This window comes from Delphinus delphis, chromosome 2, assembly GCF_949987515.2.
Source record: "Delphinus delphis chromosome 2, mDelDel1.2, whole genome shotgun sequence".
Lineage (NCBI taxonomy): Eukaryota > Metazoa > Chordata > Mammalia > Artiodactyla > Delphinidae > Delphinus > Delphinus delphis.
In genome coordinates this window covers 117,238,416-117,382,594 of record NC_082684.1, presented here as the reverse complement: position 1 = coordinate 117,382,594, position 144,179 = coordinate 117,238,416, and positions in this window count along the sequence as shown.

Here is a 144,179-nt window from a genome sequence, read left to right as displayed (position 1 = left end):
AGAGCATAAGTTATTAATTTTGATGAAGTTAAAATTATCAAATTTTTATTTTATGAGGAGATAAACTAACATTCTTTTGGCAACACATCAAAGAAATCTTTGCTTAAACTAAATTTAACAAATATTTTCTCCCTTGTTTCTTCCTAGACATTTTATAGTTAAATTTAGTCCCATGCTTCAGACTATTCTACAAAGCTATAGTAATCAAGACAGTATGGTACGGGCACAAAAACAGAAATATAGATCAATGGAACAGGATAGAAAGTCCAGAGATAAACCCATGCACATATGGTCACCTTATTTTTGATAAAGGAGGCAAGGATATACAATGGAGAAAAGACAGCCTCTTCAATAAGTGGTGCTGGGAAAACTGGACAGCTACATGTAAAAGAATGAAATTAGAACACTCCCTAACACCATACACAATAATAAACTCAAAATGGATTAAAAACCTAAATGTAAGGCCAGACTCTATAAAACTCTTAGAGGAAAATATAGGCAGAACACTCTATGACATAAATCTCAGCAAGATACTTTTTGACCCACCTCCTACAGAAATGGAAATAAAAACAAAAATAAACAAATGGGACCTAATGAAACTTAAAAGCTTTTGCACAGCAAAGTAAACCATAAACAAGATGAAAAGACAACTCACAGAATGGGAGAAAATATTTGCAAATGAAGCAACTGACAAAGGATTAATCCCCAAATTTTACAAGCAGCTCATGAAGCTCAATATCACAAAAACAAACAACCCAATCCAAAAATGGGCAGAAGACCTAAATAGACATTTCTCCAAAGAAGATATACAGATTGCCAACAAACACATGAAAGGATGCTCAACATCACTAATCATTAAAGAAATGCAAATCAAAACTACCATGAGGTATCACCTCACACCTGTCAGAATGACCATCATGAAAAAATCTACAAACAATAAATATTAGAGAGGGTGTGGAGAAAAGGGAACCCTCTTACACTGTTGGTGAGAATGTAAATTGATACAGCCACTATGGAGAACAGTATGGAGATTCCTTAAAAAACTAAAAATAGAACTACCATATGACCCAGCAATACCACTACTGGGCATATACTCTGAGAAAACCATAATTCAAAAAAAGTCATGTACTACAATGTTCATTGCAGCTCTATTTACAATAGCCAGGACATGGAAGCGACCTTAGTGTCCATTGACAGATGAATGGATAAAGAAGATGTGGCACATATACACAATGGAATATTACTCAGCCATAAAAAGAAACAAAATTGAGTTGTATGTAGTGAGATGGATGGACATAGAGTCTGTCATACAGAGTGAAGTAAGTCAGAAAGAGAAAAACAAATACCATATGCTAACACATACATATGGAATGTAAAATTAAAAAAAATGGTTCTGAAGATCCTAGGGGCAGGACAGGAATAAAGACACAGACGTACAGAACGGACTTGAAGACACGGGGAGGGGGAAAGCTAAGCTGGGATGAAGTGAGAGAGTGGCATGGACATATATACACTACCAAGTGTAAAATAGATAGATAATGGGAAGCAGACACATAGCACAGGGAGATCAGCTCGGTACTTTCTGACCACCTAGAGGGGTGGGATAGGGAGGGTGGGAGGGAGTTGCAAGAAGGAGGAGATATGGGTATATATGTTTATGTATAGCTGATTCACTTTATTATAAAGCAGAAACTAACACACCACTGTAAAGCAGTTTTACTCCAGTAAAGATGTAAAAAAAAAAAAAAGAAACTTAGTTCTATGATCCATTCTAAGTTAATTGTTGTACATGGTGTAAGGTATAGATCAAAATTTATTTATACATGGACATCAAATTATTCCAGCCTTGCAACTTTTTTTTTATTGAAGTATAGTTGATTTACAATGTTGTATTAGTTTCAGTTGCACAACAAACTGATTCAACATACATATATATATATTCTTTTTCAGATTCTTTTCCATTATAGATTATTACTGTAGGTCCTTGCTGTTCATCTGTTTTATATATAGTAGTATGTATCTGTTAATCCCAAACTCCTAATTTATCCCTCCTCCCTTTTCCTTTTGGTAACCATAAGTTTGTTTTCTATGTCTGTGAATCTATTTCTGTTTTGTAAATAAATTCATTTGTATCATTTTTTTAGATTCCACATATAATTGGAATCGTAAGATATTTGTCTTTCTCTGACTTACTTCTCTTAGTATGATAATCTTTAGGTCCATCCATATTGCTGCAAATGGCATTATTTCATTCTTTTTTATGACTAATATTTCATTGTGCATATATACCATATCTTTATCCATTCATCTGTTGATGGACATTTAGGTTGCTTCCATGTCTTGCCTATTGTAAATAGTGCTGCAATGAACATTAGGGTGCATATATCTTTTTAAATTAGAGTTTTCATCTTTTCTGGAAATATGTCCAGGAATGAGATTCCTGGATCATATGATAACTCTATTTTTAGTTGTTTAAAGAACCTATATATTTTTTTCCATAGTGGCTGCACCAATTTACATTCCCACCAACAGTGCAGGAGTTTATTTTTCTCCACATCCTCTCCAGCAGTTATTATTTATAAGCTTTTTAATGATTGACATTCTGACTGGTGTGAGGTGATAACTCATTGCAGTTTTGATTTGCATTTCTCTAATAATTAGCAATGTTGAGCATCTTTTCATGTGGCTGTTGTCTAGTCCCATATCTTGAAAAGACTATTGTATCTCCAAATGAATTGCTTTTGTGTATTTGTCAAAAATAGTTGGCTACATGTATGTCTGTATATTTCTGGACTCTGTTTACATCATGACCTATTTGCTTGTCCTGACACCAGAATTGCACTATCTTCATTACTGTAGCCTCATAATAAAATTTAGAATCAGATAGTGTCAGTCCTCCAAATTTGTTCTTCTATAAAGCTGTTTTGTCTATTCTGTATCTGTTTTATTTCTGCATGGATTTTAGAATCAGTTTGCCAACTTGTAAAATAAATTATCTTGGACTTTTGATTGGACTCGTATTTATTCTACAGAACAGTTTGTGAAGAACTGACTGCTTGATAATATTCAGTCTAGTGAACCATGTATATGGTGCATCCCTCCATTTATTTAGGTCTTCTTTAATTTCTCCCAGCACTATTTTGTAAACTTTAGTGCACAGATCTTGCATATCTTTTGTCAGATTTATCTCATACTATTTCATATTTTAAAATATAAATGTTATTGATTTTAAACTTCAAATTTATTTTTCGTCATTGGAATATAGACTTGTAACTGATTTTGTTATTATGCTTACATCCTAGAAATTTACTAAACTCATGAAATAGTTCTATTAGCTTTTTGGTAGATTCCATGGGATTTCCAATGGAAAGGATTATGTTATCTACAAATAAAGATACTCTTAATTGTTTCTTTCCAATATTAGTATTTTAAATTTATTTTTCTTGCCTACTGCACTGCCTAGAACCTTCAGTGCAATGTTGGGTATAAGTGGTGTGAGTGGATATCCTTGTCTTCTTCCTGATCCTGGGGGAAAACCTTCAGTTTTTCACATTGAATATGATGTTAACTGTAGGTTTTGGTAGATGTTTTCTATCATGTAGAGAATGTTCCCTTGTATTCCTAATATATTAATATCTTTTGACAGGGCTACATGTTCAATTTTGTCAAATGTTTTTCTGCACCTATTGAGGTGATTACATGATTTTCTATTTTTACTTGATAATATAGTAAGTTACATAAATTGATTTTCTAATATAAATCAACCTTGCATTCCGAGGACAAATCTCAATTGTTCTTGATATATCATATTTTTAACATACTGTTAGTAATTTTGCTAAAAATTTGTTTAAAAATTTGCATCTACGTTAATGAGGGATATACTGTAGTTTTCTTGTAATGTTTCTGTTATATTTTGATAGCAGGCCATTCTGGCTTCATAGAATGACTTGGGATTAATTTCCTCTTCTTCAGTTTTTCCAGAAGAACTCTTCTAGAATTGGTATTCTTTCTTTCTTGAATGTTTGATAGAATTCACAAAGTAAAGATATCTATAGTATTTATAATTACAATAGTTAATTCTTTAATACATACTAAGTTATTCCAATTAATCAGTTTTTTCTTGAGTGAACTTTGATCATTTGTGTCTTTAAAGGAAATTTTCCACTTCATCTAACTTGTCAAATTTTTAGCCATAAAACTTTTTAAAAAACATTTATTATCCTTTTGATAACTGTATAATCTATAGAGATGTCACTTCTCTCAATCCTGATTTTAGTAAATTTTTTTTCCTGATTAGTATGGTTAGAGGTTTATCAATTCTATTGATTTTCTTAAATAACCAATTATTGACTTCATAGATTCTCCTTTGTTTGTATTTTCATTTTCATTGATTTCTAACCTGATCAGTATTATTTCATTTTTTTCTATTTGTTTTATGGCTTCTTTGCTCTTTTTTTGTCTGGTTCCTTAAGGTGGAGGCTGAGATCACTAACTGAGACCTTTCATCTTTTCTAAAACAGGCCTTTAGTGTGATAAGTTTAACTTCAAGTAATGCTTTAAGATGACTTACAGATTAATATATGTTGTGTTTTAATTTTCATTCAGTTCAAAAATATTCTCTAACTTCTCTTTGAATTTTTTGAACCACATGTTATTTAGAAGTATGTTATTTATTATTAAATATGTGGGGATATTCCAGAGATCTTTATCTTATTGATTTCCAAGTTTATTCCATTTTGGCCAGAGATTCCATTTTGGCCAAAGGATTATAAATCCTTTATAATTTATTGAAACTTGTTTCATGTTGCAGAGTATGGTATATCTTGGTAACTCTTCCACTGTGTGCTTGAAAAGAACGTATATTCTGTGCTCTGGGGTGGAGTGTTCTATAAATATCAATGACGTCTAGTTGGTTGATTGTGTTATTCAAACATATAATGTTACTGATATTTTATTTACTTGTTCTATAAATTATTGAGAGAACAGTACTGTAATCTCTGACAACAGCTGTAAATGTCTGTTTTTCTTTGGCATGCTATCAGTTTTTCTTCATGTATCTTGAAGATCTCTTATTAAGTATATGCTATGGTCTGAATGTTTGTGTCTCCCCAAAATTAATATGTTGAAGCCTAATCCCCAATGTGAAGGTATTTGGAGGTGGAGCCTTTGGGAGATGATTAGGTCATGCAGGCAGAGCCCTTATGACTGGAATTAGTGCCCTTATAAAGGAGACCCCAAAGAGGTCTCCTGACCTTTCCACCATATAAAGACACACAAAAATGTTAGATGTCTATGAACAAGGAAGCAGGTTCTCACCAGGCAATGAATCTGCTGATGCCTTGATCTTGGACTTCTAGCCCTCAGAACAGTAAGAAATAAATTTCTATTGTTTGTAAGCTACCTAGTCTATGGTACTTTGTTATAGCAGCCTAACAAATTAAGACAGTACATAAAGTACATAATCATTTAGGCATGTTAGGTCCTCTTGATGAACTGACAGATTTACACAATGAAATCACATTTTTATGCCTGGCAATATTCTCTTTATTGAAATAAACTTTGATATAATACAGCCTCTTTGGCTTAAAAAAACAAACAAACTCCATAGCACATTTTAAAAGTAACAACTGTATTGAGATGTTATTCAATTATCATAAAATTCACCTCTTCTAAATTGTACAATTCAGTTTTTTTAGTATATTCATATAGTTGTGGAACTATGACATCATTTAATTTTAGAATGTTTTCATTACTTCCCAAAGAAACTCTATATCTATTAGCAATTACTCATTATCACCCCTCTCTCTAGCCTCTGGCAACAATAGTAAACTTTTTGTTTCTATGATTTGCCTATTCTGGATATTTTATCTAGATGGAATCTGGAATCATGGAGTATGTATTCTTGTGACTGGCTACTTTCATTTAGCATAACTTTTTCCAATGCATCTGTGTATCTTTCCATTCATTTAGGTTTTTCTTTTATGTCTTTTAGCAATATTTAGTAGTTTTCAGTGTATAAGTCAAACTTATATGATTAAATTTATTCTTAACTATTCAAATGTTTTTATGATAATCTAAGGAATTGTTTTATTTATTTAATTTAAATGTTTACTGATAGCATTTAGAAATACAATTGATTTTTTTTTGAATATTGACCTTGTGTCTCATGGCTTTGCTGAAATTGTTTATTAGTTCTAATAGTGTGTGTGTGTGCATGTGCACACATGCATGCATATATGTATGTATTTGGATTCCTTAGAATTTCTTGTATACAAGAATATGTCATATGAGAATAGATATATTTTTACGTCTTCATTTATCATCTGGATGCCATTTATTTCCTTTTCTTTCCTAATTGCTCTGGCTAGATTCTGCAGTACAATGTTGAATAGAAGTGAGAAGAGCAGATATTCTTATCTTGCTGTTTCCCTCCTTGATCTTAAGGGAAAATAATTCAATCAAACCTATTACCTGAAGGCTTTTGTGTATGCTCTGTATAAGGTTTAGTAAATTTTCTTCTATCCCTAGTTTTTTGTTTCTTTTTATCACCAATGTATGTGGATTTTTTCAAATACTTTCACATTATCTATTGAGATGATCATGTTTGTTTTTTTTTTTCATTAATATGTTGTATTACACTGATTTGTTTTTTTGATGTTAAACCAGTTTTGCATTCCTTGGATAATCCTGCTTGGTCACGATGTATAATCCTTTATATGTTGCTGGATTTGGATGGTAGAGATTTTGTTGAGGTTTTTTGTGTCTATATTCATAAGGGACATTGATCTTGTGATGTCTTTCCCTAGTTTTAGTGTCAAGGCAAGACATGGTCCTAGGGTTTCTCTCTGGAGACTTTCAAAATTATACTAATTTAGAGGGGAGACCTTCAAGATGATGGAGGAGTAAGACATGGAGATCACCTTCCTCCCCACAAATACATCAGAAATACATCTACACGTGGAACAACTCCTACAGAACACCTACTGAATGCTGGCAGAAGACGTCAGACTTCCAAAAAGGCAAGAAACTCCCCATGTACCTGGGTAGGGCAAAAAGAAAAAAGAAAAAAAACAGAGACAAAAGAATAGGGACGGGACCTGCACCAGTGGGAGGGAGCTGTGAAGGAGGAAAGGTTTCCACGCACTAGGAAGCCTCTTCACTGGTAGAGATGGGACATAGCAGGGGTGGGGGGAAGCTTGGGAGCCATGGAGGAGAGCGCAGCAACAGGGGTGCGGAAGGGAAAATTGGAGAGATTCCCGCACAGAGGATCAGTGCCGACCAGCACTCACCAGCCTGAGAGGCTTGTCTGCTCACCCACTGGGACGGGTGGGGGCTGGGAGCTGAGGCTCTGGCTTTGGGGGTCAGATCCCAGGGAGAGGACTGGGGTTGGCTGCAGGAACACAGCCTGTAGGGGGCCTAGTGCACCACAGCTAGCCAGGAGGGAGTACGGGAAAAAGTCTGGACCTGCCTAAGAAGCAAGAGACCATTGCTTTGGGGTGCGCAAGGAGAGAGGATTCAGAACACTGGCTAAATGAGCTCCAGAGACGGGAGCGAGCCACGGCTATCAGCGTGGACACCAGAGACGGGCATGAAACACTAAGGCTGCTGCCGCAGCCACCAAGAAGCTGTGCAAGCACAGGTCACTATCCTCCCTGGAGCCTGTGCAGCCCACCACTGCCAGGGTACCCTGATCCACGGACAACTTCCCGGGGAGAACACACAACACGCCTCAGGCTGTTGCAATGTCACGCTGACCTCTGCTGCCTCAGGATCCCCCCGCATTCCATACCCTTCCCTCCCTGCCAGCCTGAGTGAGCCAGAGTCCCCTAATCAGCTACTTCTTTAACCCCGTCCTGTCTGGGCAGGAACAGACACCTTCAGGTGACCTATATGCAGAGGTGGGGCCAATCAAAAGCTGAACTCCAGGAGCTGTGCAAAAAAATAAGAGAAAGGGAAATCTCTCCCAGCAGCCTCAGGAGCATTGGATTAAATCTCCAAAATTAACTTGAAGTACCCTGAGACTGTGGAATACCTGAACAGACAACGAATAATCCCAAAATTGAGGCAACGAACTTTGGGAGTAACTATAGACTTGGGGTTTGCTGTATGCAACTAACTGGTTTCTGGTTTTATGTTTATCTTAGTTTAGTATTCAGAGTTTATTATCATTGTTAGATTTGTTTATTGATTTGGTTGCTCTCTTCCTTTTTTTTTTTTTTTTTTTTTTTTGCAGTACGCGGGCCTGTCTCTGCTGTGGCCTCTCCCGCTGCGGAGCACAGGCTCCGGACGCACAGGCTCAGCAGTCATGGCTCACGGGCCCAGCCGCTCCATGGCATGTGGGATCTTCCCGGACCGGGGCACGAACCCGTGTCCCGTGCATCGGCAGGCGGACTCTCAACCACTGCGCCACCAGGGTAGCCCAGCTCTCTTCCTTTTTTAATATATATATATATATATATATTTTTCCTTTTTCTCTTTTTGTGAGTGTGTATGTGTATGCTTCTTTGTGTGATTTTGTCTGTATAGCTTTGCTTTTACCATTTGTCCTAGGGTTCTGTCTGTCCATTTTTTTTTTTAAATATAGTTTTTAGTGCTTGTTATCATTGGTGGATTTGATATTTGGTTTGGTTGCTCTCTGAATTCTTTCTTTCTTTTTTTAAATTTTTTAATTGTTAATATTTTTTATTTTCATAACATTATTTCTTTTTATTTTATTTTTATCTTTCTTTCTTTTTTACTCCCTTTTCTTCTGAGCCATGTGGATGACAGGGTATTGGAACCCCACTGGGTGTCAGCCCTGTGCCTCTGAGGTTGGAAAGCCAAGTTCAGGATATTAGTCCACCAGAGACCTCCCAGTTCCATGTAATATCAAATGGTGAAAGCTCTCACAGAGATCTCCATCTCTACACTAAGACCCAGTGTCACTCAACAAACAGCAAGCTACAGTGCTTGACACCCTATGCCAAACAACTAGCAAGACAGGAACACAACCCCAACCATTAGCAGAGAGGGTGCCTAAAATCATAATAAATTCACAGCTACCCCAAAACACACCAGTGGACACAGTCCTGCCCACCAGAAAGACAATATCCAGACTCATCCATCAGAGCACAGACACTAGTCCCCTCCACCAAAAAGCCTACACAACACACTGAACAAACCTTAGCCACTGAGGGCAGACACCAAAAACAATGGGAATTACACACCTGCAGCCTGTGAAAATGAGACCCCAAACACAGTAACTTAAGCAAAACAAGAAGACAGAAAAACACAAAACAGATGAAAGAGCAAGGTAAAAACTCACCAGACCAAACAAATGAAGGGGAAATAGGCAGTCTACCTGAAAAGGAATTCAGAGTAATGATAGTAAAAATGATCTAAAATCTTGGAAATAGAATGGAGAAAATAGAAGAAATGTTTAACAAGGATCTAGAAGACCTAAAAAGCAAACAATGATGAACAACACAGTAAATGAAATTAAAAATTCTCTAGAAGGAATCAATAGCAGAATAACTGAGGCAGAAGAATGGATAAGTGACCTGGAAGATAAAATAATGGAAATAACTATTGCAGAGCAGAATAAACAAAAAGGAATGGAAAGAACTGAAGATAGTCTTAGACACTTCTGGGACAAAATTAAATGCACCAACATTCTAATTATAGGGTTCCCAGAAGAACAAGAGAAAAAGAAAGGGACTGAGAAAATATTTGAAGAGATTATAGTTGAAAACTTCCCTATTTTGGGAAAGGAAATAGTCTATGAAGTCCAGGAAGTGCAGAGAGCCCCATACAGGATAAATCCAAGGAGAAACATGCCAAGACATATTAATCAAATTATCAAAAATTAAATACAAAGAAAAAATATTAAACGCAACAAGGGAAAACCAACAAATAACATACAAGGGAATCCCCAGAAGGTTATCAGCTGATCTTTCAGCAGAAACTCTACAAACCAGATGGAAGTGGCAAGACATATTTAAAGTGATGAAAGGGAAAAATCTACAACCAAGATTACTCTACACAGCAAAGATCTCATTTAGATTAAATGGAGAAATTAAAACCTTTACAGACAAGCAAAAGCTAAGAGAATTCAGCACCACCACACCAGCTTTACAAGAAATGCTAAAGGAACTGCTCTAGGCAGGAAACACAAGAGAAGGAAAAGACCTACAATAACAAACCCAAAACTATTAAGAAAATGGTAATAGGAACATACATATGGATAATTACCTTAAAGGTAAATGGATTAAATGCTTCAACCAAAAGATATAGACTGGCTGAGTGGATACAAAAACAAGACCTGTATATGCTATCTACGAGAGACACATTTCAGACCTAGGTACACATATAGACTAACAGTGAGAGGATGGAAAAAGATATTCCATGCAAATGGGAATCAAAAAAAGCTGGCATAGCAATTCTCATATCAGACAAAATAGACTTTAAAATAAAGACTATTACAAGAGACAAACAAGGACACAACATAATGATCAAAGGATCAATCCAAGAAGAATATATAACAATTATAAATATTTATGCACCCAACATAGGAGCACCTCAATACATAAGGGAAATGCTAAGAGCCATAAAAGGGGAAATTGACAGTAACACAATCATAGTAGGGGACTTTAACACCCCACTTTCACCAATGGACAGATCATCCAAAATGAAAATAAACAAGGAAACACAAGCTTTAAATGATAAATTAAACAAAATGGACTTAATTGATATTTGTAGGGCATTCCATCCAAAAACAACAGAATACACATTCTTCTCAAGTGCTCATACAACATTCTCCAGGACAGATCATATTTTGGGTCACAAATCAAGCCTTGGTAAATTTAAGAAAATTTAAATTGTGTCAAGTAACTTTTCCGACCACAACACTATGAGACTAGATATTAATTACAGGAAAAAATCTGTAAAAAATACAAACACATGGAGTCTAAACAATGCACTACTTAATAACCACGAGATCACTGAAGAAATCAGAGAGGAAATAAAAAAATACCTAGAAAAAAATGACAATCAAAACATGACAATCCACAAACTATGGGATGCATCAAAGCAGTTCTAAGAGGGAAGTTTATAGCAATACAACCCTACCTTAAGAAACAATTAACATCTCAAATAAAAAAACCTAACTTTATACTTACAGCAATTAGAGAAAGAAGAACAAAAAAACCCCAAGTTAACAGAGGGAAAGAAGTCATAAAGATCAGATCAGAAATAAATAAAAAAAAATGAAGGAAATGATAGCAAAGATCAATAAAACTAAAAGCTGGTTCTTTGAGAAGATAAACAAAATTGATAAACCATTAGCCAGACACATTAAGAAAAAAAGAAAAATCAATAGAATTAGAAATGAAAAAGAAGAAGTAACAACTGACGCTGTAGAAATACAAAGGATCATGAACGCTTACTACAAGCAACTCTATGCCAATAAAATGGACAACCTGGAAGAAATGGACAAATTCTTAGAAATGCACAACCTGCCAAGACTGAATCAGGAAGAAATAGAAAATATGAACAGACCAATCACAAGCAATGAAATTGAAACTGTGATTAAAAATCTTCCAACAAACAAAAGCCCAAGACCAGATGGCTTCACAGGTGAATTCTATCAAACATTTAGAGAAGAGCTGACACCTATCGTTCTCAAACTCTTCCAAATTATAGCAGAGGGAGGAATACTCCCAAACTCATTCTATGAGGCCACCATCACCCTGATACCAAAACCAGAAAAAAATGGCACAAAGAATGAAAACTACAGTCCAATATCACCGATGAAAACAGATGCAAAAATCCTCAACAAAATACTAGCAAACAGAATCCAAAAGCACATTAAAAGGATCATACACCATGATCAAGTGGGATTTATCTCAGGAATGGAAGGATTCTTCAATATATGCAAGTTAAAAAATGTGATAAACCATATTAACAAACAGAAGGAGAAAAAAACATATGATCCTCTCAGTAGGTGCAGAAAAAGCTTTTGACAGAATTCAACACCAATTTATGATAAAAAAACCTCCAGAAAATAGGCATAAAGGGAACTAACCTCAACATATTAAAGGCCATATATGACAAACACAAAGCCAACATAGTTCTCAATGGTGAAATTCTGAAACCATTTCCTCTAAGATCAGGAACAAGACAAGGTTGTGCACTCTCACTACTATTATTCTACATAATTTTGGAAGTTTTAGCCACAACAGTCAGAGAAGACAAAGAAATAAAAGGAATCCAAATCAGAACAAAAGAAGTAAAGCTGTCACTGTTTGCAGATGACATGATACTATACATAGAGAATTCTAAAGATGCTATCAGAAAACTACTAGAGCTAATCAATGAATTTGGTAAAGTAGCAGGATACAAAATTAATGCATAGAAATCTCTTGCATTCCTATACACTAATGATGAAAAATCTGAAAGAGAAATTAAGGAAACACTCCCATTTACCATTGCAACAAAAGGAATAATATACCTAGGAATAAACCTACCTAAGGAGCCAAATGACCTTTATGGAGAAAATTATAAGACACTGATGAAAGAAATTAAAGATGATACAAACAGATGGAGAGATATACCATGTTCTTGGATTGGAAGAATCAACATTGTGAAAATGACTCTACTACCCAAAGCAATCTCCAGATTCAATGCAATCCTTATCAAACTATCAATGGCATTTTTCACAGAATTAGAACAAAAAATTTCACAATTTATATGGAAACACAAAAGACCCAGAATAGACAAAGCAATCTTGAGAAGGAAAAATGGAGCTGGAGGAAGCAGTTTCCTGGACTTCAGATTATACTACGAAGCTACAGTAATCAAGACAGTATGGTACTGGCACAAAAACAGAAAGATAGATCAATGGAACAGGATAGAAAGCCCAGAGGTAAACCCACACACATATAGTCACCTTATTTTTGATAAAGAAGGCAAGAATATACAATGGAGAAATGACAGCCTCTTCAATAAGTGGTGCTGGGAAAACTGGACAGCTACATGTAAAAGAATGAAATTAGAATACTTCCTAACACCATACACAAAAATAAACTCAAAATGGATTAGACACCTAAATGTTAGACCAGACACTATAAAACTCTTAGAGGAAAACATAGGCAGAATACTCTATGACATAAATCACAATGTGCTAACACAGATGTATGTAATCTAAAAAACAAAACAAAACAAAACAAAACAAAAACAAAAAAAAACGGTTCTGAAGAACCTAGGGACAGGACAAGAATAAAGACACAGATGTTGAGAATGGACTTGAAGATATGGGGAGGGGCAAGGGTAAGCTGGGACGAAGTGAAAGAGTGGCATGGACTTATATATACGCTACCAAATGCAAAATATTTAGCCAGTGGGAAGCAGCCACATAGTGCAGGGAGATCAGCTTGGTGCTTTTTGACCACCTAGTGGGGTGGGATAGGGAGGGTGGGAGAGAGACGCAAGAGGGAGGAGATATGGGGATATATGTATATGTATAGCTGATTCCCTTTGTTATAAAGCAGAAACTAACACACCATTGTAAAGCAATTAAACTCCAATAAAGATGTTAAAAAGTTATACTAATTTAATCTTTATGTCACTTTGCTCTATTCAGATATTTTTGCTGTTGTTGTTGAGTCATTTCTGGTCATTGTGTCTTTCTGGGAATTTGTCTACTTCATTAAGTTATCTAATGTGTTAGTATATAGTGTTCATAGTATTTCCTCATAATTCCTTTTATTTCTGTAAAGCTGGAATTTATGCCCCCTCTTTAATTCCTAATTTTAGTAGTTTAAGTCTTCTCCCTTTTTCCTGTTCAATCTAGCTAAGGCTTATCAGTGTTGTTGATCTTTACAAAGAACCATCTTTTGATATTATTAATTTTCCTTATGGCTTTTCTATTACCTACTTCATTTATGTCCATTCTATGACAATATTTCTTTTCTCATGTTTGCTTTGGTTTAGCTTGCTCTCTTTTTTTTAGTCTCTTAAGGTGGAAAATTAGGTTATTCATTTGAGATCTTTCTTGTTTTTTATTATATGTATTTACAATCATAAATTTTCCTGTAAACATTGCTTTAGCTATATCCTATAAGTTTTTACATGTTTTGTTTTCATTTTAATTCATCTCAAATTAATTTCTAATTTCCCTTGAGAGTTTCTCATTGATCCACTGGTTATTTAAGAATGTGCTGCTTAGAAAATTATAAGACACTAATGAAAGAAATTAAAGATGATACAAAGAGATGGAGAGATATAACATGTTCTTGGATTGGAAGAATCAACATTGTGAAAATGACTCTACTACCCAAAGCAATCTACAGATTCAATGCAATCCCTATCAAACTACCACTGGCATTTTTCACAGAACTAGGACAAAAAAATTCACAATTTGTATGGAAACACAAAAGACCCCGAATAGCCAAAGCAATTGTAAGAACAAAAAATGGAGCTGAAGGAATCAGGTTCCCTGACTTTGGACTATACTACAAAGCTACAGTAATCAAGACAATATGGTACTGGAACAAAAACAGAAAGATAGATCAATGGAACAGGATAGAAAGCCCAGAGATAAACCCATGCACATATGGTCACCTTAACTTTGATAAAGGAGGCAAGAATATACAAAGGAGAAAAGACAGCCTCCTCAATAAGTGGTGCTGGGAAAACTGGACAGCTACATGTAAAAGTATGAGATTAGAACACTCCCTAACACCATACACAAAAATAAGCTCAAAATGGATTAAAGACCTAAATGTAAGGCCAGAAACTATCAAACCCTTAGAGAAAAACATAGGCAGAACACTTTATGACATAAATCACAGCAAGATCCTTTTTGACCCACCTCCTAGAGAAATAGAAATAAAAACAAAAATAAACAAATGGGACCTAATGAACCTTCAAAGCTTTTGCACAGCAAAGGAAACCATAAACAAGACCAAAAGACAACCCTCAGAATGGGAGAAAATATTTGCAAATGAAACAACAGACAAAGGATTAATCTCCAAAATTTACAAGCAGCTCATGCAGCTCAATAACAAAAAGACAAACAACCCAATCCAAAAATGGTCAGAAGACCTAAATAGACATTTCTCCCAAGAAGATATACAGATTGCCAACAAACATATGAAAGGATGCTCAACATCATTAATCATTAGAGAAATGCAAATCAAAACTACAATGAGATATCATCTCACACCTGTCAGAATGGCCATCATCAAAAAATCTAGAAACAATAAATGCTGGAGAGGGTGTGGAGAAAAGGGAACACTCTTGCACTGCTGGCGGGAATGTAAATTGATACAGCCACTACAGAAAACAGTATGGAGGTTCCTTAAAAAACTACAAATAGAACTATCATATGACCCAGCAATCCCACTACTGGGCATATACCCTGAGAAAACCATAATTCAAAAAGAGTCATGTACCAAAATGTTCATTGCAGCTCTATTTACAATAGCCAGGAGATGGAAGCAACCTAAGTGTCCATCATTGGATGAACGGATAAAGATGTGGCACATATGTACAATGGAATATTACTCAGCCATAAAAAGAAATGAAATTGAGTTATTTGTAGTGAGGTGGATGGACCTAGAGTCTTTCATACAGAGTGAGGTAATCAGAAAGAGAAAAACAAATACCATATGCTAACACATATATATGGAATCTAAGGAAAAAAAAGAAAAAAAAAGGTCATGAAGAACCTAGGGTTAAGACAGTAATAAAGACACAGACCTGCTAGAAAATGGACTTGAGGATATGGGGAGGGGGAAGGAGGGTAAGCTGTGAGAAAGTGAGAGAGTGGCATGGATGTATATACACTACCAAACGTAAAATAGATAGCTAGTGGGAAGCAGCCACATGGCACAGGGAGATCAGCTCGGTGCTTTGTGACCACCTAGAGGGGTGGGATAGGGAGGGTGGGAGGGAGGGAGACGCAAGAGGGAAGGGTTATGGGAACATATGTATATGTATAACTGATTAACTTTGTTATAAAGCAGAAACTAACACACCATTGTAAAGCAATTATACTCCAATAAAAATGTTAAAAAAAAAAAAGAATGTGCTGCTTACTTCCCACTTATTTGGGAATTAAAAAAATTTCTTTCTGCTATTGATTTCTAATTTTATTCATTGTGGTTGGGGACATACTTTGTACAATTTCAATTCCTTTGAATTGATTGAGGCCTGCTTATGACCTAACATTTGGTTCATTCTGGAGAATGTTCCTTGTGTACTTCAGAAGAACGTTTATTTTATTATGGTTGGGTGAAAAGTTTAATTGATGTCTGTTAGATATAGTTGGTTTATTTTGTTGTTCAAAGCTTCTATTTCCTTGTTGTTCTCCTAGATGTTCTATTAATTAATTAATTAATCAATTATTGTTTTGCAGTACGCAAGCCTCTCACTGTTGTGGCCTCTCCCGTTGCGGAGCACAGGCTCTGGACGCGCAGGTTCAGTGGCCATGGCTCACGGACACAGCCGCTCATTGGCATGTGGGATCCCCCCGGACCGGGGCACAAACCTGTGTCCCCTGCATTGGCAGGCAGACCCTCAACCACTGTGCCACCAGGTAAGACCCTATATTAATTATTGATAGTGGTATATTGAAGATCCAACTATTTTTGTTTTATTGTGTATTTCTCCTTTCTGCCTATAATGTTCTTTTCCAGGCCCTTTGCATGATTGACTCCTTTCATATTTAAATATCTCCTCTCCAAATATCCTATGGAAACTAGCTCCTCCTCGTCTTTCTCTATTGCAGAAGTATATTTTTCATTATAATCACAAATGTCATTATTTCGTCTATTGACTTAGCTGCTCACTGTCTATCTCCCACTTTAGAAAGTGAGCTCCACGAATACAGGGACCTTCTCAGTTTTATTCTCTGTGTTTTCCTAGCACCTACTATATAGAAGATAATAAATATGTGCTAAATGAAAGGATTTGTTTTTCTCTTTACTGCTGTGATGTAACTGTTATTAATGCGTTTGCATGCTTGCTTTCCCTGCAATCCTTTCTTATTTTATCTGTCTCCCATGATTTCCTATCTCTGCCTTGATTTCTGCTCCATTTTATAAAGGCCATTTTGTTTTTAAATTGTATTTGGGATTGCCGACAAGTTGTTTGAGCTTTATTGTCCTGATGTTATAGAAAATTATTTTCAGAGATCTGCTTTATTCCTAGTCTGCTTTCTTTGTTCTGAATCATTTCCTGAAGGACTGATAAGGATTTTATGATTTGTTTTATTTCCTCAGTTAGAATGAAGAATGCTCTTTACGTTCTCAGTACTATGCTTAGAAAAGGATTGTGATTTTGTTTGATCCCTCTCAGCAACTTGGGTGCCAATCATTCTCCTTTTCAGATCGATGGCTTAAAAATTGGTTGACATGTACTGTGACAGATTAGTTTCTTTGGCTACAAAAAGACCTTACCACCAAAATAATGGTAAAACCTTACCACCAAATTAGTGATGGTAAGCGCTTGGACCTTGGCCACTACCATTCACCATTTGGTTAGCAGGGGAGTGGGATAAAGCTAGTTGGCCTTTGGCCACTGCTTTGTCTTCACTCTGCCTCTCCAAGATTCAGGGGCCAGAGCTCAGGACAGATTCTACACCCCACTCTGCCATGTGCTATGGCATCTTAGGGCTCCCCTTGTGGGGTGGGGTGGGGTGCAGCAAATTCATGGACTGGGTGATCTGGAGAGAAGGTTCATGCAGTAGTACTTCTGAGGGTTAGTCTCGCTAAGCCAGAGACTGATGGAAAGTTGTGCAGGTGAAACCTCTCCAGCTGGTCCATGGGAACTTGTGCTCAGGCCATAGGGGTTCATTCTTGTGGCCAAAGATGAGCTTAGCAGGACTGTTGGACAAAGCATTCAAAGAGTTGCACCTGGCCTTGAATCTTGGCTTCATGCTCTACTAGCTGGGTAAGCTTCTCTGAGACTCAGTTTTTGCCTCTGTAAATTGGGAATCATGGCTAGCTCAATGGGCTGCTGTGGGGATAGCTGATACATATAGCACACATAGTGTGGGGCCAGAGAGCATTTGGTTCTTTTCCCCTCAAATTCCTGGGTTCAGATTAGAGTGCAAACCCTTCCTGAAGTGAAATGCAATTTATTCTGCAAATAGTTACACTAACAGCAAAGAGCTCAGTGTTCACCAGTTTGAGTTTTAGGCAACCATTTTTTTCCCACTGTATATTACATGCATCATCCAAACCCAGGATATTTCAAAACATCACTGGTTACCTTACTTAGAGCTTGAAATTTAAAATAATAACAGAAAGTAACACACAAATAATAAGGCTTTTCTAATGATACATGTAAATCTTGATAAAAAATAAATGAAACCCTTACATTGACAAGCAGGACTCATGGGTGCAATTGTAAAGCAGCTATGTTTTTGTCTTTCATTTACCTTTAAATCCACTCTGAATAGTTGATCCATGGCTCATCCCTGACTTTTCTCATCACCGTTAGATTCTCCAGTCACTGGAGTCACAAAACACTGCTTCAATTGAACAATTTAAATGTCTAGTCTAGAAGAAAATATCCTTCCTTCAGAATTGCTTCCGTCTTTTAGCTCCATCTGGCTGCTGGGCAGATGAATGGGGGGCCTGCCTGACTTCTTCATCCCACCCAATGCTTCCACACTTCCTCCCCCATCTTCCTCAGAATGGTTTTAGAGCCGACAAGATTGAAGTCCAGGCAAGGAAAGATTGAAGGAAAACAGCAGAGCAGGAAACCTCTTCCTAGACTGGAGTTGTCCTCAAGGTTGAGCTCTGTAATTTCTACCTTGACATTTATTTAGTACTAACCTTTTCTATTCTGAGATTGCTCCCTTTCTCTTTCATTCTCTCTCCTCCGCCTTCTTTCTCTCTTTCTTGCCTATACGTGCATTTGGGTGTGCGTGCACACACGTGGATCCTGGGCATCTCTTACCTGCAGTTCTCTTGATGGGCAAATGCCTCCCAGTTCCAGCTGGTCACTTGTGACTCCTTCAAAGCCTCCAGCTCCCTTCTGCTGAAGTTCTGTCTTCTCAGACCATCCTCTAGGATGACTCTAAGGCAAGCCCAGCTCTTTCTCCTGTGAGGTTCACATCTGGACCACAGGAAACACTCAAACCCTCATTCTCCGGATGAACTCTGGGAGTGTGAGCCTGGGCCAGTGCAACATCAGCCTCCCCCACGTTTTGTCACCAGAGAAGCAGCTTATGTACCCTCAAATGACAAAAGGCATGCATCTGAGCTATCTGGACATATGTAAGAAATCTGAGTTGAGCTGTTGGAATCCCTTTCTGCATGAGGTGTTGACAAAGAGTTGCCAAATTTGGAGGGAAAAAGAAAAAAAAAAAAAGAAACCCATTCACATTGAATTTTATTAGAATGTTTATTAGATAAACAGGGAAAAATTAGTTTAAGTATATCCTATGCAATATTTGGGACATACTTATGCTAAAAATATTCTTTATTTATCTGAAATTCAAAGTTAATTGGGTATTCTGCATTTAATCCACCAGCCCTGGGCTGGTCAGATTCAGAAATGCTCCAGGTCCTTTTATATACTCCCTGTAGGTGAGGTGTTCAATACTCTTATAACCAGTTTTTAACCACCTTTTTGAAAATGTTTCACCCAAGTCTGAGTCATCACTTTGGAAGATGACTTTGGACATCACTTTGGTAGACTTATTATCTCAGTGCTTCAGCTGAAATTTCATTGAAATATCCTGTTACCTTTAGAAAAAAATGCTCTTTTTTTTTTTACCATTTTCAGCACACTATCATCACCAAGCCTCAGGAACTCTATACTTTTAAGACATGTTTGGCTAAGTTTGACTTAGCTATTTCATCAAAAACTTCTTTACTTTTATAATTTAGAGACAGAGATTTCACAGGGATGGCTTAGGCTAAAATAGTGACTCATTTGGAGGTGTTGGGACTCCTGATGTATTAGAAATTGCTGTGCTTTCTTCAACTTTCGGAGCACTGCTGGCTCCCACCCAGCATTGGAGGCCAGGGCCTGTAACTCACAACGAACTAAGGCCAACGTTTCTACGTGGGTTTGCCTTCTGGGCCAGATCTTTTTTTCTTTTTTTTTCTTTTAAGTGGATGATATATGGTACAAATATTGTTCTTAATCAAAAGTATATTAGCAATCCACCATAAATGTGTAGTTACAGGGAAATAATACAGCATATTTGAAGAGAATTATTTTCACAAGAAACACATTCATTTCTCTGTCTGCCTTTTATCAACATGTATTTATCAAAATGTGGAAACTTGTCCATAGGCCACTTTTTAATTACTCATAGGTTGCTTGAAGACAGCTGCAGTCTAGGAAGGAAGAGAGATAGAAAAGAACAGAGTGCTTTTAAAATTTGGCCATAATTTTAAGTAGAGAACTCTGCTGGCTTTATTCCAAAAATCTACAGAGATGCCTCCACCCAATTTTTCCCCATCACTCTGATATTTCCTTATGTAGCACTTAACGCTGGTTCCCAGCTGACATCTTATCCTTTATCATGTATATTTATCTTCAGTAATATTTTTCAGATTAAAAATTATATAAGTTTATCAGAGAAGATCTGGAACTTATACAAAACGAGAGGAAACGAGTCCTTAAAACCTACTACGAAGGATTACATTTTGGTGATTATAAAAATATTATACATATTATTCTTTGACAAAACAGAAACCATATGGGATATACTATTTTGTAATTTCCTTTCCTGTGTTAACAATATGCCATAGAATTCTCTTATTTAAAAAAAATATTGTATGTTATATTTTCGCTGTAGAGTATTTCATCATAAGGATTGTGCTACAAATACCCTCTGTATTGTGTTGGATAGGTATGTTGCCTTTCCTATTTTTTATATTATTGTAACTAATTCCATAGAAAACATCTTTGAATACAAATCCTTGTGTACATCTGATTATTCTTTTCCTATACATTTAGATTAATGGAATTATATGATTCAAGGGGAAGTACACTTTGGAACCCTTGAAACATACTGCCAAACTACTTTTAGGAGAAACTATGGAATTGCCCTTCTGCTAAGGTTCTATGAGAATGAATGGTTTTCTAGAAAAGTTCCTGAACCCTCATTAACATTGGATGTCACCGTTTTTGAAAATGAAAAATGATATCGAAGTTTATTTAGCATGTAAAATTTTTCAAACATTCAACACATAAGCCAAATGGAGGGATTTTTAGAGCTTTGGGCTTCGTTTCTTTGTTATTGAAAATTAGGAGATTGAACAAGATCATCTCCGTCTTTCTCATCTTACTGGCCTCCTCTGACTTAGCGTCTGAGTCACAATGAGCCAGCAGCAATCTGTCCTCTAGCTTCCTTCCCTGTAAAAACACAGACCCAAAGTAGTTTTGAAAATAAAGGACACCAGGCAACATCTGCTTTACAATATCTACCTATAATCCCAAACAGCTTGATCTTACATTTGCTCATTGCTACCTGAGGAAATAACACCTTTGCACATCTTGTGGTATTTAATTTTCCCCCTCTTGCCAGTTCCCTAGATTCAAGTATGTCAAGCTTCATATTGACACAACAAATAAGAGCATCAATCAGTGACAACATCCGGAAATGAGGTGTTGACTTAAAAAGACAATAATTGATAATATTGTTGGTGAACTTACCAAGTGCCAGGCTTTGTGTTAGGTGCTTCATGCACAACATTTCATTTAATCCTCACCATCTTATCAGAGGTGCCACAAGTAAGGCTTAGAGAGAGAGGGCACCCTGGGACACACAGACACTGTGCAAAAGGACAACTTGAACTCCGGCCTTGCTGCCTCCCACCTGTGCTCCGAGGCAGGTCACCAGCACGTTGCCACGTGCTCAGGGCTCCTACATTTGCTGTGTGTGCTTCCTTCCTCTTCTGCAAGGGACTGAAGGCACTTGCTGGATAGGCTGAGATCCATGTCAGGGAGATTGTATTTTGGAAACTTCTCAACCTTAGATAGTTATTCCTAAAGCCATGATTTATTTTAATGTATTGGGCCCCCTATAGGTTAATCTCTTACCGTAAACAAGAAGTATGATAAATGCATGCATGAACTAAAGAAATTGGCCTTTATGGAAAGAAATATAGGGAAGGCAAGTATACACGGGAGGCCAGTCATGTGCCAGTCACTGGGTCAGGCATGTTCATAAGGGAAACAAACCCGTTACAATTCAAGTGCTTTATTTTTTACAATACATCCCTCAAATTGCGGTTTCTCCCATTAAAGCCACAATTTCTGCTGAGTCATAATCTGTACATAGGTGTGTGTGTGTGTGTGTGTGTGTGTGTGTCGCACCGGAGTGCATGTGTGTGGTCTGCATGCTGCATGTCCTGGAGGGAAGAAGATTAGGGAGACATGCAGGGTAAACAGTGCTCTGGTCTCTTTTCTGAGTCCTTCATCTTTGGGATGTGCAGGAGTAAGTCCGCCACAAACAAGAGGGTGAGAGAGCAAGCCGGTGGCTCCCAATTCAGAGTTGACTGGAATCTCCTTTTGGTTTTGGTTTCAAAAGGAGTTGTTAAAAAATATTTTCTGTACGAGGAAGGTCCTGCTTGAGAAAGGAAGGTCTTTGGATCAGCCTTTATTGGTGCCTGTTTAGCTAATTTCCATTAATCCAAGTTAATGTTTTTGAAACTTTAAATATGGTGTCATAGTAATATATTTTTTCTTTTACAAATTAAGACATAGAAAATGAATTTTGAAGCCAGAAAAAATGAGTTATCTCAGTTATGATTGAAGTAATGCTACCAAAAAATGGCATGTGCTCAGTTTTTCTCCCCTAGAATAAGTATAGCCATCCTGGTGGCTGATGAAGTGGAGACGGTTAGTTTAATAAGCAAAAAATTCATAGTTCATTAGATGGTCTAATGAGGAAGTGCCAACAAGCCTGTAAAGTTTTCATTCTGCTACTTCTTTGGGGAAAAAAACGGAAAAGAGATACAATGAAATTCCAGTTGTTCCAAATGTATGCACAGATAGAGCCAGGAACACAATAGACAAAGCACTTGCTCTCACCAAGCTTCTGTTTTAATGACGACAGGAGATTAAAAAAACAGACAACAATACACAATTCAATAGATAATATATTAAGTAGATAAATCAAAAAATAGCAGTATAAGCAGTTTTTTAGAAGTTATAGAAGTAATCACAAAAAGAAAAAAGAAAGGAGTGAGAAGAGTTCTGGGGAACAGAGCTGGGGTGAGGCAGGGCACTCAGGTCTTTATTACTTTGTAAGCCCTTTATCCTAGTTGCTTTCTTAAAATGTATTTTAATTTGTAATTTGATAGCATTAAACATTTGTTTAAAAACAAAACTTTAATGAAATGTGGTAGAGAGTGGGGCGGAGACAGAAAAAAAGGAGAGAGAGACTGGAGACGGTGGATGAGGCTGTGGTTTTGAGAAGTTTTGAGAGGAGGAAAGGAGAAGTAGCAGTCGAGGAGAACACTGCATAACGATTATATTTAAGTGTGTGCACTTGTGGTAGGAGACCAGAGCAGGAAAGGGCACACAGTGGAACTGTGAAGATGCCTCTACTGCTCTTTTCATTCGTATTTCAGTGCCATCATCGCTGTTAGCAAGTTCCTGTGTCTCTGCAGGGTCCTGCTGTCTGATTGGTCCAAGTCCGAAGCTCCGTGTAGACTCCCAGTTTCAATGGTTTAAAAGCCTGGTAATCAGGAGAAGGGATGATTGTTCTAACAGAACTCCAAACCACAGGCAAGAAAGGTCTTTAGATCAACGTTTATTGGTGACTGTTTAGCTAATTTCTGTCCCCACCATACTTTGTAACTGCCATAAAATTTTGGCATTCCAGAACCTAACATTTTTTTGGCAAGCAGTTGAAAGATTTAGATGCTCCCTGTGTCACACTTATCAGGGTAAGAGGGTTGTTTTACTCACTGGGTCATTTTTCAGGTTTTCAGTTCTTAATGAATTTTTAAAATTGAATTGTTTCCAATATTTTTTTGTTTTGTTTTGGTTTTCTTGTTGTTTTGTTTTCAATATTTAAAAACTAGGTTTGTTTATTTATAGAATATACAAGATTGAAATTTTGGTGAATGGTTTGCCATTTTTTAGCATCCTCCCCAATAAACCCTTTAGACATGTTGTGTATTAAATGAATACTATCTATTTTGGCCCAATTTTCAGGATTTAAAAAGTGGGTTATTAGACCCCAATACATACAGGTGTCTGTTAAAATGGAATAATCCTGGCCTAAATAGATCCATTCTGGGTCATTCTAAAGAGTAGAAAGCAGGGGATGGTTAAGGGAACTGTGTCAGTCCATGACCTGACACAGGTCCTGGAATGACCTGAAACCACAAGGCTCAGGGACCTGAGTTTCACTCTCACACTCTGGTTACTGTTAGAGAAAGAGCAGGAACCATGGGGAGGCAGTGGTCCTGGCCCAGTGCAGCTGGCTCCAGCCACTGGCACAGAACCAAGGGAGAAGACCATCCCCTTGCTTTTTGCTTCACCTTCTCTTTGGTTCAGAATGCTTTTTTTTTTTTTTCCTCAGTAGGAAGAATATATGTTAGGAGAGAATGGAACGCCAGGCTGGGGTGCAGTAGGAAGGGGGCTCTGAGAGTGAATTCCCAATCGTCCCAAGGTGCTGAGGCTCCTGGCTAAGAAGAATTATCCTCTAGGAGCTGAGTCTCCTGCTGAAGACGATGGTCTGATCGTTTGCCTGGTTGTGAGGAACTGTGAAGGATAGAAAAGGAAAACGATGTGCTTCGAGTTAGGAATTGTAACTGATTGAATGGCTTTATCATTGTAATAGCTATTAACATAATGGCTATTTATGTCAAGGGTTACATTTATATCATATGTCTATACTAATTACTTTTATTCATGATCATGATAAGAATAGCTATCACCTGTTGTGGTTTTATGATGTGCTAGGCACTGTGCTAAGCACATGGATGACATCCTTGAAACTTTTCCATGTACCTGATCAAACTGGAAGATGTCTATAGAAATATAGAAAAGTGATTGAGGGGGAGCAGTTGATGTTATGCTAATTAAATAACAATATTGTTAAATAACAAATGCATGACCACCACAACATTGGAAAAGATAGTAGAATTAGTACACAAAAATGGTAGGCTGGAACCATGGGACATTTTTAGATGAATATATGTCATGACTGAATGTAAGGATGTTTTCTTAGTTAAAAAAACAATTGCAAAGTCTATTAGGAAGGCATGGCTTAGCAGCAAGCAGCACAGATAGAAAAGATCTGGGACATTTCTTGAGTGGTTATCCTTGAGTGGTGTTTGTGGCCGCCAAAATATCTTACCATGACCTTTGGTGGCATTTGCACAAGTAGAACATGCAGAGCAAGGGAGGTGACCAACCTATTCTGCTAAGTGTTTTCTTTCAGATGCAACATTTAAAGAGAAGAGTTAAAATGAAGAGAAGTATGTTTAGAGGACAGTTATATGGCATGCAAGGGGACTTGAAACCATTCAGATGTGGAGCTGGTAAAGGAAAAAAGCTTGGAGAAGAAGAGACTGTTTAGCATGGAGAAGAGATTGGGTGTGTGTGTTGGGATGGTCTTGGGGAGAAAGGACTTGAGTCCTGCCGTCAGAATTCTGAAGGGTTAAGAAAGGAATCAAATAGACAATTTCATTAGAGCTACAGAAGGTAAAGCCAAGCCCAGGAGGTGGTAGTTATAAGTAGATAGAATTCAGCTCAGATTAAGAAAGTATTTTCAAGCATTTGGAGCAACCTTCAAAATAATGAGTGGTTCCAGTAGAGCTTTCAAAGTGTTTTGGTTCTAAAATTCTTTTAATTCTATAAATTTAAACCTGTACCTTTAAATCGGTGCATTTAAACTATGGTCGGTAGATGGCGGTAGGATACCATGGATTTTTCCAGTAGCATCTGGAATTTCACCCTTAAATATTCTGGAAGTAGATAATTTTTTTTCTAATTATTGTTTGAAGGTGTGTCCTAATCCATTGTTCAGAGAAAAATCGCTGGTTTGAAAAACAGGAAATAATAGTTTCTAATTAAATGGACAAGAATAATTAGAAATACTTTCATTTTACACTAGTGATAGCCCAATATTTCTTAATTGGCCTCTAAAAATTCATGGTAGTGTGTGTGTGTGTGTGTGTGTGTGTGTGTGTGTGTGTGTGTGAATGCAAGGATGAAAGTTCTGGTTTGTTTTTAAATAATTCCAAAATTTGATGTAAGGTTTTGTAAAACTTAAAAAACACGTTACTGAATTGAATAGAAAATGTTTCTACAAAGCCATTTATTGAAAAATATTCTCTTCCTTCTACAAGCCTATTTGTGTACTCAGATATCTGTACATTTTAAAATAAAAGTATGTGTTCTTCATAAATACACCGAACAAAGAAGTTTTCCTAGTGTTTTTAAAAATACATTTTGTTATGGATTGCTCAGCTTGGGAGATTTTTATCTATAAGAGATTTGCTCCCCCTCTGGACACCTTTAGGAGCTTTGTAATAAAGAGAAGGGCCTGAATTTTTAGGCCTGCAAGCCTAGAGAAATATTCTTTAGAAATGGATATATGTCCAAAGCATGTGGAAAATAAAGTATATTGGTCTTTAATTTGGAAAGAGGAAGATAACATCATTTCACTACCTCCTTTTTTGTTTTTTTATTTTTGGTTGTTCAAAAAGCACAGGCTTCATGCCTGTCAGGTTCACATGTATGTAACATAGCAACACCTAATAACCATCTGCCTTTGAGCAGCATATTTACACTATGTGTCAGTTTTATATATTCTAGGCTGGTTCCATGTCAAAAAAAGTTGGTGAACGGTTAGTCCTAAAGCACACTTTGTTTCCCTTATTCCTCTCCAGATCAAAGCAGTGAAACATACCTGGACTCCCAGGGAGACAAATTGTTTTAATTTGCTAACATTTTGGGACTCTCCAGGACTGTGGGAGATAATTCCTAAGTATAGAGAGGCCCCTGATAGAGTCTTAGCCAGACGTTTTCTAAGATGACTCTTCTAGACAAAAACCAAGCAAAAAATGAATGTCTGCACAGTCTTCCCATCTGATCCACTTACACATGCACTTTCTCATTCATTCTGTTTCCACTCTCTCTCTCTCTTTCTCTTTCTTCTGTTTCTTATTTTTATTTTAATTGATGGGAATCACGGACAAAGTTGTAGTCCTCTGAGTGGGAGCTGGGAGATTGGGAGATCGGCGCCCATCACAGAAAGGCTGTGTGACCTTTGCCAGGACCCTCGACTTTCTGAGCCAGCCTACCTATCAACATAGATGCTCTCCTGCTGATTGAAATTTGACAAAGATTTATGAAATAAATGTCTGAAAAGTTTTGTTATGGCTCTCTCAACAAAAGGCTCTAAGGCTCTACGTAAAAAGAAAGTAATATGCAATTAATCTACAACTGCTGAAGTGTTTCTTTTTGGCCCATAAAACAAGCATAATTAATGCCATCTATGTATTTTCCCTATTAAGGCTTTGTGTCACCCTTTTAAAGGAGAAAAATCAGAGGGGACTAAACGTTCTTTATTTTAGCAAATAGTGCTAATGTTCTTTTTCTATGAAATATATACATTCCTCCTACATGTGTAGATACAATATATAAATAATATGCCCCACATTTTTTCTGCTTCAGTGTTTCTGCATGTTAAAAATTTTAGCTAAGTAAAATTTAAGCTCTTTCTTACAAGCATTCATTTTTTATTATATAATTCTTCAATAATTAGAGTGTTGCTTGAAGGTAATACTTTTATTTTTGCTTTCAGGTTTTTGAACTGAATATTACTTAATGAGAGGGTGGAGTAATACATACTTTAAAAAGTATGTAATTTAAAAATTTTAGAGATTTGCTTCAACTAAAGAATCTTGCTAAGACCTCTGGGCACTTGTACACTAATTTCTAGGTTGTGGAGTTGAAATTCAAAAAGGCAAGTCCCATCATTTTTTAACCATATCTTGATGTGAAAGAATTTGTCAGTAAGCAAATATTTTCATGCTCACAAAATAAAATTCTTAGGAGAGTATCATGATAGAAACATTTCACACCAAAACAATTTGTTCAGTTTGAACTCATGAGAGCTAATGTTATTTGTTTGTTTGTTTGTCTTTTCCTGTGAGAGGCAGTTAATTATTGAAGCATGGAGAACATTTTGTATCCTGGTTTGTGGTTGTGCTTTGCAAACCTGAGTCTAGTGAGACCAAGTTCTTGACCTAACTCTGCACTTGCTCGCTTCTTTGATTTAAAATCGGAGCATCTGAACATCGGTGAGTTATTTAACATAATACTTTCTTCTTGTTGTTGCTGCAGCCTCATGAAGAGTGATTTTTTAAAAACACAACAGAGACAAAGCTTTGGATCTGATATAGGAAAGAAAGCATGATGGGTGTGGTAGACATCTATGGCACATATATTTATTTAACGGCATGCTATAATGCATATTATTAATGATGACAATCATGAACTCGCATGCATTGTTTATTTTGTAAATACACATAATGGAGCTTTCAAAAGAGGGATCAGCTGCCCCTTGCAACTATGACTGTCTGCTGTGGAAGTAACGACTCAGGGACCTTTGAGTACGTGGGTTCCTGACCTGGTCCATTTCACTATTTATGCTCTTGGAACATTTTGTTAAGGCCATCTATAATTTCCCGGAGCTAGCATCTAAAATGAACTGCAGGTCTCCTTTAAATCTATATGGCAAATGAGATTTGAATATCTGTAAGTGGATTTGAACATCAAAAGCACCTGTAAAACTAAATATGTATTAAAAGCCATTAGTTTGTAGCCATAAAATGCAAAAAGCTTCCAAGGTTCCTCTGTTATGGGGAACACTCTTTAGACCAAGATAGGTAATTTGATTAGTGTACCTCTAATCCACTCTGTTTTGACTCTGAAAAGAAGAAATGGAATAGACAGAAACTCCTCTCTACCTGAGACCTGAAACATCTCGGCTCATTTCAGTACTTTGAATTTTTATTAGTATTTTTACGCCAACCCCCCCCAAAAACTTTCACTTGACATTTGTGTTTCTTTTTGACTTTTCTTTGCTCTATCTGAATTATTTGGTTTTGGTGAAAATAGGTGGGACAGAATGAAAGAAGGCTCAATTTAGAGGGGCAAGTCTAATCATGTGTTATCCCCGAATTCATTTGCCTGTTACCTGAAACCTGAGCTATCATGCCTGCCTCATGTTAATTTCTGCATCTGATTGAGGAATCAAAGAATCGCAGGGACACATTGGAATGAAGGTAGAAAATATTTGTTTTTGTAAATTTAACAAAACTTGGCTGTAACATATCTTAAAAGTGCATCTTCTATAGTGAAGCCGCTCTAAATATTACATCTGCTTTAAATGTTGTTGGGTGTCTGAGGTCTTTGTGGAGAGGGTTTGATGCCGGCTTTTGTTGCAGGATGACTAGTGTATTCTGTGATGCAGGAGGGTTGCCTGTTCAAAGGATACAGCCTTACTTAGGGTTTCTTTTCTTTCTTTCTTTTCTTCTCCCCTCCCCCACCCCCACTTTGTGGTTTTTCATGGGGTGGGCTTCAGTCTAAAACATTCACATGGAACTCCCAGTCTTTCTTCTTTCAAAAAAGACAAATCCTTCATGATAATAATTACAAAATCCTCAGTAAGATTTGTAAATTGAATATACATGAAAATATATTGGCCGATTCGCAACCTTTTGTCCTAAATTAAGTAAATAACTCTAAACTTGTTGTTGCTGGAATGGAAAGTATTTATAGATATTAGTTACTGTCAAACTAATTTATACTATTCCTTATTAATTTTCTTCCGGTTTTACAATTTTTAGGAGTAATTGCAGCCACCTACGTGCACAATCCTTCCATGTTATTCTTAATTATATTAAGTATCTACCCCACACGCAGTTGAAATAGCATTTTAATAAGTATCCTTTATTCGGATTTTTTTAAAAGGTTTTTATTCATTCAGACTGAATATTAGTTTAGAAAGTAGAGAAATCAGACACAGGCAAGGAAATCCAGGCCTGTGATGTTTCGTGGACAATGATTTGGGTGAGTTGACTGGTGTGTTTTGTTGAGAAAAGGATGGATGGGATATTGACAGTTTCCTATCAATAGCTGGGCCCTGGAGGCCTGGCTGTTTGGGCCCACACTGACTGACTACTCCTTAATAGACATATAATTGTTGACAAATACCTTCCAATAGACTGTGGCAGCGCCCAGCAGACAAAGGAGATTTCAGGATGATAGAGACCAGAGCCAGCCATTGGTAGAGGCAGAGCCTCACAGAGGAAAGGACTTTAGCTTTACAGAGTATCCTTCTAAGAGAAAGCAGGTCACTGCATACCCATCGCAGACCCTGAGCAATCCTGCCTCAATCGAGAAATTAAAAAGACTCACTGTCTCTGTGTATCACGGAGTTTGCCGGAGAGGGATAAACCCAGACTTTTTGTGCAGCTTGGTGACAAATCTGTTGATTTTCCTACATTAAAAAATTATGTGTGTGTGTGTACATATATATGTATATAAAATATATATATACACATACACATATATAAATTTTGATATCTAGAATATTTTTAGCTTGTTTAATGGCATTATAAAACCTATCAACCTGATGTTCTCAGGAAAAAATAGGCTATCGTTGATTTCAAAGAGACTTGGGCAGTGATAGGAATATGGAAAAAATTTTGCATTTGCACATCAGCCCCATTTACTACTAGAATACCAGAGGAGCCTGGAGCTGTTCCTATAATGCGAGGGCATCCAGGAGCATTTGGGAACCTCCATCTCAGCTTCAGTGCTCATCTGCCTTCCCAGATCAATGCCTGGCTGAGAAATAGCTCTTGAAATTTGGCCTCACAGGTTGCATTCCTTCAGTCCGTTCAGTTTCAGTAATTCCCCTCCTTGGGGGGCTTACTCTCTACTAGGAGAGGCCACAATTCCGTTCAGTGCATGACAGGAGCCCTCAGACAATGGGACTAAGAGAGGTTATTTAGATCTGCAAGCTGGTGGGAGCTAATAAAATAAAATAAAATAAGAAAACAAAGTTCAAACGCAACCTCGGCCTACTCAGCATAAAACACTAGATGAAACTGCATATCAAGTCAGGTTTAACGGGATCGGTGAAGCGGGGCCCCAAATAGGGTCCTGTGAACACATCAGGGTGACATGGCAGGCTGCCTCCTGACACCATGCATGAAACTGAACTGGCTTGTGCCCCAAAGCCCTTGAGTCCTGCCTTTGATTCTTATTGATCAAATGCGCAGATGAAATCCCACGTCACAGAGCAAGGCAAAACCTGAGTTTTCTATGTCAGCTTCTAGGAATCCCAGTGAAGCCCTTTCCAAATCATCTTTTTATGCATGAAGGGGAACTGGAGTGCACACATATTTCAGGAAGATGTGCAAAGTGGGAGAGGAGATATGTAGGTCTGATAGCTCCCAGGTTTCGTGGCAGAAGGACGAGCCAGATAAGCATGTTATACTTGTTACCTGTTGTCAAATTCAAACCTGTAGTTAGGATTCGTTCGGGTAGGGCAAGATTATTTTGAAAGTTGCTTGTTTGTAATCTGTAAGCATTCCTAAACAGGCAGGCTTCTTCAAACAGCTGCCTCAAAATGTTGTGTGTGTGTGTATGTGTGTGTGTGTGTGTCCATTAATTCAGAATTACTCCAATTACAAGCTTTTGATGCTCTGAAACCCTCTCTCTAACCCAAAAGAGATGGAGGGCCCTCGGACTGTCCAATCAGATCATTTTCCCTGCCGCCTGCAGCAGATGTAAGCAATTTACTTTTTTATTTCTGCATATTCAGTGTGAGCGGAGCTGTTGGGGACCTTTCACCCTAGAGCCTGCAGGATTCTAACCCTATCAAATTAAAGCATTTTGCTCACTTATTCCCAAACGCTTTGCTGGTGCTAAGCAGACATCCCGCTGCATAGCAATGGCGGGTGTTCGTGTCCACTCATAGCTCCAGCCTAATCAGAGATTATTAAGGAAAATATACAGTGCTTTAATTTGATGAGATTGGTTATAGGTAGTGCAGTTAAAGGTCACACTCCTGCGTGTATCTCCGTCCGTCTCTGTAATATTTTCTTCTCGCTTGACAATCCTGAGCTGCAAACAATAGGCCAAGGCGACACATTTATTTTTGACATGCTGTGATGGGCTCAATAGGGATAAAGATGAATTATTTAAAGATTGCATAAACAAACATCCTGGGCAAGGTTTTGGTGACATCTTTCCCTTTGTGCTCTGTGGATGCTGTGGGCTTAAAAGAAAGTGTTCAAGAAATGCCTCCTTTGGGCAGGAATGCATTTAGATGGAAGGCCCAGATAGACTGCTGCCAGATGGCTGGGTCGGCTGCCTAACTCCTGTTGCAGGCTGGTCGGGGAGGGCCCTGGCTCCCAGCTCCCAGGGAAAGATGCCTCTGAAGAACTGATTTTCTCCTCTGACCCTGGAAACTTCTCCACCTGCTGTTAGCTAATTGAGCCAGCCTGCCTGCACTGTTGGGAGTGTCAGGGCTGCTGGGGGCCATGGGAGCTGTTTAGTTGCATCCCGTGCATTTCTGGAGAAAAAGTCAGGGTACTGGAGGTGGCCTAGTAGTTCCTTGGCACGGTGATAGAATTACCTGACTCTCTCTGCTCATTTGAGGGTTGATTTTCATACAAGTTTCTTTCCTGGAGAAGCCCTTTCTGACTTCAGTGCCTCCAAGCCTTAGGATGTATGGGCACTGATGAGCTCCCTGTCCATTCGTCAAGCTAAGGGATTTTTCTCATTCCTGTTTTTCTAATTCAGACACTGTTGAAGGCACAGGGAAAGGCATCCGAAGAAACAAGGGCAACTTCTAATCTTCTGTCAAACTTAATGGTTTCTGTGTATGTGTCCATGTAATAGACCAACTGCAGGCTGATTTACCTAGAAATTTACATGAAAATTGCTTTATGCAGCTGTATGTAAAAATTCAAGCCGCACAGTGTCACTGTACCACGCAGGTCAGAGCGAAGCCCTATGGTATTGTAGCTGAAAACAATTTGTTTTCATTCATGGGAGGAGGGGGAGGGATGCAGCAGGGTGGGGGGCCCGAGGACACTGAGAGGGCTCTTCAGGACAGTGCTGTGGGTGTGCAGAGCCGCAGGGGGAGGGACAGAGGGCCTCCTCCTTTTCCAGTCGGATCCTGCCTCACATCTTTAAGGCCTTTTTTTCCTTGAAAACTTTAATATTCTAAGGGGAAATTATGCCTGGTTTGTTGTCCTGGTCCCATTCTATTACCTAACGCCCATACTAAATTATTTGAAAGACTTCACTACTTCAACTGGAAGATAGAAGGGGCAGGCTCCTTAAGAAATTGTTGCTGTGTTTTCCTTCAGAGGGGTTGAAGATTCCACAAAACCCTCTCTCCATATGTTGATTTATTTGCAATGTTCATACTTTTGAAATGTGATACTTTGGGGTAATAGAGAAATCATAATAATCATAGTAACAATAATAATAAAAAAGATGCAGAGGACTCCGGAACAATTTCTCATTGGGAGTTTAGGTGAGGGTGGGTAGGTGTGTCTCCTGGGTCTGGCTCAGGCCATTAAGATGCTCCCTTCCTGCCTTCCCAATGAAATAGTCACAACACACCAGGGAGTTCTGTGTTTATTCCACAAGAGCCTTGAATGCATTTAAAGTTGGGTGTACAGTTTGTTTCCCCTGCATGCACTTTGCCAGGCCAAGACTGCTCTGTGTCCACAGATCAGAGGCCCTGTCACAATCCTAGTGAGGTCACCTGGGCTCCTGCTGTGTGGGAAGAGGACCTGCCCTCTCTCTAATTGCTGGGCCTGTGGCCTGGAAGTGAACACCTCCCCAGGTGTCTAAGGAGGGATGCTTTGAGCCAAAAATGTCAACAGCAGCTTTCTTAGATTTAGTTAACGCTTTATTAATTTGTATATTGTGTGCGTATATCTGCATGCATCAAAACCTTTATCATCGTTTTATGCTATGAAATGCTTCTATAAAGACAGTTAATATGATGGGTCTCATTTGCTAGTGTTATATGGCTAAGTGAAGATCTTTATTTAGAACAATTTGTTATAGTTGGGATCTGGATAGTTGTGAGAATGTCTTAGAATTTGGTGGTGAGGGGTGGCTGGGTGAGGGCAGCCTCTTCCATGGGACCAACTCTGACCATTTATCTGCTTGATGTACCATCTCAGTACTTTTTTCTCTTATTTCTGTTGCTGTCTGTTGATTCCCATTTTAAAACTGATCCCTTGGGAATGTGTCTTATTTAATTTTTTCTTTGTTCAGCTCCAACCTAGATTTCCCCTACTACAGGAAAAAACCTAAACAAACAAAAAACAAACAACAACAAAAACACTAAAAGTTCCGCTATATTTTCTTACATAACATGCAAAACAATTTAAAAATTGTTTATGTTTCAATCTTTCCATTTTAAGACCATAACTTTGCCACGAGTGGAACCTCAAATTCTTGTCTTTATTTAGGTATTTAAGGTACAATTGGGGCAGACTATTGCACTTCTTTTGAGGAGAATCCTGAAGGCAGGCCACAGGCCAGATGAGAATATGCTCTTTTGAAGAATAAGTAAAGCATTAGCTTGGCAAAAACTTTTCTTACATTGGAGGGCCTTATAATACAAACCTGGTTATTTAGGAATCCATAAGAGAATTTATAACATTAGATAATTTTATTCTATAAGCTTTAAGGTATAGGAATGATGTTAATCAAAAAGTTAATTTATTGGTAGACAGATGTTAGGAGGCTGAGGGAAAGGATGAAATTGACTTTGCACGTTGTCAAGCTGATTATACAAACAAACTAGGAAGAAATGCTTGAGCTACTTCTATTTGACATCCATTGCAGTGGTGTCCAAAGCACTTTTTTTAAATCAAAATATCCCTTTCCAATTGTCTCTGACTGATGTCATCATATCATCAACATCAGTATTGTAAATGGGATTTATTATTTTGTTTTGATAGCTACTGTAATGTTATAAAAACTGCCATTTCCCTTCGTGATTTTTTACATGATATCCACGTATTGGAACCACTTCAGCTGTCATATGCCTCACCGGATGTGTCATGTTATCAAACATAACCTGGTGATCAGGAGAAACTGGATGGGAAAGTTTACTGAAATTTGATGGATCTAAAAAGAACAATAACACAAACAAACAAAAACAAAAGAGGTTATTCCTAAGGATTTCTAATACAAATTTTTGTTACTTCTGGGGTTTTATTGTCTATGTAGAATATATGGCACACCTAGTCTCAGGTAGATGATTTTACTTCTCTCAACCTTACAGGGAAAAAATATAATAAACTGTGGTCTGGAATTTAAATGTTAGAATGTACTTTAGTCTAACATAATGTGATAGGCTTAAGTAACTTCAATCCTTCTATTGTAGAGAATTATTTTTCTAATGTGTTATTGTGATTCTTTCCATTTATGAATCAGGTTGCCTTTGAAAACCTGAAACCTACAGAGGTTGATTTTCATGCTGACACTCTGTTTGTAATTTTGAGAATGGCCACTAGGTGGGAGTAGTGCTAACGAGGGTCGTTGAGGTATCAGATGAAACTAAGGGGAGTCTAGAGATTTTGTGACTTCCATGTGCGAATATGGCTTCCATGTACAAAATAGAGCTGTGTATGAAAGTAACAATACAAATATACCATTAACCACTAATTACTAGTGTTTGTACATGGAATTAAAGAGGAATACAATTTGAGAAGGACAAAATGAAATAAAGCCCTCTTGTTATGTAAAGTGCCCAGTCAAACCACTTAAGGTGTCTTAGTTTCTAATCATTTAGCCCTGCCAAGTTTACAGTACCATTAGGGGTAACACTATAAAGATACTCAAGCACAAATATTTTTACCCTGCTAATAAAAATACTCCCTTTTTAGGCATCTGTTAAGAAATTAAGGGGGATAAAAGAATCATATTCCCATAAAAAAGATCCACCATCCCCACCAAATTCCAAAAACCTTACATGGGTGGAAAAATTTTAAATCAATCTATTTAGAAAATTAAATCAGGAAACAATTATAAATATCATCATTTAAAAAGCCAAAATTCAATACTGTTTATAAAAGTATTGGATGCTTCCAAAACTGTAGTAAAAAGTAAATTCATAGCATTATTAAGACAAAATGAAAGGAAATTAGACAATAATTCAAATCAAGAAAGTAGATAAAACTATAATTATAAGGAAACAATATTAGTAAAGAGTATAATCCATAAATAAATATGTGACTAAATCTAAGAGACTATTTTCATGAGGAAAGCAATTCCTGACATACCTCTAGAATTCTCCACAGGATAATAAAATAGTATAAATAAACAAAATTAGAATTGCTAAATGGTCTAACAACAAATATGAAGATAAAAATTATAAGGTCTTTCTCTAAAAATCTATGTTAAACAAATTGAAGCACTCAGTACAATAAAAAATTTTCTTTTCCAGAAAATATAAAATACTGCTATTAATTTTAGATGGATAAATAACCTGGGTGTGCTAATATAAAAAAGCAGAAACAAATACTTACACATTAAGAAAAAAAGGCTAGAAGACAGACAAATGGAATCAAACAATATTTATAGAATACAATATAGGGCTTACTCCAGGAATGCAAAAGGGATACATACAATCAATTTCAACTACAATTATATTATAAAACTGGGACTACACATTTTAAATGTCTGATAAGCCTATTCTTATAGACACCACATCTCATGTAGTTGCATGAGAATCAAAAATAAGACAAGGATATTAATGATGCTTTATGTATTATACAAAATGTGTTAAAATAAAGCAACTCGGAAATGAGAAATGCAGTTTTAATTTTTGCAGATAATAACTTTTAACCTACAAAACCAGAAGTAATTATTTAGAAATAATATTAAGATTGTTCATTAAGGTATATGAATACCAAGGAAATAGATGTGAAACCCCTATATGTTTCCTACATATAAGAAATAAACATTTGGAAATATAATGGAAACGTCTAATTCAGAGGAGAGAATTAATTGCAGGGCACACAAAGCCCTTAGTAAATGAGGAGCCATTTCCAAAAGAGAGACGTGTTATTGCAGTTCCATGTTGATTTATTTATAGTTTTAACAAAGTCATCAAATTCCCAGTGATATTGTTTTCCCACTTCTTTGTGTAACTATAAAGTTCATTGAATGAATGAAGAGTTTAAGTAACCCAACACACTGAGAAAAGAATAATTAAGAAGTACTTGCCCTAGTAAATATTAATTTTTTAGAGTTGGCAGTGATTTGAAAAGGGGCATTGGCATGAGAATCGATAGAGTAGATCAATGGAAAAGATGAAAGTATCTCAACATAGGTCCTAATGCAGAGTATTCATTTAGCAAATGTTTAAGGTAGCATCACAAATTAGGGCAGGAATAATACTTTTCAAAGGATGGGATTGAAACAATTAATGTTGTAAAAGATCACATCAGCATATCATAGCAACAACTCCGGAGGAGGGAGAGGTCCCCATGAAGTGGCATCAACGTAAGAACACAGGACTGCCACACTTGAATTCATGGCTGAACACTTCACATCAGTAATTGCCTCAGATGTTGCCAGGAGTCCTGGCTCCTGGTCACTGATGCATTCTGCGTTCCCATCACCCCCACACTGTTTTGTGTATCACCTATACAGACCTAGTCCACCACTCCACTTTTCCTCCCTCCAAAATTTTTCTCATCTTGTCCTCTTGATTTCCAGATCTGTGATCAGCAAGAACTCCCCTACACCGTCACATTCTCTAGGGTGTGGATCTACTAGAAGCCTGGCTATTACCAGAAGACACCTCTACACCTCTAACACTGCAGGTCTTCAATGAAGGCCATTTTTTGCTCATAGTCTCATATTTCAGGGTCTGGAGATGGAGTATTTTCATTGCCCATTCCACAGCACTCCCCGTATTCTTGGTTAAAAACCACAGCCTTTAAAAGCTGTACCATTCTGCAGGGTATCAGCTCTCACTCCCATGTGCTAGGCATTCACCCACTGCAGAATCTAGCTCTTAGTTTTACTTTTCATCTTTGATTCTATTACTGTTTTTGATGATGTACCATCTTCATGGATGACTCATCCAACATATGGTCACTTGTTTTCTTGACCTCCTCTTAGCAGGTGAATTTTACTTTTGCTCCACTTCAACCTCACACTCCTGGGTTCTCACCCTGGACCTTTTCTGCTTCTGAAATCTTAGTCTTCTTCATACAGTACTCTGACCACACCTCATCTTCTCAGCTCACTTACTTGGACCCCAGTCACTGTAATTCCTGATCATACTGAGAAGTATTTTCTCTCTATCCTTCAGCCCCTTTCATGACTTCTCTTCTTTCATTTTGCCATCCTGTTACCTACAGCCAACAGTTGAAAGTCACCAGAGAAAGTAACACAGCTGAGCTGACAGATTTCACTTTAAATTAGTCACCTCCAAAGAGCAGCCAGAGCTTTCTGGAAGTCCTGTTGGTATGTTCCCTGGTAAGTTCATTTATCCTCTATTGGAGAAAATTTTATTCATACCGTTTCTTTCCTCCTCAAACCTCTGTCTTTGTCCCATCTTATCTACAATTCTAGCTACATTTTCTTCCCTCCTCTTCCCCCTTTATTTTATTGGAAAGAGATATATTTTATTGTGCTTTGGATTCCACCTCCTCTTGCCTTCTCAAGGTCTTTATTTCTTCATTTATATCCTTTCCTTTATCATCGATTTCCTCCTGGTTACTGAACCATATCTATTGGCATGTGAACATATTGTGATTTCTATCATTAAGAAAAGGTAAAACCTAAGCTTCTCTAGTGTCAGACACCCCTCTTTCCTCTGCACCCATTTACAGTGCAAATTCTCTACAGAAGGCTCTCCAGTCACCAGCTCTGCTCCTCTCCTTCATACACACTTCCACACACAAAAGAGGGCAGGATCTGTCCCCCTGCCTCATTGAAGTGGTTTTCAGAAACCCAAGTGAGCCCCACACTGCCAAATCCAGTGGATTTCTCCATCTTTACTTTAGAGCATCATTTAAAATGTTCTACTCTCCTTTATTCCTGATTTTTCTTCTGTCTCACTGGCCATTCCTAATTAACTACTTTGCCCCTGAAACTTCTCCTCTTCTAACTCAGGGCTCAGTCTTTGACTTTCTTTTCTCCTCCATCTTCACTTTCTCCTTGTTCCCTCACATCCAGTCCCATGACTTTAACTGCTGATGGGATTCAAGACATGACGTTCCAAAATATGGCATCTTGCATATTGAATGTTTTAAGCTGACAGAATTTGAGAAATGGCAGGTTCAGGAAGGACTTTTTGACTTTCCCCTGAAGCAGGTCTTTAGACCCTCATGTGAGAGGTGCCTTCCCTATACTCAGAGGAAAGTAGCATCCTTAACTCTGAAGAAAGGAGGTTTGGAGAGGAATCTGAAGGAACAGGCATTGCTAAGTTCCCCCCAGTTTACTACTCTTAGCTCTTACTCTGTCCTATCACAGTTCCCATGAGTTTCCACTCTTCATCAAACTGAGCATAAGGACACTTAGGCTTAACTGCTTTTTCTGGTCTTCTTTTCCTTATGAAGGCTCCTTGTCACATAAAACTTCTGTCAAATGTATTCATATGCTTTTCTCTTGTTAATCTGTCTTTTGTTATAGAGACCCAACCAAGAACCTAGAAGGGTAAAAGGAAAAGATGCTTTTTCCTCCCTTACAGTACTTTATGCTAATGACTCCCAAGTTCACACCTCCGGCTCTGACTACCCTTCTGAACACCCAACTAAGGTATTCAACTACTTATTGACAGGATTCTGATAGGACTCTCTGCCACAACATGACCAAATGGGAGTTACAATCCTCCCTATACTCAATGCAGTCCTTCTCCTGAGTTTTTTCTACCTAGTCCATCCTATCTCAGTAAGAAGCAAGCATGTACCCTTTTACTTGCACAGAAAACTTAACGGTTGTCCTACAGTTTTTCCTTTTTGTCAACTGTCCACTTCTGTCCATCACTGTCTCCTTGATGAATTAACCTAACCCATCTCCCCTCATCCTTCTACAAATCATGTACACCCCAGAGTGAGAAGTCCAAAATTGTATACCATACCAGTCCATTCTCCCAGTCAGAAACTTCTCAAGAGTTTGCCATAACACTTGCAGTAAAATCAAAGCCCTTTATTATGACTTTCAAGGCCCATGATGTAGCCCTCTTCTTCCTCTCCCAAACTCTGAAAACCTTGGAAACTTTTGTATGCATCAGGGCCTCTGCACATGCCATGCCTTCTGTTCTCTCAGCCTTCTGCATGCCCCACTCATTCTTATCAAGCACCAATTTTCCAGAGAAGGCTTCCTTCCAGGATCTTCCTATCCTAGTATACTGTCAAACCCCACTCTCACCCCACCCCTGTGCTCTATTACATTTCTCCCATATCAATTTGTTCTGATCACAATGTGAAATACTCTTCATTTCCTCTTCTGGGAATAAATACTATAGGAATAGTCAGAGTTGTGGGAAAAGATTTATGTGCAGGGTTGCTTATGTCAGTGTTATTTTATAGTGACAAAAAAATAAGAATCAATTTAAACATTTGGAGATAAGCGTAAGGCTCAGTAAATTATAGTACATCTTGAGGACAAAGCATTTGTACAAAGACATTAACATTGTGTTGTTCAAGAATGGTTGACTTACTGTTTTCAGTTTTTTGCAACCACAGAAAAAGGTACTCTGAACATCTATCTGTCATCTATCTATCTATCTATCTATCGATCGATCTGTCATTCATCTACCTACTTGCCTATCTACATGTCCACCTATTGATATAAGGATATAATGACTGATGGTTGGATTCACAAGAATGGAATTATTGTACCAAATAGTAGGGTTTTCAAAATTTGAATGGACCTTGGCAGAACACCTTCTTAAAGTATTTTAACCATTCATACTCTCTGTTTCACCCTAGTGTTTTCAGCTGATTGCTTTTGATCTCTTTATTTTTTGCCAGTCGTTTATTGTAGAAATGGAATTTTATTGTTTAATGTACAGTTCTGTTACTAACAGTGAATGTCAACAACTTCAAAAAAATATCTCCTAATGTCTCTTATTAACTTTTTTTCTGCATTCAGTGGTAGGGTCAGGAGGAGGGGGAGAGAGACTTCCAAACTGGCCCAATGACAACCTCACTAACTGAGGTTATTTACTCATCATTATTTTCATAATAGCTAAAACTGCATAACAACTTTCTGTTTATAAAATACTTTCATATACATCATCAAAATTAATACAAGTTACAAACCATGTGGAAAATGGTCTGTAAAGCACTGAAGTAGCTCATTATGCATAAATATAAAATGCCTTTTACTGCACTGAAGGTTGTCAAAAGAGTATGTGCTTTTACTCCCCACTGCTGTTTTTAATCCTGATTTGGGAGGAGCCTGGGAGTTGTATACATCAATACGTGTGTTTGTGGTCCTGTTCTATCTTCCAACTTTCAGCACAGACTACCTTAAATGTATCATTCTTGATACCAAGTGCTATTTGGAGATGCATTTTAATTCTCTATTTGTGCCTCAAAACTTGAAAAAAGTGGCAATTTGATGCCTACTTTAAGGCTTTGCCTTAAGATGTTGCCACTCTGGGGCTGTGTGGAGAGAGACAGGGCAGCAGCCCAAACACACGGGACAGGTGAGCTTTACGCAGCCAAGCTCTTGCTCACTATGGCACGGCCAAAAACATCTCATGAAAAAGAGACAGTGTGCCTGTCATTCCCACCAAATTACCGGGGCACAGTTTGGCATGCCAAGAGCCATCCACGAGGTCAAATTAAGAGAGGATCGCCTCTCTGGGTCTAGTGTGAAGAGAAAACAGCCTTCTGCAGACAAAACCTGCATCTGAAAAGGCTCAGCGGGACACAACATCTGAAGGTATTTGCCACTCTCTTGATATTGAAAGTCAAATAGCTCTCATTCAGGAGCAAAGCCCATCTTCTCTTTTTATGTCTTCAGTGCTTATTGACAAAAGCAAAGTTAGAATGGTAAAGAGGAATTGTTCTGCTGGGGCTTTTATGCAGAGAAGGCACGGGCTGTGCAGACAGGGCTCAGTGATCCTCGCCTCTGGGGAGGGACGGTTGACACAGCAATAAAACACAGACATTGAGAGAGGAAAGCACATCGTACTTCTCACTTCCTCATCCTCTTTCTTGTGGTCACTCATAGGATGAGTGGAAATGTGGAAATGTCGCCATGATTTGGGGCCAAGACAATGTATGGTGGCTTCTCTTCCCCTTCCTGCCCCACCATCTCAGATCTTAAAATAGGGGACACTATATAAAGGATAGGAAAGACAAGTGATCTCTAGGGCCACCATGTTTACCAAGTCCAGGAGGGGCTATTTACACAGGCTGCAATGCCAACGACATCCCCTGGAATTGTGCAAATTCCCGAGTGACTTTTTTTTTTTTTTTGCATCAGTTAATGTCAGTCAGAATTTTATTGATCATCCTCTTCTACTCCACAAGCATCCATCTTCTTTGGTAAGGATATGGAGAATTCTCCCAATCTCCCAGATAAGCCAACCTGCGGTGAAGGAGAGCCGCTTCATCTCAAACCATTACACATTCAATTCAGGATTCATCAGCCATGAGAACTTAATTTAGGGAAATCAGATCTCCACAATCCTATCTTGGAATATAGAAAAGTGTGAAGGTATGTGTAGCACTTTGGAGAATTTTAGAACACACAATGTTGGACTATGGTGTGACACATGGAAATAGCTTACGCTTTCATGCCTGCACATTTTATCCAGTGAAATTTATCTTCTTTGCTAAGTTTTTCACTGGCTTTAAATAACTACTGAATTAAAAAAATCTATAGGTCACCCTGGGTTGAGGCAGTCATTAGCATTGAGGCCACAGAGAGGGGCCACACTAAGATGAACTAGTTATGAACTAAACTCACAGGATCTCCATTGGTAAAAAGGCTACGTCAACACTATACTACCTCTTCCTTGCAAAGGGGAGGTGACTGGCTGGTTTGATTTTTTTTTTTTTTCACCATTAACTTTAGTGCTTATTGACAATCTTGTGTCCTTAATTTTTTTTTTTTATTTTTTATTTTTGGTCTGACCTTTCAAAGGATGCTTTTAAGTTCCAATCACCCAAATGGATTAAAAAATTACAAGCGTTTTAACCAAGTGGGTCTTTGCCATTGATTATTCCATGTTTCCAGGTTCATTTCTGATTCCTAAGGTTAATGCAATCTCAGTCAGATTATGTTGTGGGTTCTGCCCATCTGATAGGGACTGTAGACAACTTAAAATCTTTGAGCCACTTAATGGTACTTCACTCAAGGTGTTGCTTTTTGAGATTTTCTCATTCCACACAGGAACACCTACATAGTCCATGGTTCACTGTAGGTGCTTAGTGGAGAGCAGTTAAACCTAGATCTGCCTAACAACTAAGGAAGCAGGAGGAAGCCAATATCTGGTGAGTGCAAAGAGCCTGGGGTCATGTACAATTAATTACTTCATAATCTTCAGTTGTTCTCAGTGCCCTTCAAACAATGCACCCACCCTCACTCTTCTAGTTGAAGGGATATCAAACCATTTTAGCTATTCCTTTTTTTTTTTTTTCCCTCAAGGCTGCCTTTCCATAAGTACTTATTAAATACCTACTATGTTCTAGGTGTTTAAGGCAGTTGAAGGTGAAAAAGAAGTTGTAGAGCTGGGTTAGAAATGGACTATGACCTGAAGAATTCATATTAAATGGGTTAGCTCTGAATAAAAATGTCACACATGTTGATGGAGCCCATGCTGTTGATGGGATAGCAAAGAGTCTCATTTTCCTTGGGCCACTTCCTTCTAGGAGGAAGCCAATGTTATCTTATTTATCTCAACATTGCCAGCGCCTAGTATGGAGGTCTGCAAATCCAAGGGGAGTAACTGATGGACTGAATAAGCTCCCCACAGCCACTGCCAAGCTTTCCCACAGTGCTGCACTCACACATACTCAAAAATGTCTCATTTCAATCAGTGTGAAGAGCTGTTTGTTTCCATTCTGTTCTTTAAAGAGGTTCTTTTATAAATGAAAAGCACTACAAAGCAAAAATTACAATGCAACACATGCTAAAATGTGACTGAGATGGCAAAGATCTCAAACCCAACAACCGTAATTGAAAAGCAATGAGAGGTGGTTAAGAAAAATAATCAGGAGGCACAGAAGGGCCATCGGAGGGAGCTTTTAGAAAGCTTCCTGTGCCAGAGACCCTTCTAAGAAGCAATAGTCAGACCTACTTACCTACTCTGAAGGAAGCATTCTGAGCTACACCCAACTCAAAGCATGAGATGGATGTTTTCACAATGTAGTGAGAAATTCTTTTCTCTGGTCCAGTCTTTGATGACATAGAAGGAACTTGCTGGCTGTTTGCTCTTATCCAGAGATGCTGCCAAGAAACACAATTGAACTTGAATTCCTATCCTGTGAGCATCAGCACCCCTGTATCTTGTCTGTTGAGCAATGCTTGAGAGGGAAACCCTTGGAAATCATCAGGGCTGCCACTGTTGAGTGTTGAACTCATTACCCCTGAGGACCATTTGCCTTTCTCAGATAGGAGGAAGAAGAAATTTCTGTCCTGTAACTTTAACTTCACTCAATATACCTCAAACACTGTGTTCTCCATCTCCTAATCAGCAAGTATTGGTTAACTTACTATATGATCCCCATTGCATCAGACCCCAGAATCATATCATTATTTGAGCTGTCTTAATTTTGGAATGCCCCATATTTTTGTCATCTGAAACTTTATAAAAAACAATTATTGAATAATATTAGCCCAAGTACCAAGTACCCTTGGAAAGTGTTTTGCTGTTTATAGTGAGCTTTCATATACATGGTCCTACTTGAGTTTCAACACATTTTGAGGCAGGTGGGGAGGGAATATTATGCTTATTTTATTGCTAAAGAAACAGTGGCTCAGAGAAGTTATTTGATTCACTCAACCAGAATTCCATGTCTAATAGGAATGGAGTTGGGGCAAATCTGACAATAATTTCCATTCAAACAAACTTCATTACATGTCAAATCAGTCCTTGTCCTGTAGGGATTCTGAGCTGAAAGAATTAACCAACATAGGAAATATGAATCTTGAATAGAATGTTTTTCAATCATCAACACTCGTACCGTTAAATTTTGATTTGTTTCTTAACATCTCCCTATAAAAGTTACCCAGATATTTCCTGATCCTTATTTCCAAAAACACCCTACAGCAAACAGATGAGTCAACCAACGTGTTGCTCCATACTGTTAATGTTCTCCTGGAGAATATTAAGAACTAAGCTTGGATGAAGCATTGAAAAGTGGGGGCTGACTCCCTGTTCCTCCTTGGGGCTGGGGGCAGGTTAACACTCGCCTCTGGCAGGTGAAACAGGGCTCCCTGGTCCCCACAGAGCCTCCTAGCTACATTGGCCTTTGCTCTGTGAACCCTGCCCTCTTATTTACAATAGGACATTTCTAAAACAAAACCAACATTTGTGAAAGGTCAGCCGCCAAGAAGAGCAGAGAATATCAGTGAAACTGACAGGAAGAAGATAAACAAACTGGAAAACATCTGTCTCAAATGTTTACCCAGGCAGGCCATTTTGGAAGAATGGCCTATGGGGCTAATTGCTAAGACGCTAGAAGGCAGTGTTCCTGCCCTCTCCTCCCTACCTCAGATGTTATGGGGACTTGTAGAGGCTGGATTACTTAGTGGCTGTTCCTATTTATGCTTCTGCTTATTTGTATGTGCTGCTGTCTGGTGTTAACACATAGACTAGACTATGCTTGGAAAACATATTGAGCAGATGGTGAATTATAGTACTAATTCAAGGTGGTGAACTGGGGGTGGGGAAGGTGGGAGGAGAGGGTAGAAAAGGCATTGCTTTTTCTAACTCCTGGTGTGCTGCACAGCTATTTTTTTTAAAGGGCTGAGCATTACTTCACAATCACACAAGAACAGTGTGTCTGGAAAGAATAGCGCCCAGACGGATGAGCTATCAAAGCCCAAAGCATGCTAGTTCCACGATCCTACCTGGGTCTCTTCCAATCTCTTTCTAATTGGTCTGAAGTACTCATTTTGTCCTATTGCAAATGTCCTTGCCTTGGGGAGGGACACATCTGAAACCCCATCAATGTGGTACTGACAATACAAATCTCACAAACCTGAGCTAGGTTATCACTCAATTCATCAGTGACAGTTACAGAGAGCACAGGAACCAGCAATGCTTTAGGTGGCCGCTTATAGGAAGTATGTCAAGGGTGCCTGAGGGCCCAGAGACCCCTGAAGAGGATGTATGTGCTTACTGATCCCATCTTGAGCTCCAGGGGAGATTATGGTTTACTTGGATATTATTAGGTGAATCTTATAGCACCATCTATCATAAGAGACAAACTTCCTCTAGATTTACCATAAGGTTCTGGACTTTGTCTTTTAAATCAATATCATAAGATATTAATGTTTTTATATAGGTCAGTGCCAAAGATTTGTGGTGCGGCACTACTAAAATTTATTAATTTATAATAGCAGTAAGGAAAATTCCTGGAAATTTTTGCTCTTGCAAGAATAGCTGAAGGCCCTCCCCTCCTTAAAAATATGTGACTTATTACAATAGTGGTCTGCATATCCTGGGGGGCTAAATCATTTTCCTTGAAATGAAACAACTCTAACAATGAAATCTTGATAAAAAGTTGCCTGTAACACTGGTAAGAATCCTTTCTCCTGTACCAAATTTATAAAAAAATTCTACTTAATAACTTTGAATTGTGTAGGATTTTGTGAAAGATCTTAATAATATTTTGTTCTGTTTCTGTTGGTTTTATTTAAAATTATTTTTTTTACTTTTCATGTATTTACATATATGTACATCTATAAATGAAAGTATAGTTATAAACATGCATGTATCATTTATAGATGTGATTTATATATATGTATGTATATATACACCTCTCTCTTTCACACACACACCCACACCTACCCCTCCCACACACACCTATCCTCCCCACCCCCTCACACACACAGTCTTTCCTCTTATAAACTTTTTTTTTTCTGTCAATTTTTTCTCCTATACTAACTGAACCTTGAGGATTTCTTAGCATTGATTTCTTTTTGTGTTCCTATTGCCACTACACCACTATTTTGTCAAGCATGTGTGTTATCATGAAGGAAGTACAGCAAAGAGTTAAAGAACATTTCGTTGGGGGTCCAGCTAACCTGGTTCAAATCCTGGTGCTGCTTTTATAGGCTCCATGAATTTAGATAAATCATCTGACTTTCCTGAGCCTCTGTTGGCTCAGACTCTGAATTTGGTATGATAATACCTACTGTATAGATTTTTGCATCTGTGTTTATGTGCAAGATGCTGCAGAGAAGAGCACCTGAAGCTCAATAATAATAGCTATTGTAATTACCACTATAATTATAACTGTAATTGATAAATCACATTAACTTTTTCTATTTATATTATCAATAATAATTATTGCTATCAGGAAGAAAGGATAGCATAGTGGAGAGTACATGGATCTATGGTTTGGAAACCTGGATTTTTCTCACTTATGGAAATGTTCTTATTTCTTTTTTTTTTTTTTTTTTTGCAGTGTGCTGGCCTCTCACTGCCGTGGCCTCTCCCGCTGCAGAGCACAGGCTCCGGACGTGCAGGCTCAGCGGCCATGGCTCACGGGCCCAGCCGCTCCGCGACATGTGGGATCTTCCCGGACCGGGGCACGAACCCGTGTCCCCTGCATCGGCAGGCGGACTCTCAACCACTGCGTCACCAGGGAAGACCGTTCCTATTTCTAAAGGAGGAAATGGGTATAATAGCACTCGAAAATCTCAAGTTCTGTTCTTACCCTGCATCTTCACAGTGTTGGGGTGAAGATAACTTTAGTTAAGGAAATAATATAGGTAAAGGTTCTTTATGAATTGTAACATGATCTCCAAATATTGGTTATCATTCTTACTGCCTCTCATTATCCTTGACATATAGATAGGGTGGATTTACTTTGGATCCCACCCAATAAGTTTTCAAATTTTATACACACATTTAAATGTAGTACTCAAAGATCCTTCCAATATGGTCCAAGATAACTTTATGGTCATGGTCCCTCAGAGAAATGTTAGGATCAAATTTCAGTCTATAAAATAGTGTTAGAGTCCATAGCAATTAATACTTTCTGTTGACAGGATGAGTTTTTTTTTTAAAAAGCCACGTACATCAACATATGCCACAGGTAACATCTTTAACAGGTTTTTTTTTTTTTTTTTTGGCGGAGGGTGGGGGGAGGAGCTTCTTTTCTGTGCAGTCTTCAAGAGGCTCATGCGATTCAGGCTTTACCTCTCACCAACTGATGATCCAAAGCAAACTGCGTTAGCTTCAAAGCCTTCATTTCTTCCACTTAAGATAGTAAGGCTGGTGAGGCCTGTATTAAGTGATCATTTTTCTAAGATCTCTTATAGCTCTAAAACTGAATCATCTACTGGAGAAAGAGATGAGTACTTATGTATATGGGATTGTATGTATGTGACATCTTTACATATTAAGTAGCTAGAAGGAAGACTCTCATTTGAGAGAGGAATTGAAAAACTATGATATACATTTGAAAAATTAAAATTAAGGTTAGATAATGCCAATTTTCCAAGTTAAAAAAAAAAAACCCTTTGGCTAACACTACCATAACCAGATCCGATCCTTAAAATGCACAGACTTTGCTTTAAATCATGGTTCTTTTAATTAGGGTCATCGCTACAATGAAGGCTGATTTGGGTGCTCGTCTAATAAGAAAACGCCAGTTACGGTATATTATCAACCCCGATTTGCCAGGCATTGAATTTCCTGATATGGTCTGCTGGGAACCTTAAATGAACAAGAGCAATTATAAACCTAAAGTCTGCAGCCATTTGTTGGCATTATCTCAGGATAATTTCCCTGAAACAGTCATGATGAAATGCAAAGGTAGATAATTTAAAAATCCATTTAAAATAGCTGTGGTATAATTTAAGCTAAGGTCTTTCTCTATAGTGGACATTACAGCAAGACAGTGCATTTTGAAATGGATCCTTTACAAATGATCTTTTCTTAGCCATCATTGCCATTGGAAGCACTTTAAACATGTTTAAATAATTTTCTTCAGTGGGGCATGAGTAAAACAAAAAACATTGGTATTATTCGGTTTTTGTTTAAATGAAGAAAGGCATAAAAGCTCATCTTAACAGAAATCTGCCAATGTCTCATAATCACCCAAAGGAAAGAAAAAACTATGAAAAATTCAACAATTAAGAACACAACTACATTTTTCCCTCTTGGCTTTTGCACACTGTTAAACCCCACGTTATTTAGGTAACTTGAGTAGCAAATTAAAATGTGAAGACATGGTTATTTTGTGGACATATAGGTATGATAACTGTGCAGAGGGAAAACTGATTTTACTTTTCATTTAATTTTCTTTCTATCAAATAACTTCTCCTCTGTCATATATGCCCCATGATAAATGGAAACATAATGAAAAAAAGTGTGCCTTACAATTAACTACTAAGTTAAAACACATATCAGAATTATGACACCACATTCATGGGTGTTTCTTTCCATCTCTCTATCTCTATCCTTCTCTCTTTAATTTCTCCTCTTAATGTTCTCAAGCAGGAACTGAATATCCAGATTAAGTTTCAGTACTAGTCCAATTTTATCGTTGATCTCTCAAACCAGAAAATATGGGTTTACAGTGGAAGTCCTGACACAGGCTGGGCTCTAATAAACTACAAGATGGACCAATAAACTACAGAAAGAGCCTATTACCAAGATCCATTACTACTCAGAGAACAGAGCAAAATTTATTTTGTTCTGAATCTTGCTAGAGAGCTCTAACATAACACAGGCGATTTTAAACCTGGCTTCGTGTTGAAGGGAAGCTTATTGCAGAGGAAAGCCCTGGACTCCTAGAGAGGGGGAACTCTTCCTGTAATATCTCATGTGTGTCACATCAAAGTGGGAATGGACTCATCTCTGAAGGAAACTCACATTAGGATGATACAGAAAAGGCCATGGGTCATATCTATGATTGGTTTTAAAGAGAACCACTTGAGAGATGGTTAATATACACATTATATTTTATAGTGTCAGTGGTCTCCTGGCCTTCATCCTGGAAGTGACATGGATGTATTATCTTACAAGGGGTGCAATGGTCACCCCTCAGAGGCTTAATTTTAGCCTCTTCCTATTTCTTTAAGTTCCACGTTACCATCTCTCTCACAATATTTTGATCGCTTAGTAACGACAACTTGTTGATAATGATCACTTCATGTTACTCACAGTAAAATGGTGAATGGTGGTTGAACCTGCTGCCTCCCAGGCCCATGTTCTGACCCCTGAACTTATTCTTCTTCTGTATATCAGGTATTGGCCGCGTATAGAACCATTTTTATTCACAGCTCAGTGTTCATGGTTTCTGGTGCTGAGCTCAGAGTCTCACCTTTTTAAGATGGGCTTTCAGAAAGATGGATGCAAACAATTTCAATTTTGAGGGCATGATACCTGGGTGACTACTTCCATCACTGTGAATCTCCTGCCTTCTTCAGACTATAGTGACTTTGACCCTGATTCATCCTTGGGATTTTTGCCTCTTGTTTTTGCCCCAGTGAGGATTTCATTTCTCATTTGTTTTCTCAGAATTGAACATTGATTTTTTTCCCCCCAAATTGTTCCCTGCCTTACAATTCAGTCTTGGCATCTAAACTCCTACCTTCTCTGGGTTGTCACATTTAAATTTCCTAACTGCCCCCCACCCCCTATCACACACAAATCACACCAGCTCCATCTTGGCCAATCGTGACTTTGGGGCTAGAATGAATCTGCTTTTTACCAAAGGCTAAACAAACTGTGTATCTATATTAAAAGCAAACTCACAGACCAAGTGTCTAACGTCATCACAAAATCAAAACAACTCAGGCGAGTGTTTTATGCAAACGTACAAATTATATGCTAGGAAAGAATAAAAAAGAAAATCAAGGAGTAAGAGGAAACAGTGGTGAGTCAATACATCCTGTACAAGATCTTTCTTCACTACTCTGTCATCTTTCTCTCAGCTTGTTTGTTGTTACAGTAAATAATTAGAGGGAGAGCAATTCTGAGCCATTTTATGTGAACACTGTTAAAGGAAATAAAGGTAAAGCAGACAAACATAAAAACTACTAAGAAACCTTGAACAGAAATGGCTAATTATAGAGCTGCTATTAAAATGCATTTTTTCCCCTTCTTGAAAAAGAATTTTTGTTTGATAATTTACAGACCTACAGGGCCCATTACAGTCTCAGACTCTGAAGGTATTGATCCCTCTGTCTCTTGCTGCCACATTTGTTCTTTCTGGGTCTTCTTCCCCTGAGAGTTTTGCTGATTTCATAATTGAGGGGTGGAGTGAAGACCGGGGAAGTCACCAAAGATGACCTGCTGTGTGAAGGACAGGCATAGTATCTGCCCGGGCTGTGGGAGGGGGGCTCTCCATCACCCATGCAATTTTCCTGCTTGATTTTATTTATGTTTTTGGCGAAGATTTTCACAAGAGTAAGAATCCTCATCAGGGTGTGGTTTAAAAAACAAAAGCACTCATGCAAAGTCTGCATAGTTTATCTGAACACATTCTCTGTCACTGGAGATGTATATATCCTTTAACACAAATGGTTCCATTTAACCTAGATCTTTTTGTGTTTCATCATTTAAAAGCAATGGAGGGCAAACAATTTCTACAACCATGAACCCAGTGTATAGCCCAGATGCTCTTGGGTTGCGGTGAGTATGATAATAATGAGACACTCCCCCATTCCATAAGGAGGTTTTCCTTTGAGCTGAGGCTTCCCTAAAAAGAGCATCAGCTTGCCTCTTCTTTGGGACCAAGGGTAGAGCTGAGAGGACTCTGCGAATTTTTCTTCTAGACTGTGAATGGTGGGAGGCGGGCTTAGCTTGGAAGGCACCTTAGAAGTAAGATATGTGTCAGTCCATCTCAATGGAAAGTGAGGCCTTGTCTGAATGGCATTTTGACTGGCAGCAGACAGCTTATTTAGCTCCTGATGACATCCAGAATTGTTCACGAGCAAATAGCTCCCATGAATATTCTGACCAGTATGTGAACACTTACTGACCATCTTGCCTCAGGTAAGGTACACTCATGCAAACCAAAAGTCAAGGAAAAGATGCAGTGGGAAAAACATAGAACTTCTTATCATTTTATTCTCCTAAAAAATTGAGATTTTTTTTTAAAAAGATCATATTTTAATGGTAGGAGACATTTTAGCACTGAAGGGCGGTTTCAGGTTGAATATAGAATGAAATGATTTTGCTTTCAACTTCTGAATTGTAGATTTCTTTCCTATGGATCTTATACGTAGTAGTCTTCAATAAATTCTTGCTTGATGATAAAATATTTTTTTGACATAATATACTCTGGGAGTCAATAAAATATGAAAAAAAAAAGAGAAAGGATTTTGTATTAAATTTCTCTACTTCTTTCCACTGTCCCAAACCTGGTGGAAAGAGCTGACAGAATGTGCTGGGAAATCAATGATGAGGACAGACTCTCATTCCTTTATGCAGTGGGATGAACAAAACAGGTGGTTGAGGGAGGAGGAAACAAGTGTTGGTTGCAGGAGAACAAGGTCCGATCTGTTCTGACAACCTGGCAATGAAAAGCCTCTTAATCTAGACAGAGGCAAGAAACTCCACAGTCTAACTGAAGGTAGCCCTTGAATGACAAGAATTTACAAAAGACATAAGCTCCTTTGTGGGCTCAGCCTCTCAGGGTGTCCCTTGCCACGCTGGTCCATGGAGATCAGAGTAGACTGCCCATGTGACGATTTCATGTGTTGCCTGCCTCTGTCACAAATGTAACCTTACCACTGGGGCCAGAGATTTATTTCTGACATCTGGCGCAAGTCATCAGAACAAAACTTGAAAGGCAGCAAGTTGTGCTAAGCTGTCACTCAGACCCTATCTGTGTGCTGGGGTTCCTGCATCCTTGACTAACCAGCCTCTTAGAAGGTCATCTGAATGTCTTTTTCTCTTTGGCAATGCTCATGGCTTGTCTCTTTCTTTTTCTTTTTTTGAAGCCAAAAGCCTGAACAATAATTTGATTCTTTAGGTTAGGCAGTACTTTAAATGGTCATTTCTGAAGTTTAGCTGGTTCATAACCTCTGTAATCACAAGGCTCCGCATTTGCCTTCCTGAAGCATCTAAGTGAACAGGCAGGAATCTGTCCTCATCCTCGGCCCCAGTCGCCCTCCTTTCATCCTCCTCTCTCCCACACATGCCCTCACTCCTGCGTTACTCACCCACCAAGGCAGGTCTGGCCGTGGCAGCGAGGGGTCGACATCAAAGCGCGTTCTCAGCCAGCGGCTCGCCTCTAATGCTGGCATAACAGAGAGAAACAGAGAGAGTGTGTGAGCAAGGGGGGGTGGGGGGTGGGGGCGCAGGCAAGAGAGAGAGCGGGTGAGAGAGAAGTACCAATCGTTTGAATGGCCTCTCACACAGAAGGAGCTCAAAGAATAGAACAAAACCTTCCATTTTTCTCCCTCTTTGTAATAAGCCGAGGCAAAATGGGCCTGTGTGGGGCATAGCTGAGTTTGAACTGCATTAGCACTCTTTCAGTTTACAAACAAGAGGCCTAATTTAGAAGAAAAATCTCCTATCTGATTATTTCTTTGTGTTCATCCATGTGGAAAAAATATCTGTTCAGAGAAGGTGGGGTGGGTATTGAAGGTGGCTTATTAGCTCTCAGGCTGAATCATGATTGTGAAGGGCAATTGGGACATCATTATTCATCTTTAATTTTCAGACTGAAAAAAATAAATAAATGAAGGATTGATAGTTTTGAGCACTCACTGTATGAAAATATTCAGTAGATCTCCTTGTCACTCTCTCTAATCAGCTTCTTCCCAAGCAATGCAGCAAATCCCTGTAATATGTGATCAAATGTCTCCTTTTTCTTAATTATGTATTATGGCAATACGAGGGGATGCAATTAGGGTCACTGATGGATAGAACACTCCAGAGAGTTTCTTGAAATCTTCTGGGTTAGCAAAACCATCACAGGTGCCAAGTCCCTGGGTCCTGACTGGCTGCAGTGCAGGCCAGGGCTGCTGTCATCAGGTTTTCAAGTGATCAGCTCAAATGCATCAGAAGGACAGGGATGGGTATGAGGCAGGAGATGGATGGGTCCTAGGCTAAACAGTTTCTCCCCCATTGACAGAAACTCTGTAACAGCAGAAACTCCATAAAAGCAGGATGACGGAGGAGGCTGGGCCCTACCCAGATAGAAGATAAGAGACTACATATTCCTTATTCTCGAAGTCAAGGAGACTTCCCAGACTACACATGTGCAGAAAGCCTCCTTGGAGGTCAAAAATGGAGGGGGAGCCACCTCGTAGTAAGTGATGTGAACTACCCATAGGCCTCTTCACTGGAATCCATCTCAGCTAAGAGATGCACACACATACAGGAGAAGACCCTGAGATAAACCAAAAACAGACTCAGAACCAGGCAAAGCAAGATGATTGGTCAAAGGAAACCTGTAAGAAATGCCCCAAAAAAGTGACTCAAACTGCCACGAGGGTACGACTCTCTCTCTCTGAGCCCACCCATGTGTCTATCCACACATACTCTACTCTTTTTCCTCCTAATAAACACTTTACTTGCTTCACTACTTTCTGTTTCTATGTGGAAATTCATTTCTTCATAGCTGAAGGGCCAGGGCCTTGTCACTGGCCACTGGTGGTCCCTGGTGGTGGTCTGGTGGTTAGGATTTGGTGCTGTCACTGCTGTGGCCTGGGTTTGATTCCCGGTTAGGGGACCAAAATCTTGCTTCAAGCTGCTGCAGGCCGAGGCCACCAGAGATCAGGAGCTTCATGGAAAAGATAAAGGATGGCTATGTTTTATTGTTGAATAATTCCACAAATATCCATTTGGAAGGTTTATTGATTTCTCAAAAATGAAGGAGGGGAAGAAATATAAGACAGATAAGACTGCATGGTAGGGAGAGAGCTGTCTTTGTAAAATGTCTGAGTCTTTCTTAAATTAGGTGAGGTAGAACTCTGTTATGAAAGAACATCTCTTTTGCATTTTGGAGATAAAATATATTTTAGGGAGAGATAAGATTAACCCAGATGTTGGTCTTAGAGTATATCTAGTCTCATTTTAGACAGTCCTTTTGATTATTCTCCTACTGGCATTTTCTCCTAAATTCTTAGAAGCATTTCTTAAGTTGAGTACTCCGGGGTCTTAGGAATGTGTTTGAACACTACACAAAGCTACAGCTTTAGGAAAACAACAGGGAGATTTAAGCATGTAGACCTGTGGTAGTCTGTTGTGTACAGGTAAGAATGAGAACTGAATAAGGATGCCAAGCTTGGAGAACATCTTCCCTGGAGATCTAAATCTAGGGACAGTCCTACATCATTGATCCCCAGCAGTTCAGATGTCTTCTTTCTTGAAGGCAGGAGAAATGCAAAAATATTTCATCTGACATGTGACCACTGATTGATTGGTAGTGCTACTCAAAGTACAAGGTTGAATGGACTTCTGAGGTCATGTCTGGTCTCATGTTGTGATAGATTATTGATATCTGCTCTGTGTGTGCATTTTTGTGTGCCTCTAATTGGGTGTCATCTGGGATAGAAGTGTGCATGCTAGGTTTTGCTATTCCTGCACTGAATTATCTAAAGAATCCTTTCATTCCTTGAGATCCTGGATAATAGAGGGATATGTTTTACAACTATTTTGTGTTGTAATTGATAATGAGTCATCTTTCTTTTGGAGCATTAGTGTAGCAGACACTGTAGTCTTGTCTTCCTTGAATTTACCTGTTAAGGGGGAAATCAGTATTTGCCCCAGTTTTTGCAGGGAAGATAATTCCTCTTGCTTAATATATGTCAGTGATGGGGATCTATTCCCCTGACGATGTTTTGGGAATAGGCACATGAAACAATTCTGATCAGGAAAGTCTCTTTCCTAAGTAACAATTTGTTAAATTTTATTTGCTTAAACAATGATTCAAAAGAAGAAGGCAATCTCTGGTCCTTGTTTTGTGAGAAGATGATGATTAGAGCAGTTCTCTTACTCTTAAAGAAAGGTACACTGGGAGAAGCTACCCTTTTCTGCCTCTGGCCATTTTTGTATGAGAATATGATGCTTGGACCTTCTCTAGTTTCTCATAACCACAAAGGAAGAAGCCCCAGTACAAATGTCAACACTCTGAAGTGCTAGAATGCTGATTTTGTTGAATGATTAGATTTTCTCTAGAAATAAAGTGCCCTTATTTTTTGAAATTTTATGCTTCTTTAATTTTTATGGGGTAATAAAACACATAACGAGAATGGATTTAACACAGAAACAAATCATATATTTATAACATGTGAAGGCTAAATAATATGATGAAATAGTATAAAAAAGATGGTTTTATCATACAGTTTTTAACAGTTTAATGAGACCTATATGGCAGACAATAAGCTCAACATATGAAATGTTTAATTAGTTGATCAATTTTGACATACGTATGCACATGTAAATGCTGTTTTCAGTGTAAGGTCTTTCACATATAATTGTAATGATATTGTTTGGTAAATTTAAGTTTGTGCTTATTTGTTGCTAATGTATTTATAGATACGAATTTTCTGTGTTAATCTTGTACCCTGCAACCTTTACAAACTCACTCATTAGGTCTTGTATTTTTTTTTTCTAGTTTACATTGGATTTCTACACAGACAATTACATGAACCATGAATAAATCAAGTTTTGTTTTCTCCTTTCCAAACTGGATGCCTTTTATTTCTTTTTCTTGTCTTATTCAATTGGATAGATCCCTCATATAATGTAGAATAAAGATTGTGAGAGTAGACATGCTTGTCTTACTCCTGGTCTTTGGGAAAAACATTTAGTCTTTCACCAATAAATATGTTAGCTATAAGTTTTTGTAAATGTCCATTATCAGGTTGAGGAAGTTCCCTTCTATTTCTAGTTTGCTGAAAATTTTTGATCTGAAATAGACTTTTCTAAATGCATATTTTTACATGTATTTAAATAATCATAATATTAATACTTTATCACATTGTGATCACATAGTGGATCACATTGATCTTCGAATGTAAAACTAACCTTGCTTTCCTATAATTAATCCCAATTTATCATGATGTGTTATCATTTGTATAAATTGTATACAATTTGCAAAAACATTGTCTACAATTTTTGCTACTTTATTCAAGAAGTATATTTATTCTTTTCTTGTAATTTATTTGTCAGAATTTGATCAGTATGTAATGCTGGCCTCATAAAACACACTGGAAATAATTATCTCCTCTTTTATGGAAGAGCTTGTGAAGTATTAGTATTTTATCTTTCTTAAATTTGGTGATATTCATCCATGAAGCCATTTACTCCAGGAATTTTCTTTGCAGAAAAGTTTTCAACTATAAATTTAATTTCTTCAACTGATATAAGGCCATTCTGAGTACCTATTTCTTCTTAAATAAGCTTTGGTAGTTTGTGTCTTTCAAGGACTTGACCAATTACATCTAGATTGTTGAATTTATTGATGTAATGTTGTTCATAAATTTTCCATATTATCTCTATAATACCTGCAGAATCTGAAATGATGCCAATTCTCACATTCCTGATATTTACAATTTGTGTGTTCTCTCTTTTTCTCTGATGGTAAGGCTAGCTAGAATTTTATCAATTTTATAGATCTCTATAAGACCTAGGTTTGGTTTGTTGATTGTCTCTATTATTTTATGCTATCTGTTTTATTAATTTTCACTTTGATCTTTATTATTTATTTCTTCCTAATTTTGTATTAATTTGTTATTTTTCTACTTCTTTTTAAGGTGAAAGCTGAGATCATTATTTTGATACCTTTCTTCTTTTTCTAATATGAGCTGCTAATTGCTATAAATTTTCCTGTAATTATTGCTTTAGAAACATCCAACAAGTTTTGGTATGTTGTGTCTTTGTTTTAATCCAGTTCAAAACACCACCTCTTTGGCTTTTGATGGGTTATTTTTATATATGCTATTTCATTTACAAATCTTTGGGGATTACCCAAATGTCTTCTTGCAAGCAATTTCTATCTATTTATTTTATCTATCTATCTATCTATCTATCTATCTATCTATCTATCGTGGTCAGAGACTATATCTTGTTGATTTGATCCTTAAAATTTTATCTACACTTGTTTTATGGCCTAGAACATAAGTAAATATTGGTAATTATTCTGTGTGTACTTGAAATGAATGTGTATTCTACTGTTGCTGGGTAGAGTTTTTATAAGTGTCAATTAGGTCAAGTATTTTGACACTGTTGTATATCTTCTATATCCTTACTGATTTTCTGTCTAATTATTTTATCACTTATTAAAGAAGGTTAATTAAGTCTCCAACTATAATTGGAGTTTTGAATATTTCTCCTTGCAGTTCTATCAATTTTTGATTTTTGTATTTTGAAGTCGTGTCGTTGGATACATAAATACTTAGGATTATATACATTGACCTATATATATTGACCTATATACAAATATACATTGACCTATTTATCATCAGAAATTGTCTCTCTCTGTAATAGTATTTTTGCTGTGAAATCTACTTTATCTAATATGAAAATAGTCACTCCAGCTTTCTTTTGATTATTGATGTAGAGAATGTGTTTCCCCATTCTTTTTATTTTAGCCTATTTGTGTCAATATATTTTAAATTTATTTCTTGTTGGATCTTGCTATTTTATCCAAAATGATAATTTAAAGCTTTTCATTGGCTTTTTAAATTATTTACATTGAACATTTATTGATATGATTGGACTTATGTATATTTCTACTTTTAAATACGTCACATCTATTTTTTGTTCTCTTCCTTTCTTTTTCTGTATTCTTTGGGGTTGAAGTGTTTTTATGATTTCTTTTTATCTCCATCATCAGTTTTTGTTTGTGGTTGCTACAGCATTATAAACATGCCTTTTAGACTTATCTACCTTCAAATAATATCATACCAGTTAGTATGCATCACAGGAGCTTTGCTATATTATAGTCCCATTTCCCATTTGCCTTTCTAATATTGTTGTATATTTTACTTCTACATTTGTTACCCACCCCCAGAGCATTATTTTTTAAACAGTTATTATCTTCCTATATATAAAAGTGATAATACAATCAAGTTCTTATTTAAATAAAATAGAAAAAGTCTTTTATATTTTCCCAAGTAGTTGCTATTTCCAGTGCTTTTCATTAGTTTGTGTGGGTCCACATTTTTCTCTGGTATCATTTTTTCTTCTGCCTGAACAATTTCTTTTAATATTTATCTTAACACAAATCTGCTTTTGCTAAATTTTTCAGCTTCTATATGTCTGAGAAAATCCTTTATTTTGTCCTCATTTATGAAAGATTGTTTTGCTGGGTATATAATTCTAGGTTGACTTTTTTTTCCCCTTCAAAACTTTAAAGATATTTCTTCACTGTTCTTTGGCTTGAATTTTTTCAGACAAATCCATGTCATTTATATCTTTGTTTCTCTGTAAGTAATATATCTTTTATCCTCTGGCTGCTTTTAAGATTTTCTCTTTTTTATTTCTTAAAGAAATTTGTTCATGATGTATTTTGGTATGATTTTAGTCCTATTTCTTGAACCTGGACTTCTTTGAACTTGGATCCGTGAGGATATAGTTTCATCAAATTTGGAAATTTTTCATCTATTGTTTCCACAAATAATTTCCTGTCCCACTTTTCTTCCACTCATTCAGGGATTGCAATTACATGTACACTAAATCCAAGCTGTTTATAGTTGTCCTATATCTCACTGAAGTTCTGGTTACTATATTCAGTATTTTTGTTTTTATCTTAGTTCACTAGTCTTTTCTCTGTCAGTATCTAGTTTGTGGTTAAATTAACCCATTGGTTTTATCAACTTCACCCTGTATTTTTCCTTTCTAGAACTTCAAAATGTTTTTTATATCTCCATCTCTCAGTGTGATAAAGTTTCCCTTTACCTTCTTGAATATACAGAGTATAGTTATAATAACTTGTAATGTGTCCTTGACTACTGATTCTATAATCTGTCATTCCTGGATCTTTTTCTATTGATTTATTTATCTCCTCATATGGGTCATATTTTCCTGCTTCTATGAATACTTGGTAATTTTTTAATTCAATGCTAGATTCTGTGAAATTTTCTTCATTTGGTTCTAGATATTTTTTATTTCTATAAAAACCCTTGATCTTTATAGAGTAAATGACTCATTCAATATATCTGGGATTCTGCTGGTTTTAAAATTAAACATTCTTCATCCCAGGGATCTTTTCATTCAGGGCAAACTGTGATTGCTGCTCATCTTAGTCACTTGGAAAAACTTTAATGCTTTTGAGGCTTGCTTTTAAGATTTATTAGATGGGTCCAGAGCACCGCTTAATTTAGGGCTATACTGCTCCACTACTGATGCAATACTGTTTTGAGTTGTCTGCCTGATTCCATTTGGATTGTGAAGTTTTCAATACTGGCAATGAGAGTACGATTTGTGTAAGTTCCAGGGGTTCTTCCTTTGGCTGAATTCAGTTGGTTCTTTTCCTCATCTTTGTTTCTTTGTTCACACACATGTGCTCAGAATTACTTAGCTGAAGACTTAAGGGTAACCATTTGCTGTTCTCAGGAGTTCTCTCTCTGTGCAGTTCTTTCTTTTCTGGAACTCCGACATGTGACCTCCATCTATCTTGACCTCCCTGGAAATCTAGTGTTGTCTGCTCATCTCAAGGAGACCATTAGGCTCTAACTGGGTTCCATTTCTCTACATTGCTGCCTGGAAGGTGTCTCCAGGCTGTAAACTAGGGACATCATAGGACTCATTCCATTCTTTTTGTTCTCTTTTACAGAGCACCACCTAGCATGGTATTAAGGAAAGAAAGCTGATTAGTGCCAGAACACCCGGTTTGAATACTCACCTTCACTTCATATGACCGAGGTTCCTTAATTAAGTCGTTAACATCCTTGAGACTCGGATTCCTCATCTGTAGAATGAGGATAATAAGAAGGTAAAATGTTATCAAGTCAGAGGAAAATTCTGTATTTTTAAATTCTTTGTAAAATGTAAAGCTTTATGCAAATATAAATTGATTCAATGATCATTTAGAGTTTTTCAATAAAAATAAAAGAAATTACAGAAGACTTTAATTCCCATGTGAAAGGTTAGACAGTGCAATCAAACACATTGGTATACAGCTTCAGCTCCCCTGTTTAAAAAATATTTTATTGTCAAAGATTTCATTTGACCACCACATCCATGATGTAGTCCATGATATCAAAGTTTTATATCTAACAGTGTAAATGATTTTTTTAATGATTACACAGTTGGCATTTGGAAGGAAAAGGATTTTTCCCTGTGATATATAACCTTATTTAATACTTTATAGTGATGAAAGAACAAAATTTGAAAGAAGAAAATTTGAAAATTAAAGGACTGTTCTCTCTTCCACATATACCCATAGAGAAGATTCTGTAAATACATAATGAATAAAGGAATCCAAAGGGCCATGTTTATTTTACAGCAGCTTCTAAATCTGTAAATCATCACACTATGCAAGTAAGATTTATTATACGCACATTTACTGATTCTTTGAGTGATTGCTTTTTTCAAGTGACTATTTTAGGTAGACGTTGTGTATTGCTTATTCAGTAGCCATTCCCATCCTTCCTCTGTAGCAGAGATTTGACTTTGTTTGGATGTATACTCATCTTCCCTCCCACAAACTCAGTGCTAGATCCTGATTATAGTAAATCAATAATGACAACATATTTGTAAAATTAATCGCTGTCGAGGCTTATAGCTATAAATCAATTTTTTCCACCATTGCTATAAAAGGATTTCGTTATGTATGTATATTACAATGCATCAATATATTTTCTTATAAAAGGTTATAATGATTATTATTATTTGATTTTTATTATTATTTAATGGTTATATATTAATGATTATTATTATTTTTTGCTATTATGACATTAATGTCATGGACATTCTTATACATGTCCCTTGGAGCCATGAACTTTACTTTTTCTTTCTTCAAATAAACAAATTTTGGCTTGTTTATCCTCTCTGCTATGTTGTAGTTTCCTAATTTGTTATTTTTTTCTATCTCAATTTTTAAACAGGAGATTATCCTGTTTGTCTGAATTTTGGTTTGCTTTAAACATTTATATTTAAACATATGTTTTCTTCTTAATGTGAAAAGATTTTCCATGATCATTTGACAGTTTTATCCCTTAACTGGCACTTAAAAATGTTGTTTCCTTTATTCTTTCTTTTTCTATATTGAGGTATAATTGACAAATAACCCTGTTTCACTTGTACAATATAAAAATTCTATATTTGTATATATTGCAAAATGATCACAATAAGTCTAGTTAACATCTGTCACCATACATCGATACACAAATTTCTTCTTGTGATAAGAGTTTTTAACACCTACTCTTTTAGCAACTTTCAGATATGCAATACACTATTATTAACTGTAGTCACCATCTGTACATTACATCCCCATGATTTATTTATTTTATAATTGGAAGTTTGTACCTTTTGACTCCCTTCACCCATTTTGCCCCACCTCCCACCCTGCCTCTGGCAAACACCGATCTGTTCTCTGAACCTATGAAATCACTTGTTTTGCTTTGGTGTTTTAGATTCCACATGCAAGTGAGATCACACCGTATTTGTCTTTTTCAGTCCGACTCATTTCACTTAGCATAATGCCCTCAAGTTCCATTCATGTTGTTGCAAATGGCAAGACTCCATTCCTTTTTATGGCAGAAGAGTATTCCATTATTTATATCATATTTTCCTTATCTGTTCATCCACAGATGGATACATAGGTTGTTTCCATATCTTGGTTATTGTAAATAGTGTTACAATGAACAAGGGGGTGCATATATCTTTTTCAGTTAGTGTTTTTTTTTTTTTTTTGTCCATCTTCATTTGCATTCAACAATGCAAACAAGAGGTCTTCCAGTGCAGTAAAAAAAAAAGTATTAAAAAAAAAGAAAAAATAGGCATTATCATTTATCACGTAGGTTACACTGATCATTTTAATTTTATTTATTTATTTATTTTTAACATCTTTATTGGAGGATAATTGCTTTACAATGGTGTGTTAGTTTCTGATTTATAACAATGTGAATCAGCTATACATATACACACATCCCCATATCTCCTCCCTCTTGCATCCCCCTCCCACCCTCCCTATCCCACCTCTCTAGGTGGTCACAACACACTGAGCTGATCTCCCTATTCAGTGTGACTGCTTCCCACTAGCTATCTATTTTACATTTGGTTGTATATATAAGTCCATTCCACTCTCTCACTTCATCCCAGCTTACCTTTCCCCCTCCCTGTGTCCTCAAGTCCATTCTCTGCATCTTTATTATTGTCCTGTGCCTAGGTACTTCATAACCATTTTTTTTTCTTTTAGATTCCAAATATATGTGTTAGCATATGGTATTAGTTTTTGTCTTTCTGACTTAATTTTCTCTGTATGACAGACTCTAGGTCCATGCACCTCACTAAAAATAACTCATTTTGTTTCTTTTTATGGTTGAGTAATATTCCATTGTATATATGTGCCACATCTTCTTTATCCATTGACCTGTCAATGGACACTTAGGTTGCTTCCATGTCCTGGCTATTGTAAATAGAGCTGCAATGAACATTGTGATACATGATTCTTTTTGAATTATAGTTTTCTTAGAGTATATGCCTAGTAGTAGGTTTGCTGGGTCGTATGGTAGCTCTGTTTTTGGCTTCTTTAGGAACATCCATACTGTTCTCCATAGAGGCTGTATCAATTTACATTCTGACCAACAGTGCAAGAGGGTTCCCTTTTCTCCACACCCTCTCCAGCATTTATTATTTGTAGATTTTTTGATGATGGCCATTCTGACTGGTGTGAGGTGATACCTCACTGTAGTTTTGATTTGCATTTCTCTAATGATTAGTGATGTTGAACATTCTTTCATGTGTTTGTAGGCTATCTGTATATCTTTTTGGAGAAACATCTATTTAGGTCTTCTGCCCATTATTGAATTGGGTTTCTTGTTTTTTTCATATTGAGCTGCATGATATGCTTGTAAATTTTGGAGATTAATCCTTTCTCAGTTGCTTCATTTGCGAATATTTTCTCCCATTCTGAGGGTTGTTTTTCAACTTGTTTATGGTTTCCTTTGCTGTGCAAAAGCTTTTAGGATTCATTAGGTCCCATTTGTTTATTTTTGTTTTAATTTCCATTTCTCTAGGAAGTGGGCCCAAAAGGACCTTGCTGTGATTTATGTCATAGAGTATTCTGCCTATGTTTTCCTCTAAGAGTTTTATAGTGTTTTGCCTTACATTTAGGTCTTTAATCCATTTTGAGTTTATTTTTGTGTATGATGTTAGGTAGTGTTCTAATTTCATTCTTTTATGTGTAGCTGTCCAGTTTTCCTAGCACCACTTATTGAAGAGGCTGTCTTTTCTCCATTGTATATTCTTGCCTCCTTTATCAAAAATTAGGTGACCGTGTGTGTGGGTTTATCTCTGGGGTATTTACACTTTTCCATTGATCTATCTTTCTGTTTTTGTGCCAGTACCATACTCTCTTGATTACTGTGGCTTTGTATTATAGTCTGAAGGCCAGGAGCCTGATTCCTCTAGCTCCATTTTTCTTTCTCAAGATTGCTTTGTCTATTTGGGGTCTTTTGTGTTTCCATTCAAATTGTGAAATTTTTTGTTCTAGTTCTCTGAGAAATGCCATTGGTAGTTTGATAGGGAATGCATTGAATCTGTAGATTGCTTTGGGTACTATAGTCATTATGACAATGTTGAATCTTCCATCCAGGAACATAGTATATCTCTCCATCTGTTGGTATCATCTTTAATTTCTTTCATCAGTATCATATAGTTTTCTGCATACAAGTCTTTTGTCTCCTTAGGTAGGTTTATTCCTAGGTATTTATTCTTTTTTTTGCAATGATAAATGGGAGTGTTTCCTTAATTTCTCTTTCAGATACTTCATCATTAGTGTATAGGAATGCAAGAGATTTCTGTGCATTAATTCTGTGTCCTGCTACTTTACCAAATTCATTGATTAGCTCTAGTAGTTTTCTGGTAGCATCTTTAGGATTCTCTGTGTATAGTACCATGTCATCTGCCAACAGTGACAGCTTTACTTCTTCTCCAGTTTGGATTCATTTTATTTCTTTTTCCTCTCTGATTGTTGTGGCTAAAACTTCCAAAACTATGTTGAATAATAGTGGTGAGAGTGTATAATTCCTGATCTTAGACGAAAGGGTTTCAGATTTTCACCATTGAGAACGATGTTGGCTGTGTTTGCCATATATGGCCTTTATTATGTTGAGGTAAGTTCCCTCTATGCCTACTTTCTGGAGGTTTTTTATCATAAATGGGTGTTGACTTTTGTCAAAAGCTTTTTCTGCATCTACTGAGATGATTATATGGTTTTTCTCCTTCAATTTGTTAATATATTGTATCACATTGATTGATTTGCATATATTGAAGAATCCTTGCATTCTTGAGATAAACCCCACATGATCATGGAGTATGATCCTTTTAATGTGCTTTTGGATTTTGTTTGCTAGTATTTTGTTGAGGATTTTTGCATGTATGTTCATCAGTGATATTGGCCTGTAGTTTTCTTTCTTTGTGATATCTTTTCCTGGTTTTGGTATCAGGGTGATGGTGACCTTGTAGAATGAGTTTGGGAGTTTTCCTCCCTCTGCTATATTTTGGAAGAGTTTGAGAAGGATAGGTTTATTAGCTCTTCTCTAAATGTTTGGTAGAATTCGCCTGTGAAACCATCTGGTTCTGGGCTTTAGTTTGTTGGAAGATTTTTAATCACAATCTCAATTTCATTGCTTCTGATTGGTCTGTTTATATTTTCTATTTCTTCCTGGTTCATTCCCAGAATGTTGTGCTTTTCCAAGAATTTGTTCATTCCTTCCAGTTTCTCCATTTTATTGGTATATAGTTACTTGTAGTTATAACTTATAATCCTTTGTATTTCTACAGTGTCAGTTGTTACTTCTCCTTTTTCATTTCTACTTCTGTTGATTTGAGTCTTCTCCCTTTTTTTCTTGATGAGGCTGGCTAATGGTTTATCAATTTTGTTTACCTTCTTAAAGAACCAGCTTTTAGTTTTATTGATCTTTGCTATTGTTTCCTTCATTTCTTTTTCATTTACTTCTGATCTGATCTTTATGATTTCTTTCCTTCTGCTATCTTTGGTTATTTTTTGTTCTTCTTTCTCTAATTGCTTTAGGTGTAAGGTTAGTTTGTTTAGTTGAGATGTTTCTTGTTTCTTTAGGCAGGATTGTATTGCTAATACAATGTTTTTGCTGCATCCCATAAGTTTTGCGTCATTGTGTTTTCATTGTCATTTGTTTCTAGGCATTTTTTGATTTACTCTTTGGTTTCTTCAGTGATCTCTTTGTTATTAAGTAGTGTATTGTTTAGCCTTCATGTATTTGTAATTTTTACAGCTTTTTTTCCTGTAATTTATATCTAGTCTCATAGTGTTTTGGTCAGATAAGATATTTGATATGATTTCAATTTTCTTAAATTCACCAAGACTTGATTTGTGACCCAAGATATGTTATATCCTGGAGAATGTTCCATGAGCACTTTAGAAGAAAGTGTATTCTGTTGTTCTTGGATGGAATGTCCTATAAATATCAATTAAGTCCATCTTGTTTAATGTATCATTTAAAGCTTGTGTTTCTTTCTTTTTTTTCATTTTGTATGGTCTGTCCATTGTTGAAAGTGGGGTGTTAAAGTCCCCTACTATGATTGTGTTACTGTCGATTTCCCCTTTTATAGCTGTTAGCATTTTCTTTATGTATTGAGGTGCTCCTATGTTGGGTGCATAAATATTTACAATTTTTATATCTTCTTCTTGGATTGATCCCTTGATCAATATGGAATGTCCTTGTTTGTCTCTTGTAATAGTCTTTATTTTAAAGTCTATTTTGTCTGATATGAGAATTGCTACTCCAGCTTTCTTTTGATTTACATTTGCATGGAATATCTTTTCTATCCCCTTACTTTCAGTCTGTATTTTTCCCAGGTCTGAAGTGGGTCTCTTGTAGACATGATATATAAGGGTCTTGTTTTTCTATCTATTCAGGCAGTCTATGTCTTTTGGTTGGAGCTTTTAATACATTTATATTTAAGGTAATTATGTATATGCATGTTCCTATTCCCATTTTCTTAACTGTTTTGGGTTTGTTATTGTAGATCTTTTCCTTCTCTTGTGTTTCCTGCCTAGAGAAGGTCCTGTAGCATTTGTTGTAAAACTGGTTTGGTGGTGCTGAAGTCTCTTAGATTTTGCTTGTCTGTAAAGCTTGTAATTTCTCCATCGAATCTCAATGAGATCCCTGCTAGGTAGAGTAATCTTGGTTGTAGGTTTTTCCCTTTCATCACTTTAAATTTGTCCTGCCACTGCCTTCTGCCTTGCAGAGTTACTGCTGAAAGATCAGCTCTTAACCTTCTGGAGATTCCCTTGTATGTTACTTGTTGTTTTTCCCTTGCTGCTTTTAATATATTTTCTTTGTTATTAATTTTTGATAGTATGATTAACATGAATCTTGGCATGTTTCTCCTTTTATTTATCCTGTATGGGACTCTCTGTGCCTCCTGGACTTGATTGACTATTTCCTATCCCATATTAGGGAAGTTTTCAACTATAATCTCTTCAAATATTTTCTCAGTCCCTTTCTTTTTCTCTTCTTCTTCTGGGGCCCTTACAATTCGAATGTTGGTGTGTTTAATGTTGTCTCAGAGGTCTCTGAGACTGTCCTCAATTCTTTTCATTCTTTTTTCTTTATTCTGCTCTGTAGCCATTATTTCCACTATTTTATCTTCTGGGTAACTTATCCATTCTTCTGCCTCAGCTATTCTGCTATTGATTCATTCTAAAGAATTTTAAATTTCATTTATTGTGTTGTACATCATTGTTTGTTTGCTATTTAGTCCCTCTAGTTCCCTGTTAAATGTTATTTTGTATTTTCTTCATTCTATTTGCAAGATTTTAGATCATCTTTACGATCATCACTTTGAATTGTTTTTCAGGTAGTCTGCTTATTTCCTCTTCATGTTCTGGTGGGTTTTTACCTTGCTTTTTCAACTGCTGTTTGTTTCTCTATCTTCTCATTTTGCTTAACTTACTGTGTTTGGGGTCTCCTTTTCACAGGCTTCAGTTTCGTAGTTCCTGTTGTTTATGGTGTCTGCCCCCAGTTGCTAAGGTTGGTTTGGTGGGTTGTGTAGGGTTCCTGGTGGAGGGGACTTATGCCTGTGTTCTGGTGCATGAGGCTGAATCTTGTCTTTCTGGTGAGCAGGACCATGTCCAGTGGTGTGTTTTGGAGTGTCTGTGACCTTATTATGATTTTAGGCAGCCTCTCTGCTAATGGGTGGGGTTATGTTCCTGTCTTGCTAGTTGTTTGGCATAGGGTGTCCAGCACTGTAGCTTGCTGGTTGTTGAGTGAAGCCAGGTCTTAGCATTGAGATGGAGATCTCTGGGAGAGCTTTCACCGTTTGATATTGCATGGAGACAAGAGGTCTCTGGTGGACCAATGTCCTGAACCTGGCTGTCCCACCTGAGTGACAGAGGTCTGATACCCCACTGGAGCTCCAAGACCCTGTCAGTCACGCAGTCATCTCTGCAAGGTCCAGCAGATGCTCTGTCTGCTTAAAGGTCACCAGTGACGAGATGAGATTTTTGTCTTCTCTGAAATGAACCAGAGGGTTAGTTGAAAATGAAGACATGGTGATGCTTTATCCAGTGTCTAGCTGCAGGAAACAGTTAGCAAGAGAAGTCCCACTCTAAGTTCGGCACAGACTGGGCTCCTGCAGAGAGCCACTTGGAGGCGTGGAGACAAGCAGGAGACTGTGACATGTAGTGCCACACACGAGGGAAGAGCTGATTTTCTTACTCTTTGCAGAGGGACGCACGTTGCCCCAACTGCTCTCCCCCTTCTCCTAATTTTATTTTTATATAGGCTTACCTTGGAGATGTTACAGGTTCATATCCAGACCACAACAACGAAGTGAATATTGCAGTAAAGCAAGTCACACAGTATTTTTCTTTTGGTGTCCCAGTGCATCTAAACGTTATATTACAGTCTATTAACCCTAAAACAACAACAACAACAAAATGTACACACAATAATGAAAAAATATTGTTAAAAAATGTTAACCATCATCTGAGCCTTTGGTGATCTGTAATCTTTTTTGCTGGTGGAGTGTCTTGCCTCAGTGTTGATGGCTGCTGACTGATCAGGGTGGTGGTTGCTTAAGGATGGGGTGGCTGTGGAAATTTCTTAAAATAAGACAACAATGAAGTTTGCCTCATTGATTGACTCTTGCTTTCATGAATGATTTCACTGTAACACGAAATGCTGTTTGATAGTATTTTACCCACAGTTGAACTTCTTTCAAAATTGTAGTCAATCCTCTCATGCTCTGCCTCTGCTTTATCTATTAAGTATATTTAATATTCTAAATCATTGTCATGTCAACAATCTTCATAGCATCTTCTCCAGGATTAAATTCTATCTGAAGAAAACACTGTCTTTGCTCGTCTTAATAAGCAACCCCCTCTGTTATAGTGTTATTATGAGATTGCAGCAATTCAGTCACATTTTCAAGCTTCACTTCCAATACTAGTTCTTTGCTATTTCCACCATATCTGCAGTTTCTTCCTCCACTGAAGTCTTCAACCCTTCAAAGTCATCCATGATGTTTGGAATCAATTTCTTCCAAACTCCTGTTAATGTTGATATTTTAACCTTTTCCCATGAATCATGAGGTTCTTTTTTTTTTTTAACATCTTTATTGGAGTATAATTGCTTTACAATGGTGTGTTAGTTTCTGCTTTATAACAAAGTGAATCAGTCATACATATACATATGTTCCCATATCTCTTCCCTCTTGCGTCTCCCTCCCTCTCACCCTCCCTATCCCACCCCTCCAGGCTGTCACAAAGCATCAAGCCAATATCCCTGTGCCATGCGGCTGCTTCCAACTAGCTATCTACCTTACTACGTTTGTTAGTGTGTATATGTCCATGACTCTCTCTCGCCCTGTCCCAGCTCACCCTTCCCCCTCCCCATAACCTCAAGTCCGTTCTCTAGGAGGTCTGCGTCTTTATTCCTGCCTTACCCCTATGTTCTTCATGACATTTTTTTTCTTAAATTCCATATATATGTGTTAGCATACGGTATTTGTCTTTCTCTTTCTGACTTACTTCACTCTGTATGACAGACTCTAGGTCTATCCACCTCATTACAAATAGCTCAATTTCGTTTCTTTTTATGGCTGAGTAATATTCCATTGTATATATGTGCCACATCTTCTTTAACCATTTATCCGATGATGGGCACTTAGGTTGTTTCCATCTCTGGGCTATTGTAAATAGAGCTGCAATGAACATTTTGGTACATGACTCTTTTTGAATTTCGGTTTTCTCAGGGTATATGCCCAGTAGTGGGATTGCTGGGTCATATGGTAGTTCTATTTGTAGCTTTTTAAGGAACCTCCGTACTGTTCTCCATAGTGGCTGAACCAATTCACATTCCCGCCAGCAGTGCAAGAGTGTTCCCTTTTCTCCACACCCTCTCCAGCATTTATTGTTTCTAGATTTTTTGATGATGGCCATTCTGACTGGTGTGAGATGATATCTCATTGTAGTTTTGATTTGCATTTCTCTAATGATTAATGATGTTGAGCATTCTTTCATGTGTTTGTTGGCAGTCTGTATATCTTCTTTGGAGAAATGTCTATTTAGGTCTTCTGACCATTTTTGGATTGGGTTGTTTGTTTTTTTGTTATTGAGCTGCATGAGCTGCTTGTAAATTTTGGAGATTAATCCTTTGTCGGTTACTTCATTTGCAAATATATTCTCCCATTGTGAGGGTTGTCTTTTGGTCTTGTTTATGGTTTCCTTTGCTGTGCAAAAGCTTTGAAGGTTCATTAGGTCCCATTTGTTTATTTTTGTTTTTATTTCCATTACTCTAGGAGGTGGGTCAGAAAGGATCTTGCTGTGATTTACGTCATAGAGTGTTCTGCTTATGTTTTCCTCTAAGAGTTTGATAGTTTCTGGCCTTATATTTAGGTATTTAATCCATTTTGAGCTTATTTTTGTGTATGGTGTTAGGGAGTGATCTAATCTCATACTTTTACATGTACCTGTCCAGTTTTCCCAGCACCACTTATTGAAGAGGCCGTCCTTTCTCCACTGTACATTCCTGACACCTTTATCAAAGATAAGGTGTCCATATTTGCATGGGTTTATCTCTGGGCTTTCTATCCTGTTCCATTGATCTATCTTTCTGTTTTTGTGCCAGTACCATACCGTCTTGATAACTGTAGCTTTGTAGTATAGTCTGAAGTCAGGGAGCCTGATTCTTCCAGTTCCTTTCTTCGTTCTCAAGATTGCTTTGGCTATTTGGAGTCTTTTGTGTTTCCATACAAATTGTAAAATTTTTTGTTCTAGTTCTGTGAAAAATGCCAGTGGTAGTTTGATAGGGATTGCATTGAATCTATAGATTGCTTTGGGTAGTAGAGTCATTTTCACAATGTTGATTCTTCCAATCCAAGAACATGGTATATCTCTCCATCTATTTGTATCATCTTTAATTTCTTTCATCAGTGTCTTATAATTTTCTGCATACAGGTCTTTTGTCTCCTTAGGTAGGTTTATTCCTAGGTATTTTATTCTTTTTGTTGCAATGGTAAATGGGAGTATTTTCTTGATTTCACTTTCAGATTTTTCATCCTTAGTGTATAGGAATGCCAGAGATTTCTGTGCATTAATTTTGTATCCTGCTACTTTACCAAATTCATTGATTAGCTCTAGTAGTTTTCTGGTAGCATCTTTAGGATTCTCTATGTATAGTATCATGTCATCTGCAAACAGTCACAGTTTTACTTCTTTTTTTTTCCAATTTGGATTCCTTTTATTTCCTTTTCTTCTCTGATTGCTGTGGCTAAAACTTCCAAAACTATGTTGAATAACAGTGGTGAGAGTGGGCAACCTTGTCTTGTTCCTGATCTTAGTGGAAATGCTTTCAGTTTTTCACCATTGAGGACAATGTTGGCTGTGGGTTTGTCATATATGGCCTTTATTATGTTGAGGAAAGTTCCCTCTGTGCCTACTTTCTGCAGGGTTTTTATCATAAATGGGTGTTGAATTTTGTCAAAAGCCTTTCTGCATCTATTGAGATGATCATATGGTTTTTCTCCTTCAATTTGTTGATATGGTGTATCACATTGATTGATTTGCATATATTGAAGAATCCTTGCATTTCTGGAATAAACCCCACTTGATCATGGTGTATGATCCATTTAATGTGCTGTTGGATTCTGTTTGCTAGTATTTTGTTGAGGATTTTTGCATGTATGTTCATCAGTGATATTGGCCTGTCGTTCTCTGTCTTTGTGACATCCTTGTCTGGTTTTGGTATCAGGGTGATGGTGGCCTTGTAGAATGAGTTGGGGAGTGTTCCTCCCTCTGCTATATTTTGGAAGAGTTTGAGAAGGATAGGTGTTAGCTCTTCTCTAAATGTTTAATAGAATTCACCTGTGAAGCCATCTGGTCCTGGACTTTTGTTTGTTGGAAGATTTTAAATCACAGTTTCAATTTCAGTGCTTGTGATTGGTCTGTTCATATTTTCTATTTCTTCCTGATTCATTCTTGGCAGGTTGTGCCTTTCTAAGAATTTGTCCATTTCTTCCAGGTTGTCCATTTTTTTGGCATAGAGTTGCTTGTAGTAATCTCTCTTGATCTTTTGTATTTCTGCAGTGTCAGTTGTTACCTCTCCTTTTTCATTTCTAACTATTCATTTCACTCTTCTCCCTTTTTTTCTTGATGAGTCAGGCTAATGGTTTATCAATTTTGTTTATCTTCTCAAAGAATCAGGTTTTAGTTTTATTGATCTTTGCTATCATTTCCTTCATTTCTTTTTCATTTATTTCTGATCTGATTTTTATGATTTCTTTGCTTCTGGTAACTTTGGGGTTTTTTTTGTTCTTTCTCTAATTGCTTTAGGTGCAATGTTAGGTTGTTTATTTGAGATGTTTCCTGTTTCTTAAGGTAGGATTGTATTGCTATAAACTTCCCTCTTAGAACCGCTTTTGCTGCATCCCATAGATTTTGGGTTATCATGATGTTCTTAATGGCATCTAGAATGGTGAATCCTTTCCAGAAGGTTTTCAATTTATTTTGCCCTGATTAATCAGAGGAATCACTATCTATGAAAGCCAAAGCCTTACAAAATATATTTTTAAAATAAGATGTAAAAGTCCAAATTTCTTCTTAATACATGGGCTCAGAATGGATTTTGTGTTAGCAGACATGAAAGCAATATTAATTTTTTTGTACATCTCCATCAGATCTCTTGCGTGACCAGGTGCATTGTCAGTGAGCAGTAATATTTTGAAAGGAATCATTTTTGCTGAGCAGCAGGTCTCAACAGTGGACTTAAAATATTAGGTAAACTATGTTGTCAACAGCTGTGCTGTCATCCAGGCTTTGATGTTGCATTTATAGAGCATGGGCAGAGTAGATTCAGCATAATTCTAAAGAACTCTAGGATTTTCAGAATGGTAAATGAACACTGGCTTCAAATTAAATTTACCAGCTGCATTAGCCCCTATCAAGAGAGTCAGTCTGTCCTTTGAAGATTTGAAGCCAGGTATTGACTTCTCCTCTCTAGCTATCAAAGTCCTAGATGGCATTTTCTTCCAATATAAAGCTGATAATCTTCACAGAAAATCGACTGTTTAGTGGAGCCACATTCATTAATTATCTTAGCTAGATCTCCTGGATAACTTGCTGCAGCTTCTACATCAGCACTTCTTGCTTCATCTTGTTCTTTTAGGTTATAGATACAGCTTCTTTCTAAAACCCCATGAACCAACCTATAGAGCTTCAAACTTTTCTTCTGCAGCTTCTTCACCTCTCTAACCTTTCATAGAATTGAGGAGAGTTAGGGCCTTGCTCTGGATAAGGCTTTGACTTAAGGGAATGTTGTTTGATCTTCTGGCTTGATCTTCTATCCAGACTATTAAAACTTTCTCCATATTGGCAATAAAGTTGTTTCACTTTCTTATCCTTCCTGTATTTCAATTTCCTTCAAGAACTTTTCCTTGGCATTCACAACTTGACATGCCTAGCTTTCAGCCTATTTCAGCTTTCAACATGCTTTCCTCACTAAGTTTAATAATTTCTAACTTTTGCTTTAAAGTGAGAGACGTACAACTCTTCATTTCATTTGAACACTGACAGGCCATTGTAGGGCTATTAATTGGCCTAATTTCAATATTGTTTTGTCTCAGGGAATAGGGAGGATGGAGGAGAGGGAGAGAGAGAAGGGGGAATGGCCAGTTGGTGAAGGAGTCAGAACACACACAATGTTTATCGATGAAGTTCACTGTCTTTTATGGTATGATTCCTGGCTTCCCCGAACAATGACAAGAGTAGTATCAAAGTCACTGATCACAGATCACCATAATAAATATAATAACTGTGAAAAAGTTTGAAATATTACAAGCATTACCAAAATGTGGCAGAGCCACAAAGTGAGCAAATGCTGCTGGGAAAAAAGGTGCTCATAAATGTGCTTGATGCAGGGTTGCCACAAGCCTTCATTTGTAAAAAATACAATATCTGTGAAGTACAATAAAGTGAAGCATAATAAAACAGGGTATGCCTCTATATTTTAGTCATTTTACAAATTTAAGAAAAATGATAATGAAAAACAAGCGTTTTAGAAATTTTGGTAAGAAGTTAACATAGCAAACAAAATTGTATTCCAGATTTTCCTGGTTTTGAAAATATATAAATATATGAAAGTATATTTATAAACATAAATATTGTACCCTAACCATGCAATATTTTCAAATGCAACTAACTTTTCATCACTGTAAATAATTATCTAGCTTGTAAATACTAATTCCAAATTTCAAAACATCTCTAAAATTCTAGCTTATGATTATTTCAGCTCCTTCTTCTTGTTTTGTCAAAATCAATACTTTGAAAAATTTGAAGGCTCATCATTTTCTTGAAGAGAATTAACTATATTTTCTGCTCCATAATTGCAAAACATTTTTAGATTTATAAACACAAATTAGAATAATCAATTTAATAAGTTTAAAACAATCTGTATCATTTATTTACTTGTAGTCATTTATACAACCTACCTCCAGCATGTCTCCATGAGATAATTTTATTTTGGCAGCAAAAGATAGAGGCATTTGCTGCAAGTATCACTGACCAAAATAGGAGTGACAGGCAAAAAGCACATATTTGGAAAGGGAGACGAGAGAGGGTGATAAGATGTAATAATAAAAAGGATAGTTCACAAATTTTCTCTCTAATTTATATTTTTAAATGTTTTATGACAAGTCTACCATTCAAAGAGATAAACTTGTTCTAAATTTTAAACTTATTTTCCTACCAAAATAGGGTTAATTAATCTTATGGAAATCAATATTTATCATTTTTTCATTGTGTATATTTAGATACTTATTTGGTTTTCTTAGTTTTTACTCATGATTTGGTTTCTTGTAGGTCAATAAAATTTGTAAGGAAGAAATACTATCTCATCCTCTTTTAATTTAAGGTGATTTTCTTGGGAAGAAGTTTCACTAAAGCCTGCTCAGGTGGAGAGGTTTATGACAAGGGAGGATGAGTGGAATCTTGTGAAAATCTAAGAAGTAGAATTATAACAGTGTTACAGAACTGAGCCTCTACCTTTTTCAGTGATTCCTGCAATAGTGCTGTGTAACAAACAGTCCCAGTTGCTGTGGTTTAAAACAACATTTATTCCTTGCACCCAAGTCTGTAAGTAAGCTCTAACTCCACTGGGCCAGTCTGGACTCTAGGCTACCAGAGGACTAAGGTATGTTCCTCTCACAGATTTCACTCTGGGGCCCAGATCTCAAGGTGATCATTGCAGCATAAGAAGCCAACGGGTCAACATAAGTGTGTTTATGCCTTCTGCTACAATTACGCCTGCTAATAGTCCACTGGCCAAAGTAATTCACAAAGCCCATTATCAGTGGGGTAGAAAAGAAGATTCCACACAAAGGGGGAGGGTACTGAAAGTTACATGGCAAACTGTGAATATATGTTTACTGTTCATCAAAGTATTGGGACTCATAATCCAATCTACTACAGTTTTCATGGAGGGTGATGGGAGATTTAAGGCTATTCTGAGGCTCTTTGCAAGGATTTTGTAGTCTTAATTTGAGAGAATTACCTGTCATTTAACCTATGGTCCTTCCTTCTTTGTTATCCTCTTGATAGCACGATCATTGACTCTAGCCAGTAATATGACCCATTCCTCGCATGTTGTACTGAAACTCCAAGGAGTCCAAAATGGCCATGTGACAGTATCAGCTTTCAATTTAGAGGAACTATTATTTGATACCATGACAGAGGCATCTCATTTTTAGATTTAAAACTTTTAGATATGCAGAGTTAGTGTCTTTATCAGAAGAGCCAACATCTTGAGTGTAGTTGTGCATGGTGGCAACTTTGCTCTCATGTTTTTTATTTTGACTATGGGAGAAACATTACTACCTATTGGTTATTTATTTGGATCATATGCTAATCTTATAGGACAACCTTGCAAGTCAACAATTGTGTCTATTGGCATTCCAATATTTTATTAGGGCAATGGTTTATGGATGATAAATGCATGGTGTGACCAGGAAATACAATTTCAACTTTCCTAGGCAAGTGTAGTAAGAGAATATTTTCAACACACTTAAAAAACTGCTTAGTTTCCTTCAATAATGCCCTTAACATTTCATCAGAATTAGGTAATTCACTAGAAGCTATGTTTGAGGCCCTGACCATGTGTTGGTTGTGTGACTTTATGTCACTTAAGTTTTCAGAAGGATACTATTCCCTTATTCACAAAATGGAAACAAACCTATTTGGCCTTTGCAGATTAAACTCATGCATTTATGTGCCAAAACACAGCTAAAAGTCCAGTAAGAAACTTTCTAGAAAGTTGGAACAAGAAAATGGGAGAAGAGGTCAACTTGGAGAAGTCAAGATTTTTTTTTGTTTTTAATTTTAAAAACATTTTTATAAAATTATGTATATGTAAGGTATACTACATGATGTTTTGCTATACATAGTTTGTATACAGTTATTTGTATATAGTTAAATAATGACTTCAGTCAAGCAGATTAACATATCTATCTTCTCACATAGTTACCTGTTTTATTTTGTTTGTTTTGTTGTTTTATTTTGTTTGTTTTGTTTTTGTGGTGAGAGCACCTGCAATCTACTGTCTTAGAAAATTAAGAGGGAAAGTGAATGAGTAGAAACTGCTTCACAAGACTGATGAAACATGAAAGCCAAGTGGTTTCCCAACAAAAGCAAACCCTTTGAGCTGTAGAAGGCCGGAAAATCTCAGGAACTGGAAGTTTCTTAAAATGTGAGATAGAAGAATGGTTGAAAGTCTGTATGGGGGTAGTTGAATACCCCAGGTACCTTCCCTAATAGGAAATAGGAGTTTTTCTCTCTAAAGGAACTGAATTAGAGGCTTGTGACTCAACCCTTGGCATAGCTGAGAGTGCAGGCTAGGTGGTGTGCTCAATACAAAGGAATTAAGCAGATGTCTTCATTGTAATCATGAGACAATGTGATGGAGTTTTGATGTTTTAACTTGACAAACTGAATTCTTTTTCTAGTGTTTCTTGTTAGGTTGGGCTACAGGGACAGCTGGAGGACAGTTATGATGTAGCATGTACACACCTTCTCCCAGTTATAAAATCAAACTGTAATCTAAGTGCTGCAGTGAAGATATTTTGAAGATGTAAATAAAGTCCCTAATCCATTGACTTTAAGTTAATCAAAAAAGATTTTGGTAGCTCTACCTAATTAAGGTAAGCCGTTTCAAAGAGGCTTAGGACTTTATGGATGCAGAGACTCCAAACATCTGCTGTTTTTTTAATTGCTCTCTTTGCCCTTGTATCTTCCTTCTAGACTGAAACATATAGACAAAAAATTCAACCTGTGCTCATAGGGTTCCAGCCTGATTGTGATCTTCTCTTCCTGATTGCCTCACCTACGAACTTTGAACTTGCTTAGCCAATCCCAACAATTGTGTAAGCCAATCCCTTGTAATAAATCTCTTTATATGTACATATATAGATAGATATAGACCTATATCTATATCTGTATCCATATCTATATACCTATCTTAATCTATACATTTATATCTCCTACTGGCTCTGCTTCTTTGGTTAAACCATGACTTATACAAACCGTAAGTATCCTTCTAAATTAGCTTCCAGGATGCCCACAGGAATACTTGGTACTGCCACTTGGATGAAGAAGGGTGTCTCCAACATAATTTCTTATCCTCAGCTGTTCCACAACTGAGTCTTATCAGTCAACAACTCTCTTTCCCCATATATGTCTTTGATCAAAGTTTATTTCACATTAAATAGAAATGGACAGCCAAGAATCAGAAGACAACTGAGGAAATGGAGTGTGGGCGAGGATGTCGGGAAGAGAGTGATGGAAGTGTTTTGTATTTTCATTGTGGGTGGTCAAATGGTCATATGGGCACATATATTCATCAAAACTCAACAATTGTATAGCTAAAGTTTTGCATTTCACTCTATATATTTTACCTTAATTTTTTTAAGAATGTGAAAAAAGAAAAGTAGAAGAGAATTGATAAAAAGAAATAGACATTAAATCTAGGATATTCAATTGAACTAATAGAATTTCTAAAGAAAAGCAACTGAATAAAATTATAAATTAGGTTTTTTTTTTAAGAAACGAAGGATAAGAATTCCCAGATTGAAATGGCTCCACTAAGAACCAGAATAATGAATAAGAAAAGACCAGTATCCAAGCCCCATATTGTGATATTTCAGAACTTTAAGTATAAAACTTTTTAAAGCTCTCATAAAAAAGAACAGATTGCCTACAGAAAATAAATAATTTGGATGTCTTCATCTCTATCAACAGAAAGACTGAAGAGAAAAAAGTGGACAAAAGTCTTCATGATTCTGGGTGAAAGTTTTTCAATCTAAGGTAAGGATAAACCATTAATGAATTGTGAGAGGAAAAAAAAAATACATTTTAGCTTTAAAACGTCTCAAGGTGTAATTGTTCATACTTCTTTCTCAGGAAATTATCAGAGGATTTGCTCCACCCAAATCAGGACATAAATCAGGAGAAGAAAAACATTAAACAAGGATCCAGTATATGGAGATGGACAGCAATTACCCAGATGACGGCTGTACTGTGGCCCGGAAAACTGTCCAGTTTGGGACAAGAGGCCTGAGGGTTCAGAAGAAATATATGTTTTTAAAAATGATGATACATTTACCTGATAATATATATCATTATATTGAGAGAAGTTCAGAATAAAATTATTTGATAGGTACATAGGAAACTAAGAAAAATTATCACTTTTATTAACTTAAGGGGGAAAATAAATAAAAGCAAGGAGTTGAGGAAAACAGAGAAATAAAGGAAATTTAGTACTTTCTGCCATAGCTGTAAATAATATTTAAGTGGTCACGGTAATATAAGCACTAGATATTGATTTAACCAAAATTGTTTTATAACTCCTGTAAGTATTTCTGTGTGTTGGGGGAGGGGGTTCAGTACTTGATTCTTGTCTTCCATCCTAGGAGTCAATATGTAATGTCTACAGCTGAACAGTTGAGAAATAGCAATGCAAAAATACCATTTATAAATATGAGGATAAATACCAGAAGCAGTCAATGAGAGAGCTGAAAATGCTTTATTCTCAGGGTGTAGGTCTTGGGGGTGAAGGGTCAAGGAACAGCTATTTTTCATCTTATTGAACTTTACAAAACTTTTATGAAAATAAATATCAGGTGAAAACTAAAATAAGATAAAGAAATACTCAAGGGATTGCTCTAAAGATCAAATGTGATAAAGTGGCATAACCTTGTTAAACCGTAATTCACTACATAAGTATTAGTTGCTATTACTGTTGTCGTAATTAGAAGCACACAATGGATAGATCACCCTCATAGGAATCAAGATAACGTAGTTGTTGTCCTAGTCCTGCCATGAACCACCTGTGTGACACAGATCAAGTCACTCATGCACTTAAAACATCAACTTATTTAACTATGAGGCAAAATAACAATGTCTGCCTGTCCACTCCATAGAGTTCTGTAAAGCTCAAGTGTATATATATATATAAAAGTATTTCACTCACTGTAATTGGCTGTTCTTCTAAAGGACAATTATTATCATCTCCTAAGATCTGTCTCACTAGGTTGGATATGTGGGGAATTTTAAACTAACTTAGACTCATATTTTCCAGAGATTTACTTCTGCTTCCTGAGACTGGTTTTCTGGGAGGTTTTGTTCATTCATTCATTCATTTCCAGAGAACTAATGTAGGAGAGCAGAAGATGCTCAAGTTGCTGGACCAGCCACCATTTCTTGTCCTAACCCCGCCTGTCACCCTGGCTCCTTGATTAATGGGGGTTTACTCTTATTGTCTGTATCAAGCAGGAAAATAGGAACATAAATATTTAACCTTCAAAAAGAGACTCATTTACTGGAAGTCTGACTGTATGAACCAGGGTTATAAATCTTTCTGAGGTATTTCAATATGCATAAGAGAATGAAACCACATGAATGACGGAGCTACCTTTAACCTTTGATTGTTTAAAAGCATAGTCTGTTTTTCCTCTCTTAAAAAAAGGGGACCTCTGAACATATACACTATTGTCAGACATACATGATGAAATTTATCTTTTAAAGCGGCCCCTGCTTTTTTCTCCCCCTGTGCACTGAAATTTATATCAAGTCTGTCAAGAAGCTGAAAGGAAATTATATTTTACAGCTGCCTATAGGCTTTGTTATGCTGAAAGAGAATCGTTTCACTTTGCTCACAATAGATTGAAAGGCAAATTCTCATTCTTTGGCTGCCTGTCAATGAGAAGAGGGCAGAAGGGGGATATTCAGGACAAAGATAGGTGACAGAATCCTGGAGACCAAGGTCCATTGTGTTACTTATGTGTTCTTCCTGAGGGTTTACGTTTAATTAAAGGAATCTGTTAATCATCAAAGATGAATTGAATTCCTTCTCTATGCACAATGCTGTCTTAGATGATAAGACAAAATTTAATTGAAGTAGATGTAGAGATTACAAAAAATGCTTACAGACTCAAACTTGGGAGTAAACAATAGCTGAAGCTGTAGGAAGGGGTATAGGAGTCTGAGGGTCTCTAACGTGCAGCTGGTTCTACATAATATTTTATTTAACCATTGTGATCTTCTGTTGCAGTCCTCATTCCACATATGAGGATATTGAAATTCAGAGTTTAACTTCCCCAAAGTCACTCAATTGGAAAGTGGCAGAGCCTAAAAGGAAACTTATTATTCTTGACCTGAGTTTATTTTCTGCCTCTTGACTTTCATTTAGATTTATTTCAACAAACACAGATTTACTGAACATCTAGTATGAATCGGTCACAACGCCTGACCTCAGGATATTTATAGTATTTTTTATTAAAAGAGATATTTTTATTATCATCAAATACCTAATTCACTGTATTATATTTATTGATGGCTAGAATTAACTTCATATTCACCTTCATTCAAGCCCTGATTTGGGAGACAGTTTTCTATCAGGTGAAACATTTATTTGTTGTTCAAGTGTTAGTTTTCCTACTCCTTGTCTTTCCTTCGTATTCCTCATCTTAACGTATGGTGCCATTTTACACCCTGTTACTCAAAACACCATGCTAGGCACCATCCTAGAGTCCTCCCTTTCCCTCATTCTCCAAATGCAATGCACTACCAAATCTCATCTGCACTGAAAGTACCCATGAGCTTCTCGTCACCTCCTTACCTCTGCTCCCCCAGAACACTTTCCTCCTAGATTCCAGGGCAACATCCTTCCTGCTTCCATTTTGCCCTAACCAATCCATCTTCCAAACAGAAGCTATGGCAATCTTTTTCAAACATCAAGGATTCCCTGTTTTGAACTCTCCCATGTTTTGTTTTGTTTCTGTTTGTTTGTTTTAAAACAATCTCCACACTCTCTGCTATGGGCACAAGGTCCTGAACTGTCTGGCTCTTTCTGGTCTCTGCTTGTACACCACATCCCTTGCCCTTTGCCCATAAGGTTCTACCTGCCTGTTCTGTGAGTGTGTCAGAGCCTTTTCCACACTTGGGCCTTTATACCTGATGTTCCCTCTGCTGGGAAGACCCATCCCTCCCCAGCTCTGCTGAATGGCTGGATCCTTCTTAACCTTCAGGTCCTCACTCAAATGCCAACTTCTCAAAAAGACCCTAATGTCTTATTTATTATCCCCCCTATTACTCTGTGTCCCAACTTGTCTTCATAGCCCTAACAACAATCTGTAATTAACTTGATCATTTGATTATCATTGAAAGGCCCTGTCTGTTTTCTGTTGTAGTTCCAGCATGGAGAACAGTGCCTTGCACCAAGGAGTTACAGAATAAATTTCTATTAAGTGGATGCATGAGCCTGGTTGCTTTAAACATTGCAGCTGAGGAGAATCATGAACTTATGTACTCTCTTGGAACCTGACTCTATTCATACGATTTATTCCTTTTTGATTTGACTTTCAGGCTTTGGACCTGCAGAGGTTGAGATGGGCTTCTGCTCTAAAAGAAAATGGAACAATCTGTCCAGTGTTCTCTTTCTAAGCCCCTGAAGTTGATGTTCTATTGTTCTGCTGTCATGCCGCTTTCACACAGCAGACATGGCTTGATGCCTGTTTTGCATCAGGCACAGGAGACGGACGGGGACACAGACATGAAGGTCTATCTGCCTACAGGGTAGTGAACCAGGTAAGGGGGTGAACATGGATACCAGGCCACCTGGGAGAAAATAATAGTACCTACCTCATAAGGTTGTTTGAAAGATTTAATGAGCTTATATTTGTAACTTCTTAGTGCCTGGTGTAAAGTAACTGATATATAAATGCCAAAATAAAATCAAAAATAAATTAAAATATTCCCTTCCTTCCAGAAGCTGATAGGTTTTTGGTTGCTTATCACTGCTTGGTTTCAAACTCCATCAAAAATCTTTGCTAACTCTTCTCACTTTTCTTGCTCCTTTCCTGGCATACTGTGGCCCCTGGATCTCACTGCCTTAGTCTCTGGTCTGCTGATGGTTCTCTCCATTTTTCCTTTCATTTTCTCTTTTTTCTAATTTGTTTATCAAACTAATAAACTGTGTATCTCTTCAGAGCAGAGACTGAAGTTATTTGTCTCTGTTTCCTCAACACAAAACACAATGCCTCGCTCATGATAGATGTATGATGAACAAATGAATGAGAGAATAAAATGAATCATTGAATTATTCTAAGCTCAAACTGACACCTGGGCTCTGAGCCTGTGGCCTGTCCAGACCTCACTTCCTGCCCAATCCTTTAAGATTTTCCTTCATGCTCTGATCTGGGTTTTTTGCTCTGTCTCTTTACTGCTTTAACTGTACACAGTTTTGTTTTTCTTGTTTGTTTTTTGTTTTCTTAACACCATCACAGTCCTTCCTTATAGCTCATTTTGCTAAACTTTCATTTGAATTGATTTTTCTTTGTTACAAGAAACCCCTGCAGCTGAAATGGTACCATCTGACTCCAACTTTCTTCTGGAATTTTTTCGGTTCCTCCGTGAACTTAATTGTCTTTCGGTTTCTGAAAGCAGGAACAATATTTGAGAAGGCTTGCTTTTTAATCAGTGGAGTTAACATGAAAGTTTGACCTCTAAACCAAACCTTTAAACACCCAACTTGACAATTTATTACTTTGGGAGTTATTGCTATTGGACCAGCCGTAGGAACAAGTAACTCATCTAAAACACATTGTTTGCCTTCTGTTGCTATTAAGACAGGTGCAAGGATACATGACATCAAGCAAGCGGTTCTTTGGGCAGACAGCAAAACAGGCAACCTGGAGTTACCGTCAACACCCCTCAGGATGACCTTCTGGTCACGCCTTATCAAACTAGCCATAAAAACCGGTCTTTCGGTGAAATACAGAGCTTTTCTTGGAGATGGGAGTGGTTATGTACATTAATTCTACCTCTGTTCTCTCAGAGGTAACTATTCTCACCATTCAGTTTGAAGAATCAAATGTAGCCCAAACAGCAGAAGATCAAATGGAAGGAAAACTTAATTTAAAAAAGTTGTTATTGTTGCATTGGGGTTTGTATGTACTAATTTGATTTCTGGTTAAACAGACAAAATTGTTTCTGTTTTTTAAATGCACTTAAATAAGTCATGATGCCGATAGGGCTATTCCAGCTCTAAGTGAGACTTCAAAGTTGAACTTAAACATTGTAAAAGTTGCCATTCCCTAAAGTCCTGATTAGGTTGAAATGGGGTAAGTAGTTGACAGTTTCACATTTATTATTCTTCGGAGTGCATGAAGTGTTTGCAGCGTGAACGAGGGACCACATTTCTCTTATTGTAAACTAAACGTGTCCTTTCAATATAATGGCTTTAAAAGAGAAACTGTACTGGTGGTAATTTGGCAGGGGGGATTAGAAATCATAAAAGTTGGAGGACATATTGTATAGATTTGACTGATGGCAAAGATTTTTCCTGAGGTCCTCATTACTCTCTTAATACACAACAAGATCATCTCCCTGTTTTCTAATTCATATTGACAATAACAACAGAAGTTTTGAGGGGTTACTAGAGGCAGGCCAACTGATAGCCTGGCAGTAAGAGCAGATTCAAATAAGAACAACAACATTTTTAAAAGTAACACTTGTAAAAAGGGAATTCTGTAGGGCCATTTAGTGTGGGGGTAAACTGTCTTCCTGAGGATTCTCCTATGGCTGCTTAATGCTAAATTTAACATTTAGTATAATGATTCCTAGAAGCAACTGCAATTATATCGGTATGTGTTAATAAGGGATTTCACAGTTAGCAAGGGTTCAACCCCCAAACATTCAAAAATGGGTATGTGTGGCTGCTCAAAGTATTAAGTTTTAATCATCAGAAATTTTTCTCATTAGACATATGTTATCCTCTAGTAATTCTACATAAGCATAGCAAAGAAATAATAATTAATAAAGATAATTAATAACCAACCTCCTTGAGAATTTACTCCCTTCCAGGCTGTTTGGAAGACTTTACATAATTGTCTCATGCAATTCTTACAATAACCCCTGAGGCACTAGTGTTTTTTTTTTTTTTTTCTTTTTTCAGGAGGACACTGGAGAACAGAGAGGGTAAGCATCTTGCTCAATATCACACAGTAAAGGTAGAACTCAAATCTATATAAGTGCTCATGCTATAAACTCTATACCATATCATCTCTGAGGTCACAGAACAGCCAGATTCCAAAGTTCCACTCTCTGAGTTCCAAGGGGGAAAAACATAAGTGGCATAAAAATATTAGTAATATGTGGGCTTCCCTGGTGGAGCAGTGGTTGAGAGTCCGCCTGCCGATGCAGGGGATACGGGTTCGTGCCCCGGTCTGGAAAGGTCCCACATGCCACGGGGCGGCTGGGCCCATGAGCCATGGCCACTGAGCCTGCGCGTCTGGATCCTGTGCTCCGCAATGGGAGAGGCCCCAACAGTGAGAGGCCTGCATACCGCCAAAAAAAATTAGTAATATGTAATTTTACTGAAAATCCAGAAAACAAAAATAAATATATTTTATGGAATTTTAGTGTAAATATACATCTTATTATATGGTACAATATATGATCAGGCATAATTTTGGCATCACAGTCAGCTTTCATAAATTAATGATTTAATGAAATAGCACTTTGAAACCAAGTGAATCAAATATTTTCTATAAGAAAAGGAAACGGGAGGCCAAACACTAGGAATCTTGTGGATGCATGCTTTACCTCTTCAAAGGTTTAAGAGGGAGGGGATATATGTATACATATAGCTGATTCACTTTGTTCTACAGCAGAAACTAACACAACATTGTAAAGCAATTATACTCCAATAAACAAAAAATAAATTTTAAAGAAAAAAGAGTTAATATCAAGAGACCCTGGTTCAACACTTTTGGGGATCCACTACAGACAACAGGAAATTCACTTGTGAATACTAAGGACTAAAAAGTTTAAGCCATATAAGTTCACGGGAGACACAAAAATGCCCTTGACATAGAGCAAAGAGTGGAGATTTGTGTAATATGCAAGACTTCCTGCCCCAAAGCCTTTGTCAAATAAAGGAAAAGAAGCACAAACCTTATTACCATTCCTCTTCCTAATTCTTATCAAGTTCAAATTCTCCAGCATGGCTCCCAAGTGCCTGCCTGATCTGGCTTTGCTCACCCATCATCCTCTTCCCTCCCTTTCATTTCAGATTCTTCAAAGCTCCAGAAGTGCCCTGGACACTGTTAGGACATGCCTAACAGACTAACCTCAATTTCAAGTTCCAGTGGCTACCTCCCCTGGAAAGCCTGCTTTGGTGTAGATGCCATCGTGAGATCCTCTGGGATGCTTTCCTCCCATGGTGACACTTACCCACATGACTGTGGCTGCTCTTTGAAGCGTGCCTCTGGTCCTACTCTTCCCAGGTTGTAAACTCCATGTTCACAGGGACAGTGTCTGTTCTGTTTGTCATTGTAACCCCAGTGCATAGCACATGAGAGACACTGAACAGGCTGTGTTTGAATGAATAAACAAATGTAGGATTTAATTCTGATCTCCTGTTATTCTACAGAGGGTTCTGTTGATAAAGTTTGCTCCCCTATGTTACCTTGTTTACCATTACAAGAACACTGTGCTCCCTGAGATGGCAGCAGGGTGCCTGGGATTGTCAAGCCCACCTTTGCCACACGTGATCCAACAAGGTAGGCTCTCCCCCTCCTAGTTTGTAAGTTTGTTTATCTGAGAGTTTTTCTAAAGAAATTAAAAATAAAATTACATTCTGTTGAGTATTTGATGATGATCTTTAATAAAGGGAATCACATTATATGAGCTGTCTGGAAACCCTGGGAGCTATGGCCCAATATGGACAAAGCTCTCCATTGCCAGCAAAGGCAGTTTCTGCCCACCCTCAGGCACCACCACTAGAAAAGGTTCTACTGCCATTTGAATCCTTTTTACTGACAATCTCCCTTTACCACCGGGTTTTCAGGAAGCTTGACAGATATTTTTTTTGTTGTTAAATCTTATTCCTAAGCTTGGAGCATTGTGTTTCCCCTATTTATCATTCTGTCCTTGGTGTAAGTTTCTCCTCAAGGCCACTTTCACTCTTCCAACAGTCAGGCTCAAGTATATCTAAATCAAGACATGCAGGCATTATCAAGGCCCATTTACCTCCACTAATTAAAAGATGAGTGTCAGTGCTAACAGCTGGGCTCTGAGAACAGCATTGGAGCGACAATTACAGCAAAGGGCTTTTCACAGTTTGGCACACTTCTTTTGCATCTTTCCCAGAAAAGCTTACAAAATAAGGCCCCAGCTCCTTATCATGGCATTCAAAATTGTCCACTTCTGGCCCCAAACTAACTTTTGGAAGTTTCATCTTTTTTAGTCCTGTGCACACACTGGATGCATGTGGGCCAGGCAGCTCTCCCCATCTGCAACTTGGTTCACATTTTTCCAACCTATCTGTTGAAATTATATTGACTCTTTTTTTTAATCGAAGTATAGTTGATTTAAAATGTTGTGTTAGTTTCTGGTGTACAGCAAAGTGATTCAGTTTTATATATATATATATATATATACACATACATATATGTATATTATATATATATGCAGTTATATATACATATATATTCTTTATCATATTCTTTTCCATTATAGGTTGTTTACAAGGTATTAAATATAGTTCCCTGTGCTATACAGTAGCACCTTGTTGAGCTATTTTATATATAGTAGTGTGTATCTCTTAATCCCAAGCTCCTAAATTATTCCTTCCCCCCCCTTACCTGTTGGTAACCACAAGTTTTTTTTCTATGTTTGTGAGTCTGGATGGCCCTAGAGATTATCATACTAAGTAAGGAAGTCAGACAGAGAAAGACAAATATCATACAATATCACGTATATGTGGAATCTGAAAACAAATGATACAAATGAACTTGTTTACATTGACTCATTTTTTATGTTTAAAAATTTTTTTTTATTGGGGTATAGTTGTTTTACAATGTTGTGTTACTTTCTGCTGTACAGCAAAGTGAATCAGCTATATGTATACATATATTCCTTCTTTTCTGGATTTCCTTCCCATATAGGTCACCATAGAGCATTGAATAGAGTTACCTGTGCTATATAGCAGGTTCTCATTAGTTATCTATTTTATACATAGTAGTGTATATATATGTCAATCCCTATCTCCCAATTCATCCCATCCCCCCTTCTCCCCTTGGTATCCATACATTTGTTCTCTACGTCTGTGTCTCTGTTTCTGCTTTGCAAATGAGATCATCTATACCATTTTTCTAGATTCCACATATATGCATTAATATACGATATTTGTTTTTCTCTTTCTGACTTACTTCACTCTGTACGAAAATTTCTAGGTCCATCCATGTCTCTACAAATGACTCTTTTTTTTTATTTGTGGTACGCGGGCCTCTCACTGCTGTGGCCTCTCCTGTTGCGGAGCACAGGCTCCGGACGCGCAAGCTCAGTGGCCATGGCTCACGGGCCCAGCCGCTCCGTGGCAATGTGGGATCTTCCCGGACCAGGGCACGAACCTGTGTCACCTGCATCAGCAGGCGGACTCTCAACCACTACACCACCAGGGAAGCCCTACAAATGACTCTTAAAGTCCGCAAGCACAGCACCATGCCTTAGCTATTCAACTTAGATTTTAGAGTAATTCCTAGGTGGAGTGTTTGCTTTGAAGAGAATAGATGTTCCCATTGATAATCATTTGAGAATGAAATTACTCCTGGGATGAAGACAAGGGACAAGAAGAGTTTAAGAGGCATTTCTCTTGGAATTGTGTCAAATTGGCACAGACTTCAAGTTGTGAAGACACCCAGAGCCTTTCTGGAGGGATCTATCCTTGGAAAATTGGAGGGATGTAAAAAGCAACGCATGAGTCTTGCCCAGAAAATTCCTAACATCAGATCACACTTTGGCAAATAGTTCAGAGATCCTGGAACTATAATAATATAGAATAATTGCAGTCAGGTAAATGGCAGCTTTTGTTTGTCAATTTGGAGAATAGCAAAATAAACACTTTGCTCAGGAAGCGATGTTGGAGATCCAAATTGACGTTGGAGCTTTAGTTTGCATTTCAACTAGGAACCCGGCAGCTATTCTGGGCACTCCCAGATTATTGTAGTTATTATTGTAGTTTGAGAACAAACCCTACTTGGTCCCCCAAGGCTCTCTGTGTCTGGAATAAACCATGTCACTGCTCTTGTGATCTCATTTAGAACAATAGAATATGTCTTTGTCTTAACAATACTGTGAATCCCATATACTCTTGAAGACAGTTGGAAAGGAGAGGCAAGTGTGCAAAGGGGATAAGGAACCTTCTGGAAGAGAAGAGAAAATATTTAGGCATCTTGCCCTTTTGAAGATCAACGTTGACAGAGCATCTCGCAGGATGGTGATACTCGATGTGAAATGCCAACGGGCCCCCTCCTCCCAGTAGGAAGTTTAAAATGTGTGACCAAAGCTCAATATGAAAACTAAACTGTTGGCTTCCCTGGTGGCGCAGTGGTTGAGAGTCCGCCTGCCGATGCACAGGACACGGGTTCGTGCCCCGGTCCGGGAAGATCCCACATGCTGCGGAGAGGCTGGGCCCGTGAGCCATGGCCGCTGAGCCTGTGTGTCCGGAGCCTGTGCTCCGCAATGGCAGAGGCCCCAACAGTGAGAGGCCCGTGTACCGCAAACAAACAAACAAACAAACAAAAATAAACTGAACTGTTTGGGGAGATACTGCTTCTGGACACAGAATGTGGCTGAGGTTAGAATCCTCTCCTAACCAAGCCATGGGGACTGTGCTTTGAGAATCATGGCTCTGCAATAAAAATAAAATCTACAATATTGTCATTGTTTCTCCAGCCTTATGCTGGGCTGAATGGAGCTTAACACCAGGAGGGCTTCTATTCCCTACTCTACACCTGGAGAAGTTCGTGCAGGAGAGAGACTCATGGAACAACAATACACTAGAAGGAAAGACCTGCGGGAAGAGTGATCTGAGGCGGGGAAACAGCACACACTAAAACCCAAGGAAGGGGTGAGTTTGGATCACAGGAGAAAATAGAGAAGTGGCAGGTCCAGGTATTTTCAATATACTTATGAGGCACATGCTGGCACACACACAACCAGTACTCATATCTTGATGCATTTTTTAAATGTTTTATTTTGAAAAAAAAATTGCAGAGTCACAGGCAGTTATAAGGCACAATACAGAGAGATTCCAAGTACTCTCACCCAGTTTCCCCCAAGGGTTACAGCTGGCATAACTACAATACAAGATCACAACCAGGATATTGACATAGATACAATCTACTACCAACAGTTGCGCAGTTTTAAACGCACTCATTTGTGTGCGTGTGTGTGCATTTATGTGTGTTTACTTTAAAACAATTTTATTACCTGTGTAAATTACCTGTCAAGATTCAGAAGAGTTTCATCACATGAATCCCTCTCTCTACTGTTTTATGGTCACAGGCCCCTCTATCCCATCTACCCCTAATCTTGGCAACCACTAATCTGTTCTCGCTCTAATTTTGTCATTTCAACGATGTTCTATAAATGGAATTATCTGGTATGTAACATTTTGGGATTGACTGTTTTCATTCAGCATAATTCCATTGTGATTCATCCAAGTTGTTGCACATATCAATAGTTTATTCCTTTTTATTGCTGAGTAGTATTCCATTGTGTTGATTACTGCAGTTTATTTAACTTTTCACTCATTAATAGTTATTTAAGTTGTTTCTAGCTTTTGGTATTTATGAATAAAGCTCCTATAAATATTCAGGTACAGATATTTGTGTAACCTAAGTTTCTATTTCTCCAGTTCAATTGCTAAGTCATATGGTAAGTACATGTTTAGATTTATGAAAAATTGCCAAACTCTTTTCTAGAGCATTTCCTGTCAGCAATGTGATGTTATCATTTTAAAAAAATTTATCCATTCTGGTAGTGTGTGATGATATCTCACTGTGGTTTTAATTTGCATTCTCCTAATGGCAAATGATATTAAACATCTTATCATGCTTATTTGCCCTCTGTATATCCCTGTCAGTGAAATGTCTGTCTCTGACTTTGGCCTAGTTTCTAGTTGGATTATTTTGCTTCTTACTTTTTTTTTTTCCAATACATATACATGTATCTACTCTTTTTCAAATTCTTTTCCCATTTAGGTTATTACAGAGTATTGAACAGAGTTACCTGTGCTATACAGTAGCTCCTTGTTGGTTATCCATTTAAAATATACCAGTGTATACATGTCAATCCCAAATTCCCAATCTATTGGGACCTTATTGGATTGGTGTTATTAGAAGTTCTACTGCTGAGTAGCTGAGTAGTCTTAGGTATACAATTGCCTATTTGGTTGAGCTTTTTATTATTTCAACAGTAAAATCACTAAAGAGCAGGTTTACATGGTTTCAGGCTGGATGACTGTGTGTTCAGAATGCCTGAGATGGAGTTGATCTTGGAAAGAGGCTCCATTAATTTATTTGAACACCCAACTCATAGAACAAATGTGTGGATACTTAGCTCCCTAGATTAGATACCTGGCCTCTGGACAATGAGCTGGAGGCTGGAGATAGAATAACTGTATGGCTAATTCAAAAAGAAAAAAAAAAAACTCATCTGGACAATGGAATACCTTAGAAATAATGTACTATTTAGTTTTTGTTTTTTTCTAAAAGAAAAACACATGCACAATTGTTACCTCGGATCAGAAGAACATGGGAGTTAGCAGAACGAAGCAGGACACTGTGGAGCTCTTGGGCACAGAAGCCTTTCTGTGTCCCAAGTTTCTTGTTTGTAGGGAATTGGTTTCAGCCTCCATGACCTTCCCTGAGTTCCAAGGGGCAGGTTCAAACAGTTGCTAATAAGGGAAGGGAGGAGGTGCAGTGACAAGAGAAGAGCAGTCAAATGGTGATGCAGCCTTGGGGCCGGGTCCTTGTTCCACCTCACAGGATACACATAGCAATATCTTTGAACTCTTCTGCAGAACTAAAACCCCCAATGAATGGAAGATGTTAACTAGTTGATGAAGCAGTCTTCATTCCAGAGAGAAAGTCACAGCTTGATAACCTCGAGAACCACAGAAGCTCATCAGGAGACCACCTGAGGCCAATTTAAAAGAATGCAGGCCCTGCACACAACCTGTTCCTTATCAGAAACCCCACCCTTGAACCACTGCTATACAACTCCTCACAAAATCCCCCCAAGTGGGGACACACAGTTTTTGAGGACGTGAGCCCACTGTGTCCCGCTTTGCCTGGCAAAGCAATAAAGCTATTCTTTTCTACTTTACTCAAAACTCTGTCTCCGAGAGATTTGATTCAGCACTGGTGAACAGAGCCTGAGTTTTCGGCATCATTAGAAAGTCAATAGTGATTGCAAATGAGGGCAAATTAGCCACACTAGTACTATGGAATACCAAGGCATCCTACTGGAATACTGGTCTTGATAATGCTGTATTATTGAAAGTGTGGTGTGGTTATCCTCATATTCTACACTATCAGCTTAGAGGAAGCCAGCAACGGAGGCTGTGGTTCCTTGTGCTTCCTGCTAGAATACCCCCAGGAAGGATCATTGAGGAATAAGTTTGGAGGTCAAATAAAGTATCTTCAGGGAGAGCAGATTAGGCTGCAAAAGAATGGATCTGGTGCTGGAAAGGGCATGTGATTAGGTCCCACTAGAAGGACTAAGAACCATGCCAGGGACCCTCTCCCACCACTTTGTAGGCCTGTGGCCCCTGATCTCATCACCACACTCTGCTCCTGATTCCCTTAACACGTCTACTAACACTCCTCTGGAGTGTTCTCTGGGAAATAATTTTCATTAATGCACATTACAAAAGATGCTTAGGGCTTCCTTGGTGGCGCAGTGGTTGAGAGTCCGCCTGCCGATGCAGGTGACGCGGGTTCGTGCCCCGGTCCGGGAAGATCCCACAGGCCGCAGAGAGGCTGGGCTCGTGAGCCATGGCCGCTGAGCCTGTGTGTCCGGAGCCTGTGCTCCGCAACGGGAGAAGCCACAACAGTGAGAGGCCCGCATACCGCAAAAGCAAAACAAACAAACAAAAAAAGATGTGTAGTTTTATTAATAACCTGAAAAATGGAAATTTAAATGAAAAATATAATACTTTGGAATGAGGAATGATCTTGAACAAGAACAGATGTGACAGATTTGTTTCTAAAGTGTGCACCTTTGTTCTTTTTCAGATTGTAAGGTAGACTATAATTCTCGGGCACAACAGAGATATAAATTATAACTCAGTATTGTGATACTTAAAAATAGCACTGTACAATGGAATTGCAGCTGCTAGACTTCCTTTAGCAGGCTGCATGTGGATGAGGACCCGTGTGGGTGTGCCCCATACCCTAGATTTGGAGGCGCCCCCTCTGGCTTTGGAGCTGGAATGCCCTTCACTGCCTGGTGATAGAAGCACAGACACTCAGAGGTGGGAGACATTGACAATGCCCTCTAAGGTAACCTTCAAATGACTCATGAATTCTTTACATTATCCTTGGGAAAGAGAAAGCCAAGATTTGTTTGAAAAATCTTTTGAGAAATTTACTCAGTTCTCCCCAGTCCATTTATGCTTTCAATCTGTGCTTTTTTTTTTTTTTCCTTTTATTGAAGTAAAAATCACTGCCTGGTAACTTCTTGACAGAAGCTCTATGCTCCAGAGTACTCAGAAAAAGTTGAAACCTGCGTGCATATGACAGGCTTTTAAAAATGTGAAGGCAGTTCTCGCGTCTTCCTCCCCAAGTTTTCCCTTTTCTAGATGAAATAGCTGCTTCTATTTAGTGAATGTGAGCTGTGCAAGGCACATGCTTGATATGTTACCCGAATTGTCTCCTGAATCCTGTCAAGAGCACTGCCTGGGAGAGATCATTATTGACACTTCAAGATGAGGAAACTGAGGTTCAGAGAGTCTATGGTCTCAGGTCCCCCAGCTGTGTTAAGGCTGAGACCAGAACCACCAACTATTTACTGCAGAGCTGATGTTGCCCTCATGCAGCTTGACCCCATGGCTAAATACCCTCAGTTCCTTTAATCTTCTCCTCATCTCCAGACCCTATATTATCATTGTTCTCATCAACACCTCTGACAGTGGGCATTTCTTGTTTTCTTTGCCTTGCCTCTGGCTTCTGTGAGAATGACTGGTCCCCACACTCAGCCAGAGGGTTACTTAGGAGCTGGCATTTGCATGGGTGACTCCATGACCTTTACCACATTAGACTTAGACAGGGGTGGGAGCCTTACCCAGGCCAAATATAGTCATCATTTGGGATTTTTAAAATTAAAAAAAGTGTATTTTAGCTGGAAATTTGAGGTACAGGGCATCCATTTCTGATGATAGTAAATGTTAAGACATAAAAAGTCAGAACTGCTGGCAACCACCTTATAGAGAATAAGAACAGTGATGACAAGCCAAAGGAGCAGAGGTATGAAAGGAAGAGGGGTGTGTGTGTGTGTGTGTGTGTGTGTGTGTGTGTGTGTGGAGAGAAAGAGAGACAGAGACAGAGACAGAGAAATCAAGAACAGTGTTATTACCAGTGTTTCCTCCTAGTTGTTTCTAATGAAGCTCTGTCCCACTGATGGTATATTCAACATTTGATTTTCACGAGCCAACCTCCTTAATACAGCTGTCATTGGGTTTTTCTTACTGATAAACATCAGAGTCCTAAGACCAAAGTAAGGTATTATATGTGACAGACCCTAAAATGTGGAATTAGCAAAGTGCAGGTGGGGTGGGATGCAGTGAGAATCCTTCTGTTTCATGCTAAGAAGTTAGCTTTGTCTTCATTATGCCACAGCTCAGCAGTTGGTTCAACTATTGCCTGTAGTCCCTTGGGACTCAGACCATATGCCCATGAAGTCTGTAGCTTTAGGCAAGTTGGTATAAAAATGTTGAGATATTGAGTTTGCCAGCTACTCCTTGCCTTCAATAAGGTGCCTTCAATAAGGTGCTGCAAGATAGCTCCAGTGAAGCTGACTTATTTGAAAGCAAATAGGAAAGAACAAGACTGGTGTATGTACTCAAAAAGTATAATTTTCAAGATCTAAAAGAACATAACTTTCATTCAAGTACATTGTGATCATGTATCAAAGTTTTTAGCCTTCTAAGAAAGTTATGAGAAAGTTTCTTTTTCTTTTCTTTTCTTTTGCTAACTACATATATAGCTAGCAAAAGAAAAACAAACGCTGGACACAATATTGCTAAAGTCAATGAACAGTGGTTGATAGCATTCAGGGCAATTAAGCTATAACCTTTTTAAAAAGGGTCATCTTTTTACTGGACAGAAAGCATTTTCATCATTATAAGACAGAAACTCTTTGCATTGCTATCGAGCAATCATTTGCATTGCAGTTGGGCAAAAATCACTCATAGTTTATCAGTTTTCTACAATCAAACATCAGTCTTTAAAAGGTTGCAAAATATCTGAGGGCAAAGAAATAATAAATGTCCAGATGACCCTCAGATAAGCTTATTAGACAATTCCCTAAGTTGATAACGAAGATCACTCTGTCTCTCTTATTTGTTTGCTTTACTCACAAGTATTAGACTTTTTTTGTTATCAAAACATAATATTTGTACAAAATGAAGCACGTCCTGTGTGGGTCTTTGTAGAAGATCAGCAAATTTTTGCCTTACCCTAATGCTACAGCACTGATTTGAAATCCTGGCATCTTTAATTTTGAATAGAGATATTCTAGAAGAACCAGAAGCATCACAGAAAATCAGATTCACCTTGTCCATACAAGTGCCTATTCCCATTTACCCTCTTCCTTACAGAGACTCCCGGGGACTCTCATCAGCCTGGATCAGCTCTCTTTTGGGCAGCCTGGATTATTTTTTCTCTATTGTATCCCAAAGTAGAGTATCTAAGTCTGGGACTAAGAAACTGAAACTAAAGTGCAAAAACCAGATTCAAAAGGTATGATAAAGCTATATGCAAATGCTGTTGATTGTTGGCAAGCTTAGGAAGGTCATCATTTTCAAACTGATACACAGAGGACTAAGTTTTCATCAGAAGGACTTTGACTGATTAATCCTGATAGTGGTAGCACTCAAATTTTACTGCATATCAGAACTATTAGGGATCATGTTAACAGGTCAATTGCTAAGCCCCATACCTAGAAATTTAGTAGGTACAGGTTAATGCCCACTAATCTACATTTTTATAAGTTTTAATCTTCATGGATTCAGAGGCTTGTGGTCTGGGATACTACTTTAAACCATTCCTTAGGTCTATACTAGATACAAGTACTCACACCACTGTAAATGCAACGCTAGGAGAGCACACTCCTCACAGGAGGGTCTTCCCCATTCTCGCTTTGGTATCTGCCTATTAAAGACAGTGAATGAGGAAAATATCACACTGGACAAAGGATGGGGAAGCCAGGTTGGCTGATGTAAGAATTCATTTCACTATTAAGAAAGTAAATCAACTAATGGGCATCCAGCGGCTTTTTTGACCATACCTTTTCTCTTTACACTCCTTGTTGAAAGGAAATGACATATAGTATAACAGTGAACACAATTTGCTATTTCTACTTTTCTGTTTTGCTAAGTGAGAATTTTACTGAACTTGTTTCTTGTTTTTCCTTCACCATTGTACATCAAATATTCTGAGCTTAGTACATTTCAGATTTAGATCATCTATTTCAGATGTATAAAGGGCTATATGTAGATTGACTAAGATTAAACTGTACAAGGAATAGAAATACCTCTGAGAGAAAAGAGTGGGCCTAGGAAATTGCCTCTGGATGAACTAGTTATTTTGCATTTAGATCATTCCTATTTGGAAGGGCTGGAGATAAATGCATTTGCTGTAGTACATAATATTAAGAAAAATTATCCAATACTTGAAAAGAAGGGAAATACTCTTGCATGTTACATTGAAGCCATGCTAGAGCAGTACAGGGCATTGTAAACAACATCATGTATATGAGAAGAAGGATACATGTTTACTAGGAATCCAAGGGGTTGACTGTAGTAGAAATATTTTAATCACCTGATTAATTAGTTTATTTATGTTCTCATCTTCTTCAGGTACATTACCTCTTTCCTTCTGGGGATTGTACAACGCCCAATTCTAATGACGCGGTTCTCATTGTACATATACAGGACTGTGCTTTTCTGTTACAGTAAACTGATCCAGGGGAAAGCGTTCAATTAAAGCTGCACAAAGAATCGAACAAAAAACGTCTTCCCTAGGATTGTTTAAAAATAATATTTCAAAAGAAATCTTTTGAAATCAGGTAATCTCTCCTAGAGGTGAGAGTTGTCAGATGTTCAACACAGGATTTGTTAGTTTCCTGGTAATCATTTGTGTCAAAAAAATAATTGTTAGGAAGATCATATCTCATTGCTTACACTTTGATATTGAGACTATTTTTTAATTGAGAAAATGACTCTGTCAAGGTGCAGTTAACAATTTAATTCTAAAGGGAATTAAAAGATGGAATGGGGCAATGATAACAGTGTCAGCTTTGGGCGGGAGGGATGGGTGTGACTCACACATCTGTGGGGAGCTATTCGAGTGAACCTGGGCAAATCCCTTCATCTATATAGTAAGAAAGATTACTTAAGGGTTATCCTGAGGCTCAAGTTAATTGAGGAACTAGCTTCATGCTACAAATACAATGAATGAGAATATGAGGTGAACAGAGTGAGGGGAGCTATCCTCTGGCATGTTCTATCACAGAATAATTCTTTATAACAACAGCTACCAGCTACTCACAGCATGAAATGTGCCAAGAGCCATACCATACACTTCACATATAATTGTTTATTTCATTTAACCTTACTCTCACTCTGTAACCTGGATCTTGTTATCCAAAATCGAAAGACAAATAATCTGAGGCCTAGAAAATTTGTGTAGTCTGAGTAAAGTGCCACCTGAAAGTCCGTGCCTGGCAGTGACACCAAAGCATGAGACATAAAAGGAGACGTTGACAAATTGGACTCCTCATCAGAATTAAAAATCCCTGCTCCATAAAATACCCTGGGAAAAGGACGAAAAGACAAGCTACAGACTGGGAGAAAATATTTCCAAATCATGTATCCAACAAAGGACTTCCATTGAGAATACTTAAAGAACTCTCAAAACTCAACTATTGAAACAAATAATCCAATTAGAAAATGCACAAAAGACATGTACAGACAATTCACGGAAAAAACATGAATATGGCAAATAGGTTGGGCAAAAGATGTTTAGTATCATTAGACAGGAGGGAAATGCAAGTTCAAACTACAGTAAGATGATGCAACACAACTATCAGAAGAATTAAAATTAAGCAAATAAAAGATAACACCAAATGCTGGTGAAAGTATGGAGAAACTGCATCACTCATACATCGGGAATGTAAAATGGTAGTCATTCTGGGAGCGAGTTTGTCAGTTTCTTCAAAAAAGTCAACATGTACTCACCATATAACTCATCCACTGCACTTTGGGCATTTAACCCCGAAAGCGAAAACATATATCACAAGAAAACCTATGCATGAATGCTCGTAGCAACTTGATTAATAATAGCTCAAACCTGCAAACAGCTCAGATGTTCTTCAACAGTACATCTCACGTACCTGCGCCTGAGATAATATTTCATCAAGCGAGCACACACACACACACACACACACACACACTCAAGTAAGTGTATGTAAAACTAGTGAAATCGGAATATGGTCAGTTGTTTATTGATGTCACTTTGTTGTATCAATTTCTTGGTCATGTTAGTTTACTATAATACATAAAATCTTACCGGGGAGAAAAGTGGGTGAAGGGTACATGGAATCTCTTTACTATCACTGTATAACTGCATGCTGATATTCAAAACTCTTAAAAATAAGTCTACACTGTAGAGTAAACACCCTGTGTTCACATCTGGGACTCTGCTTATTTGGTGAGTGACACTGGGCATGTTACCTAAGCTTTCATGGCTACAGTTTCCTCATCTGGAAGATGGGAATAGCCCCAGTAGTACTTAAGTCATAGCAGTATTGATCAAGTGGTGGTAATATGTATACAGAACTCAGTACATTGCCTAGCACAGAGTCAGCAATCAATAAATTTATTATTATTAAAATAGTAAAAAAGAGTGCTAAGATTTGAATGTGAATCTAATACAAAATTTTATTTTATTAATAGTTAAAATGATGGACATGCTGATTATTCTTTCCTCTAATTTCCTTTAAACATTATCCATATTGGGTGCCATCCCCCCAGATATTCTAATTTAGTTGGCTTGGGGTGAGTTCCCCAACAATTGGCTTTTTGTTTGTTCTTTTTTTAATGCTTCCCAGATGATTCTAATGTGCAGCCTTGGCTAAGTCCCACTAAGTGTGCATAATGGTTACGTTTTTATTTTGTTGGTTTAAAAGTTTCAAGTTGAATTAGTCCCGAGTTTGGTGACATTGCCAGTTTTGTTTTCCCTGCTGTGGCTAAGGACACAGTTTCTCAGAGGAATACTCACCTAAATAATTGTAACCACCCCTGGATGCATGTGGCTTTGATGATGGGGTCATTCCTAATCCATAGGAATCAGATTGAGGGAGCATTTTCCCAGGAGGATGCTGGCACACCTCAAGGAAGAATCAGCCACCAGAGCATCGACTCTCAGTTCTGCTAAGACTGGGCAGATATGAATGAGAACACTGAGAGGAGAATTTCTCCCACAGTCACCTATGAAGGACAATTCAGGGACTCTCTTATAGAGCAAATTATGCTTTTCCATTCATACTAGTAAAAGGCAGACAAAAGACATGGGAAATATTCTAACCAATACCACTTGGCTGCTTTCGGAAGAGAGATTTAAAAAGAAGAAAACCTCTGTTTTTCAGTTTTTTGATATTTTATGTATTCTAACAAAACAGAGGATAGCACTATGAATTAAAAGCATTTTTTTTGTTTCACTTTCTTTTATTAAAAAAATGTCATGGAATTAATATAAGGACAATCTAACTTATTTACTTATTTCATATAGAACCTCTTGATTCCCCATCTGCCCAACCTCACGCTGAACACACACACACACTGGGGACCTTCAAAGTAGGTGCCACAATCCTCTCCCAGCCCCCTCACTGTACGTGCAGGCCATCCACCTATAAAGAGCTGAAGTGTCCTCTCCAACCTTGAACCTGGATTGGCCCTCAGACTTGCTGTGACCGCACGGCCTGTGACAGCTCCAAGTCTATCCCTTAAGAAGTTTACAAGATTCTGACTTTGTTTTTTGGAATTGTCAACAGGATGCTTGGGCCCCCCTGCTGGAAAGAGGCCATGTGGAGAGGCCTTCGAGAGGAAGTACCATCTAGAGGAAGAGGCTGTGAGCAGGGGAGTCTGGTCTCACCCCAAGTGAGAACCAAAGCCCACATGGGTGTGGGAGGCCTGCTTTGTGACCTTACAGCCCAACCCAGCACCAGCTGACTGCCACCTCTTGAGGGGTTCCTGTGAATGGTGTGGGGAGCAGGACTGGCCAGACCAACCTCAGAAGCATGAGAAATAGGAAGTCATTCTGGTTTTATGCCACTGAGTTTCAAAGTTGTTTGTTAAGCAGCCATATATAGCTGATAAACACATGCCATCTTCTTGATTTTAGGAAGAGCTGATGCAACTCATGGTCACAAATATTTTGATCAGTGCTCATTTGTACTCAGTGTCTAAGAATTCTGTTATGTTTTTCTTAAGAAACATAGCTCTTGATGTTATCAACTTAAACACACAGGAACATATAACACCAACCAACAGCACTGCCCACACCACCAGCACCACCACCAGCAATAATAACAAAAGTAGCGACTTGCTTTGAGTGTCCAGCTGGAGAATGAGAATCAGTGATTATGTTATAGAATCAGGGATGACTCAACTCAGAGATATAAATGTTGGTTTAAACTCTGGTTTACTGTGCCTGAGATGGGTAGTTCATAGGCTCCATGGCCTGGCTACTCAAGAATGGTTCCTCAACACAGATTACACATTTATTCCCTCAATACTCTTTTTTTTTTTTTTTTTGTTTTGCTAAGTTATATTAATATATATTCATCAATAGATCAATCTGAAAAATGCTGACTTCTGTTAATTACACTATAGGCCTGTGGTAAAAACATGTTTGAAGACAAGCAATGTGAAGAAAGGGAGAAAACATTTCATAGTACAGATGAGATGCCACATAATACAAAGCTGAGACAGAGCAAACTTATTTTGGGCTCCAAAATCGCTGGGATGTAGCCATGAAGTTAATACTCATGTTGCTGATGAAGGGTGTCAAACTGAACACTGCGGATTATTCTAGGCCATTAATAACCACAATCTGCTTGGGATAACCATGGCAACACCAGTAGCTAAGTACAGTACAATCACCGTGATTACCATAGAATTAGCACTAAACAAATGTTTATTCTTTTCCTAAACAGAAGTATTATTATGATGAGAACAGTTTCCTATTTATCCCAGGTTTTCTCCTCATCACTCCTGCTCCAAACAATGGGAGGACACATCTTTGCCTGATATTTCTTTCTGATTTCTTTTTCCAAGAACCAAGGAGGGTGCAGGGCTGGCCTTTCATTTCCCTTCCCCTCTTGCCTCAGTCTGACACACTAGAAACCATAAAACACACATTGATCCATTGATCACTATCTGGACGCCAGGATGGGATGCTATGTGCCTTGAAGCTTCAGATTCAAATAACCAACCTGAATTGCTTGTTAATTGAAATCTCGTAAATTTTGATTTCTTTAGTAGTCACAGAGCACAGCCCCACGTGCTCCCAGCATATATGCTTCATGGAGAGGGCGACACATCCAAGCCCAGGGTGTGTTACCTGCCTCTGTCCACCCTTTCATGGTGGGCACCTGACAAAGACACAGCCAGCCAAGGTGTCATGCCGAGGGCCAGCCAGTGGAAGCTGAAGTCTAGTCACAGCCTCTCTGCTTGCTGGCCTTGTGAGCCCTGACGACAGCTGGTACTCGGCTGTCCCCAAAACCCCCTTTCACAGTACCCAGCATTGCACTTCCACAGTGATTGAAGCAATTAGCTGCCGAGCGGCTGATGTACCCCGCAGAGGGCTGGTGGCTCGTCTGACACATCTGGGCACTGAAAGTAATTGAAACAGCTGCTTCTGCCCATATGGCAGCAAAAGCTGGTCATGCAGAGTCTGCTGCCTGGGCTGCACCAACCTCGGGCAAATTAGCCGTCATTAATCCCGGGATCTGACCAGCATATGCAGAACCACTAATCAAGACAGCTGGGGGCAGGGGATGCTGAGAAGAAGAGTCCCTTTAAGATTTCTAAATGACATCCCAGGTAATATATACATACATATATATATATATATATATATATATATATATAAAATAAAACACACAAATCCAAATTACAGCCTTCCTCTTCCTGAGCACTTTCACTCCCCCCTCTGCCCCCCACGCCCGACGAGGATGATCTGTGTCAGCTGGTGTCTTCTGTTAGAGATTGCTAAAATTTAGTATAACTTTCAGCTAATGTAACACTTCTCAGTGCAAGCCTGGCACCCCGTTGATTATAAATAGCTTGGCGCATGGAGAGTGAGAATGGGGTATTGCGCAGCCTTGGTGCTCTGCTTCTGAAGCCAAGGGAACCACAGTAATCACAGCCCTGATGGGAGAAAGCGAGTCGCACCTGACCCAGGCGGGATAGCCCAGGTGTTCTGCCTTCCCTCTGGCAGGCACGATGCTGACATTTGGAGGGATTGGGTTTCCATCTCTGGACCTCAAAGGGCTGGGCCATCCTTGATAGGGAATTTATAGACTAGGGTTTGATTGCTGCAAGTGGGCCTTGGTGACAGGTGAGAGGTCAGGTGCCACCTGGAAGGTAAAGGGGAGCTCTCTCATACGTGACACTGAGATTTATGATAGGACGGAGACTGTAGCTTCAAAAGACTGTTTTGCCTCAACTTCTGCGTTGTGGGATGGGGCAGGCGGCTGTCTCATTTACACCCTACCAACGGTGGGTGTCATTATTCAGATGGCTTGTCATTATGCCTGACAACACCCCCATGCATTAAAGAGGTGGTGCCAGAGCGTCTGGGTTGGGGTGGTGAGCGGATGTGTAATCCCAGAGGTGTGAGTGCACTGTGGGCTTTATGCACTGAGTGTGTCACTAACCCCTGAGGCCAGAGGGACAGTCCAGACATGAAGGTTCGTTTCTTTGAGAAATTTCTTAGATTGGAATAAGAAAATAGAGGTGCTGTTAGATTCATCCTCAGTTACCCTGGTTCCTGATTTCATCTCCAAATTCCACAGGGAAATACCTGCTCTGGGACAGGAGCTCTTGTCTCCACTGTCCAGGTCACCTGCCTTCCTGGTGTGGGGAATGTTGACTCTTTCTCCTGATCGTTATTCACTTGTGCTGAGCCGTCTGCTGTGATAACTAGCATAAAACGAATAATAAATAGCTCCTGCTGTATGAGACATTTACTTAATTCTTTGTTTAAATAACTTAAACAGTTGACAGAATTTTTTTTCACCAATCTTGAGGTCATTGTGATGACCATTGTTTTCTGGGACTTTAGGGACTGAAGGAGAGAGTAAAATCACCTCTCGTAAATACAGCAAAATAGCAGTTTGTCAGAATGGCTGCTTTGAAAAACATGGTTAAAGTGAAAGTAACAATTGAAAAATATTTTCTGATATATCATGAAGCCCATTGTAGTTATTATTGTGCAGGATTAATTTTTCTCTTAATGCAGACATCAATGGTCTTTTTTTACTTCCCCCCCCCCCCACCCTCAGATGTTCCTTTAAGTAGATTCTTGAGGGCAATGGGTATGCCTTCCTCATTAACATATATACTGTTATCTTGCCCTCACTTCAGATTTATTCCATTTTGACTAAATTGCTTTATTGGCCACTTAAGTACTTACTACCATTTAAAAATAATATTTGTTGCAAAGTAACAATTGCTAATACTTATTAATTTATTTATCTGACAAACATTTATTAAGGACCTACTGTGTGTCAGATCCTTGTCCTCATGGAACCTGCAATCTAGTGAGGGGTGATAAACGCAAAATACACAGTTTGCTAACTGGCACTTATGGAAGTTAGGTTCCTTAGCCTCCCATAGAGGCAGAGAGACAGGGGCCCTATCCTCAGGGGCTGGCTGGAACAGACAGTACGGTCTGGTAACCCTGAGTTTTCTCAGGCAGGCACTTTAAGGGGGCTAGGGTCATCTTAGGGACGTGTGGCCTTGAGCTGTTAGAAGCGATGTTAGTGTTTGTTCAAGTCTTTATAGGCCAAAGTCGAGGCCTGGTTGAGAAAGGGCTCAGAGGAGCTTGACTGGAGTTTGGTAAAGGATAGAATCGTTGTTGGGTGTGGGATGGGGAGTTGTAGGAGTTGAGGCAGGAAGAAGGGGGTGATGGATGGGGCATGCTGTAAAGTCTTTGTAGATGGAAAACAACTAGAGATTTTGGGCAGTGAAGTGGACTGCTATGTTCATATATTTTAACAGAATGTGCTGACTGCTCTGAGAATTGTCTGAAAGGGACAAGGAAAGAAGTAGGAGACCAGTTAGGAGGTGACCAGGAGATGCTGTGGCTTAAATGGTCATGGTCATTTTGTAAGGGACTTGGGAGGGTTGAATCTGTGCCCATGTTGAAGGTTGAACCAAAGGACAGGCTGAGGAAGCTGATGGAAGGGGTTAAAGAGAGTCGAGCATCCTTCCCAGAGTCAGCCAAGGTTACTGAATCCTTGCTCTGTGCCAGACTCTGTCTCAAGCACTTTGTATGCATTATCTCACTCATTTAATCATCAAACAGTACCATGAGCTAGATGTAAGGATCTCCCCCATGCTACAGCGTCAAAGTAACTTGCCGAGGTCATGTCACAGAATCAGTGGCAGAGCCGGGGTGGGAGGGAACCTGGGACTGTGATTTCAGTGCCCTAGAATTTCATCACTGCTCTCCTTTAAAAAGCCAAGGGGAATATAAAACGGAGAGCTCGTTCTTAATTTGGCTTGGATTTTTCAGCCGTTCCCTTCCGTGTTTTATCTTCGGCTTCCTGATTGGTGAGAAAGGGAAGGAATGATTCTGATATTATGCTTCAGTTTGTAGAACTTTTATTCCAAAGATGCCTCTATTTAAAAATAACAAAACATGCCTTGCCTCAGTGGTTCTTTATTCCTTCATCAAACTGGGATCCCAATCTCCCAGTAAGTTATCTATTTTTCTCTATTTCCCCGTTGACTATACCGTGCCCTCCCATTTCCTTAAAGTTTCTTTTTCATGGGATAAAAGTCCTGACCTAATACTGATAGAATGACTTCATCATGAGATCAACGTTTCCAAACATTATCTAAATAGGAACTGCTAGGACTCAGCTCGCTGAAATTTATTTTCTTCCTGTGACTGTATACCCACACTGAGCTTAGGTGATGCCGTTTAGAGTTACATTTCAAAATTTCTCAAATGTTTTTAAATGGGGGATTCACTTCTTCAGACTCTTACTTGACAGCAGCTAGTAAGTTAAGAGCCCGTGTTCTGGAGTTAAATTGTCTGCAGTTGAATCCTTGCTCTGCGATTCTTAGTTGTGTGATATTGGGTGAGTTCCTTTACCTCTCTGTGCTTATGTGTCCTCTTTTATAAAATGTGATGAATAATATTGATATTAGAGAGTAGTGGTGAAGATTAAATGAGTTAACGTGTAAAGTCCTTAGAGCTTGAGCCTAATAAATGCTAAAGAAATGGTAGCAGTTTTAAAACAATAATAATATTATATTATTATTCATCATTGTCATTACCATTACCATCATATAACACGACTGTGGCTAAAATGCACCTCACGGTGTTGGGGTTGATTAAAGACACTCAACTGGAGATCAGTTAAATTGGGGTTGCCCACCTTAACAGTTTAGATGTGTTTTTCATCCAGATACAGGTACACCCTTTGCATATACATCTTGGAAAATTACTAAAAACATATGCTTTTAAATTATGGTTTTACAGACAATTCAGAGACCATGAGTAATTGTGATTTAGAGTTAATTACTGTTAGTTCTGACTAACAGCGTCGGAAGGGCTTATGAAGGGCTTTCCTATACCCAGCCCTAACATTTACGTGCCCAGGGAAAGAGCACAACTGGAGACCACACACTGAAATATGAGGGAAGGGGTCAGGGTGCACAACCTTAAAAGAATGACATAGCCATTGAGGATATGACATAAACTGGTTAGAACCAACTAGGTCCAAGATAGCAGAAGATTCGACTTTCAGTAGAGCTTAAACCTCATTATACACTCATTGTAATACATTAACATGCTAAATGACACACCCACAGATGACATGACAGTTCTGAGGCTGACCATAAAAGGTCAAAAACTGGGTGGTGGCCAAGTTCCTTTAGATCCCCTCCCCTTCCCCTGAAATAGTCGGAATAATCCTCCCACTTATTAGCCTATGAAATTACCAAGCCCATTAGAAACTAACCACACCATATTATGGGGCCACTCTCACTTTCCAAGCTGACCCCATGCCCTGGGGCCACTCTCGCCTTTTGAGATGGGCTGCATTCTGTCTATGGAATGTGTATCTCTCTAAATAAATCCACTACTTACCTATCACTTTGTCTCTCACTGAATTATTTCTGCAACTAGACATAAAGAACCCGGGCTTCAGTTAAGTCCTGACACCAGGTGAGATTTCAATTAAAAGGCAGTCCCAACATGAGCTTTGTCTGGGTTCAAATCCCATCTGAGTTGTGCAGTTTCAATACCATACATTTAAATATTTAAAAGATAAGATACCCTGGACTGTGAACCCCATGTCAGGGGACAATTATGTCCTCCTGGACTCTAGGCGGGATATAGGATCATTGGAATTGCACCTCATGCTTCCTTTTTGCTCTGTAGGCTAACAGAGCACTTGCCTTCTGTCCCTGAAACCAGAATGACCTTGGATGGCAGGTCCATAGCAATAAGTACTTCAAGGAGCAAGGAAACAGTGTAATGGTTTCATGCTGCTATTGTGGTAGGATCCCTTGTATTAACAGGTTCACACAGCTCACCATCATACCCTGAGACACAAAACTAATAAAAGAGAGCATCTTCCTGCAGATTCCAGAGGAGTCTTATCTACTTGACTTCTCTAGAAATAAACTACAAATGGCCTTTGGGAAAAACAATGTACGGCTCTCCTCAACCCACACGCTGGGCTTTCTCCTTCCTTCATCCCTAACTTTAGGCTCCTAGAACGGCACTTTTCAAGAATGAGGGAGAGAAAGACAGAGAAGTGTAATAGTATGGGACAAAGGCAGACTTGAAAATTCTCCTCACCCTTCACAGGTCTAATACTTCTTTTGTCCTTCCATATCTCAATGATGGGCAACATTTTCACTGAAAAATATGCTTCCCTGTTCCATCTCCAGGTTAGACTTAGGTTTTCCTCCCTTGGCATTAGTTCATTCTGCAGAGAGATTTAATTAAGTTGTAATTACAAAAGAAGCAAGAACTAACTGCCCCTTTACATACAACACACTCTACAGATTCTAAGAGTGAAGAAACATCTAATACTGTAAATGAGAGAGATGGACTCAGTTGTTGACTGAAAAAAAAAAAAAAAAAGCACAATGTGAGTTGTGAGTTGAATTTTATTTGGAGCAAAATGAGAACTATAGCCCAGGAGACAGCATTTCAGGTAGCTTTGAGAAACTGCCCCAGAGAGGTAGGGGGGAAGGGCAGTATATATGTGATTTTGGTGAAAGGGGAGTAAATGCAGTCAAGCACATAGTTTTTGCAGAATGTTCCCACTAGTCTCATGAAGGTTACTGTTAGTAATGGGGAGCAGACATAACCATGAAAGATTTTAGTGCTTTTCTAGGTATGAGGAGATGCAAGAATTGGGCTTATAAAATCTTTTCCTGAAAATATCTAACTATCTGAAGACGTGTTCTGCCAGTTTTTCCCAGAAGACAGAGGGCCTCATTCCTGCTCTCCACCCTGAACTCCTTTCAGGGGGTGTTGAAGGTCAGCAGTCACAGTAGCTTGTGATTTAATCCTCATAGAGGTAGATGGCAAGTGCCAACCTTTAGTTGGCATAGTTAACACACCCCATCCCATTGGCCAAGAGTAGCTTCATTTCAACCATTTCTTTAATATCTTTGTGGATAAAACCTCTTTACCAGCCAGTCTGGAGGGCAGGAAATAACATTCAATGAAACATAATTTGCTTCCTGTGTGGTGTGTGGGCACGTGTATATGTTTGTGTGTGTGTGTGTATGTGTGTGTGTGTGTGTGTGAAAGAGAGAGAGAGAGGGAAAGAGAGAAAGAAAGAAAGATAATAAGTCCTCTCTGTTCATTACAAGAATTTTTATGGTGGGCTGGAAGATGGGGCTGGACGTGGTTTACAAGTAGTGATATTTTATTAAACTAAAAGTTTAATACTTTAGAAAAATGCATGAGAACCTCAACATTGCTAAAGAGGCTGGCAAATGAGGTTTTTTCCTCTCTATTTTTCAGCTAATATCTTTGGCTCCTATTCTTTCATAGCATTGTGATAAGTAGGAGTAGGAAATCAATTCATAGGATAGAAAGACACAATCCAGTTATTTCCTCTTTTCCTTATTTGCATCTCCCTTCTATTGTGGTCCCTGTGAAAGGTGATCTTTATGGGCACTTAAAAGAGGAGAGTCAGCATCCCAATCAAAAAGAATCTGATGTACAGCAATGTATTCAGTATAATTTTGCAAATTTCCTCTATGAAAGCTGATAAGTAAGCAGTAGAGTTGGAAAATGAAATTCTCTATTCACTTCAGATTCAAACTTTGTCTCAACCGCTGACAAAACATAATCAATCTTTTAATTACTCAGTGATGAAATCCCAATAAAGATCATATGCTTTGGCAATAAATTTCTTCACTTATTTCCAAGTGTATTTTCACAGCCTAATGACAAGAACTCTTGCAGACATTTTTACTTAATAGAAAGTACTCACAGTTTCATTGATAAAAAAATTGTAAGCCCACATATAGGAAACAGTGTTAAAAAAAATGCAGTGAGTATACTCAGTACTAGAATTCTCTGAAATATGATGTGTACTTATGCAATTTCCTCATGTTTCAGGTCAGATCTGTATTGTTTCTGTCCACAGGCTGGTGTGAAACATACAGAGTAAAAGGTAAGATACACTGTGATCTTTTTATGTTTATTTTATTTTTCTAGTGATATTACTGAACATAAGTAACATTCCTATGCCCAATGCACAATGAGGCCAAACAAATGGAAACGTCAGAGTTTGCAGCAGAGAAAGTTTTACTGCAGGGCCAAGCAAAAAAGAATGGGTGGCTTGGGCTCAGTAACCCTGAATTCTCGGATGGTTTTCAGGGAGAAGTTTTTAATAAGCAAAATTCGGGGTGAGGGCTGCAGGGTGTGTGACTTTCTTCTGATTGGTTGGTGTTTAGGTAACAGGGTGGTGCTCCAGGAATATTGTGCTCAGCCTAAAGTTACTAGCCTCCACCTTGGTGGGGGCCTTAGTTCCTGCTGAAAAACTTAAAGATATTATTATGTTTATCTTTTCAGGAGGAACCAGGACCTTGCCTCATTGCCCAAGGGCAGGGTTACTGATAAGGATTAGGGTGTGGGCAAGGCCAGCAGTACTGCAATCCAGAGATCATCTGGCATCAGGTGGTGATGGGCAAACTGTGACCTCTGGAATGAAGAATGTTTCATCAAGTAGTTAATATCTTCCATTTGTTGGGGGTTTTAGTTCTGCAGAAGAGCTGAAATATATTGTTACGTATATCTCTTGCTGGGGAGCCAGGACCCTGCCCCCAAGACTGCACTATTTTTTCTTGACTGCTCCTCCCTAGTTCCCACATCTCCTCCCTTCCCTGATTAGCAACTATTTGAACCTGTCCTTTGGAACTCAGGGAAGGGGACACAGCAAGGCTTTTGTGCCCAGAAGCCCCACAGGGTCCTGCTCAGTTTCAATATTATATAACTTATTTTTCCCAGTATGTTTCTTGAGTGAACTCTAACTAAAACCATTGTTTCCCTGGGTGTATGTTACTGGAGACTGAGAGGAAGGATGCTAATGCAATGCCAGTCATTTACCCATTGTTTCCAATGCCAGTCATTTACTTATTGTCTCCCAGCTTCAACCCCCCCTTCTGTGATATGGAGGGGGAAACCCTGAAACCACATTTCAGCTCTGCCAGCTGCCCCTGTTATTATCTGTTATAGGCTCTGCCAAAGGTGGGTGACAGGATGAGATGGCGAGACTGGAGAATGAAGGAGGGACTAGATCTTCCCCCTTTGCTTCCTGTTGCTTTCAGTGTTGCTATAACAATGCAGTTGCTTCCTGCCCCAGCTTCATTTGCCACTTACAGAATCTGCCTCATTATGCCTTCCTAGAGGTTTGAGCAGCAGCTCAGAGGTGGTCCTTCATTGAAGGTCTGAGCCTGGACACCGTGGAGATCCTCCTCTGAGCTCCCAGGTCCCACAACCACTTCCCTTTATTCCCATAGGTATTATCTGTGGGTTCATTAACTCAGTGTTTTTTTTTCTTTATTTTGTTTTGTTTTTTAAACATTCTAGCACCCATAGAGCCAATTCCTTATTTTAAATTCTGGACCCTGGCATACAACAAGGTTATTTATTCCTGATGATGCAGAGGTACTAGCGGGAAATACAAAAAAATTAAGATGCTGTCTGAAAAAAATTTTACTAGAGAGATTATATATATATACATATACACATATATGTATACATAGTTAAATATAAATTATTATTAATTGATATTATATACAGTTGATTATATATAATTAATATTGTATATATATATGTGTGTGTAGTTGAGTCTCATTTTTTGTGGTAATTATGTTCTATAAACTTACCCTAAACACTTGGCGAATGCTGAATCATTGTTCCTAGAGGAAATACAGGGTTAAGTTCCTGTAAGCCTCTGGTCTCAACATTTTAGTCAAGCAATCAATGCATAAACTTTTATGTGTGTTTCTGTTTAAAACACCTTATTTAATATATATTGTTTACTCATTAGCATTTACACTCATGACCAACAGTACTCATGCCTGAATGAAGCTTATCTAGCACACATATTTTCTCCATAAGGCACACTACAGCCTTCTTGCACTTAAGATCACTAGCATGCACTTTAGCTCTATGTTTGGGGGGCATTTTAGACAATGAAATCACCAACAAAAGACACAAAATGCAAAATCTAGTGAGATGTACAGTGAAAAGGACACTTGTTTACAGTAGAGCAGACACAAGAAGACAGAACATCACCTTGTTCAGCCTTGGCTGGGAATTGGGCAGGTGTCAGGTAACTCAAATTTTTTGCCACTCTGCACATAATATCACAAATGAATACAAAAGTGCCTTGAGTAAATGAGCAAGTAGGTGAATTGGCAAATGTAGAATCTGTGAATAATGAGAATCTACAATCTGTTCATCTATGTATTATCTATCTATCTATCTATCTATCCATCTATCTATTATCTCCCAGATGACCTCTTGGTTTTGAAGCAAATGTTTACTAATAAAAGCTTATATTTTCTGCTTTTGGCCCAATCTTCCACTGAGGACTTCTAGTTGTCCTGCAATGTCACCACCCCCAATTCAATATTTTGAATTGTCCTCTGTGGTACTAATTAAATAGCTATATTTAACCTATATTTTGTATTTTCTCTTTGAAGCATTGTTTGAGAAGGCCATGTCAATATTACTGAAGGCAGTAGTCACCTTGGTCAGGACAAAAAAGATTCCCTTTGATCTTTTCAAGATTGGTGTGGAATTCTGTGCAGAAGTAGGAAAAATGATCACTCTACAGCTCTGTGCTATTAAGTATTTAATTATGAGGTGAAATATAACCTAATGGAAATCAGGAAATTGCATTTCTATAGACCAGTGTCAGGCTGATAGCCTAAAATGTATCAGATCTTTAACAAATGCCGACTTTGGTGCATGTTTTTTGTTGCCCATCCATCCGATATTTCCCCACGGCATCCCTCAGTAGCAAGGCAGTCACATACGTCAGGTGAGACTTGACCTGTCCCAAGTCCAGGGTGGAGAATTTTAATCAGTTACAAATTGTGTTAATTCCATTTCTCTAACCAGGGGTTATTTGAGAATGGACCTGTGATGCAATTCTGGCCAAAGGGGAGTGAAGGTAAGTCAAATGGGGAGACAAAGGACCAAGAAAGGGACTCTTTTTTCTGGTAGTGGTCATGTTGTGTAAAGATGTGAGCTGTGACAATCATTGTCACATGAGGGGACAGCCTAAAGACAAAAGCCAGCACACTGAAGATGCAGTGAGGAAAGTTCCTGGGTCTTTGATGATGTTACTGAGGTGCTCTCCTTCTGAATTACTTGTATGAGATACTAAGTTATTTTATTTAAACCATTCTGAGATAGGTCTTCGTTTACTTTCATTCAGTAGTACCCTAATTGATTTACAGATTTATTTGAGGAGATCCAGATTAGTAAAGATAGGGTAGCATGGTCTCAGGAACTTGTGGCTTTGGAAAGCTCCTTGGGGGGTTCTGATTACAGCCTTCAGACCAGTCCCCGTGATAAGATTTATTAACTTGAGTCGAATATAGGAAGATTAACTTTGTAAACTGAGTTTGAAGAATCTCACTTGAATCATAGATTGTCCTGGTTTCCTTCTCCTCTCTACCTTAATCTGCCCCTAGCATTATAATTAGAACCTTGATTAAGTGTCAGATGTGGGCAGTTTTCAAGGAGCTCCAAATCTAATGGCCTTAATCCAACATAGAGTCCACATAGACGGTGTCCTTCATTCTACCCTCCTCACCTCATTCTGCTTTTCCTATGCCTTTTACCAGGTGCCTAATGCAGCATTTTGAGGGGTTGGACCACTTGATGACCATGCTTCTTACTCAGAAACTATGTATATCTCCTCTTTTTAAAACAATCATCTTTAATTTATATAATACAAATTTCTAATGATGTAGCTCTTTCTTACACAAGTGTAGATATACCCTTAGGTAAATGGTGCTCTAGAGAACTTAAACACAGATTGTCAAAGCCTGATAGAACAGAAATAATTATAATATAGATCTCATGTTCTGAGATTCAGCTGGGCCAGAATTTACAAATGGACCTTAAGTGCCCATGCAAGTCTTTGGTAGAATTACGTAAAAACTCAGCCATTCTTTAACTGGACCACCTCCCGTTTCATCCTCTATGATCTGCTTCTCTGCCCTGTTAGTTCTCTAATTCTCTAACCTCTGTTTGGCTCTATTTCTTTATTTTAATTATCTCATCAACTGCCTTTGGTTTGGACATCCTATTCCAGCCAACCTGGCATTTCCCTTGGACTTAATTCTGATATTCAGCAATTGGCTTCTGCAACATACTCCTATACATTGCCATTAAAAGGTGATATATAGTTATTTTTCTTAGAGGGTATATTTGGATGGAGGACACATGGCAAGAGTTAAGACATATACAATTCCTAGAACTTAGGACCCTCCCAAACACATACTGCTTTTAGAATTTTGAAAATTGTTACATAGGTGCTTATACTTCCTAGACCACTAATAAAAATATTAGTTGTATTTACAGAGATCTTGAGAATTTTCATAGCAACTTCACATTCAACTTTTGTGGAGAGATGGGAGATGGCCAATGGCTAGTGGTGTTTTTTCGCCATTCATCAAAGCATAAGCAAAATCTCAGAAGTGGTCAGGGAGTAATCCAAGGTCACACAACTTGATGAAGGCAGAGTGACTATGAGAGCTCAAGTCTTCTGATTCCTGTAGTCCCTCCTGTTTCTGTCTCACCTCTTGGGATGTGCCAACATCTAGGAGGCCATAATGGGGCTTCCCCAGACCACTCTTGTTGTACTGAGACAATCCTGGGCTAATCTGGCTAAACAATTTCAAGTTTCCAAATCTAGTTTCCTGACAGATACTGCTTAGTCCCAGATGTGAAGAGACAAAAATATATTGCCTGTGCATTGTATGTTTAATTTACAAAACAAGATGTTTAATTTAAAGAAGGTCCTCTAAAGCAATAAACTAGTGATGGTCAATATGCCCATCCTTTTATTATATTGCCAAGAATTTTGCTTGAAGTTAGAAATAGGGATTACATGTGCAAACATTCAAATTTAATTAAGAAATAGTTTGAATTCAACCAACACATGCTTGCGTTTTCCCAACCTAAACTCATCTTGAAGCTTATTCTCAATTATAAAATAAAAAATTCATTATAGATACTTCTTCTATTATCATCTGTTGACTCAAGAATCACCCATCTGAATAACAGATAAAATATATACTGCCTCAGCCCCTCTTCCTTACCTGGGCAGGAGACTAGCTGTGTAGGATGACAATGTCACCAAGTAATTTCCCTACTTCTATTACTTGTGCTTTAGCCCAGAGTCTTTTCTGGCCTCCCTGTTATCTGTAATTCCATAACTCACTCCCCTCCCTGCCCACTGTGTTCTCTGTTATCCGTACAGGCATCCATATTAAAGGACTGTAAATTTGACAGACCCCTTGGCTGCACTTGTGTTCCAGGTGCCAACTTTTTCCTTCCCCTTCCCCTGGCTCCCAGCTCTTTCTCTATTCGCATTTGCTAAGTGCCTGTGGCTGCCTCTTGGATCTGCGGTTGATTTGGGCTTCCTGGGTTTTGAATCATGTTATCCATTAGGCTAAGGCTTGCAGTCACCTTCTAGCTTTCCCCTTTCTTACTGTTCACCGACACAGTTACATTCCAGTTGGTTCCAACCAATAGGCTCCTGGTTTGTTCAAAATTGACGAGATCTCATTCTCCACGGCCATACATCCATTGTATCCTTCTTCTGTCCTACCTCTTCTCTTTTTTTTAGCTTGCAAATATCTCTCCTTCCATCTCTTAATGACACCTGTGAACAATTCAACATACCTTGGTCATGAACAAGGAATATTTGAGTTGGGTAGTTATCTGTTCTGCATCAGCAAATGAAATATGTGATTGTTAAAGGGAAATTGAACATAATAAAGAGTTAAGATGTTCAAGATTTATGGTTGCCAAGGTGGGAGAGGGAAGTATTGGGAGTTTTGGATTAGCAGATGCAAACCATTATGTATAAGATGGATAAACAACAAGGTCTTACTGTATAGCACAGGGAACTATATTCAACATCCTGTGATAAACCATAAAGAAAAAGAATATGCATATGTATAACTGAGTCACTTTGCTGTATAGCAGAAATTAACACAACATTGTAAATCAACTATACTTCAATAAAGTTTAAAAAATAAATAAATACATGAAGAAGAGTTAAGGTGTTCAATTTATAGAGGCTTTTAGTGCTTATAGTGAAAGAGTAAGACCTTAGGGGAATGGAACATTGTGCAGCCATGTGGTTATGGTTTACCAAGGACTTCTAATTTCATTTGTTGTTCTTCAAAATTTCTAAATGTTGTCAATATTTTAGTAAATAACACTAATTCAATTTGGTAAACACTGCAATAAAAATATACAGGTCATAAGAGAATAAAAGTCCAAAAGTTGGAGAATCCCTAAATACATTATATATTTTGTCTACTCACAAAGAAGTGTCTCTAAGTTTTTAATATGTATCCAAACAAAAGTCTCAGATTAATTTGTGGCAAAGATAGAAAATAATTCTAGGTTTTAGTTCATATATTCTATTTGCCTATGATTAAAAAATATTTTTCAGAAATGTGTTGAGTGTACAATATACTAGGCTTTCCTAATATTGTCTTACTTGATCAGTGTAACCTCCACAACCCTCAGAGAAGGTTAACACTATTTCCATGAATGTTCATAGGTTGAATAAGTGATGAAGCAGGAATTTGATGTAAGTTTGCCCAAAATCTAAACTCATTTTCTTGCTGGTATAACACATAATGATATAATTATACATACATACTTAATTATGACAATATAATTATTAATATGAGTATAATATTAACATGAAGGACAGATACAGCTATGTAATTCATTTTAAATCAGAAACGCATCTTTTGTCACTTCCAAACTCATTCATGTGGATGTTGGCAGGATTCAATTGTTTCCATGTTGGCTTGAAACCTTTCCTTGCCACGTGGGCCTTGTGGAAGGGCAACACACAACATGGTAGGTGGCATCCTGTGGAGTGAGGGGGCAAGAGAGCATGAGAGGGTCTTATTGCAAGCTAACCTGGAAGGCACATTCTATCATTTTTGTCCATAATAAATTCACCAGAAAGGAGTTCTAGAGGAGGTTTAGGAGTTCCAGCCACATTCATAGGGAGGTGACTGCAGAAAAGCACTCTTACCAGGAGGTGGTGTCACTGAAGTCCATCTTAGAGGCTGCCGACCATAAACGCTAATGTAAAGCATAAAACACCCTTCTTAATAATTCATGAGTTACCGGAGAAAACAAAATGGAAATTGAGAAAGTATTTAGAAATAAGCAACAAAAATGGTTGTATATAACAAAACTTGTAAATGCAGCTGTAAGAGTATTGTAGAGTGAAATTTGAATGTTAAGTGCTTATATTGGGAGGAAAAAAGGGTTAAAAATGAATGAACCAATACAAGTCAAAAATTTCTTACTTCAAGAATAAACTTAGGGCTTCCCTGGTGGCGCAGTGGTTGAGAGTCCGCCTGCCGATGCAGGGGACACGGGTTCGTGCCCCGGTCTGGGAAGATCCCACATGCCATGGAGCGGCTGGGCCCATGAGCCATGGCCGCTGAGCCGGCGCGTCTGGAGCCTGTGCTCCGCAATGGGAGAGGCCACAGCAGTGAGAGGCCAGCGTACCGGAAAAAAAAAAAAAAAAAAAAAAAACAGAAAAAAACTTAAAAAAAAAACAGAAGGAGCAAATGAAAAACAAAAATTAAAAAAAATAAAGGATGAAATAGTAAACAAGCAATACGATCCCTAAAATAATCAGGCTTGGATGATTTTACAGATAAGTTTACCAAAACTTCAGGAGAAAGATAATTCTTATATTTGCAATAATTCAGAAACTAAGAAGGGAAACTACTCCTGTTCGATTCATTTACAAAGCCAATATAATCTTGCTATTAAATATAGATAAGGATAGCACAAGTCCCTAATAGATGTAAAGGTAAATGTTCCATACAAAGTATTAAAAAAACTAAATACAACAATATATTAAAAATAATGTATTGCAAAAGAGTAAAATTTAACCCAGGGATGAAAATATTTGTAATATTAGCATATTTATTAATGTGATTACTGATTTGCCAGATTAAGGAAAAACATTAAAATCTCAGTACATATAAAAAATCATTAGATCAAATTCAACAATATGATAAAAACTTTTAGTCTACTATAAATGGAAAGGGCATTCCTTACTTGGTTAATTGGTTTCTACTAATACTACAAAACAAGGAAAATTCTTAAGATTCATCTATTTAAGATCAGGAACAAGACAAGGATATCTGCTTTTAATGCCACCATTCAACATTGTGTTGAGGGTTCTGGATAATACAATAATACTAGGAGAAGAAATAGATATTAATATTTGAAAGGAAGAGCTGACATTATTCATAGTATCTAGATCAACTATTAACATTAATAAGGAAGTTCTAGTTTGCTAGTTTTAAGATCATCATAAAAATAATAATATAAAAAACAAAAATGATGTTACACACCCAGAAAAACCAATGAGTTACTTAGTACTGAATCTAACAAAAGGAAAGTTCTAAATTAAGAAAAATTATTATGTTCTTGGATGGGATGTTTTAACAGTACAAATATTTGAATCTTTAAGTTAAGTTTATAAAGTAAATTAGATGTCAGCTAAAACCCCCAAAAGATATTTTGTTGTTTTGGTTATACTGGACAAGTTGATTCTAAAATATTGGAATAAATATACATAATAGAGATTCCAGGAGCAGACCCAGCAATCTATGTGAACTTGCTATATTACAGAGGTAGCACTGCAAATTAGTACAGAAATGATAGACTATGTCATACATGGCATGAGGACCACAGGATATACACATGGGAACAGTAACTAGAAGCAATACTTTCAAATGGATTACAAATAAAACAATGAAAACTAAAACTTTCAAACCTTCAGAAAATATAGAATAATCTGTTCATAATTTTTGCATAGAAAACATTTTCTTATATAAGATATACAAGTTACAAATAATAGATAAAAATCAGGATACATTTGACTCCTAAAATTATAAACTTCACTATAACAAAACCATTAATAAAAGCTGAACGATAAGCCTCGCATTGGCAAAAATATTTGTAACCCAAAACATAAGTTAATGATTAGTAGTCAGGTTACATGTGGAATATCTAGTATTAAGCAAGAATAAAAACAATAGGAAAGAAGCAAAGAATATGAAAAGATTGTTTACTGAAGAAGAAATCTGAATGGCCAATCATATGATAAAGTGTTTAACCTTAATAGAAAACAGGGAATTGAAATGTAAATATGCTTTAGGGAAACTCCTGCCCATGGCAGATGGATATGATGACAAAGATGTCCACAGAACAGTGCTTGTAATTGTGGAAAATTGTAAGTAACCTGAATATCTCTCATAATGGATGGAATAACACACAGCAATCAAAACAAACAGACCATGAATATATGTACTAATGTTACCATCTTAAATAAATGAAACAATACATTAACAACTTAAAATGTAGTGGAAATACCAAGATATAGAATGAAACATACAATGTGGTACATCTAAATAAATACATCTAAATAAATTTATTATTTATTCCATAATATACATATTTATTGTTTTCCACAAACATCACCTGAGCACAAGGCCCAGACCCAGAGATGAGGAACTGACCTGCAAACCACAGCCCTGTTTGTAAAGAGCTGTTAGGTAATCTTAAACTTTAAATAAAAATAACCAGTTTTCCAAACTTCCCAGACACATATGTTTTCGTCACTCCTAAAGGTGTGGAACTCATACTGGTGCTGTGAGTACTTTCCAAGGTGGGTCAGGCCACTTGGATGGATGCAACCTTGAAAGAACTGACTAGTTTAGTAATGGAAGTCTACCCAGAAGCTAGGAAGAAAAGCACATACTTCAATTCTCTATTGAATTAGTATAGTTGCATAACACTGTTTGTGGACCCAGATGTATCAATATTAAGCTGTGAAAGATGCATGAGCATTATAAACACCACCTCGTTTTGGGGAGAGGTAAAGAGGACTGGGAACAGGTCTGGGGCCTCCGCTGTGCTTTGACTTTGATGGAGGTGATAATGGTGAGAAGATTGTTGGACTGTTGGTGTCAGTGCTGAGCCATGCCCAGCTCTGCCCATTAGTTTTTTGCAGTCATCTATCTCAGAGAAGAGAGGATGGGCAATCCTAAAACATCAGGTCTCATGGGAGCACTCACATGGTGGTGCTTACTGTTTACTACCTCTTCCTTGGGACCTTCATTACAGATGGCTGGGCAGGAATCCATCTCAAAACAGCCCTTCCTCCTCTTGAGCACATCATGAACCTAGGGTGGAGTAACTCCCTTGTATTCTCTTAGCCTCCATTGTGAGTCCCTAGTTTCTGCTAGATTCTTCATGACCAAACTTCTTCCCACACCAGGCTTCCATTGTCAAGCTGTTTATTGACTTTTCAAGGTTGTTTCCATGGTCAAAATATATATTTTACTATTTTTTAAAAGAATTTTCTATATAATTCTTATTGCTAGCTTTAACAAAAGATTTCAGAGAAAAAATGTTCCTTAGAGTTAAATGTTCATAGACTAGAATATGTTTACATCTGCATAAAAATTTAATTTCCACTGAGATCTGATGGAGAAAGGTTGAGTGGCTGGGTAAGTGAGTTGGAAAGAATTGCTGGCATGCTTTGTCCTCCAGTGTCATTCAAGTGTTGGGAGAAGTAGCCTCCCCATAACACACTTTTCTGTATCAATAACATTCATAATAGATATGGCTAGCCCCATATGACTTAGTTTTTCTGTTAAGCTCCTGATAGACCACTTCCATTCCAAGGAGAATGTTTGAGATCTAGCATCGTGGAGGGAAGCATGAGAAGGTGAGAGTGTAGGTCAGGGAGGGGCAAACTTCCTTGCAAGGCCAGATAGGAAATATTTTAGGATTGTGAGTATTACTGTCCCATTCCAACTTTTCATTTCTGTCACTGTTGCATGAAAGGAGCCATGGGCAACATGTGAAGAAGAGGGTGGGGCTATACTCCAATAAAACCTTATTTACAAAAACAAATCTGTGGACTGTAGTTAGACAGAGCCTAGTGGGCGACTGTACCAAAATCATTCCCCCTTGAGTCCTGAGCTTGGACCTCCTGAGTGAACTGTGGAAGACAGGAGGAAAAGAAGTCAAGCAAGGAACTTCAGGAGGGTGAATTTTCCTGAGTTAGGAAATACAAGGAGCAAATGTAGGAAATTAGATTTTAGTTTATAAAAAAGGATGTAGGAAAAAATAAAATCCCCAGCTGGCCAAAGGCCCAGGAAGAAAATTATCTGACAATTTTATTTAGGGACTGCAACACAAATGGTTTCTAGAAAGTCTTGTTGAACTTTTGCAGGAAGAGAAGCAGATAGAAGTCAAACCATATTTGTAAATGGAATGGAGCGACAGAGGTTTACTATTTGGTTAGGTACCACGGTTCCATCATGCTAAAGCTCAGAGTCATCCCCTTTCTCAATGTGACCTCTTCAGAGAGCAAAATCAATAATGTGTGTCTTAGACACCTGACTGTGATACGTTTAAGGCCTATCATGACTTTTACAAACACAGCAATAAATGCCCAGATAAATGAACTGTTCCAAGTAAAATGTGAGTATTCTTTTAAATGGGCTGAAGGCAATCTCCAAATTAGTAATTTACCTCCCTGGATCAGAGAATCATGACCAGTATTTGCTCTAAGATTGGTTTGCCCAGAACGACTTCAGCAGACCAGCCAGTTAGCTATGAAGCATGATTAAAATAAGAATCACGTTGTGCCGAGTTTCTTCTCTTATGTGAATAAGTTCAGCCAATATAGAATTTTTGTCCCAGGGTGATTTCAGCATTGTGGACTCTGTCATGATCACCAAGGGCATGGTGGAAACTTTCTTATGGCTCTGTGGAGTAAGTGGATCCAGAATAAAGCCAGAGGGAAAGGGGAAAGGTAGAGGGAGAGAGAGAGAGAAAGAAACAGAGAGAGAGGTAGCCGATGAGCTTGTCTGAACTCCAGTATTGTGATATCCCTGAATCCCATTTAGCCCTTGGCATCTTAGTTATATTACAAACTAATACAAATTATTGAGGTATACCTTATATTATAAAACATATAGACATTAAGTGTACAGCATGATACATTTTAGCAAATGTATACATTCTTGTAACCCACACCATTCCTTTCAAGACAAAATATTCCCATCACCCTATAAAGTTCCTTCATGACCCTTTCATATCAGTTCCCATTTTTCACCCTAGAAGCAACCATTGTTCTGATTTTTATGTCTATAGATGAGTTTTGACTGTTCTTGAACTTCATATAATGGAATCATTGAATGGTTTCTCTCTTGTGTTTCTTTTCTTTCATTCAATGTTTTCTGTGTTGTTGCATATGACAGTAGTTAGTTCCTTTTATTGCTGAGTTTTAAACAGTAGTTCCTTTTATTGCTGAGTTTTAATTTATAGTATCAATATGCTCCAATATCTGTTGATTGGTATTGGATTATCTCTGGATTTTGGCTTTTATGAATGAAGCTAATGTGAACATTTTAACATTCTTGTATAAGGTTTTGTTTGTGGACGTATATTTTAACTTGGTGATGGGAGGATAAATACCTAGTAGTACAATTACTGTTTCCTGGGGTAAGTATATAGTTATGTTTATTAGAAATTTCCAGTCTCCAAAGGGGTTGCACCATTTTACACTCCTACCAGCAATGCATTACTGTTCACTTGGTTTACATACTTGTTAATATTTGGTTTTCTCAGTCTTTTTAATTTTAGCCATTTTGCCTATAAAAGTCATTTGCCCTTTTTTCCCCCCAATTTTTTTATTTTGATACGTATAATGCAAAATTTACTATCTAACCATATTAACATGTACAGTTCAGTGGTTTTTAATACATTCATGATGTGCAACCATCACTACCATCCATCTCTTTAACTCTTTTCATCTTATAAAACTGAAACTCTATACGTATTAAACATTAACTCCCCATTGCCCCCACCTCCCAGCTTCTGGCAACCACCATTCCACTTCATGTCTCTATGGTCCTACTCAAGTATTGCATCTAAGTGGAATCACTTGTCTTTTTGTGACTGGCTTATTTCACTTAACATAATATCCTCAAGTTTTATTCATGTTTCAGCATGTGTCAGAGTATCCTTCCTTCTAAATGCTGAATAATATCCTATTGTATGTATATACCACATTTTGTTAATTCATTTATTTGACAATGGACATTTGGGTTGCTCCCATAGTTTAGCTATTGTGAATAATGCTGCTATAAATATGGGTGTACAAATATCACCTTGAGATCTTGCTTTCATTTCTTTTAGCTCTATATCTAGAAGTGAAATTGCTGGATCACATGGTAATTCTATTATTTTTTTTCTTTTGAGGAACCACCATACTGTTTACCACAACTGCTGTATCATTTATATTCCCACCAATAATGAAAAAGGGTTCCAATTTCTTCACATCCTCTCCAAAACTTTTTGTTTTCTATTTTTTGACATTAGCCATACTAATGGGTATGAGATGATATCTCACTGTAATTTGGTTTGCATTTCCCTAATGATTAGTGATGTTGAGTGCCATTTCATTTCATTTCATTGGTCATTCATATATCTTCTTAGGAGAAATTTCTATTAAAATCCTTGGTCTATTTTTGAATTGGGTTATATGTTTTTTGTCTTTGAGTTTTAGGAGTTTTCTATATATTCTGGATATTAATCATTTATCAGATACATGATTCACAAACAACAACATGATTTCTGTTGTTGCTGGTGGTGCTGTTGGCTGTGCCTTTGGTGTCAAATCTGAGAAATCATTGCCAAATCTAATATTATGAAGTTTGGCCCTGTTTTCCTCTAAGAGTTTTGTAATTTTAGGTCTTACATTGCATCTATAATCCATTTTGAGTTGCCTTTTAGGTAAGGGTTCAACTTTATTTTTTCTGTGTGAATATCCAGTTTTCTCAGTATCATTTGTTGAAGAGACTGTCCTTTCCCCATTGAATGGTCTTGGCACCCTTATCAAAAATCATTTGACAATATACACAAGAGTTTATTTTTGGGGTTTCTATTCTATACCATTGATCTATATGTCTGTCTTTATGCCAGTACCACACTGTTTTTATTACAGTACCTTTAAAGTAAGTTTTGAAATCTGGAACTGTGAGTCTCCAGCTTTGTTTTTCTTTTACAAGATTGTTTTGGCTATCTGAGGTTCTTTGAGATTCCATATGCATTTTAGGATGGGTTTTTCTGTTTTCAAAAACATCATTGGGATTTTGTTAGGGATTGCACTGAATCTGTAGATTGCTTTGTATAGTATTGACATCTTAACAACATCAAGTCTTCCAATTCATATACATGGTATGTGTTTCTATTTATTTGTATCTTCTTTCATTTCTTTCAGCAATATTTTGTAGTTTTCATTGTGCAAATCAAACTTTCACCTCTTTGGTTAAGTTAATTCTTAAGTATTTTATTCTTTTCATGCTATTGTAAATGAAATTGTATCCATGATTTCCTTTTCAGTTTGTTCATTGTTAGTGTATTGCAATGCAACTAGTTTTTGTGTGTTGATCTTGTATCCTGCTAATTTGCCACATTTATTAATTCTAACTTCATTTTTCATGGTTTTCTACATATAAGATCTTTGCTCATTTTAAAAACATGAGTTGTTTGTAGGGGTTTGTAGGATTTTCTTCAGTGTATTCTGGATATAAGCCCTTTGTCAGACACATGAGTTGCAAATATTTTCTTCTAATATGTGGCTTGACTCTTCATTTTCTTAATGACATCTTTTGATCGTTGGAAGTTTCTAATTTTGATGATCTCCAATGGTAATAGACCCATTCCCAGCTAATGTGAACATTGGTTGCTAAAGGCATAGGGCAATAGCTTTCTCAGGAGAATTGTTCTCAGCCAAAGAGAGCCATCTCATCTAGAAATAACTGGGATACCATGTTCTCTTCTGAAGTGGCTTAGAAAAATGACTGGCTGTTATTGCAGTACAAAAGGCCTGTCCCTTGACCTCCATGTGGGACAACACTGAGGGGCCATTTGTGTCCTGGGGCTCCTTGTAGGATTAGACAGAGGCTGGACTGGAGCTGACCCCACTTCTTTGCTGAGCTTCCTCCACTGCCCTATTCTGCTTCCCTTACTTTGTTACAGATGTCTCTTGCAAGCATTCACTCAATAAATGACTCACACAAGAGGCCCCCTCTCAAACTCTACATTTAGGGAACTCAATCTAAGACACCAATTTATCAATTTTTCTTTTATGCTTAGTTCTTTTTATTTTGTATCCTAAGAAATCTCTGCCTCCCTCATGTTGAAAAGATATTCTTCTATGTTTGCCTTTTTGGGGCTTTATAGTTTTAGCATTTACATTTTGGTATATGATCTATTTCAAATTAATTATTGTGCATGATGTAAGATAGAGATCAGGTTTTATTCTTTCCATAAAAATATCCAGGTGTTCTGGTCACTTTTCTTTGTCCAAATGTATTTGCACCATTGTAAAAAGTCAATTGACCACATATTTGTGCAACATTTGTTTTTATTTTTGCTTTATGTAGTTGGCATGGTTTTATATTTCCTAGTACTGAATGGTCCTGGCTAATTTATTTATTTTACTTTTTTTTTTTTCTGGCTAATTTAGAGTTTCATTTTTATTTGTATTTCCAAGTAGTGTTGCCAGACTTAGCAAATAAAAATATAGGACCCTGAGTTCAATTTAAATTTCAGATACACAAGAAATTTTCTTTTAGTATAAATATGTCCCATGCAATATTTGGGATGTACTTATACTAAAAAATGATTAGTGTGTTTCTGAATTTGGAAAATAAATAAGTGTCCTGTATTTTATATGATGACCCTATTCCCACTGGACTCATTGGATTCTGATCTAGGCATCCCATCACCACCTGCTGTCTGCCTGTTCTGGCCTCCCATGTAACTGCAAGGTGAGCTTTTTTTTTTTCTAATAATGTTTTATTAAAGTATTGTTGATTTACAATATTATGTTAGTTTCAAATGTAGACCATAGTGATTCAGTATTTTTACAGATTATACTTCATTATAGGTCATTACAAGATAATGGCTATAATTCCCTCTGATATACAATATACCCTTGTTGCTTATCTATTCTATACATAGTAGTTTGTATCTCTTAATCCCATACCATTAATTTTCCCCTCCCCCCCTTCCCTCTCCTTATTGGTGACCAGTAGTTTGTTTTCTATATCTGTAAGGGTGAGCTTTACGAACCTCTCTTCCCTGAGGTTCTCCATTCTTCCTCTCTGGGAGGCTGGAATGGACAGTTCACACCCTCATACCATTCTTTGACTCTCCTGGCTGTCAGCTATCAAAGCAACTGGATTATTTTTTAAACAATGTTCCCCTTCTGAAGTGCAAATTCAATGTTATTGACCTGTAGGAGTGTCAGAACAGACAGAGGGGTGTTGTGACTTCCTAACTCTCATCAACAGTTGGCTTAGGTTCAGGCCAATCGACTCATATCCTCACACCTGAAACTCCATGACGGGCCTATAGCCGTCCTATGATTACTGAACAGTTCCAGGCTGACAGGTTTGGAGAAATTTAATCTGTGATGTTGGCAGCCTGAGGACCAAGTTGTGGGCTGCTAAGGATACACCTTCCCTACCTTGTACACAGGCATTTCAGCTGCACAGTCTGGGAGTAAGAGGCCTGGAATTTCTCTCCATAGAGACTGTGACAGGTACAAAGTGAGGCAGTCAAGGTGCAGGAAGAATCACAAGCCCACTGTTCATTCCATAGTAATGTTATTTTCCCTCAGTGGGAAACTGGAATTTCAAAGTACAGATGTTGTCTTTTCCATAGAACATTGTCTGAGCTTCTAACATGGGATGGACTGAATGTGAAGCCATAACAGGTAACCAGCCAATGACTTCTTATGGATTCTCAGTAACAATACCATGCAGCTTAAGCTTCATAACCCCTGTGAGTGGGTCCCTGTGAGTGCTGGGCAGTGCCAGGGTGAGACCTACCCAGGTGAGGAAAAAGTCACCTTGCCATTGGAACCATTGTTCATAAGCATTTTAGCAAACTCCTTAGGCAACCACAGAAAAATGGACCTTAATTCCAAGTCTCAAAACCTTGTAATTTCTTTTCTTATTCTAAATGAATATTTCCATTCATAACTAATTTTGTATTTGTAATTCATCTTTTTCTTTCTTTGAGAGGGTCGCTCAAAATGTATGTGCTTCAGACTCCATAAATCCTTGAGGACAAGGATGGGGGGATGTGTGTGGATTCAGGTTCATGGCTCCAAGACATGGTGGGAACATGCCTCACTGTCCATTTGCCTGTCTCACAACCATCAGGCCAGTCTCTACTAATCCACAGCTCCGAGAATGGGACATATTTAGAATCTGCTTCTATAAACTTTCTGAAGGGATCATTCAAAAACACCTCTTTCTGCTCTAATCTGCACACTGTTCATACCCTCTCCCTTCCCAACACATTTTTTAACCATCCCAACTGCCGTGATTTAATTCACATATATGTGAACCAAAATTACTTTGTTTCTGTAAAAGGTAACCAGCAGTAAGCTTTCACAGACTCGAATTTTGTATAAAAAATACACAAAGATTTTGATCAATCCCTTTAATGCACTTACTGCAAAGGCTCATATATTCTGAGCGTTTATTAACTAAAGAACAGAGCACCAATCACTGGTGTGCAAAAAATATATAAAGTTATGTCCTAGTTTATGAGTATTTAATACTGATTCTAATACAAACTGTTATGTAAAATCTAAATCAAAAATCTCTTGAAAAAGTAAATTATTCTTAGTCTAGAATGATATTTGGCAGTCTCTAAATTTAGTTCCCCTAATTCTTTTGAAAAATTATGTTTATGTACCATAAGTCTATTTCTGATCAATTTCTAGAAATAGTCTTTCTGTATAAATTGTGGTATATTTACACTTCACCTAAAAATGACTGGTTTTATTATCACCAGAATTAGGGAATGATAATTTTTAACTTGTTCTGGCTAGAATGGTTACAGAAATTTAGCAGCATAGAGTATAGATTTTGCTAAATGTTTTCCTGTGATCACATTTGTTTCCAATGGAATTCCATTGGAATTGGAATTAATTGAAAAATCATTCAACTATTATTATTGAAAATAATTATAATCATTTAAAACTATGTTTAGTACTTAGGAAAGAAAATAAAAATATTATGGACTATCATTAAAATTTCCTCCTGTGATTAATTTATATATATATTTATTAATAGGAATTATTTATTCCACATGATACAATATATTTATACTTAAGTATACCTTATAAAATGTATTTATATATTATATAAATAATTTATATACAATATATCATTTAATCTTCACAACAGTCTCATGATATAAATAGAGTAGGCAAATTTTTCTTCATTTTAGATGTCAAACATCTTAAAAGTGGATGAGACAAAACTGGTGCTTAGATTTCCAAATTTCAGTTCAGAACTCTTTCTACTTAATTTGGTGTGCTACCTCTTTCCCTTTATCCTTTTCTTCATCCTCCTGATCTCTTGGTATGTAAATACTCACTATGTGATCAAAATTATACTTAGAAATGTACTATAGACATTGCCTTCAATGAGTTTATAGTCTAGTTGGAAGGCAGAATATAGCAAATTATTTGCATATATATGCAAATACACACATATATACATGTATATACACACATCATTAAAGAATCACACAAAATAGCATATCAAGAGCTTTTTCAAGATATGACATATATTTATTTTCAAAAATTATTAAGTGTTAGGCACTGTTAGGTTCCAAATGGAACCTACTGACAAGAGGTCTGGCTGAAATTTAGATGAGGAAGAGGGCATTTGGGTTGGTGAAAGGAAAATAACCACAAACTTCATGAATTGGATCTTTAAGTAGAGTGATACTAGGATATGCAGTGAGAAATTGACAGGTGGTCAAGAGGTAGACGTTTGGAGGCAAGAAAGATCATGGGTGCCTTGGACACCAGTAAAGTTATTTGCCCAGAGAAGAGGGATTTGGTAAAACAGTATGGATTTGAAAACAGAAATGGGGACAAATTATGGAAGGTTTCATATTTTAGGCTAACTCCAATTTCATAAATGATAATGCTCAGAATTTCACATTTGACTCTCTTTTACTGTCTGTATAGATCTTTGATTCCTGATCCCTTTGAAAATCAGTTTAAATAAGGAATTTCCCCACATTACTCTACATATGAGAACACACAATTTTATAAGAATTTTAGAGAGCTCAGAGGCCCCTGAAGCCCATCTGAGGACCTATAGAGTTAGGATGTCTTCCTGGATAATCTAGTTAGAATTTCAATCTCTCTTCTGAGCTCCAGATCTACATGTTCAATTGCCTGGTAGACACCTCCACTTTGATGATAATCTCAACATGCCACAGATGAGACTCCTATGAATCATTCAGTAAACCTAACTACAGTAAATGGTAGAAAGGTAGATCATTCACATGATCATCTAAGTTAGAAATCCAGTAGACTTCTGGCACCCACCTCTTCCTTTCTTTCCAATTCCAGTTAACCACCCAGACAATGTTTCTTTCCATCCGGAGTGCTCCTTCCATCGTTAAGTGTTTTACCATTTCACACCTGGGTTGCCACAACGACCTCCCAACTGCGGTCCCTGTGTCCAACCTTGCTTGTCCCTTCCAGTTCATTCTCCACGTTGTTGGAAGAGTAATAATGTTAAAAACAAATCCAATCACATCATTTACCTACTGGGAATTCTTCCATTGTTCCTCCATTGTTTTAAAGAATAAAATTCACATTCCTTAGCATGATGTGGTTTGGTTTCTGTTTTCCTTGCTGTGTTTCCTGCCATACACATGCTCACTCTTAACTCCACAACTTTGCTTTTTTTTTTTTTTTTTCCTTTGTGGTACGCACGGGCGCAGCTGCTCCGCGGCATGTGGGATCTTCCCAGACCGGGGCACGAACCCGTGTTCCCTGCATCGGCAGGCGGACTCTCAACCACTGCACCACCAGGGAAGCCCTGCATTTTTAATTTAATTTTTTTTCCTGCCTGAAAGGCCCTAAGTCTTCATCTTGCCAACATCAGTTTATCCTCAGAGTTTCAGCTCCTGAATCACACTCTTAGGAACGCTTCTTTCACCTCTCCTGCTCTGATCTGAACTCCATTAGGGCATTTTTTGCATCAGAATTTCTTGTTTTCTTATCTGTATCTTCCTAAGTTTCTGACTTCCTTAGTGCCTGGAAAGTTTCCTTGGTTCCCAGAGTGATATCCCAGAAAACAGGCATTTGGCAAATATCTGGCACCTGAATCTAAGAATGAATACATTCTGTAGGTCAGTGGCTTTCAGTCAGTACCCAGATACTCCTGAGAACACCTCAGTGATGTCATAAAGAATGAAATACCTTCTTTTAAACAGTGAGAATTTAAGCTGCCTGAAGAAACCATTTATTTCCTTTGGTTAATTTCGTTTCTACTTAGCAATTCCAGTAAGATTTTATTTGCCAGAATTTACACCTGAAAAAATGTTTCTGTAGGCAATTAAGAAATATTTTTGAACTAGAGACCAAAATAATGCTAATACTATTTTAGCAAGAGTTCTTTAGCATAGTGAGCAACAGGCATTGCAAAGAGGCAAAGACATGTTTTGGTCAGTAATGAAGACTGAAAAAAGATTTAAAATTTTTTAGAAGTATCTAATACAATGTTAAATTTACCTTTTCAACATTTCTCTTTTATGTAACAGAGGGCTTTGGAATAGGGAGTTTTCATTTTAACCTTTGTTCAGTTTCCTATTTTGGCAAAGTTCAACATTCTAGAAGTCGACGATGCCACAAATTCAATATTTTCAAATTCACTGCAGGATCCAGGCAAAAGGAGAAAGAAAACCTCCTCTGAATGTGTTCTAAAAATGTAGTTTCTACCTTTAAAAACTGAAGACTCACCTGTGGTTTATTGTCTCACCCAATAAATGTTTCAAAAAAGTAGGACAGACTTTCAGTTTTGAACAAAATACCATTGACATTTCACATTCTTTATGTCTGAAGTGTGCAAAAGTGGAATGGTCTTCCCCAGAAGGGAAACTCTCTTACACTTCTGTGTTCAAAAATAAACAAAAATTCCCTATTGGACGATCATCTAAAAAGTCCCAGTCTATAGAAAATATATACTCTGACTTTTAAATGTCGACCAGCCTTGGAAATCTATATGACATAAACTTTTGCCAAAAAATCAATCTTGAGTTATGATTTGATTAGCAGAAAATTGCTATCACATTTGTTTCTACATTTGTCTACCTCATGTCCTTTTCATTCATAGGCTGGCTGATTCAAACCTTCTTTAAAAACTCCCTGAGAAAGTCTGTGACATTAAAATGTCCTTTGATGCTCTTTCACTAAGCAGTGAATATTAACAGTTATGGTGACCCTGTTCCCTAATGTGTCTCAGCAGGATCAATAGCAGTTAAGTGCCACTGTTTTACAATTAAAAAGGGGATCATTTTAAATTTAAAAGCTCATAGCTAATTTTCTTCTTGGCACTTAATGGCGTAATTCATTTTTGAAAAACCTCATTGGGAGAACATAGGTTTTTTTTTTTTTTTTTTTTTTTTTTTTGGTGGCAGCATCGGAAGGAGCTACTTTTAGAACCTCTTGTTGTCTCTGAGATGATTTGGAGCATTCCTTCATTAAGCTGCCAGTAGGGCATCTGTAAAATTTTCTTCAAAATATGGGACCATGCAGTGGAGCTTAGGCAACCACTGTAATTTTCCATAAAACTATTCAACAGCCATTTTCATTGGGACTTTCTTCCCGAGTGCTGCAGTTTTTAGCCAGTCTTTCCTTTACACTCACATTTTTAAATTCCTGATTGTTGCTTTTCTTTTTGGTGACCTCCTCCTTTTCCCCATTAGGAACCCAGGCACATGACAGGTGGTTTGGAGCAGTGCATACATATTTCCAACATTTAATTGGCTAACATTATGCTGAAAATGTCATTCTGATCCTACCTCATTGACATTGCAGAGAGCCTGGCTCTCTCTCTCCACAACGATGGCTTTCCTGGTTCCCAATTACAACAGTAACAGATGCATCGAGTTACGTATACAATATATCCCTGGGGATAAGCAGTCAATATAGATCCACTTTGGGGTAAGTCTCCTGTCTGCTTACGGAATTTACATTATCTTCAGGCAAAGAAGAGATATTGTCTGTCATTTATATTTGCTGCTTGAAGCTTAGAAGAATATATTAATGCATTGGGCATATTTTGAGTTATTTTAAAAATGTCTAGTTAAAAAGCAGAATATATCCACCAGTTTTGTCCTAAATACTACTTCCAATTAAAGAAGCAAAAAACTGAATGTTGATTGTATGAAAGGCACTGGTGCTTAGCCCTTTATACATCTTTTCTTTGATGCTCATTCTACCTTACAAAATGGACATTATTGTTTATAATGTACAGATGAAGGCATTGAATCTTAGAGAGGTTAAAGTACATGATTAAAGTCACACAGCTTACAAGTGTTGTAAATGGGACTTGAGACTTGAAGTCCCAAACACCTCGTCTTTCAATAACATGGTTTATCACACCCATTGAAACTGCTTTAGTCTATATATCTTAGACTTAAATCGAAAAATGAACTCGCCAGAATTTTTGGGCTTTTCAAAAATATTTCCAGAATACTAGTTATTAGAAAATTAGGACCAGCCAAAATACATGCCTAAGTTATTCTCCATCTAAAATTTGATTTTTTAGAAAATTATTTTGACTTTCGTTATTACAGTATGTCTGTCACAGACCATGAGCTCTTACTAATTGAAGACTACATGAAATATTTCATTTCATTCATTTTCCTTCTGAACTGGATAATTTTCTCTGTAAATATAAATTTTTGACTGAATGCTAATGTTCCAGTAAGGAACCCTAAACAAGCAGTATCCCGTGTATATTACATTAGAATTTGGAATAAATGGAATATTAGGGCAACAAAGGGCCAATGTTCCCTGAAAATATACTTTAATTCCTACTGAGGAAGTTTGCCTTTATTTATGATGCCAGTGTGTGAAAATAATAACAATGGAGGAGGGACATTCATGGATATTATCATGTCTTACGGAAAACTGGCTTTAATTAAAAAAAAAATCTCTGTGTACAAAAGTTCATTCTTTTTATGTTGATTTTTTCTCTCTTCATTTCCTTTTTCTGTCCTTTCCTCTTTCCTTTATTCTTTCACTCCATTCCGCTCTCCTTTCTTTTACTTCTTCTTTTTCTTTCTCTCTATTTAAATTTTTCTCCCAATGTTCTAGAACCCAATACACTCCTTGAATTCACTTGCCCCTTCTAACCAGACATCCCTGTGTAAGTGGCAAAAATGACTCTTGTCCCAGCCCTGCAAGGGTAAGATAAAGATATGTCATCTGTGCATGCGTTCATTGAAATGAAATGTGACTCCTGGGGGGGATGCTGCCACCCAACTGGTCCATCCTGTAATCCAAGCCCGAGTCAGAGGACGTGGCGCCTGCAAGGCAAGTGAGCGGCTCGGGTTCCCAGGAGCGCCCTGGGCTAACCTGTCACCCGAACAACACAATTAGCCACTGACACCAGGTGCCGCTGCTTCCTGCCACGTTACACTTCTCACATTTCACGTAATGGTGTTTGTAAAGTGCTCCCCCTTTTCAATTAGTCAGCCTCGCTCTCTCCACTCCCCGATTCATCCGTGCAGCTGCAGAAACGTGGGGAGCCAGCGGCTGGGCTGGCAAACCGGAGACTCCGCTCAGCGCAGCATCCCATCCGCATCCAGGGGTGACCAAGCTGCTTAAAGCCTGTCATTAAGCATCATTTATTCCACAGGCTGTTGATGAAGCCAATCAGTGCTGTGACCTCTCTTTCATTGGTGTTTAAAGATGAGACGAGGGAAAGCTTCTGTAAAGAAGCTCCAGCAACTTCGTCACCGCATGTGTCCATTTACGACTGGCGCATCCTGGACATGGAAGGATTCTGGAGTGGCTGAGCCTCGGTTTCACACTCTGTTCTTCTTTGAAGTAGCTGCACACTGCCCGGCTGCTTTGTGCATTCAAAACCCCACTCCTCATCCCTGCAGTAAACAATACCTGCTCTTTTTCTTCCTGTAGTAATTATCTTTTTTATATTTACGTAAAGGGGCTGCCCTCCAAGTGGGCATAAATGCTGACTAGGGTAGAGTTACTGTGTGCTTGCCTGGATTGCATTAGCTGCTGTTTACTCAGGGGTGCCCCCAGTGCCTCTGGTCTTCTCAACTAAAGCACATTGTGTCATTTAAATTTACATTGTGTCGTATTGCACAGGGGTTATGACACAGCCAAATGTATTTTGACATTATGCTTTATTTTCTTTTGGTCCTCTAATGGTGCTTGCAGGAAGAAGGGTAGCAGCAGGTGTGGCAAGACCCCTAGGAGTGAAGGGCGTGGATTCAGGTCCTACCAATCTTTTTCCTGGTGAAGCCATGACTATTATTTGGTGTCCTGAGTCCTTAGCAGTACCATTCCCGTCCACTATTGTGATTTAAGTTTGTCCATTCTTCCTGTTCTGGGGAGAGGTAACTCAGGTGGGTTAAACACTAATAGGTGATTTGCATGAATTCTACAGAAACCCTGTGTCATTCTTCTTCTCAGTTTACCAAAGGGAAAGTGGCACTCTGTCTTTATGAAGTAAAACCACTCAAGGCCACTTCCTTAGAGAGTGGATGTTGGCCCTGAACGTGAGTCTCCCCCCAAAATCATAGGATTTGGGGAGACATTTGAAAAGCAAAGGGTCAAATTTGTGTACTGTTGTTTGGGAGACATTCACATGTGCTGTACAGATGTATCTTCACTAGTATCATTTTAATTAACGGATACTCAGAAATACCTCGCAGAGGGGGTGGGAGGTGTTCCTACTTTGTCCTTGAGGGTCTTTAGGTGGGTTTGGGTAGAGCAGGCCATCTGGACCAGAGGCTCAAAATCTGTCCTTTGTCCAACAAATCACATGTTACCTATAACATACCTTCAAACACAGTATGTTGTAATTCTACAAATTTGATCATCAAAGACCAGCAGTCTGAACTGGCTGTTTATTTGATTGACTACTTCTAAGTCCTGTGGAACTACATGACATGTTCTCAGGAAGGGATGTCTGCAGAGATCCAGATGGGGGTGTAGCACCTTTTCTTTGCCCATGCCAGTTCGGGGGATAACTTCTGCTCATAAACAGAGCTGTTTCTGCTGCTCCAGAAAGGGAACCACACTCAAAAAAGCATTTGACAATAATCAGAGCAACATTTCAGTTTGACTCTCTGAAGTTAAAATGGTTCAATAAAGGTATAAACTTTTTTTGTAGTTTTTCTGGTAGTTCTGAGATGAAACTGCCATGTTATAAACAAACTCATGAGCAGAGAGGTACAGTAGAGGGAAAGGTGTGGTCAGGAAAGCCAACTCTGCTCTTTACCAGCTCCAAGGATATAGACATGTTGTTAATTTCAAGGAGGCTCAGTTTTCTCTTGCAGAAAGTGGAGATGAGAAATATCTACCTTTTGGAAATAATCTCTGATATGTAATGGTCAAATATATTTGAGCAAAAATCAGTAAAAAACAAAAAATAAAATGAGGCTTCTTTACTTTTTGAGGGTTTGAATACATTAGTATTGAAGATATAAAATGGAGTGACATGGCTTGGCCTGAGTTTCAGAAGGACGACTCTGGCAGGGTTAGGACAAATGGCTGGAAGGTGAAGAGACTGAACAGAGGGATGAGAAATGATGCAGGCCATGGGGATGGACATGATGGTGTGGACATAAGCAACACTGGAAAAGGCAGAATAGACAGTAGTTGGTGCCAGGTAAAATGTCAGGGGTGCAAGAAAGGGAGAAATCAGTTTCCATTTTCCTTGGGATGTGGTGCTAAAATCCAAGATAAAAAACCATGAGAAAGGAATAATGTAATGAAGAGAAAGAGGAAGGAAGTGGAGAAAGAGGCAGATTCATTGCCTTGAGTTCATATTACGTACCAGAGATTTTTAATGTTTCATGGGACACTAGAAGTTAAGGACAGCACTTTGGGTATCATTTTTTAAAAAGCTATATAAAGCTTTTCTTGGCTCTGTAGAAGCATTGTCTCCCTCTTTCACTATCACTTCACCGGTGACAGTAAAGAGAAGTGTATGCCCAGATCTTTCGTTGTCCATTGGTTTAATTTTAGGCTTTTAGTAAGCACTTACTCCATTCCAGGCATTATGTTATGCATTTTACTTGCACCAACTTGCTTAATCTTCCCCCAACCCTATTAGGAAACAATGATTATTTTTCAGCATGGAAAAGAGGTGAGATAACTCTCCTAAGTTATTTTGCTAGAATAGTGGAGCTGGGATATAAATAGAAATTGGGTTGATGCCAGTTTCAAGCAGGCAGACTTATTCTGGTGTTTTGTTTACATTGAAAATGTTTGACATATACCAGGCCATTCGCCAATCCAGCTGCCTTCTAGGGTGCACCTGCCCTGCTGTAACTAGGGAAGGGCCTCTGACACAAGCCATCCAAAATACTCAGGAGACTTTTAAGTGAAATAGTAAAAAAGACCAGCAAAAAGAATTTGTCCTCCTAACTGTGTTGTATTCTATATCTGCTTGTGCCTCCAGCCACGTTGTAAATGAAATCAATTATTTTCTCTTCTGTCTGAGTTTCAGCCAAGAGCTAAGATGTCTACTCCTTTTTTTCTTAACGAGGGGTTTCTGGTTAAAAAGAATCTATCTCTTTTAGTTTAATAACAGGGAGTTGGGGTTATGGTCCTGGGTTTGGTAAGAAGTGAGGTGAAACCACATGGCCTGCAGATTGAAGGAAGAGGGCAGTTACTCACATTGGTGTGAGGAAAGCTTGTCCGGGACCACACGCAGCTCCACTCATCCTTCTGACAGTTGTCTCTACTGTCCCCGTGACACCAGGACACCGAGGGTCTCTCTTGCAGGTCACAGGACTGCTGGACCACAGGCCTTTTGTGGATCTCTCTGACCAACCTGAAAGTCCTGAGTTGTTCCATCTCAGGCAAGTCACTACATCTTTCTGGTTTCAGGTCTTTTATCCACAGAATGGGCTGCTCCAGTGACCCTGGTCTCCTCGCTTTTTGCTAAGCCCCTGGCCCTGGATCCTTGCCTCCAGCTGCTGCTTCTCCCCATCATGCTATGGCCTCCAAATTGCACCATCTCGTCTCCTCCTCTGGGAGGCTGACCCTGACGGCTCTCTCACTACAAATGACCTTACTGCCTCTTCACCCCTCACGACACTCCATCTCCTATTCCCCACTCTATCCTTTGTTTATTCTCAAACATCATCATTGTTTAGCCTAATTTACTTAAAATATTCTTTTAAGCATTTTTATATTTATATAAAAATTGTACAGAAAATAAAGTTCTTGTAGAGCCCTCCCCACTTCACCCTACTATAAATATCTTGCATTAGTATGGTACGTTTTTTATAATTGATGGAACAATTGATACATGATTATTAACTAAAGTCTGTAGGTTATACTAGGGTGCACTCTTTGTGTCCTATGGGTTTTGACAAATGTATCTACCATTGCATAGAATACAGAATAGACCTACTACCCTAAAAATCCCCTATGCACCACCTATTCATCCATTTCTCCCTATGCCAAACTCCTGGCAACCACTTATTACTTTTTCCAGAATGCCATATAGCTAGAATTCATACTGTATGTAGACTTTTTAGATTGGCTCTTTTCACTTAGCAATATGCACTTAAGGTTCCTTCACGTCTTTTCATGGTTTGATAGCCCATTTCTTTTTATCACTGAATGGCAATCCATTGTATGGATTTATCACAGTTTGTTTATCCATTTACCTACTGAAGGTTATCTTAGTTGCTTCTGAGTTTTGGCAATTATGAATAATTTTTTTTGTTACTTTTATCATATCATTTTTTTAACATCTTTATTGGAGTATAATTGCTTTACAATGGTGTTTTAGTTTCTGCTTTATAACAAAGTGAATCAGTTATACATATACATATGTTCTCATATCTCCTCCCTCTTGTGTCTCCCTCCCTCCCACCTTCCCTATCCTACCCCTCTAGGTGGTCACAAACCACCTAGCTGATCTCCTTGTGCTATGTGGCTGCTTCCCACTAGCTATCTATTTTACATTTAGTAATGTATATATATCCATGCCACTCTCTCACTTTGTCACAGCTTACCCTTCCCCCTCCCTATATCCTCAAGTCCATGCTTTAGTAGGGCTGTGTCTTTACTCCTGTCTTATCCCTAGGTACTTCATGACCTTTTTTTTTTTTTCTTAGGCTCCATATATATGTGTTAGCATATGGTATTTCTTTTTCTCTTTCTGACTTACTTCACTTTGTATGACAGGTCCATCCACCTCACTACAAATAATTCAATTTTGTTTCTTTTTATTGCTGTATAATATTCCATTGTTATATATGTGCCACATCTTCTTTATCCTTTCATCTGTTGATGGACACTTAGGTTGCTTCCATGTCCTGGCTATTGTAAATAGAGCTGCAATGAACATTTTGGTACATGATTCTTCTTCTATAAACATTCAATGGACAGGTTTTCTAATAGACATGAGTTTTCAACTCATTTGTGAAGATACCTAGGAACATGATTGCTGGATTGCATGGTAAGCCTATGTTTAGCTTTGAAAGAAATTGCCAAACTGTCTTCCAAAATGGCTGTATTAATTTATGCTTTTACTTAATTTTTAAAAATTGAATGTCTCATTAGCAATTATAAAAGTGTGTGTTTTTTATAGCATCCTCAACAAAGCAGTTTGCGAAACTTTAGGATATTTATCATTCTGATAAGTAGAAAATTGTATTTCCAGGTAGGTTTAATTTATATTTCTCTTTTTATGAGTGAGTTTGGTATTTTTTCATATATTTCAGGATTACTTGATTTTCTATTTAGTGAACTTGTAATTCATAGCTCTTGCCTGTATTTCAATCAGGTTCTTGGTCTTTTCTGTATCTATTTCAACAGTCTATATAAACTAATGATGTAAATCTTTCAGCGGTGATATAATTTGTAAAGATTTCCCAATTTGACATCTGTCTTTTTACTTTACTTTTGGTGTTTTTCTTTTATTATTTCTTTTATTATTCTTTTATTATTTCTTTTATTATTCTTTTTGCTTTTCTTTTATTATTCTCTTTATCATAGTCAAATTTACAATCCTTTCTCTTATTATTTATTGATTTTGAGCCACAATTAGAAAAATTTCCCCTTTTGAGGTTATAGAAAAATGTATCCACTTCTTTTTAAAATCTGTGACCCATTTGGAATGTATCATGCTGTAAAGTGTGAAAAAAAGATCAAATTTTATCATATTCCATATGGTGATCCATGATCCTAATATTTATTAAAATTTCTATACATTTTTCACTGAATTTTGATATGTCAGTTTTTAAATTTTTATTTTATTTATTTATTTTTTACATCTTTATTGGAATATAATTGCTTCACAATGGTGTGTTAGCTTCCGCTTTACAACAAAGTGAATCAGCTATACATATACATATGTTCCCATATCTCTTCCCTCCTGCGTCTCCCTCCTTCCCACTCTCCCTATCCCACCCCTCCAGGTGGTCACAAATCACCTAGCTGATCTCCCTGTGCTATGCAGCTGCTTCCCACTAGCTATCTATTTCATGCTTGGTAGTGTATATATGTCCATGCCACTCTCTCATGTTGTCACACCTTACCCTTCCCCCTCCCATATCCTCAAGTCCATTCTATAGTAGGTCTGTGTCTTTATTCCTGTCTTACTCCTAGGTTCTTCATGACATTTTTTTTTTCTTAAATTCCATATATATGTGTTAGCATACGGTATTTGTCTCTCTCTTTCTGACATACTTCACTCTGTATGACAGACTCTAGGTCCATCCACCTCAAGAAAAATAGCTCAATTTCATTTCTTTTTATGGTTGAGTAATATTATATTGTATATATGTGGCACATCTTCTTTATCCATCCATCTGATGATGGACACTTAGGTTGCTTCCATCTCCTGGCTATTGTAAATAGAGCTGCAATGAATATTTTGGGACATGACTCTTTTTGAATTATGGTTTCCTCAGAGTATATGCCCAGTAGTGGGATTGCTAGGTCATATAGTAGTTCTATTTGTAGTTTTTTAAGGAACCTCCATACTGTTCTCCATAGTGGCTGTACCAATTCACATTCCCAACAGCATGGCAAGAGTGTTCCCTTTTCTCCACACCCTCTCCAGCATTTATTGTTTCTAGATTTTTTGATGATGCCCATTCTGACTGGTGTGAGATGATATCTCATTGTAGTTTTGATTTGCATTTCTCTAATGATTAATGATGTTGAGCATTCTTTCATGTGTTTGTTGGCAGTCTGTATATCTTCTTTGGAGAAATGTCTATTTAGGTCTTCTGCCCATTTTTGGATAGGGTTGTTTGATTTTTTGATACTGGGCTGCATGTGTTGCTTGTATGTTTTGGAGATTAATCCTTTGTCAGCTGCTTCATTTGCAAATATTTTCTCCCATTCTCAGGGTTGTCTTTTGGTTTTGTTTATGGTTTCCTTTGCTGTGCAAAGGTTTGAAGTTTCATTAGGTCCCATTTGTTTATTTTTGTTTTTATTTCCATTTCTCTAAGAGGTGGGTCAAAAAGGACTTTGCTGTGATTTATGCCATAGAGTGTTCTGCCTGTGTTTTCCTCTAAGAGTTTGATAGTTTCTGGCCTTACATTTAGGTCTTTAATCCATTTTGAACTTATTTTTGTGTACGGTGTTAGGGAGTGATCTAATCTCATACTTTTACATGTACCTGTCCAGTTTTCCCAGCACCACTTATTGAAGAGGCTGTCCTTTCTCCATTGTATATTCCTGCCTCCTTTATCAAAGATAAGGTGACCATATGTGTGTGGGTTTATCTCTGGTCTTTCTATCCTGTCCCATTGATCTATCTTTCTGTTTTTGTGCCAGTACCATACTGTCTTGATTACTGTAGCTTTGTAGTATAGTCTGAAGTCAGGGAGCCTGATTCCTCCAGCTCTGTTTTTCGTTCTCAAGATTGCTTTGGCTATTTGGGGTCTTTTGTGTTTCCGTATATATTGTGACATTTTTTGCTCTAGTTCTGTGAAAGATACCAGTGGTAGTTTGATAGGGATTGCATTGAATCTGGAGATTGCTTTGGGTAGTAGAGTCATTTTCACAATGTTGATTCTTCCAATCCAAGAACATAGTATATCTCTCCATCTATGTGTATCTTTTTAATTTCTTTCATCAGTGTGTTATAATTTTCTGCATACAGTCTTTTGTCTCCTTAGGTAGGTTTATTCCTAGATAATTTATTCTTTCTGTTGCAACGGTAAATGCGAGTGTTCTTGATTTCACTTCAGATTTTTCATCATTAGTGTATAGGAATGCCAGAGATTTCTGTGCATTAATTTTGTATCCTGCTACTTTACCAAATTCATTGATTAGCTCTAGTAGTTTTCTGCTAGCATCTTTAGGATTCTCTATGTATAATATCATATCATCTGCAAACAGTGACAGCTTTACTTCTTTTCCGATTTGGACTCCTTTTATTTCCTTTTCTTCTCTGATTGCTGTGGCTAAAACTTCCAAAACTATGTTGAATAGGAGTGTTGAGAGTGGGCAACCTTGTCTTCTTCTTGATCTTAGTGGAAATGCTTTCAGTTTTTCACCATTGAGGGCAATGTTGATTGTGGGTTTGTCATATATGGCCTTTATTATGTTGAGGAAATTTCCCCCTATGCCTACTTTCTGCAGGTTTTTTATCATAAATGGGTGTTGAATTTTGTTGAAAGGTTTCTCTGCATCTATTGAAATGATCATATAGTTTTTCTCCTTCAATTTGTTAATATGGTGTATCACGTTGATTGATTTGCGTGTATTGAAGAATCCTTTCATTCCTGGAATAAACCCCACTTGGTCATGGTGTATGATCCGTTTAATGTGCTGTTGGATTCTGTTTGCTAGTATTTTGTTGAGGATTTTTGCATCTATGTTCCGCAGTGATGTTGGCTTGTAGTTTTCCTTCTTTGTGACATCTTTGTCTGGTTTTCGTATCAGGGTGATGGTGGCCTCATAGAATGAGTTTGGGAGTGTTTCTCCCTCTGCTATATTTTGGAAGAGTTTGAGAAGGATAGGTGTTAGCTCTTCTCTAAATGTTTGATAGAATTCACCTGTGAAGCCATCTGGTCCTGGGCTTTTGTTTGTTGAAAGATTTTTAATCACAGTTTCAATTTCACTGCTTGTGATTGGTCTGTTTATATTTTCTATTTCTTCCTGATTCAGTCTTGGCAGGTTGTGCATTTCTCAGAATTTGTCCATTTCTTCCAGGTTGTCCATTTTACTGGCATAGTGTTGCTTGCAGTAATCTCTCATGATCTTTTGTATTTCTACAGTGTCAGTTGTTACCTCTCCTTTTTCATTTCTAATTCTATTGATTTGAGTCTTCTCCCTTTTTTTCTTGATCAATCTGCTAATGTTTTATCAATTTTGTTTATCTTCTCAAAGAACCAGCTTTTAGTTTTCTTGATCTTTGCTATCGTTTTCTTCATTTCTTTTTCATTTATTTCTGATCTGATTTTTATGATTTCTTTCCTTCTGCTAACTTTGGGTTTTTTTTTTTGTTGTTGTTGTTCTTCTTTCTCTAATTGCTTTAGGTGTAATGTTAGGTTGTTTATTCAAGATTTTTCCTGTTTCTTAAGGTAGGGTTTTATTGCTATAAACTTCCCTCTTAGAACTGCTTGTGCTGCATCCCATAGGTTTTGGGTCATCGTGTCTCCATTGTCATTTGTTTTTAGGTATTTTTTTATTTTCTCTTTGATTTCCTCAGTGATCACTTCGTTATTAATTAGTGTATTGTTTAGCCTCCATGTGTTTGTATTTTTTACAGGTCTTTTCCTGTAATTGGTATCTAATCTCATAGCATTGTGTTCAGAAAAGATACTTGATACAGTTTCAATTTTCTTAATTTTACCAAGGCTTGATTTGTGACCCAAGATATGATCTATCCTGGAGAATGTTCCATGAGCACTTGAGAAAATTGTGTATTCTGTTGTTTTTGGATGGAATGTCCTATAAATATCAATTAAGTCCATCTTGTTTAATGTATCATTTAAAGTTTATGTTTCCTTATTTATTTTCATTTTGGATTATCTGTCAATTGGTGAAAGTGGGGTGTTAAAGTCCCCTACTATTAATGTGTTACTGTCAATTTCCCCTTTTATGGCTGATAGTATTTGCCTTATGTATTGAGGTTCTTCTATGTCGGGTGCATAAATATTTACCATTGTTATATCTTCTTTTTGGATTGATCCCTTGATCATTATGTAGTATCCTTTGTCTCTTCTAATAGTCTTTATTTTAAAGTCTATTTTGTCTGATATGAGAATTGCTACTCCAGCTTTCTTTTGGTTTCCATTTGCATGGAATATCTTTTTCCATCCCCTCATTTTCAGTCTGTATGTGTCTCTAGGTCTGAAGTTGGTCTCTTGTAGACAGCATATATATGGGTCCTGGTTTTGTATCCATTCAGCCAATCTGTGTCTTTTGGTGGGAGCATTTAGTCCGTTTACATTTAAGGTAATTATCGATATGCATGTTCCTATTCCCACTTTCTTAATTGTTTTGGGTTCGTTATTGTAGGTCTTTCCTTCTCTTGTGTTTCTTGCCTAGAGAAGTTCCTTTAGCATTTGTTGTAAAGCTGGTTTGGTGGTGCTGAACTCTCTCAGCTTCTGCTTGTCTGTAAAGGTTTTAATTTCTCCATCAAATCTGAATGAGATCCTTGCTGAGTAGAGTAATCTTGGTTGCAGGTTTATCTCCTTCATCACTTTCAGTATGTCCAGCCACTCCCTTCTGGCTTGCAGAGTTTCTGCTGAGAGATCAGCTGTTAACCTTATGGGGATTCCCTTTTGTGTTATTTGTTGTTTTTCCCTTGCTGCTTTTAATATATTTTCTTTTTATTTAATTTTTGACAGTTTGATTAATATTTGTCTTGGTGTATTTCTCCTCGGATTTATCCTGTTTGGACTCTCTGTGCTTCCTGGACTTGATTAACTGTTTCCTTTCCCATATTAGGGAAGTTTTCAACTGTAATCTGTTCAAATATTTTCTCAGTCCCTTTCTTTTTCTCTTCTTCTTCTGGAACCCCTATAATTCGAATGTTGGTGCACTTTATGTTGTCCCAGAGGTCTCTGAGACTGTCCTCAGTTCTTTTCATTCTTTCTTCTTTATTCTGCTCTGCAGTAGTTATTTCCACTATTTTATCTTCCAGGTCACTTATCCATTCTTCTGCCTCAGTTATTCTGCTATTGATCCCATCTAGAGTATTTTTAATTTCATTTATTGTGTTGTTCATCATTGTTGTTTCATCTTTAGTTCTTCTAGGTCCTTGATAAATGTTTCCTGCATTTTGTCTATTCTATTTCCAAGATTTTGGATCATCTTTACTGTCATTATTCTGAATTCTTTTTCAGGTAGACTGCCTATTTCCTCTTCATTTGTTAGGTGTGGTGGGTTTTTATCTTGCTCCTTCATCTGCTGTGTGTTTTTCTGTCTTCTCATTTTGCTTACCTTACTGTGTTTGGGGGTCTCCTTTTTGCAGGCTGCAGGTTTGTAGTTTCCATTGTTTTTGGTGTCTGTCTCCAGTGGCTAAAGTTGGTTCAGTGGGTTGTTTAGGCTTCCTGGTGGAGGGGACTAGTTCCTGTGTTCTGGTGGATG